The following is a 144,179-nucleotide window of genomic DNA, read 5'->3' as shown; positions in this document are numbered from 1 at the left end:
GACAAATAAAATTACTCTCAACTATCTTGTTTGCTCGCCCCCCCCCCACCAGACGGTCGAATCGAAGAAAAACTATTTATAATTTAATCTAATCTGATCCATGATACGCCTGCCAACTTCCATCATCCTAGCTTATCTGAAAGTGCCCAAACTGGTAAATCCCCCACTCCCCTAAAGAGAGTGGATCCGGTTCGGATGTGTTAATAGCGTACCTATGACATGTGCTTATTCTTCCCACCAAGCTTCATCCCGATCTCTACACTCTAAAAGTTTCCCAAAGTTTCCAGTTTCCCCCTCAAACTCCCCCCAATGTCACTGGAACAAGTCGGGATTAAAAATACATCATTTGTTTCTAATTTTTCAGAATTACCCCCCCCCCACTAACTCCCCCACCAATCTGGTCTGGTTACGTCAATCACTTATCTAGGACTTGTGCTTATTTTTCCCACCAAGTATCATCACGATCTCTCCACTCTAAGCGTTTTCCAGACTTCCAGTTTCCTCCTTCAGCTCACCCCAACGTCACTGGATCCGGTCAGGATTTAAAATAAGAGCTCTTAGACACGAGGTCCTTCTAATCTCTAATCTCAAATTTCCTTAAGATCTGATCACTCGTTCGTAAGTTAAAAACAAATCATTTTTTCTAATTTTTCCAAATATTCCCCCTCCAACTCCCCCAAAGAGAGTCTATCCGGGCTGGTTACGCCAATCACGTATCTAGGACTTGTAAGTATTCTTCCCACCAAGTATCATCACGATTTCTCCACTCTAAGTGTTTTCCACATTTCCAGTTTCCTCCTCCAAATCCCCCCAATGTCACCGTATCTGGTCAGGATTGAAAACAAGAGCTCTGAGACATGAGGTCCTCCTAAATATTAAATTTAATTAAGATCCAATCGCCTGTTCGTGAGTTAAAAATGTCTTATATTTTTTACATTTTTTCCGAATTACTTAATTAGGTGTACCCCCCCCCCAACTCTCCCAAAGAGAACGGATCCGGTCCAGTTATGTTAATAGCGTATCTAGATCACGTGCTTATTTTTTCCACCAAGTTTCATCCCGGTCTCTCCACTCTAAGCGTTTTCCAAGATTTCCAGTCCCCCCATCTCCTCCCAATGACATTGGATCCGGTCGGGATTTAAAATGAGAGGTCTGAGTTACGAAGTCCTTCTAGATATCAAATTTCATTAAATCTCGTTAACGATCCGATAACTCGTTCGTAAGTTAAAAATAGCTCATTTTTCTATTTTTTCCGAATTACCTTTCCCCCACCCTCCAGCTCCCCAAAAGAGAGCGGATCTTTTCTGGTTATGTCAATCACGTATCTAGGACATGCACTTATTTTTGCCACCAAGTTTCATCCCGATATCTGAACTCTAAGCGTTTTCCAAGATTCCAGGTTTCCCCCTCCAACTCACCAACTTTCCCACTCCTCAACACCCTCTCTTTACGCTAAAGTTTTTATTGTTTTAAAAAGTAAAATTGAGAGAAAGAGTCAAACTTTAGCGTAAAGAGCGGGGTGTTGTGGAGGCAAAAGCCCCTTTAATATACGGAGTAATTTCTGTTCGTTTTAAGTTTTATTGTCGCTCCTTACTTTCAGTTAAAAAACTTGTTTTTTCATTTAATTTAATGAACAGGCAAGAGGTATGTTTCGAAATATTAGGAGTGATTTTGTTTTCTATTTCATTCCTTCAACGCAAAGACGAAAAAAAAAGATTCTATGCAAGATAGAATCCTGCATCTTGGGGGCGATTACTCCCTCCCCCTCCCCACAAATATATATATATATATATATATATATATATATATATATATATATATATATATATATATATATATATATATATATATATATATATATATATATATATATATATATATATATATATATATATATATATATATAGGGTCTTATGTCTGAATTTTTCATTAGGGAACAAGAGGAGATCCGATTTCAGATTGTAAATGGACATGGGCTATCTTTCAGGAGAGAGTAGTAACGGTTCTGGCCTCTTCAATCTGTTTATACTTTATACAAGTGCTACAGTAAGTAAGTAACTTACATATTTTTTTTAATGATGACCTTTGCTTAGCAAAGGACTTAAAAGAAGCTGCAGCTTTTTTTGTCTTTTTATTATGTTTAAATCTATATTCTAGCTCGTTTACTCTTTGTTACTTTTAAAAGTTGGCTCTGAGCCAAAGAAAGAAAGTTATAAGCTCTTCGCTTTATTGGTTCTATTTACCTATTCTAACTAAATGAAATTGAGACAAATTATATTTGAAATCACGTTATAAAATGGCGAAGTAGATGTATAAAGTAAAGCGTTATAATTGTGTTTATTAACAAAGTATCGTATCGTACCAGACTTCGAGAAAATCCCTTCTATTATTTTAAAAATTTTAGCTTTTGCTTCTTCATTCAAAAAAAAGAAATAAAAGATCCTTGTCAACCCTACATTTTCATCATTCGCCGCTGTAATGTAAAGCCTAGCAATCCAGATATTCTCCTGCTCTTGCATTTGCCTGGTACCATGCACATGCAAACCGTGCATGTAGGTTACCACGCAACCGTGGTACCATGCGCATGGTTACCACGTAGAAACAGAGAGTTTCTATAAAAAAAAACTCCTGGCTCAAAAGCTTTCTGTTCTTTTTACCAATCCTAGCACAGCATAAGAAGCAAGGAAATTAAGCATTTATTGCTTTATACTGATTTTGGGTTTTGCTTGACTCTTTATTCTCTCTCATTAAGATGACACTAGTTTTAGAAAATTCCTTTATCTAGGACAAAATCTTCCTACCTCATTTTAGGACATCCTGCATTTTGTTCGACCCTACCATCATTGCAAAAGGGTCAATTTTCGGAAACCTGTCACCCATAATTATAAACTAACGGTCTTAACTTTTCTTTCATTTCAGCAATAGACGCTACGATCAAGCAGGATTCTTTGCATAGTTTATTGTTCAATTGGCACTTAGAACAATAAACCAAAAATGCTGGAGAAATGATCACAACAAGTTCTTCATCGATCAAAAGCCTTTCGATATTGACCTTTGACATGTTTTTAGACATTAGATTTTCTAACATGTTATTGTTTAATCTAAAAGTCGACCTCAGAGTGATTCAGGTGATTATTGACCTATATTTTTATTTTCTGTATTTAGAAAATTTTGTAAAGGCTGCGCTTTCCCGTCTATTTTCATTTTTAGAAATAAATATTTTTTCATTATTTTCAGTTTGGCTTCTGAGCAAAGTACTTACCACTGAAAATGATTTTGCTAGTGTTTCAATTTTCAACATTCGCCTCCTGATCCTGGTCTGATTCCTGCCGCTTTATATTTGGACATCCGAAACTACGTTTTTGAGAATTGCTGCCCCCAAAATCACTAAATCGATAAGGAAAATAAAAGGAGGATTGAACACATATAGTCCTGCTGATTCTCCTTATAAGAACTGTTTAGAAGCCAGCGTTGCCAATTATCCTCAGACACATGTTCAAACAGGAGCAAAAATCGCCCATCGGCGCAATTTAGTTGCCAGTTTGAGCAATCTTAGTTGCTCCGTTGAGCAACTTCGCAGAGTTGAAAAAATTCAACTTTAATCGGGCGACGAAGCAATTTTTCTGCGCGCCATAGCAACATAATGGAAGATAATGATAATATTATTGAGAAGCTGATAATGGCTGTTCAGTTTAATTCTATAATATATGAAAAGAAAGCAAAAGGTCACAAAAACTCAGTGCTGCTGCTAAAAGCATGGGAGCAGGTATCCATGACAACAAGATTATCAGGTAAAGAATAAATGAAATTCTCACGTGCTTTAATTTCAAATTTTTTGCGGATAAAAATTAACGATTCGAAAATCCTGTGTGAACAACAAGTCAACGAAAATTGTCAATTACCACGATTGACAAAAATTGCCTATCGCAGCAACTTCTTGCGTGTGAACCTAGGGTAAGTGTGAAAATTTTAGACTCCATCTTTAGCTACGACAGCAACAAAAATCAAAACCTCTTCTTAATCTTTAAATTATGTTTGGTACTTTTGTGTTATACAGACCACACTGTTGTTCTCGATCTACTTAAAACCGATTTCTCTGTGTTTAATCGGATATAGTCAGCTTAGCCTGAGTGAGATAAACCACCATTTAAGTATATTTAATTAAATATTTAATATATAGAGTTGGTTAGGTATTCAATATTTTGCGTTCTGGGCAGGCCTACTTTTCATAATTCTCTGTTGTAGTTTCGATAATTTGCTTACTAAAGTATTACATTTACGTAATATTTTGGTATATTTCATTAGGATTAACCTAACTTCATTTCTCGAGTGTGGTCGGTATGATACACAAGTACCTAATTTTTTTTGTTTTGTACCAAATTCAAAATTATTTTATTTTCAACCCAATAATGTGCGCACTCATATGCGCATTAGAACGCTAACCAAGTCCATTGATTAATACAAGGGATTAAACATGTTTCAAGACTGATGATCATTTGAAGTACCTACAAAGCATAATAACTGGTATGTAAATTTTTCAAGCGAGACCAGTTTTTGACTTTATGCAAATGTTGTAAAGAAGAGTTCTTCAGGCATTTGAATCTTGTATGTACACTTTGAAACCGCTATTGAGCATCTTATACTTCCGGCAACAATCAAGACAGCACATTTCATCTGACTCAATGAGCTTTTTTTACTGCATTGAATTTAGATTGTCTTCGGCATCTGACAGGATAAATAATAGAAAAGGGATAATTTAAGGGTTGTTTTTTTCTCTTTTTATGACCCTGTAACAAAATATTTCTTTTGCAATCTGTAGCCGGTTTTTTACAATATTATTATTTCAGTATATATTTTAGTACTTATCTATTGACCAGTACGCACTCGAGAATTTGGACATACAGGTACGGGGATGAAACAACTGTGAAGCTTGGGAGATAGATAGGATATGTATTGAGCTGTATATATGCACATTGAGGGAGGGGGAGAATACGGGGGTTCAGTTTAGTGGGACTGCTTGCAAATGTAACCTAACCTAACCAAAATGCCAACTAAATATTTATTAAAATATAGCTACAAAGTAGTTATCCACTGAACCGAAGCTAACTGTCTCCGTATACAACAATCAATAAACCGGTTACTGTCTGATTTTATAAATCCAAATTCTCGAGTGTGTACTGACTAATAGATAAGTACGTATATTTTTTTGTGAATATATTAACGTGAAAAAGTGAAAGTACTTGTACAATGCTAAAGCATGAATCATGAACGGGGTCTTTCACTCACTTGAAGCCCATTCACCAAGGTCTCCTTTTGGGGAGAGGGCTTAGCACCAGAGACGCACCAGCTCAGGAGAGTGAATCGAGAATTTTTATTGGGAGGGGCAAGAGAGGTAAAAACCGGATAGTCAAGGGGCATGGGCTATGTAATAGCCATATTATAAATTGCTCCAATCTGTAACCATTACTGTTTTCTTTTCCTACACATAATTTACCTAGGCTAAGATACCATCTATCCCTATTTCTACCGACCAGGCCGTTAAAATATCCTAATAAAAACACCATATTTCTACCTGGGGCACAATGTCTATTTATTCCTGTAACTGTAAGAAAAATTCATATACAATCTCTTATCTCCACTACTTCTCCAGTCACTACTATCTCCGTCAGTCAGTCCTAAAGAGGCGTGTACTACTATCAATGATACCCTACTCTGTTTCGTCATAAAATGAGCGAACTAGCATCATATTAGTAATACCTCCCCAGCCTAAGCAAGACTTAGCAGCTTCCTTATTCATCATGAGCCCTACTCCCTGCCTATGTACCCCATTATTCCTGCCTAAGTAAATTAATTCTATATAGCCTAATTTAATATTTCCTACCTCTGGGATATGAGTTTTGAAACTTCTAATAAGTCCAGTTTGAGCCGAAATAGCGATACCATTTTTAAGCGCTGTAACATTCCAAGTTGCAATTTTGATATTCTTTAAATCATTGAAATTATTTTGGCGTCAGGAAAAGCAACGGTCCCAAAAACAGTGTAGGACGGGGAATAACATATGTTCTCGAGTCTACACGGATCACTTAAGCTGGCTTAGAATTGGACAGTAAGAAGTCCCTAAGACCTCCAGTTGAATGGAGGCTTAGTGCAATCCTGGGACCATTTTTGTAACTACATGATTTTCCACACTGGGCGATGCTCCTTTATCAACAAGAGTCGAAATCCCCCACACACAGTTTCAAGTCTATTACCTCTGACTCATTATGTACTCATGCCTAAATAAATCATGCTACTACGGGAGGCAAGCCATAGTAGATAAATTAGCCTTGAAGAGGTTTTGTAGCCTAAAAAGCCTATAAAAACAGACTAAACCCAGAAGAGTTAACTATTCATCAGAATCCGGTGCAAATGTTGTATTGTTTACTAGTCTATAAAATTTCTTTGAGGGGCGTCACTCCACAAGTTCAGCCTGCAGTGCAGTTAGCAGTCACAGTTTTAGATAGCAAAACTCGTGAAAGGTCCACCCTAATGCCACGTTGAGGTCACGCAGCCAGGATTTCCCTGTCAGGGATAGTGACTGAGAAAGGAACCTAGACGGAATTGAGACCCCGAACCGTCTCACGGCATTGGAACAGCTCCAACCTTTTATGCCCAGCCTATCCTCGTCAAGGCATTCGCCAGGGACAATAACTAGGATAAAATCACTTTTCATTGTCCGGGATAGTGACGGAGAATAGAACCTATGACGGAGTGGAGACCCCGAACCATCTCACGGCATTGGAAAAGCTCCAACCTTTTATTCCCAGCCTATCCTCGTCAAGGCACTCGTCAGGGGCAATAACTGGGATACAATTACTGCTTATTCAACATCAGTTCATAGTCAAGCTCTTCTAAGTAGTTCTACTGGTTTTTTAGATGTATTAAACAGAAAAGAGCCTTCTGTCATGCATAATCAAACAGTTCGTGGTAACCAACTGTAGTAAGGAGGGACCCGGCTCAATAGTAACGGAAACTCTAAAAAACGGAATTTGATACCAATAGTTACATCAAAAGAATGACATTTTAATTCTGATTTTAAATATATAAGTTTCATCAAACTTGGTTTTACCCATCAAAAGTTACGAGCCTGAGAAAATGTTGCCTTATTTTAAAAAATAGGGGGAAACACCCCCTAAAAGTTAAAAATCTTAACGAAAATTACACCATGAGATTCAGCGCATCAAAGAACCCTATTGTAGAAGTTTCAAGTTCCTATCTAAAAAAATGTGGAATTTAGTTTTTTTTGCCAGAAGACAAATCACGGGGGCGCGTTTATTTGTTTGTTGTTTTTTTCTCAGGGGTGATCGTACCGACTCAGTGGTCCTAGAATGTCGCGAAAGAGCTCATTCTAACGGAAATTAAAAGTTTTAGCGCCCTATTGAGTGACCAAAAACTGGAGGGCACCTAGGTCCCCTCCCACGCTCATTTTTTCCCAAAAGTCACTCCAAAATCAAAATCAAAATTCTGAGATAGCCATTTTATTCAACATAGTCGAAAACCTTATAACTATGTCTTTGGGGACGACTTACTCCCCCAGAGTCCCCGTGGGAGGGGCTGCAAGTTACAAACTTTGACCGTTGTTTACATATACTAATGGCTATTGAGAAGTGTACAGACGTTTTCAGGGGGATTTTTTTGGTTTGGGGGGAGAAGTTGAGGGGGGGGGGGTTACGTGGGAGGATCTTTTCACGGAGGAATTTGTCATGGGGGAAGAGAATTTCAATGAAGGGGGCGAAGGACTTTCTAACATTACTTAAAAAACAATGAAAAAATAAATATGAAAAGTTTTTTCAACTGAAAGTAAGGAGCAGCGTTAAACTTAAAACGAACAGAAATTATTGCACAAATGAGGGATTCACCTCCTCGTAATACCTTGCTCTTTACGCTAAAGTATTTTTAGTAATTTCAACTATTTATTCTACGACCTTTGTTATTCAAGGGTCATTCTTAAGGAATTGGGACAAAATTCAAGTTTTAGTTTAAAGAGTGAGGTATTGACGAGGGGGTGAACCCCCTCATATACATAATAATAGCATACGAATATAGAAGTTCGTTACGTAAGTTAATTCGTAAGTTACGTATATTTTTACTAATGAAAACGTTCGTAAAAAATTAAAAGTTCTTGTTGCCTTTTTAAGTAATCAAAAAATTTGAGGGCTGCTAGGCCTCCTCCTCCGATCCTTTTTTCTAAAAATCTTCCGATTAAAACCATGAGAAAGACATTTAGCCAAAAATTATTTATGTGTGGAGAGCCAAAATCAAAACATGCATTAATTCAAAAACGTTCAGAAATTAAATAAAAAAAAAGTTTTTCTAAACTGAAAGTAAGGAGCGACATCAAAACTTAAAACGAACAGAAATTACCACGTATATGAAAGGGGCTTTTCCTCCTCAACTCACCGCTCTTTACGCTAAAGCTTTTTACTGTTTAAAAAGTAGAGCTAAGAGAAAGAGTCAAACTTTAGCGTGAAGAACGGGGCGTTGAGGAGAAAAAGCCCCTTTCATATACGGAGTAATTTCTGTTCGTTTTAAGTTCTGATGTCGCTCCTTACTTTCAACTAAAAAAAACTAGTTTTTTCTTTATTTAATTCACGTTAAATGACGAAATAGACCGCCTACGACCTGAGGAAAGCGCTGCAACTTATGTAATCTGCCCATTGTTTACATATAGTATTTGATATTGGGAAACATGCGGGCATTTTCCATGGGGAATTCTCGGAAGAAGGGGGAGGGGGTATGGCAGAAGGATTCTCCGTGGAGAGGAAAACTTACGGGAGAATTTTTCATGAGGAATATTCACGGGGGAATTTGCCAGAATTCTTACTCTTTCTATTGCTACTCAATTTTACATGTGGAGACAACGTTCCGGGGGAAGTGTCCAGGGGAAATTTTTACCTGGGAGGGAACTACCTGGGTGGATTTTCTTGTTGGAGGGAATTTCCTGGGAAAAATTTTCCACGGAGGGGGAGGTTTCCGAAATTAATTGAAAAAGGTCAAAAATTAAATAAAAAAACTTTTTTTATCAGATGAAAGTCACGAGAATTTTCTTGGAGAATTGCCCTTAGGAAATTTTCAGGGAGATTTTCAGCGAGGAGCATATTTTCTGGGGAAGTCTTCTGGGGGTGATTTTATGCGGGAGAAACTTCCCAGGGGAATTTTTAATCGATTTTCCGGCATTATTTGAAAAACCACCAGAAATTTAATTTTTTTAAGATTTTTTTTTTAACTGAACGTAAGAATCACCATTAAAAATTAAAATGAACAGAAATTATTCCATATATGAAGGGGATATTCCTCATTAGCCCCCCGCTCTCTACGCTGAAGTCTGACTTTTTGACTCAAAATTCTTTAAGTGTAATAACTTTAGTGTAAAGAGTGAGGAATTGAAAAGAGGGTTACCCCATACATACGAGAATTCGGAATAATTATGTTCATTTTAAGTTTTAATGTTGCTCCGTACTTTAAACTAAAAACTTGTTTTTTAATTTAATAAAGAAAAAGACCCGTAAAAACCAGTGTAATTCATAAAACAGTACCAAAATTTTCACCTGCCAATTGGCATTGAGAAAAACTTTAAAAATCATATCAAAAATTTGTTTATTTCCATTTTGTTACGTTTTTTCGAATCGGACAAACATTTAGGGAGGGGTTCAACCCCCTTCCCCCGCCCCCAGTAGATCAGCATTGATTGTGACGATTAAAACAAATTTCTGGATGCTGCAAGTTTTCTTGCTTCATAATTAAAATGCTAAGGTTTTTATTTTAAGGTTAAATTTTTAATCAAATGTTCAAAGAAAATTTTCAGAGGTACCACTCCAGTGTTGCCTATGATAAAGAGCTATAAGGCTTCAACGTATTGGTTATATTAGACAGAAAAAATAGAAATAAATAAAGCGAACACAAAAATTACTTAGACATTATCTAAAGGCTACTAAAACATCAGCTGTATCGGAAACGTATACCTTAAAATTAGAACACATAAATAAAAAGCAGCTCATTATCAGAGGAAGGGAGTTTTCCACGCACAAAAACACATACGGTCACACGGTGCTGGTAAAATGTTTGCAAGGGAAATAAGTCCACCTCTATGTAGCACTAACATAGCCAGGTAAGCTTTGTAGAAAAAATAGATGCAATGAGTACCTGGAAGTAATTTTGTCAAAATCCAGGGAGGGGGGAGGTTTTCAAGAAAGGAACCTATTTTTTCAAGTCAGGTGAAAGTTACCAATTGAAAAATGGGAAAATAGCCATATAGTCCCGTAAAGGCAAAGGTACACTAAAAAAATTGATCTGTTTCTGTGGATGTTTGAATTATCTAGGCTTACCTTAGTTTTGACAGTATTTTGGAAGACAGGAAATTTAAGCCAGTGGGGAAACTTTTGTCTGGGGGGGGGAGCAGTTGTCCCCCTAACTAAAGCAAGGTGCGCCACTGAATGAGGATCAATGGGTGTAATAAGAACAATAAAAACAAGTAAATTTTCCAGGCACGTACGCAGGAGGAGGGGAGGGGGCTCTGGGCCCGGGCCCCCTGAAATATCATGATTTTTTCATTGTCCCATAATTTGGGGATAGAGAGATACCCAAATTATGAATAAGGGATTTGAAGCATTTGCCCCCGCTAAACAAGTTCCTGTGTAGCCTACGTGCCTGACGGGAACAATTGGGACAAATTTTTAGCATCGTTTCAGCTAAACGACCAAAGTGGCACCCTCTCTTTGGGGTTAACTAAAACAAAAATATGTTAAGCATTGGTATTATCAAGCCAACGTTAAACCCTCCCGAAAAGAATATTTCACTCCCACACCATTGAAAATTCAGGGTAAGGGAAGTCCGTGAGTTGCACAGGCGGAAACAATGCTCACTTTGTTTTAACGGAGTTGTACAGAACGTCATGATCTTAGCTACAATCTCAATCTTAAGGCGTGAATTGAATGTTAAGGGATAAAAAGATGACCCAAACAGGTCATCTTTTTTCCCTAATTGTTAATGCACATCCAATATGACAACCGAGACTATTAGCACTGAGGCACATACTGGGATCATCAGTATATTATCTGAAAAACAAGATCAGATGATACAACTCCCGTACAACACTGTTTATTGAGGAAAAAGAAGGACTAATTTCTAAGGTCATTAAAAGGTCAACAAATCATTAAGACCAACCTCGTAACCCAAAAGAAAGGAGTGTTAAGTAGGATAGGATACACCCAGAGGAAGTTCAAGGGGGGGGCAGAGGGATACTTGCCCCAGGCGTAGAAATTTTAGGGGCGCAAAATTTCAAATAAATAATCTAGTATTTATGATCATTTTATAGTTTTTTTTTTTTTTAAGATATACTGTAGCCTTCATACAACCACCGAATAAAATCCAAAGCAGTTTAATACAAAGCTTATGCACATTGAGACCATGCAGACCACATGCAGACCATGCTGTACCATGCTGGTCAAATCAACTTCTTACGAGATCAAGCAGAAGGAATAGTTGGTAGCTCAGCAGAAATCGCAATAGGAAAGAATAACATATAGATCAAGAATATTGTTTCAATGTGAGGTACATGCTCAGATGCTATCACACCAACTGATTTTATCTACGAACACCAGGTTCTACAAGGTAATTTAGCAAATAGCATTATACCTGAGCACTTTTTAGGACGAAGCATCACTTCAAATAAGTTTTGGGAGAAATGACAGTTGTAAACTCAGGTACAATAAGAGCCACACATGTTGAGAACCCATGAGAAAAGAGCGGTAGTCTGAGCCAATAATCTCGCACAAGATTTGAGATTCATTGACAGCTGAAGCACGGATTCTGATGCACTGCAGTGTTAAAGCTCATGTCACACCAGAGACAAACTGCTTAAGAGTGTAAAACTGTGGAATGACAAGCTATTAACTATATGGACATTGCAACCGGGGAAGAAAGAGAAAAGTGTATTAGCAAAGCAAGGCCGTACCCAGGAGATGGGTAAGGGATTTGAACCCCTCCCCTTGAAAGATGTTTGTCCGACTCTTAAAAATGAACATAAAAAAATTTCTTACGCTGTTTTTTAAGGTTTATTTTTGCAGCCCCCCACCCCCGAAAAAAATACTGGATACGGCCCTGTGGTAAAGGCTATTGCTACCGAAATTCTTTTTTTATTCACCATTATTAACACCCCGGGGCCATCATTTAAAGCACTGGAAAAGCGCAAAATATTTGAAAGAGTAGTTTGGGACTAGAGTAGTTTGGGACAAACTATCCAATGAAGAGAGCAAATTCCCTTCAATACATATAACAAGCGTAGCCAAAATAGCCATTGTCTTGTCCTTAATTGCCACAATGTGGAAACTATCACCAAGGACCGTGTGCAACATGACAAACAAACTGCCAGATGGTTGGCACTATAAGATATATGAGTCACATAAATCCCGCGTCTTTCCAAACCGCTATAATCTGGCTGGAGCAGTATTGTATCTCTAAGAGTAAACCACTGATGAATATCACAGGTTGAGAGGAATCTACTAGGTGTAAAGACAGGCGGAGTAGTAATTCCAGTTGGCTATTTTCCAAACCGCTATAATCTGATTGGAGCAGCATTGTGTCTCTAACAGAAACCCACTGATCAATCACAAGCCGAGAGGAATCTACTACGCGTAAAGAAATGTGGAGCAGTAGTTCCAGTTGGTTATTTTTCAAACCGCTATATTCTGACTGGAACAGCATGTATCTCTAAGCGAAACACACTGATGAATATCATAAGTCGAGAGGAATCTACTACGCGTAAAGACATGCGGTGTAGTAGTTCCAGTTGGCCATTTTCCAAACCGCTATAATCTGACTGGAGCAGCATTGTATCTCTAAGAGTAACCCACTGATGAATATCACAAGTCGAGAGGAATCTACTACGTGTAAAGACATGCGGTGTAGTAGTTCCAGTTGGCTATTTTCCAAACCGCTGTAATCTGACTGGAGCAGCATTGTGTGTCTAAGAGTAACCCACTGATGAATATCACAAGTCGAGAGAAATCTACTGCGTGTAAAGACATGCGGCGTGGTAGTTCCAGTTGGCTATTTTCCAAAGTGCTATAATCTGACTGGAGCAGCATTGTATCTCTAAGAGTAACCCACTGATGAATATCACAAGTCGAGAGGAATCTATTGCGTGTAAAGACATGCGGCGTGGTAGTTCCAGTTGGCTATTTTCCAAACCGCTATAATCTGACTGGAGCAGCATTGTATCTCTAAGAGAAACCCACTGATGAATATCACAAGTCGAGAGAAATCTACTACGTGTAAAGACATGCGGTGTAGTAGTTCCAGTTAGCTATGTTCCAAACCGCTATAATCTGACTGGAGCAGCATTGTATATCTAAGAGTAACCCACTGATGAATATCACAAGTCGAGAGGAATCTACTACGTGTAAAGACAGGCGGAGTAGTAGTTCCAGTTGACTATTTTAATCATCATCGTTATGGGAGGTGCGTAAAAAACCATCACTTATTCAAAGAATGCATAATTCAATCAGTTTCAAAGTGAAATATTTTTCATTATACATAAAGACAGAAATCCTAAATCCAAAATCTTGTTTTTTGGGGGAGGGGGGATTTATGGCATCTTGGAAATTTATTGAGACTGCTCCAAAACATTTTGTAATTTTTTGGAAACAAAACACTAAATTTTTTTTCCATGTTTTGGACCAAGAATAGATAAAAATCAGAATGTGACACATTTTCAAGCAAAACTGTTTTTGGAAACTTTATCACGCCGTTCCATCTATAAAAACACTGAGAAAACATCTTATAACACCAGTTCATTTACAAGAATTATTGTAAATTGATGAATGTGATTGCCAAATTCACGGTATTCAGTCATCAGATAGGTTGAATGAATTCATAAAGATTTAATTAATTTCACATCACATCACATAGCTGACTAGTAAGGTAATGCACAAAAACTTGCAAGAACCGGATTGTTATTATTGTCAGTAAAAACTGCTTCAAAAGATGTTAAATTAAATAAGGTATATTTAATAAAAAAGAGATCAAATAACAATTAAAGTTGCTCTGCAAGCAAGAGCTCAAATTTATCTTGAAGAGTGATTTGTATTTATAAGATTTTCGGCAAACTTGGATTTTAATTAAGTCTTAAAATCCAAAAAAAAAAAAATTCTACTTAATCATCTGAAATCAAAACGTGATTCAGTTTCGACTTAGGTACACCTTATCGACGACAAGCGGTTACCCAGAAGCCTGTTTCGTGGGGTGGACAAAAATTCGATATGAGAAATATAAGAAATTAAAGAAAAAATCCAACAGACCTCAAGCTTTGAGAGGGAGGCTTGGGGCACAATCAAGAGAGCCAATTAACTAAAAAATAGAAGGTGGAAAAGGATTTCCGTCAATTTTTTTTTAATGAGGATGCAAAAAAAGGTATGTTTCAAAATGTAGAAGAGGGGACAAACAGTTCTAGGGTAAGACCACTTCCTCCCCTCAACTGGTGCCCCTGGCCATATGCGTGCGTCCCTGGTCAACGACGACGTACTGTAAGTTCGGAGCTCTGTCAAGAGTTTTTCTTAAAATATATATCGAACAAACTAGGTCCTCGACAAATCTGCTATGCTTAACTGATGGTAGTAACAGCCATTTAGATCAAGATGATTATTTCTTGGCATTGAAACAAGCGGCTATTTTAGCCACTATTTCACACTCTATCTTTTGCTCATAGGTAGCTCATTTGGAGAAAAAATTTGGTTTATTTTTATTTAGTTTAGCAGATTTTAACTCAGTTGGTTAATTTTGCTGTATATTTCATGAGCTAAATCCCATTTTTTACATATCTCATATCTGCCTAAATTTGCAGAAGATAGTCCAACTCGACACCATTCTTTCTGTGACCACTGCATTCCCGGAAAGCTAGCAGTATTACACGGTAATTCAGAAACTGGAAGATGCCATGCCCTAACAAGAAGGCCAATGAAGATTTGAATGTGCCTCGGAGTGACAGTAAGACGTGAAAACTCTTTGCTCTAACGAGTGACCGTGAGGAATTGAAAGTGTCTTGGAGTGAACGCTTCTATGCTTGTAACTTGGTTTACCAAAATTATTTACAAACTTTTATGTCCTTCTGGGACAACAGCCACTAATAGAGATGAATGTGGCTTCTGACACGAGTGAAAACCAAAGGCGTAAGCACCAGCTCATGTCCCTCTCACTGTATGGAAGGTGTTTGATGCCATTGATACAATTGGTCGCTCCTCTTTGAAATCTGCACGCTTTTGAGTATCGAAAGCTGTTGATATATTAAGTCGGGGACGTGAGAAGGTCTCCATAACCAAGGCGCAGTGTTGTACATAATTTTGTTTTTAATCTCCCTGGACCGTATATAACCAGACGAAATTATCATATTAATTTGGCCACTGTTAAAAAAATGATTTCCAACAAAATATTATACTGGACTTCAAACAAGTAAAAAGTAACCGAATTTTTCTGTTGAAATTGTGACTTGCTGTTTAAATTCCAACAAATTATTTAAATTACTCAGATTTATGTTCTTTTCAGCAGAAAAAGTATTATTTTCGACGTAAATAAGCTATATTAATCAACATGGTTTTGACTTCAACAGCAGATTGAAATTTCTTGAAATTCAGATTAAATTTCACTATGGGACCATTGAAAGTAGTATATCTATCTTCTATATATATAAAAATAAGTTGTCTGTCTGTGGATGTGTGGATGGATGTGTGGATGGATGTGTCAGGTGACGTCACCTGAAAAAACTGGATTAGGTGACGTCAAAACTGAAAAAACTAAAAAAAGGCAAAAACTACAAAAAAAAACTAAAAACTAATAAAAAAAATAAAAAAGCTAAAAAACTAAAAAAACTATAAAGGTAAAAACCAATAAAAAACTAAAAAAAAACTGAAAAAACTAAAAAAAGGCAAAAACTACAAAAAAAAACTAAAAACTAATAAAAAAAGTAAAAAAGCTAAAAAACTAAAAAAACTAAAAAAACTAAAAAAAGGTAAAAAACTAAAAAAAATAAAAAATAAAAAAAAACTAAAAAAAAGGAAAAAACTGAAAAATAAGCTAAAATAAAGGTAAAAACCAATAAAAAACTAAAAAAAAAAAGGAAAAAACTAATAAATGACGACACTCAAAGAGAAAGCGACCAGGACAAAAAACTAAAAAAAAAGGCAAAAACTACAAAAAAACTAAAAACTAATAAAAAAAATAAAAAAGCTAAAAAACTAAAAAAACTAAAAAAAGGTAAAAAACTAAAAAAACTAAAAACTAAAAAAAAACTAAAAAAGGTAAAAACTAAAAGAACTAAAAAAGAAAAAAATAAATGACGACACTCAAAGAGAAAGCGACCAGGACAAAAGGAATGTTCGATTAGCAATCAACAAAGCACCGGGACACAGGGAGTATAAATGACGACCAGGACACAAGTAAAAAAAAAAATTAACAAAACTAAAAAGAAGGTAAAAACTACAAAAAAACTAAAAAGAAAAAAAAACTAAAAACTAATAAAAAAACTAAAAAATCTAAAAATCTAAATAAACTAAAAAAGAAAAAAAAAGGAAAAAAATAAAGGAGAAAAACAAAACTAAAAAACGAATGTATATACAGACCGGTACACCGGGATACAAATGACGACCGGGACACAGGGAATATAAATAACGACCGGGACACAGGGACACAACTACAACGGGGACACCGGGGGAAACAGGGGGATATAAATGACGACCGGGACAAAAAAACTAAAAAGAAATAAAAACTAAAAACTAATAAAAAAAACTAAAAAATCTAAAAATCTAAATAAGCTAAAAAAGAAAAAAAAAGGAAAAAAATAAAGGAGAAAAACAAAACTAAAAAACGAATGTATATACAGACCGGGACACCGGGATACAAATGATGACCGGGACGCGGGACACAGGGAATATAAATGACGACCGGGACACAGGGACACAACTACAACGGGGACACCGGGGGAAACAGGGGGATAACCTGACAATCTATTTATATGCAAAGACAATGGGACAGCAAAGAATGTTGTATATTCGCAAGTTTTACGTAGTTAAAACCATATATATATATATATATCTATATTCACAGGTGGGACATAGGGACACAACTACAATGGCGCGTAACTATTATGGCGCGTAACGACTTACGCGCGCGGGGGGGCTTGGGGGGGGCGCGAAGCGCCCCCACCAACTAGGTGTTGGGGTGGCGCGAAGCGCCACCCCAACAGCTAGTTCAGTATAAATTCCAATCAAATGTTGGAATTATCAGGGTTGCAGCGGTAGATGCAAACTAGTAAAGAGCGTACCACAGCCCATAGTAACCAAAAGTTAAAAAACGCGTCTAGAGAAAAACTTCCTAGTGAAAAAAATTGTCATCTGACACTTGTACTGTTGTTTTAATATTACGAAAAGAAATTTATGGTGATGTAAAAAAAAAAACAGCCTTATTAGCTGAAAGCCCTATTAGGTGAAAACACTTATATAGGGAAATTACAGTTCCCCTCCCTGAACAACAAAGAACAACACTTTTTTTGAGTGGGTAGCAGTGATCTGTCTCCCGTTTTTTTTCTTTTTTTTTAGCAGGGATAGGAGGTGACCAGAACATCATAGAGATATGTGTAATAGCTCATTCGAATGGAAATTAAGTTTCTAGTGCCCTTTTTAAGTGACCAAAAAGATTGGAGGGCAAATAGCCCCCTCCCTACTGGCCCCTCCCCCTAAAGTTTTCCAATAAAAAATTTTACATGGCCATTTTGTTTAACATAGTTAAATGGTCCAATATCTATGGTTTTTGTGATGACTTGACCCTCCATAGTCCCAGGAAAAAGGGCTGTACGCTGTATTAGTATCGAACGTATCGATATCACTCGTATTGGTATGGCCGTATTGTTTTGGTATTGGGCAGGTTTCAGGATTAGGCATATTAGTACCGGATGTTTTCTCCGATCATGCTTTTCCAATATTTCTAACGTTTTCTATGGTTTCCCAATATTTGAAAACAAATTTGTCCAAGACCTAATAAGAAATTCCATCAGATCAAATTAAAAGTGCACCATTGGAATTGAAAAGTCGCAAACCATGTATGAGAGGATCCAAGGGAAGGAGGATCCTGGAGCACCCGGGGTCCCCCGAGATTTTTTTGGCGCCCTAAATCTGTCTATTCATTTTTAAATAAACTTGTAAATTTTGTCAATTATTCTTGCCCAGGTTGCATTGCCCCCGGCCAAATATTTTGCTGTAGATCTATCTTTGCAGAGAAGAATTACAGTCCTTCATCTTGAAAAATTGAAATCACTTTGGCTTTCATAGCGCTGCGGTTTGTTTACCCTCAAGCAAAGGCGCTAGTCTCTTAAGACAAAGGGGAAAAAAAATTCTGATATAATATCTTGGATAAAGTTTATCATAGTTTATGCCTAGCTTATAACATAAAGACGCGATCTAACAAAATTGCATTTAGTGAAAATATTATTTGTTTCATGAAGAAGTTGAAACTTTTTAAGGGAAGCACATATTTATACTTTTAACAGTGATATAGGATCAAATATGCACAAAAAAAGCTATGATGCGCAATAACCCGACTACACAGAGGTGGAGGGGCGGAGACTGGGACAATAAAATACTTTCTCGGCGTAAGGGGTTTAAAATTTAATTTGCGAGAAAAACAACTATTATATTCGGAAGAAACATAAAAAATATGCATCGAGTGGTATGTTCACTTTAATCGTTGGTCATTTAGGTGGATTATTAAATATTTACCAATTGTAATATAAAAAAATACAAGATTTAACAGGAAAAAAAGACAGTCAGACGTTTTCAGGTGGGGCGGGGGGATCCAAGGGTCTTATCCCTTTGTCAATTATTAAAATTTTATTTTTAATATCACTGTAGGCCCATTTTTTTTAGAGCAAAACTTGGCACTTGTGTAATATATCGACCACACTGTTGCTCTTGATCGGTTTAGTCAATAAGATTGGGGGCAGTTACACCGAAGATTTTTTTGCCTCCCCCTTATATTTCAAAAAATAAATTTTGTAATATTTAATTGAAACAACTGAAAAAACAACCAAGTTGCCCCCACAACAACAAAGTTGTAGATTTACAAAAGTTGTAGAACTACAACAAAGATGTAGATTTTGAAAATGTATTTTTCCACTCTCATCTACTTTTCGTGGATTGAAGGCACCGGAGTTTTCGTTGTGAAAGAGTAGAGGTAGGGAAAGAAAAAAAAAACTAATACCTTTGTCAGGCCAATTGTAAGGGCAATATTTGTATATCGTATTTACTTTCAGAGTAATAATGAGCCAACTCCACTGTTCTTGGTTTTTAATGCTCAGATTTTAACACGAAATCTATTGTACTGTTTGTATTTTAGCAAATTATCTAAAAACTATTCTTAAAAATTAGGTGAGGCTAGAATTTTCACTTTGCTCTTTGCAACAAGAGGAGTTTAACTTAAATCGAAGAATCAGTAATTTAAAAACACAAAATTGACTTGGTTCATTTTGATACTAAATTTCGGCTGCTAGAAACGGGTCAAGTTCCAGCACTTACTAATATTATTTTACAAATATCCGATTGAACAGCCATATACTCCCGATATAAGTGTGCCAGAGGTTAAAACTGTCACGCTGTGCACAAATGTATGTTTATGGACAAATAAAACCTATACAAAGTAATCCTGAAAGATGGAAAGGAAAGGAGAAGAGGAAGTGGAATGTTAGATGATTGATTAATGTCGTTGTACATTGTATAAAAAATTGTTTGAGATTCACAAAAATTGTTGGTAATGTTTATCAACAACATAATTGGAATTTCAATACCTGAAAAACGGCGAATTGAATATTAATGACCTTATTAGGATTCCCTAATCATTATTGAATTTCCAATTTGTTGAGAAAGAAGAATGTTGGATTCCTATTCCCGAATTGAATTTTCAACTAGTTGGATGTCCACAAGTAATATTGAATTTTCAGTTTGTTGACAAAACAACGTGTTGGATTTTAAGATCCTTACTGGATTTCCACCTTGTTCCTTTGATTTCCTATTATTTTGCTGGATTTCTATCTCCAGCGTTGTTCAATTTATTAGACTTACAATCTGAAAGTAAATAAGATATACAAATATTACCCTTACAATTAGCCTGATAAAGGTATTAGTTTTTTTTTTCTTTCCCTGCCTTTACTCTTTCCCAACGAAAATTCTGGTGCCGTCAATCCACGAAAATTGAAGTATTACAAATTTATTTTTTGAAATATAAGGGGGAGGCAAAAAAATCTTCGGTGTAACTGCCCCCAATCCTATTGACACTACTGAAAGACACAAGTCAAGGTTAACATGAAAACAGATAGGGTGTTAATTTTTGCCTAAAATCGTTTCTCTTAGAATTTTTGTGGATAGCTATTTGCCAAAAGCTAGATATCTAACGGATTGTAGAATTTATATCCAGGTTTGTTGTTCCGGAAGCAGCAGGGAAGATATTCAAATGATTCGAGTCTTTTCAGCATTATTAAATCAGCGCAAGTCCGCCATAGGCGGATTCGATCAAAGATAAATTTTAGTACCTTCAAATTCATCCTGGTTACTCTATTATCTTCTATAATCAATTAACTTTTGAATTTGCATGAATGAAGGGAAGTTAGTATGAGCTATAACTGTATACTTTGCCAAAAGATTTTTCCTGTGGCATTTCTTCATTTTGATAAAAATGGCTCATCATTCGTTTCGTGATTTTCAGCAGGTTTTAAATAGGATGCTATTATTTAAATTTATTCATTCATGGGCTATTACAATTAAGGAATTTCGAGCATTTTCTAACCTTTATTTATTATTGATTAAAATTAAGATTTTTTTCAGAAAAAAGTGCAAAGAAAAGTTAAGTGCTACATTAAACAATAGACCAGAAGAAATGAAGCTAAATAATAATTCAAACACGAAATGAACAGAAATCTACAATCAATATATAAATACAACCAAAAATGAGCAGCAGTGAAGAAAAAAAAAGAGAGCATCTTTTATTTCGAGCGCTGTGTTTTATTGGTCGTAACTTGAAAAGAAAGATAATCATCATAATAAGCAAACCGTAAAAAAAAATAAAAAAAGCCGAATAAGTGTTTAACATGGAATGATGTTCATTTTTTGCTAGACCCTGCAATTTTGGATTCATTAATGTTTTAAGAAGAAAATGTTTACACCGCATTTTGCTTTGAGTAAAGCAAAAGTGACCCTTTGACCTTTACAAGGCTGTGTTTTTACCCCTGGTATTAGGGCGTTAACCCTACTCCTGTTTGTGGTAATTTCTATTCGTTTTATGTTTGACTTGATTATTCAATGTAGTTTCTGTTCGTTTTGGGTCGGATTTATTCATTGATAGATTTCTATTCATTTTAAGTTTCAGTTATTATTTGACTTTATTTCTATTTGTTTTTAGTTTAATGTAGCTCTTTAGTTTTCTTTGAAAGGTTAAATTCCTGCAAGAAAAAACAATATATAGTGAATGTTTTTTTCTGTTTCCACTTGAAGTTGATTTGCTATGCAAATCAACTTAGAATAAAGAAAATTTCCCATTAAGAATCAATAGGCTACAACCACTTTTTCTTCAAACATGTGTCGTCATTGATTAGCTTTCCTTGGTCCCTTGAGTTAATCTAATTGATCCTCCGTACAATATTCCGTCAAAGTATGGCCTTGGCCCTATGTAAGCCATTAATTTGTACCCTTAGGGGTACCTGAGACATTACGAACACGTTCTCGAGACGTGATGACGAGACATCACTTAATGACGTGATCTTGAGAATTGAGACGTGATGATGACGTTCTTGTTACGGACACGTTCCAATCACCTCTTTGAACATCTGGATGCATGCAGTGTATTTTGTATTTAGATCAACAATCCCTTGACATTCTGTGTAAGTTTCAACTTAATACCCTCAGACGTCCTTGAGATTTTGCAGATATGCCCTTTTGACACTCTGGACGCATATGTATGCATATACGTATTTCCAAAAAAGCCATCGGGTCATAGGAAATATGATGCCTTTTGATTTAGTTCAGTATCCTCCTCAGCATTCCTTCAGTTTCAACTTCATGCCCTAGCCGTTTCAAAGCATTACAAATTCGTCCCTTAGACAACCTGGATCCGCAAAGTCTCTTTATATTTAGTTACAAATCCCTTTGAGTATGCCCTGAAAGTTTCAACTTGTTATCCTTAGCCGTCCCTAGGATGTTGCAAGTACGCCTTTTTGACCACCGGAATGGATGCACAATGTACTTTGATTTAATTAAACTTCCCTCTCAACATGCCCCAATAGTTTCAACTTATGCCCTTAGCCTTTCCAGAGATTAAATAAAAAAAAAACAAGTTATTTTTAACTGAAAGTAAGGGGGCGACATTAAAACTTAAAACGAACAGAAATTACTTTGTATATGAAAGGGGCTGCTCCCTCATCAACGCCCCGTTCTTTACGCTAAAGTTTGACTCTTTGTCTCAATTCCACTTTTTAAAACAGTAAATAACTTTAGCGTAAAGAGAGGGGCATTGATGAGGGAGCAACCCCTTTCATATACGAAGTAATTTCTGTTCGTTCTAAGCTTTAATGTCGCTCCTAACTTTAAGTTAAAAAAACTTGTTTTTTATTTATTTAATTTCTCAACGTTTTTGAACTAATGCATGTTTTGATTTTGGCTCTCCGCAGATGAATAATTAAAACGAAATTTGCATATTTATTTTTTGGTTAAATGGCTTTCTCATACTTTTGATCGAATAATATTGAGAAAATAAGGAGCGGGGGAGGAGGCCAAGTTGCCCTCCAAGTTTTTGGTTACTTAAAAAGGAAACTAGAACTTTTAATTTCTTACGAACGTTTTTATTAGTAAAAGATATACGCAACTTACAAACTAGCTTACGTAACGAAGTTCTGTATTTGCAAGCTTTTATTGCATATATGAGGCGGTTCACCCACTCGTCAGTACCTCGCTCTTTACACTTAAGCCTAAATTTTGTCCCAATTCCTTAGGAATGACCTCTGAATCACAAAGGCCGTAAAATAGATAATTGAGACTACATAAAAAACTTTAGCGCAAAGAGCGAGGTATTAGGAGGAGGTGAACACCTCATAAGTGTAATAATTTATGTTCGTTTTAAGTTTTAATGCTGCTCCTCACTTTCAGCTGAAAATTTTTCATATTTATTTTTTCATTGTTTTTTGTTTAAATAATGCTGAAAAATCCTGCGCTCCGTTCATGGAAATGTTCTTCCCCCATGACAAATTCCTCCATGGAAAGCTCCCCCAACATATCCTCCTCTTCTCAACCTCTCCCCCCAACCAAAAATCCCGCTGAAAACGTCTTTACACTTCCCAATAACCATTACTTTATGTAAGCACTGGTCAAAGTTTGTAACTTGTAGCCCCTCCCACGTGGACTGTGGGGGAGTAAGTCGTCCCCAAAGATATAGTTCTAAGGTTTTTCGACTATGTTGAACAAACTGGCTATCTCAGAATTTTGATCCAGTGACTATGAGAAAATAATTAGCATAGAAGGGGGCCTAGGTGCCCTCCAATTTTTTTGGTCACTTAGAAAGGGCAATAGAACTTTTCATTTCCGTTAGAATGAGCCCTCTCGCAACATTCTAGGACTACTGGTTCGATACGATCACCCCTGGAAAAAAATTAAATAAACACGCATCCGTGATCTGCCTTCTGACAGAAAATGCAAAGTTCCACATTTTTGTAGATAGGAGCTTGAAACTTCAACAAAAGGGTTCTCTGATACGCTGAATCTGATGGTGTGATTGTCGTTAAGATTTTATGACTTTTAAGGGGTGTTTCACCCTATTTTCTAAAATAATGCAATTTTTCTCAGGCTGGTAACTTTTAATAGGTAAGACTAAACTTGATGAAACTTATTTATTTAAAATCAGCATTAAAATGCGATTCTTTTGATGTAGCTATTGGAATAAAAATTCTGGTTTTTAGAGTTTTGGTTGCTACTGAGCCGGGTCGCTCCTTACTACAGTTCGTTACCACGAACTGTTTGATATTGCATATACACATTTCGACAATCCGGATACTCATAGTGTCTTTGCTGCGGTTCTCAAAATGTCCTTAAAGTTTTAACTTAATAATCTTAGCCATCCCTAAGATGTTGCAGATACACCCTTTCAAAGCATAGATACAGTGTCTTTTGGTTTATTTCAACAAACCCCTCACTTTGCCCGGGATACACAGCCTGGACACACATAGTTTCTTTAGTTTGAGTTCAATATGTCCTGAAAGTTTCAAGTTATGTTGCAGATACGTCCTTTTGACCATCCTAATGCACATTGTGTCTTTTTTATTTAATTCAACAAAATCTTCAACGTATCTTGAAGTTTTCAACTTAATACTCTTAGCCCATTCCCGAGATATTGCAGACCAACCCTTTTGACAACCTGGATGCATAGTGTCTTTCAGTTAAGTTCAACATCCCCTGAAAGTTCCAACTTAATACCATAGCTATACCTAAGATATTGCTGGTAAGCCCTTTTGACATCATGGATGTACACAGTTTGTTTTGGTTCAGATTAGCACCCTCTGAACATTTTAGCTTAATGCCCTTAGCCATTCGTGAGATATGGCAAATACGACTTTCTAACAACCGGGATATATGTACATTGTGTCTCTTAATTTACTTTGCATTCCCTTCGACATTCACTGAAAGTTTCAACTTCATTTTACAGAATCACCTTTTTGACAACCTGGATGCATGCAGTGTATTTACTTCAATCATCCCTCTATATTCCGTATAAATTGCAACTTAATACCCTCAGCAGTCCTTGAGATTTTGTGGATATGCCCTTTTGACATATAAAAAAAACTCAATTTGCCTTGGATGTTTCAAATTATTCCCTTCTTAACCGGTCCTGGAATTTTGGAGATACGCCTTTTTAACAGCCTGGATACACATAGTTTCTTTTGATTCAGTTCAACATAACCTGAAAGTATCAGGTTAATATCCTCAGCTGTTTCTGAAATATTGCATCTGCGTCTTTTTGACCATATAGTGTCTTTTTAATTAGTTTTAAAAAAACCTTCAACGTAGCTTAAAATTTTCAACTTAATACCTTTAGCCATTTCTGAGATATTGCAGACCCTCCCTTTTGACAACCTGGATGAACATAGTTTCTTTTTGTCAAGCTTAACATTCCACTCAGCTTTCGCTGTAAGTTTTAACAAAATACCCTTGGCCTCTCTTGCGATATCGCAGATTCGCTCTTGTGACAATCTTGATATACGTAGTGTCTTTTGATTTGGTCAGCATTTCCTTAACTTAATACCCTTAGCCGTTCCTGAGATATTACAGATACAGCCTTTTGACAAGCTGTATTCACATATTGTCTTTTGATTTATTTTAACATACCCTAAAATTCTCAGCTTAATATCCTTAGCCGTTCCTGAAAAATTACAAATACGCCCTTTTAACAACATGGATCCTCATAGTGTATGTTGCTCTATCACAACATCCCCATCAATATGCCCTGAAAGTTTGACTTAATACCCTTAGCCGTTCCTAAGATATTGCAAAAATGCCTTTTTGACAGCTTGGATGCATATAGTGTCTCCTGGTCAATCTTAACATCCCACTCAACTTTACCTGAAAGTTTTAACTAAATACCCTTAGTCTTTTCTGCGATATTGCAGATACGCTCTTTTGACAATCTTAGCGTACATTGTGTCTTTCGGTTTAGTCACTGTTCACTTAATTCAATGCCCTTAGCCGTTCCTGAGATATTGCAGATAACCTTTTGACAAGCTGTTATCACATTTTATCTTTTGATTTACTTCAACATACCCTAAAATTCTGAGCTTAACACCCTTAGCCGCTCCTGAAAAATTGCAAACAGACCCTTTTGAAAGCATGGATCTACATAGTGTCTGTTGGTCAATTTCAACATTCCCCACAATATACCCTAAAAGTTTCACTTTAATGCCGTTAGCCGTTCCTGAGATATTGCAAAAATGCCCGTTTAACAACCTGTATGCGCATAGTGTCTTTGATTTAGTACAATATCCTCCTTAGCATGTCTTTAAAGTTGCAACGTAATAGTCTTAGCCGTCCCCGAAATGTTGCAGATACGCCCTTTTGACAGCCTGGATGCACATAGTGTCTTTTGATTTAGTTCAATATTCGTTGAAAACCTAATCTTAATACCCTTGGTCTTTTTAGATATTTGGATCAAGTACGCCGTCTTCCCAGCGATGAGACCTATATGTAAACAATTGGTAAATAGAATAATTTGCAACCCTTGCCAGAATGGCTGTGGAGGGTCACGTCATCCCCGGAGGTATGGTTATTGGATCGTTTGACCGTTGTGAGCCAAGTGGCTATCTTAAAATTTTAATAAGATATATCTTAATTTCCTGTCAGTTTTGCTGAAGGAGCTTGAGATGGGGACTAGTTGCCCTCTAGTCACTTCCGACTGCAAAAAAAAACTTTCAATTTCCAATCGAATTTCTCCGCTGTTTTCAATTACAATGGCTGCTACTTATTCGAGGGGCGGATCTAGAGCAAAATCTTAGGGGGGCAATGTGACAAGGGCAGCAATGAGCAAAATCTTGGGGGGCCCAATGTGACAAAGGTGCCAATAACTGACCAAATCGACAAATTTATTTTTAGAAAAGTGAAAACAAAGAAAAAAAAAACAGGGAAAGAGGGCGCAAGAAAAAATCTTGGAGGTGGCGGCAGACCCCCCCCCCGGGTCCACCAGTGCCTAACTCTCAGTTTTGACCGGTGTCTTGTTGACAGTAACTTTCTATGTTTAAAATTGGGATTTTATTCATCCGATCCCGATTATAAATTTCCCTTTCGATATTATTTTTTATTTTTATTTTGTCTTACTCTGCAACTAGGGCTACAAACCCTCTTTTGTTTTGTTGACGGGTTAGAAATAAATTGAATTATTCACCTCGGGCATATTTCTAAAAAAAACAAGAGCTAAGAGCTCATATGGCACTTGTGACGAGGCGAGAAGAGCTAAGAGCCAAGAGATCATATGGTATGAGCTCTAACAAAATTCTATGAATCAATAGATTGATTTAAAAAGGAAAATAAGAGGCTTAATGCCGGTCAGGATTTAAAATAAGAGCTCTGAGTCACGATGTCCTTCTAAATATCAAAATTCATTAAGATCCAATCACCCACTCGTAAGTTATAAATACCAAATTTTTTCTAATTTTTCCTCTCCCTTTAGCCCCCCAGATGGTCGAATCTGGGAAAACGACTTTATCAAGTCAAATTGTGCAACTCCCTGACACGCCTACCAATTTTCATCGTCCTAGCACGCCCAAAAGCACCAAACTCACCAAATCACTGAGCCCCCCCCCCCAACTCCCCCAAAGAGAGCGAATCACGATTCTGTCAATCACTTATCAAGGACATTTGTTTATCCTATCCACCAAGCTTCATCCCGATTCCTCCACTCCAAGTGTTTTTCCAAGATTTCCCCCTCCAACTCCCCCCAATGTCAAAAGATCTGGTCGGGATTTGAAATAAGATCTCTGAGACATGAATTCCTTCTAAAAATCAAATTTCATTAAGATCCGATCATCTATTCGTAAGATAAAAATACCCCAATTTTCACGTTTTCCAAAAATTCCGGTTTCCCCCTCCAACTCCCCCCAATGTCACAGGATCTGGTCGGAATTTAAAATTAGAACTTTAAAGCACAAGATCCTTCTAAATATCAAATTTCATTAAGATCTGGCCACCCTTTCGTAAGTTACAAATACCTCAATTTTCAAAATTACCCCCCCCCCCCGATTCCACCAAAGAGAGCAGATCCGGTCCGGTTATGTCAGTCACGTATCTTAGACAGGTTTCTATTCTTCCCATCCAGTTTCATCCTGATCTCACCGCTTTAAGTATTTTCTAAGATTTCCGGTCCCCCCAACTGCCCCCCCCCCCCAATTACGCTTGATCCTGCTGAGATTTAAAATAAGAGATCTGAGTCACGAGGTCCTTCTAATATAAAGTTTCATGAAGATCGGATCACTCGGAACTTTCGATCACTGAAGATCCCCCCAATAGAGCGGATCCGTTCCAATTATGTAAATCACGTATGTAAGACTTCTGATTATTTTCCCCACCAAGTTTCATCCCAATCCCTCCAATCTAAGCGTTTTCCATGATTTTAGGTTCCCCCAACCCAAGCTTCCCCCAATGTCACTAGATCCGGTCAGGATTTAAAATAATTGCTTTGAGACACGATATCCTTCTAAACATCAAATTTCATTGAGATCCGATCACCCGTTCGTAAGTTAAAAATACCTCATTTTCTCTAATTTTTCAGAATTAACCCCTCCCCCAACTACCCCAAAGAGAGCGGATCCGTTCCGTTTATGTCAATCATGTATCCAGGACTTGTGCTTATTTTCCCCACCAAGTTTCATCCCGATCCCTCCACTCTAAGTGTTTTCCAAGTTTTAGGTTTCCCCCTCCCAACCCCCCCCCCCCAATGTCACCAGATCCGGTCGTGTTTAAAATAAGAGCTCTGAGCCACGATATCCTTCTAAATATCAAATTTCATTGAGATCCGATCACTCGTTCGTAAGTTAAAAATACCTCATTTTTTCTAATTTTTCAGAAATACCCCCCCCCCCAAACTACCCCAAAGAGAGCGGATCCATTCCGTTTATGTCAATCATGTATCTGGGACTTGTGTTTATTTTTCCCACCAAGTTTCATCCCGATCCCCCCACTCAAAGTGTTTTCCAAGATTTTAGGTTTTCCCCCTCCAACTCCCCCCAATGTCATCAGATCCGGTCGGGATTTAAAATAAGAGCTCTGAGACACAATATCATTCCAAACATCAAATTTCATTAAGATCCCATCACCCGCTCACAAGTTAAAAATACTTTATTTTTTCTATTTTTACGAATTAACCGGCCCCCCACTCCCCCCAGATGGTCAAATTGGGAAAACGACTATTTCTAATTTAAGCTGGTCATGTCCCTGATACGCCTGCCAAATTTCACCGTCCTAGCTTACCTGGAAGTGCCTAAAGTAGCAAAACCGGGACCGACAGACAGACCGACAGAATTGGCGATTGCTATATGTCACTTGGTTAATACCAAGTGCCATAAAAACTCTTATCAAGGTTTATGAAGTTACCCTTTATACTTTCTGATAGTTTCTAAATCGTGTTGCGAGGAATTGTTTTAAATTTACGACTGATTTAACCAAAATGTGAAATGTTTTAATGCCCTTACTACAGAGCTTAGCTCTGATCTTTCACTTAAAGCATTGCAATGTGACCTTGACAAAGGAATGCTTCGTTTGAATGGGAGAAAGTGCCCCATTATTACTTTTTTTCTATGAAACAAAATGGCATATGAAAATTTTTCCTATGTACAAATGGCTGGACTGACTTAGAACTGAGTATCATGGACCGTATAAGCCCTTGCGTGTTCAGTTGAATAGTGAGCTTTAGTTCAGTTCTCATTTATCTAAAGCGATTAAATCTGCTGGCTATTAGATAAAAATCGTTCTCTAACTTTAAAAGATCGGGAATTCCCCTTTATTAGTTTAAGAACTATTTTAATCGCTTTATGACATCTGGTCAGACATCCGAAATCGAGAAATTTCGAAAAGGGCTACTGTAGGCCTGCTATCTTACTACGAAATGAGACGACGTAAATTTTTCCACGGAGAGTGAAATACCTCTAGTCTAATTTTCGCGATGTCATAACTAAAAATAGATTACATATCTGACACATATAGAATGTAAAGTAAAAAAAAGTAATATAGCATTGGACTATTACCGTCCTTACCGGCGGAGTTGATCTCCGTTTCATAGCCCTTCAGCCTTGAAGTGCATGGGGTTTGGGGGCCAGCCATACTGTGCTTTTACAAACCCTTCCGCCTTACTTTTCTTAATTTTCTCCAGGTGCCCATTTAACGCTAGGTCACCTCTGACTGACCTTATTGTGTCACACCACTGATCCCCGTCCCAAACCAAAAAACCCGCGACACCAGGAATCAAACCCCTCAGACAAAGGATTCCAATTCTAGGCGCACTATTCACATATGTAATAACATATCTATATATTTAATAGATGACATAACTAGATGACTAACTATAAATAATATCAGTAGAATCTGATTTTCATGAAATTCAACTTTAGAAATGGAATTATACAATTATTAGTTTAACCAGTACTATCATTCTTTCGATTTTTCTTTTAAAATTGTCTCACTCGTTTTGTATGATTTCCCATTCTTATTTTCTGCTTTATAATTTTTCTGCGCCAAATCTCGATAACATCTTTCTAATAATGATCTAATTAACAGACATCAAGTTCATCTTATATTTTAAAACTATCTATCCCTCATTTGATTTCTCAGATTAGAAGAGGGAAAGACGCATTTTGACTTGGATACAATAATTGGTTACATGCAATGGCCCTGAATGATATGCTGCAACTATGGACCTTATCTAAAGCAGTCATCTTGCTACTATAAACATGAATGTTAGCCTAAAAGTTCATAAGATGCTTCCATCTAGGAGCAAGTTGCTTCTAAGCCATCAGACCATAGAAATAAAAAAAAAGACAATACAGGCCAGATTAAACAAAATTTTGAGGTCGGAATTCACAGTAAGCCCGGAGCCAGTCTAAGTTTTTAGGATGGAATTTTGGGAGTGATACAAAATAAATAACACAAATCATTTCTAATGCTCTTTCTATCTCTTCTGATCGACCCTGTCACACAACTAAACAAAACAAGAACGATGTCTGCAAATCCCTACCGCAATTAACAAAGAGCTATGAGAGGCTAGAGATAACAATATAACCCTTGCCACACAGAGATAGGGTCATGAACATACAACCAAAATTGTAACTTCAAGTGTTCATCGGGTTTGACTGAAAGTAAACCCTTGTAGGGTTTACTGGTTTGACAGTAAACCCTACTCACACATTCTTTAAGCCAAAGAAATAGGTCCTTTTGGAGCTTTGAATATTCCAAATCATCCTTTCCAAAGAACAATACCGTCAATTAAGTGTCCTTTGAATTTGGGCAGTTGATCCAGAAATATTTACGCCCTTTTGAAGCAAATACGCCCTCTTGGAGCTCCCGGCTCCTCCTTTCTAAAGATCAAAATAAAGTATTAAGCATATTTTTTTTATTTGACTTTTTTTACTTTTTTTTATAACTTTTTATAACTTTTTTTTATAACTTTTTAAGCAAATAAACCCTTTTGAAGCTTTGAATATTCCAAATCATCCCAAAGAAAAAAAAATGGATTAAGTGCCTTTTGAACTTAGACAGCTTTCGTCTGAAAGTTTTATCACATATATATTAAATTATTACTTGTCATTTACTGCTCTCCCAGACATTGCTGATTAAGCCCTTCTAAAACGGATGTTTATTTTGCAACTAGAATTGAATTTAGCAAGCTATTTTCACACGTAAATTCTTTTTTAGAAAATACAGGCAGTCATTGTTTGCTAACATAAAAGGAAAAACTCCCAAGTCATTCGGCTACTATATTTGTTAAGAGCACAACTAGTCTACATCGAATCAAATATAAAATCAACATTTTCCAAATAATCACTGGTAAATCCACCGTTTCAGCAATCAAATTATTAATTATTTTTCAGTGGCGAAGAGACATTTTATTCACAAAGAGAGCCAAATTTTCATATCAGCGGGCTTAGGGAATCGATTCCAATTTCTGTGACATCTATTGATAAGTAACAAAACAGATAGTTACGGTATTTATCAGCCAATGCCAACTGGAAAAACGATTTTCAGGCCAGTGAAAGTTGTTTTGATTAAAGAAAATATAATTTTTGCAAATAAAAGAAATGTCATTAAATTGTTGTTTTCTTCTGCTTTCAATTAAAAAAGTTTATCTGATCCTCTATAGTCTTGTCTTTAGATTCATGTCAACTGTTTCTTTCTAAATAAAAAAAATATATCAAATTAATATACAAAGAGGGTAGGATGATGTTATCTAACGTCTAAGGGGACAAGAACTCGTGGACATAGCGTAAAATGTATCTGTCTCTACAAGATATCACACTTTGAAGCCTCATTCTTGGTAAAAATAAAAAAAAATTGAAATAGCGCATCTTACACCAAAATTTTTCAATTATTCTAGTAGGAGAGGGAGGCCCTTTGAGCTACCTTGGAAAACCAAAGGATGTATTTTACGTAAGGGTGGGCAGAGATCCCCCTTCTATTCTGAACCCCTTCACGCAATATCTGAAGAAGCTAGGTCATTTCCATAATCTAACGAAATATATCGTCGCTGCTACGCCTTATAGTCATATCTGACATTTTGAGACGTCTGAGATAATTGCGTAAAACCGTTTGCTAAGCTGTTCTCAAAGGGAAGGTCACCAGGATAATGTAGGTGAGGAGGATCAGAAATCAAATTGTGATACAGATTCTACCTTTGAAGGCAGCTAAGCAAACAGTTTTTGCAGCTATGACCAAAGACTATGGTTAACTATGGTTAACTTACAAGAATTGGAACTGGCACCAGTGTCGACAAAAAAAACAACTTTCAACGCTATCTAGCGTTAGGCAACGCTTGGCACCTTTTCAGTGTAATAATAAGAATAATTAATAAGTTTCTAATCTCAATAAGTTAAATCTCAAAAAGGTAATGAATTTCTAATCTCAGTTCCTGACAAAAACACGATTACAAAGCTTAAAAACCACAAATGTCACCAAATGCTAGATGGTGTTGATACTTTTTTTTTTACCGACACTACCGCCAGTTTCCACTCTAATAAGTTATCTATGCTCTTTGGCAATGACCTTTAGGCATAACAGAGAAGAAATTTCAAATATCAGAGTATCATAGTGTTGAAACATTTTTCTATGACAGATTTAACGACAAAGAGGCCATTTTTCCTGTCTGTCGGAAATTACAATTAGAAATGATACCACGGGACAACAAAAACCCCTCAGCGCAATTTGACCTCTATAAAAAGTGAATGATTCGACCCTCTGTACGAATTTAATATCACTTCACTGTACTTCACTTAATATCAGTATTAATCACGGTGAGGTAAGAGCAGTTTTGAAAGAAGCGTCGGAGCCTCCTTTGGCGGTCTTCCCTGAAAAAAAGGCAGGCCAATTACAATTTAGAACAAGCATTACTGCAAAGAGTGCGTAAAGTGATGGACTTCGATGCTAGTTACTACCATGAATTTAAAATTTAATTCATGACAGAGTCACCGAAAATAACATGCCTAATAAAAATAAAATACCTGATAGAAAAAAAAAGAAAGTACAAGAGTGTTATATGTCTTGTGTTTTAAACCAAAGGTTCAATGTATTTTTCACTTTTTGATCCATCTGTTCATGAGCATTGTCAGAGGGGCAATGCCCCCCCCCACGTCTCCCAAGAAGCAAGAAGGGATTAAAAGATCGCATGAAAAGAAAATAATTTGAAATTATTTCGATGAGTTTAAATTTATTTTTTGCCCCATGAATTGTTTTCTTTTTTCTGAAAGAATAAGAAAATTGCCTTACATTAGCTCACTTTTTTATGTGTATGAGGCTATATTTAGAAATTTGATAGCGTTAGGACTTGTCTCCTAACGCTACCGAACGCTAACCGAAGTATTTGCATCGGCTGCATGCAATAGTGTACAGTCCTCATATGTAAGTTTTAATTTCTACCGAAAATCCGAAGCTACTTCACCTTCTTTCAATTCTCCTAAAAAAATAATTTTTAATATTTAAAAAGTATTAATAAATGGATTAATTTCAAAAAATGTGATAATTTTTCCTGGCGTGTTGCCAAAGAAAAAAATCCGCCAAATCTGGAAAGCATTTTAGAACACAACAAATACATTAAAACGGTCATCTCAAGCACTTGATTCTCCAATTTAAAAAATAAATATATTAAATAAAACAGGTAAAGCTAAATTGGCCCTTTCATTCAGAAACATTCGGATAAAAACATAAAGTATTTCAATCCCATAGTCTTGGAAGGACTGAAGCTTCAGTATAAGAAGTAGTTGGTCAAGGGCAAGGGGCAGCAGTCTTCTCATATATCTTATAATCTATTTCCGTATTTAATTTAATGTCATCATTTACTTCTGTTTAAAAAATCTTGTTTTATTTCTGTTCGTTTCAAAATAATCGTTTCCACTTCTCCTAAACATGACAGCCTCCCCCCCCCCAAGTACCTTATTTTTTCACCTACGGGGACTGTTGCGCGTTAAAAACTCCACTTTTCCCACTAAAGATCAGCCACTTTATCACCACGTACCGATATTCGAAGATACCGTATTCAGCTAAAACCTGCCCCTTTTGCTACCATTTTGCTACCATGATGCAAGTATCATGATGCGAGTATCAAAACGTTAGCAAAAGAAATGAGTTTTGGAAGTTTTAATAGTTCAGGGTGCAAAAATGGTTTTGAAAGTTAATGGTAATTGCTTGCCTGGGCCGTATTACCAGTGATGATGGCGGATGCAGTAAAGATACAGAACCTATAATAGCCAAACACAGGGTGTTTCTTTGCAGTTGAAATTTTTTGGAAGAATTTAAAGCTAAGTTTGCGAGCCAAGAACAGAATATTGAAAGCCAAGGTCATGACAGTGGTAAAGTATGGCTTTGAAACATGGGCACCTTCAAAGGTTGAGGAAATGTTTATTAAGTATTTTCCAAAGGATAAGTATTTTATACACTTGTTTGACTGGCCGTATATCAAACAGGAAGCTATACAAAAAAAAAAACGGTTCAATCTTAGATAGATTGCAGATAGCATGATAGATTGCAGATAGCATGATAGATTGCTAAACATTGTGGTTTTCGGCCGTCCATCTGAGGCCAAACGAAAAGCCGGTTGTCCCTGAATGGTCTGGTATGAGGTTGTAATGAATGATAAAGGAAATTGAAACTATATGGGAGGGCGAAAAAAAGTGAAACCTCAAATAGTTCGGGGTGGAAGATCGTGCAGAGCTATGTTGACATTAAGCGGCTTGGAGCCGCAATGTTATCAGTAGTGATGGCATCTATTTTATTGCTTAAAAAAGGAAGTTGAAGTTAAAACTCTTGTTCGGATATATACTGTCGCAACAGAATTTAGTGGACATATTCACAACGATAAGTCAAAACGACTTGGTGAGTTCGTTCCCGCCTTAGCTCTGATCAGGTTTTACCAACCATTCGAATAGAAACAACATACCTCGTTTAATGTTTTAAAGTTTATTTGAAAGTAATTGGCAGCGATCATAGCAAACAGTAAATGACAGTAAAAAAAAAATAATAGGCAAAACCTGGAGACTAAAAATAGACAAATAAGTCTTCTATAGTTAAATTAATATAAACCACCCTCCTCCTCCCCAAAAAATCCTGGTTACAGTCCTAACTGTGTTCATTATTTTTATGATCCGTTTTTCTTCTAGAAGTTATATTCACACATTCTTCAATTCAAATTTTTCTTCATTTTTCATAAAATTTTGTTTACCTTAAAGAGGGTAGTTTTAATCAATATTAAGCAAGATCTACCACATTATAAAAGCAAACTTGAACGAAAAAAAGAAAGAAAAGAAATACGACCCATGAGGGTTTAAGAACAATAACCTACAGATAAACATAATGTAGGCTGTTGCTAACTTAAAACAAACAGAAATTAATCCGGTATATGAAGGGCCTGCCCCTTCCTCAACCCTCACTCCTTAGGTTAAAGTCTTAAAGTTAATTAAAAATACTTCGCATTCAAATTCAATGGCCCTTGTGTTTGAGCACCCTTTCAGTAAGAGATTGTGATAAAAGTCAAACTTTAGCGTAAAAAGCGAGGGTTGAGGAAGGGGCATACGGTATAATTCATGTTTGTTTTAAATTTTAATATTGCTCCTTACTTTCAGATGAAAAAACTTGTTTTTATTTAATTTTTGACCGTTTCCAAATAATGCCAGGAAATCCTCATCCCCCCTGTGCAAAACGTCCCCTGGAAAACTTCCCCCAGAAGATTCTCCCCGTGTAAAATAACATCCCCCCTCCCCCAAAAAATCAAGTATATTCCCCAATATCAAATTCTATATGTGAACAATGGGCAAATTGTATAACGTACAACAATCCTCTATGGACAATGGGCGGTAATGTCACCCCCCAAAGACATAGTTATTAGACATGTCAACTAAGTTGAAAAAATGGATATTTTTGGGGGAAAAAAAGAGCCGTGGGAGGGTGGCTAGTTGCCGTCTAATCTTTTTGGTCACTTAAAAAGTGCACTAGAACTTTTCATTTCCAATCAAATGAGCCCCCACCCAAAATTCTAGGATTACTACTTTGATACGATCACCCTGGGGAAAAAAACAGAAAAAAATTGAAATAAATGCGCATCTGCAATCTTTCTTCTGGCAAAAAAAGCAAAATTCCAAATTTCAATAAGTTTTAAATTAAATCAAACAGAGTAGGATGGAGTGTTTGTAATATGGAGAGTAAGATGGGGGGGGGAGTGTGGACTGTTCAGTTTATTGAGAATGAAAAGATGGATAAAAAGATCGTATAGTGCGAGAAGTTAGAAAGCTTAAGGTATTTGGTATTAATAAATAAACAAATAATTTTCACTAAGGCATTGGCCTCAAGAAGCTTAAAATTCTGAAAATAAATTTAAAGTCAAAATAGAGAAATAAAATAAATACTTACTCTGACTAGAATAAAGTGAGAATTTTGTCGTCATTCGAGCTAGTTTAGAAGGATAACGCCAAAAATGACAAAATGTCAAGAAGAATACCATGAAATGAAAAACACAATTTCTCGTTGCAAATAATGTTTTTTGAGCCGATTTGCCATTATAAGTTAAAAAAAGGTTCACAAAATGGTGCATGGGCATATCAAACACTAACTGATTTACGTATTGGAATCAAAAACTCAAAAATCCCTTTTTTTATTTTTTTTATCCGCTACCATTTTTTATCTACTTGAAGTGATTGACTTTTGAACAATTTAAATGCCAAAAGATGGGAGAAAATTACAAAAACCTCCGTAAATCCCCGTTTCTTTTTAATAGAAGCAAAAGAAGCCCAAACGAATACATAACTTATGGGACAACCTCATAATTCTCCAGTATTTACTTTAGTACAACAAACTTTATTCTGTAAGAGATAAAAGTAAGTTTTTTTTCTAGGTTTTGTTTCCTTAAAAGGAGGTTACACAAAAAATTGTCACAATCACTTTTAACACTCATAGAAATAGTTAACAAATTGAATTTTTGATATTAAAATTGTTTTGCCGTATTTTTGATGGCGCAATAAAACTTTTTGCGCAAAAACTAACTACTGAAAACAGTAAGAAAAACAACCAGGCAAGGACATATTCAGGGAGGGGATTTGAGCCCTCTCCTCGAAATGTTTATTCGACTCCTTAAGTTTTCTTCTCCCCCCCCTCCCCCCAAAAAATATCCTGGGTATGGCTCAACAACCAGGCCACGTTTTCCCTCTCCTTTGAAGCTTATTTCTTGTCTCGTAATGGTTTTTGATTAACCATACACTATGACACTTATTTCTTATTTTTTATACTTGTGTGTTTTATATGTATTTTTTATACAATGTGTTTTATACTTATCTAAAGAAAAGACAACTAATAGTAAAATTTTATGTGTAAAAACGCATTTACCTTCTATTAGCAGACGCAATGCACGTTTAAGCTTTGGTTTCGGCGTCTTATCATTTCTTTTCAGAAGGGCCATAGCTTCTTTGAAACAGTCAATTTTCTTCTTCTTCTTATCCTTCTTTTTAAGACGACTGGCGATTTCCATGAGTTCAACTTGTATTAACTCCATTTCTTCATCATCTGAATCAGACGTACTGCTTGATTCCCATAGCCGATTACACTTATTGATTTCAACGAGCGGCTTAGGTAGGGGTGCAGAGACGTCTTGCGCTTCATCTTCTTCTTCCAAATCAGGTAAACCAACGTCAAGTCTTGTAGCTTTTAATGTACTAGCACCATTATTAATTTGCTTCCGACGCGTGGGGGTACTTGTTTTCTTTCTGTGTAGTGACCTCGGTATAGGACTGGAACGTTTCTTCCCTCTTAACTGTCAAATAAATAAAAATCAAATAAATCAAATGATATTTCTTCCCTTTTAACGTTCAAATGACTGGCACGTTTCTTTCCTCTTAGCTGTCAGACAAATGAAAACCAAATAATTAAATCAAATGACGTTACTTCCCTCTTAATTGTCCTCCTTCTTCAAGTTCCAATGACTGGAACGTTTCTTCCCTCTTAGCTGTTAAATATATAAAAATACAATAAATAAAATCAAATGACGTTTCTCCCCTGTTAACTTTCCAATTACTGGAAAGTTTCTTTCCTCTTAGCTGTCAAATAAATAAAAATCAAATAAATAAAATCCAATAGATCAAATGCCGTTTCTTCCCTCTTAACTGTCCTCCCTCTTAATGTTCCAATGACTGGAACGTTCCTTTTCTCTTAACTGTCAAATAAATAAAGATTAAATAAATAAAATCAAATAGATCAAATGGCGTTTCCTTCCTCTCAACTGTCCTCCCTCTTAACGTTCCAACGACTGGAATGTTTCTTCCCTCTTAACTATCAAATAAATAAAAATCAAATAAATAAAATCCAATAGATCCAATGCCGTTTCTTCCCTCTTAACTGTCCTCCCTTTTAACCTTCCAATGAATTGAACGTTTCTTTTCTCTTAACTGTCAAATAAATAAAGATTAAATAGATAAAATCAAATAGATCAAATGGCGTTTCCTCCCTCTTAACGTTCCAACGACTGGAATGTTTCTTCCCTCTTAACTATCAAATAAATAAAAATCAAATAAATAAAATCCAATAGATCAAATGCCGTTTCTTCCCTCTTAACTGTCCTCCCTCTTCACGTTCCAATGACTTGAACGTTTCTTTTCTCTTAACTGTGAAATAAATAAAGATTAAATAAATAAAATCAAATAGATCAAATGGCGCTTCCTTCCTCTTATCTGTCCTCCCTCTTAACGTTCCAACGACTGGAATGTTTCTTCCCTCTTAGCTATCAAATAAATAAAAATCAAATAAATAAAATCCAATAGAATAAATGCCGTTTCTTCCCTCTTAACTGTCCTCCCTCTTGACGTTCCAATGACTTGAACATTTCTTTCTCTTAACTGTCAAATAAATAAAGATTAAATAAATAAAATCAAATAGATCAAATGGCGTTTCCTTCCTCTTAACTGTCCTCCCTCTTAACGTTCCAAAGACTGGAATGTTTTTTCCCTCTTAACTATCAAATAAATAAAAATCAAATAAATAAAATCCAATAGATCAAATGCCGTTTCTTCCCTCTTAACTGTCCTCCCTCTTAACGTTCCAATGACTTGAACGTTTCTTTTCTCTTAACTGTCAAATAAATAAAGATTAAATAAATAAAATCAAATAGATCAAATGGCGTTTCCTTCCTCTTAACTGTCCTCCCTCTTAACGTTCCAACGACTGGAATGTTTCTTACCTCCTTAACAATCAAATAAATAAAAATCAAATAAATAAAATCCAATAGATTAAATGCCGTTTCTTCCCTCTTAACTGTCCTTCCTCTTAACGTTCCAACGACTGGAATGTTTCTTCCCTCTTAATTATCAAATAAATAAAAATCAAATAAATAAAATCCAATAGATTAAATGCCGTTTCTTCCCTCTTAACGTTCCAACGACTTGAACGTTTCTTTCCTCTTAACTGTCAAATAAATAAAGATTAAATAAATAAAATCAAATAGATCAAATGGCGTTTCCTTCCTCTTAACTGTCCTCCCTCTTAACGTTCCAACGACTGGAATGTTTCTTACCTCCTTAACAATCAAATAAATAAAAATCAAATAAATAAAATCCAATAGATTAAATGCCGTTTCTTCCCTCTTAACTGTCCTCCCTCTTAACGTTCCAACGACTGGAATGTTTCTTCCCTCTTAATTATCAAATAAATAAAAATCAAATAAATAAAATCCAATATATTAAATGGCGTTTCTTCCCTCTTAACTGTCCTCCCTCTTAACGTTCCAACGACTGGAATGTTTCTTCCCTCTTAACTATCAAATAAATAAAAATCAAATAAATAAAATCCAATAGATTAAAATGCCGTTTCTTCCCTCTTAACTGTCCTCCCTCTTAACGTTCCAATGACTTGAACGTTTCTTTTCTCTTAACTGTCAAATAAATAAAATCAAATAGATCAAATGGCGTTTCCTTCCTCTTAACTGTCCTCCCTCTTAACGTTCCAACGACTGGAATGTTTCCCTCTTAACTATCAAATAAATAAAATCAAATAAATAAAATCCAATAGATCAAATGCCGTTTCTTCGCTCTTAACTGTCCTCCCTCTAAACGTTCCAATGACTGGAACGTTTCTTTTCTCTTAACTGTCAAATAAATAAAGATTAAATAAATAAAATCAAATAGATCAAATGGCGTTTCCTTCCTCTTAACTGTCCTCCCTCTTAACGTTCCAACGACTGGAATGTTTCTTCCCTCTTAACTATCAAATAAATAAAAATCAAATAAATAAAATCCAATAGATTGAATGCCGTTTCTTCCCTCTTAACTGTCCTCCCTCTTAACGTTCCAATGACTTGAACGTTTTTTTTCTCTTAACTGTCAAATAAATAAAGATTAAATAAATAAAAATCAAATAGATCAAATGGCGTTTCCTTCCTCTTAACTGTCCTCCCTCTTAACGTTCCAACGACTGGAATGTTTCTTACCTCTTAACTATCAAATAAATAAAAATCAAATAAAAAAATACAATAGATTAAATGCCGTTTCTTCTCTCTTAACTGTCCTCCCTCTTAACGTTCCAACGACTGGAATGTTTCTTCCCTCTTAACTATCAAATAAATAAAAATCAAATAAATACAATCCAATAGATTAAATGGCGTTTCTTCCCTCTTAACTGTCTTCCCTCTTAACGTTCCAACGACTGGAATGTTTCTTCCCTCTTAACTATCAAATAAATAAAAATCAAATAAATAAAATCCAATAGATTAAATGCCGTTTCTTCCCTCTTAACTGTCCTCCCTCTTAACGTTCCAATGACTTGAACGTTTATTTTCTCTTAACTGTCAAATAAATAAAGATTAAATAAATAAAATCAAATAGATCAAATGGCGTTTCCTTCCTCTTAACTGTCCTCCCTCTTAACGTTCCAACGACTGGAATGTTTCTTCCCTCTTAACTATCAAATAAATAAAATCCAATAGATCAAATGCCGTTTCTTCGCTCTTAACTGTCCTCCCTCTTAACGTTCAAAAGACTGGAACGTTTCTTTTCTCTTAACTGTCAAATAAATAAAGATTAAATAAATAAAATCAAATAGGTCAAATGGCGTTTCCTTCCTCTTAACGTTCCAACGACTGGAATGCTTCTTCCCTCTTAACTATTAAATAAATAAAATCAAATAGATCAAATGGCATTTCCTTCCTCTTAACTGGCCTCCCTCTTAACGTTCCAACGACTGGAATGTTTCTTCCCTCTTAACTATCAAATAAATAAAAATCAAATAAATAAAATCAACTAAATAAAAAATCCTAGAAAAAAACGATATAATAATATGTTTAAACCCTTCCCTTTTCTCTGGAATTTACTAAACATTTAAGATTTTAATTACTTTTTATTATTTTGTTATGCTTTCTAATTAGCTATTTATATATATATATATATATATATATATATATATATATATATATATATATATATATATATATATATATATATATATATATATATATATATATATATATATATATATATATATATATATATATATATATATATATATATATATTATGTTTATTTTTATTTTTTAACTTTCAAGTTTCATCTTAAGCCTCCCAAGATGCAATGAGTAGTCAGTGTCTTTTATGAACTTGTTTACCAATTATTATATTGAATTTTAGCAATTATTCAAAGCTTTTAAAATAAAAAGATTTCAATTAAAATGCTTAAGCAGAATGATCCACAGGTACGTTCGAGGGCAACACGATGCTCACACATCAAGGATAAGGGCCATCAGCTATGCAAATAGGCCATTTTAAACAAAAGAATCATAGACAAAGTATTAAAATCAAGATTAAAATCAAAAAGTTTCAATTAATTTTTGTCATTTTTATTTGATGCATTCTAATTAGTTATTTTTCAACGCCTATTATGTGTATTTTTTAATTTTTTGGTAAATCGTTGCTTTGTTTAATTTGTTGGAGGATTTTGCAACTTTACTTTTCTCTTTAACATTTCAAGATTTTGAAGAGAATGAATAAATAAATGCATACAGTTATGCACAACTATGCCTGCAATTATTTATGAAAAATTTCGTTTCCAACAGTTGTCATCCAGGGGGAGGGGGTTTGACCCCCCCCCCCCGAAATGTTGGTCTGACTCGTAAAAACGCAATAAAAATTAATGTAAACCAATTTTTGATGCGTTTTAAAAGTCCCTCCCACGCACCCAAAAGAAAAATCATTTCTTAAACCCCTCACCCCCCCTTCGAAAACAAAATCCTGGATATATCCCTGGCTGCCTCATAATCCGTTAAGTCCGTAATATAGCAGTTGTAGTTTATTATTCTTGTTTGATCAGTAACTGAACTATTGATTTATTTTCTTGTACTAAGCACGCTCATAAATTGTTGTAGCTGGTTTGTCAATATAACATAATTAGATCGTCATACTGATCGTGGTAATCGTACGGAGCAATTTCTTGTAAATCAAAACTCAACGATTACTGAAGGTCTTAACATATATTATTTAGTAGGATTCACCAGATGTCTTGCTTCAATATTATTGCAAACCTCAAAAGCCATCCGATCAGATGATTTGCCTTCCTAAAGGCTGACGATATCCAAAGACATTGCAGGTTGAGCGTAATCCAATCCAATGGCATTGCGCGAAAGTTTTGTTAGATAGCCAATGCAGCTGAGGATCACTCCGGCCCATGTATTTTGCTGGGAGGGAGATATCTGCGTAAAAACCAATAATTTTTGTCCTTAACACCACCTAAAGCCGGTCTGAGGAGAATCCTAAAAATTCAGTATTTTTTTTTTTTTAGGAATGCTGAAATGATTATTAACTTTAATGTCTACTCGTTTTAGGATTGATTTATTCTTCAATATCAGTATCTGTTATCTTTATGTTTGATGTGATTATTAATTTTAATTTATCTTCGTTTTCATTTATTTATTGATAGTAACGTCTGGTTGTCTTAAATTCGATTTTTTAAAGACTTTATTTATGTTTGTCTTAGGTTTTAATATGACTCATTACTAGTTTTTGGAAAACTTCTGGAAAAAGTTTTTTTTATTATAGTAGTTTTATTGTATTATTTTTGTTTGTATTATTTATGGTTCTTTTAGCGCTCTATTATTGTGTTGTATGGCCCATAACAAGCAAAGCTTCTTGGACCAAATAACTTTTTTACGTTTATAATAGTGTTTTAGCATTAATAAAATGATGAAAAAAAATGATGAGGATGATATTACTATTTAACAAAATGATTGATTTCACATGTAATCGAAGTTTCACCAGATCCTTCTTTCAATTTAATTCTGATTTTACTTTTTTTTTTATCTTAATTGTATTATCTTTCTTAGCATACTCCCTAGTACTACATCTGGAACTAGTTTTGGACTTGGGCAGCCATGGACGACTGCTTATTAACTTAGTAAATGATTTAGTCTTTGACTTTTATCACCTCATACCATATCACAGAGTTTGGCTGCTTTTGTGCTGTTTTTGTGCTGTTAAAAACAACTGTTGTGCTCCTTTTGTGTGTTGACGGGAGTTATTTGTAGTTGTTCATATAAATACTCTGCGGTGTATCACGGTAGTATTAATTATATATATATATATATATATATATATATATATATATATATATATATATATATATATATATATATATATATATATATATATATATATATATATATATATATATATATATATATATTAGTTTGTTTCTTTTTTTTAGTTTTATATTTTATTCTTAGATTTTACCCTTAATCTGTTGATTAGTTTCTTCTATATTTAGCGCTGAAGACACCTGGTTTTATACAGACGAAATATTCATCGTTTCCGTTCCTTGTACTGGCTGTAGACCACGCTTGCCACTCGTAAAAAAATTACTAGATTTTAGCGTTTTTTTTTTGGTGATTTTCTTCAATAATTTAGTGATTTATATGCTGACTTAGCGGTTTTTTTTAGGCGATTTAAAAAATCACTAGAGATAGTGATAAATTACTATGGGTGGCAACCCTTCTGTAGACCCGTTGTTTTGTTCTTCATTTTGATATTTTTCTCTCTTTGCTTAACTGCAGAGGATTTTTTTAGCTAAAGGACGTGCCATACAGATGTTTGATGTACATAGATAATGTGGAACAGCAGAGCATAATACTAGACACCTCTCCTTCGGCCACTAAATTTTGGAAAGAGTTATGAGAAATTGAGCAGAGACAGAGAGGAAGCGAGTTAGTAGAGAGCAGGATAGAAAAGTATTAGAGGGTACGACAGTTAAGGGAATGAGAGTAAAAATACCTTTCTTGTAATATCGTGAGATTCATAATCCAAATTGACATTGTCGTGACTCTGGTAGTCAAAAGCCGGAACAGGATGTGAATCAAAATTGGCAAGATTCTCCGAAGGTCCACTACTGAAAATACTTTCACTAACATGAGATTGGGGAGACCCGGCTTTGGGGTAAGTATCATGTTGAAGCGACTCTTCCTTCTTTTGAACATCGTGACTGGTTGAAGCAATAACGTGATGACGTGTTTTGGAGCCATCCTTAAGTTCACGGTCGACTGCAATTGTGGGATTTCTTTTACGAGACCGTTTGAGCGCTGTCATGTCTAAACGTGGGACTGCTACTCTTAATGAACGTCTTGGCTGAGGATTTGGAGCAGTAACGTTGTCATGAGTATCACCACCACCTTTTTGGGGTGAGTTAGGACACAAAATTCGATCTCCAACGTTGTCATCGACATTCATTTCTTCAGTGTTTGGCAAAATACTATTTTCATGTGTAATGACATCACAAGTTTCAGAATTCTTATGCATGTCCCTTTGATCTAGGTGATCAAATTTATCTGATTCGGCAATTGCAGAATTCCTCAGTTCTTGACTTCTAGTTACTTCAAATATCCCTGACAAATTCAGAGACTGCCCAAAACATGAATCTACCGCCGTCGCCGGAGATTCTTTCACCTCAACCTCTACAACTTCACAAGGACCCACTAAATGAAACACTGTTACTCGATGTTTTTTCGTGGCGTTGAATGTTACTAAAACGTGAGCTCCTACTACTAGTTTCTCATTCTTAAAAACATCGGCTGAACATAAGACACGAATTGAGTCCATCGACTCCGAACCAAGTCGAGGTGGGTCACTCTGAATTAACGGACAAATTGTTCCATCTGAAATGACAATCAACTTCCTCATTTCATCAATCTTTTGTACCTACAAAAAATTAAAACATTAGTATTCTTTAATTATCAATGAAAGAAACACACGTTGTCACCAAATCCAGCCCTCGATGTAGTAAGCATTGAGATGGGTAGTTTGGTCCAAGATTGCTTCTTTGGACGAGTTAAATAAACACGCGTTTAATTAATATTATCAAGAGTAAGCAGTAAGCTCCTTCAGCGGTCGTTGGATTCTCTTCATTCTATTGAAAGCTGCACTTGCTTGGCCAATACGGGGCACTTCTTCTTTCTGCATTTAACCAGTGTTTTCAAGTATGCCTTACAGATATCTGAACCAGACGGCTTGTTCCAGTTCGTCGTTACAGCACTTAATATGAAGGGGCAAGCTTGAAGGCAATGCATTTGGTCTCATTGGCGTTGATTCTGAACCGTACGCGATTTACCTCTGTGGAAATTTTGTCAAAGAGTTGTTAGAGGAATTTCTTGAGGATATTAATGTCATCAGCGAAATCAAGGTCATTTAGATTTGTTCTCCATCCGAACCCGTAGCTTGAGCAGTTGTATTTCTCATAATATAATCAAAGGTTGCTGAAACCCGACAACTGACAAAACTTTTTTACCCCTGTTGTAGCAAAGTGGATTCATGCTCTGTTTGTCAAGACGGGGCCCGGTGTTCGACCCCGTTACAGCAACGTTGAGCGACAAGTTTGCTACTTGTCCCTGCAAAAAAAGACCCACAAAGTGAAACGTCAATTCGACCCCCTACGCGCCAGCAATGGCTCTGGAGGATCTTTATTCTTTTATTCTTGTTTGGAAAAAATAATTATGGGAAAGCATCTTCCAATGACTTTCTTCATGGTGATGGGTCAAATACTTTTTCAAGATCAGTGAATGTCATGTCAAGTTGATACCGCTATTCACATGATTAGTCACCGACTAGGGAGTGATATGAAATGCGTGCCAGACTGGTTAGGCTTGAACCCATGTTGTTCATCTCTGAGTTTATCATCTAGTTTTGATTGGGTACGACTGAGAATAACGAGAGAAAGTAGTTTCCCACACATTCAGAGTAGACTTATGAGCTAATAGACCTTGGATTTTTGAAATAGTAGTTGTTGTTTAGCAAAAAAGAACAAAAATTTGTTCTAAACTATTGAAACATTTATAGAAGAAAAACTTATTCAAAAAGAACAAAAATCTACTAAAGTAACTCATAGTTAAGAATATTTGAAACAAAAATTAAAAATAAGAACCAATTTTAAAGGTACTATAACATCATCATTTCAGGAAAGATAAGACACAAACTGGATTTTCGTGAAATATTGCCTTAACCTGGACATAAAAACTCTTTATTTGCAGCAATCTTTGTCCTGGGGTATATTTAGTATTTGTTTATTTCTTATCCACAGGAAACAAAAATAGTACAACCCCCTGCAGAGCAATAGAAAAAACAGAAAAAAAATGCAAAATAAGAATATAAACGTCTAACAACTATAGCAGAAACAGAAAACTCATTCAAAACAGAAAAAGTGAAACGAAAAATCCTTCAAACTGAGCGTAAGCGTCGACCTTTCATCGCAACATATGCACCGTTTGGGTGTTTCAAAAGGGCGTCCCTAGCAAGAAACTAATTTCCAATTTCGATATCAATAGATTCGACCTTTCATCACAACATCTGCACCGTCTGGATGTTTCAAAAGGGCACCCCTAGCACGAAATTAATTTACAATTTCATTATCACTAGAATCGACCTTTCATCACGACATCTGCAAAGTCTGGATGTTTCAAAAGGGCGTCCCTAGCACGAAACTAATTTAAAATTTTGATGTCACTAGAGTCGACCTTTCATCACGACATCTGCAACGTCTAGATGTTTCAAAAGGGCATCCCTAGCACGAAACTAGTTTACAATTTCGATATCACTAGATTCGACCTTTCATCACGACATCTACAACGTCTGGATGTTTCAAAAAGGGCGTCCCTAGCATGAAACTATTTTACAGCATCGACATCACTAGATTCAACCTTTCATCAAAACATCTGCACCGTCTGGATGTTTCAAAAGGGCATCCTAGCACGAAACTAATTTATAATTTTGATGTCACTAGAGTCGACCTTTCATCACAACATCTGCAACGTCTAGATGTTTCAAAAGGGCGTCTCTAGCACAAAACTAATTTACAATGTTGATATCACTAGATTCAACCTTTCATCACAACATCTGCACCGTCTAGATGTTTCAAAAGACAAAAAACAAGGATAATCAGACTTAGCCATGTATAGCACCGATGTGTCTATTTATTGTTCTTCATTTTTTTCCCTAGAGTCATATAGAATGGATGGTTGTAGATAGACGAATAAGGGTAATGTTAAAGCTAATTTTAGGGTATGACGTACTTTTCGTGTGAATTGCCAGTGATAGCACCACTTAAGAGAGTCATATGGTATCGGGAAGTGCAGTTTCTGGGTGCTATTTTTGGAATGGTGTGGATTAGAAAACTGGAGTGTATACTATTGTAATCGCCATCGTCAAAACCCTAACTGCAGCATTTAGTACAAGTACTGGAGCATAAAATGTTTTCATTAAAGAGAGCTAAATTTGTAGCTAATAGCTGAAGGATTTTCTTATTCGAATATAGGGTAAAAACCTCTTCGGGCAAGACCACTTTTCCTCAGCATTCCGGAAAAATATAGATGGGTTCTTGGACCCCCCCCCTATTTTACTACAGCATGATGCAATGGGAGGGCAGTAACAAGAGTCCTGCCTTCTTGGTGAAATTTTCACCAATAATTTGTCAGCATAAATTAAGAATGGGGTCTCTGTTTTGACAAGCAATTTAGAAGAAAAACTGTATTTCATATTTGTGATTTATAGAATAAATATCAAGCAATAAAAGCTACATTTTGGAATCACAAGACCGCTTTCTGTAAGTATGTGAGTAAAACTGAAACACAGAAAGGATTCATATGTCAAAATAGGGGATAATTAGTATTTTCAAAAAGAGGTCCTTGTAGTTAAGTCAATAAACTAATAATTTCAAGAGCTTGATCTTGAGTCATTTTAATAATAATCATATTGATGCGTTGTTTGAATTTTTAGCTATTCCTTGATATATACAATGCTTCTCAATTTCGCTTCAATATCAAGGGCTGAGGGTTTTAGTTTTACATAATTTTGCTCAATTGGATACTGGTTTTTTACCCTAAATATTACAAATTAAAGGCATTGCCTTCAACATATCCGTGTGATTCAAGTTGATTATATATATTTTTTTTTTCATTTTACCGCTCTCCGGGAAAGCTGAATAATGTGCAGCAAACCTCCGAAATGCTTGCGTATTAACCCCACGGAAATCTTATCTGCAATTTTATCCATAGCGACGGACCAATATGTTCTTCTTCCTAGGAAAGTTTGAAAGAGATCAGAAGTAAAACTGGATTAAAAAAGAAAAAAACCTGGAATTGAGATTTTTGTATCATTTCCCAAGTAAGACAAAAAACTTTTCTCAGGTTTATTATGTGATATTAAAAAAAAAAAAAAAAAAAACTTTCTTCTGCCTGTAGTACCAAAATTTTTTAGTTAAGATGCTATTGTCTGAAGTTAGCCTATAATTTTAAAACTACTCGAACACCTCAAATTTATCTTTAAGGCCGTGATTAAGTGAACTGATGGAACTCGAAAATCCCACGTTAAAATCGGTACTATCATGAGCAGAAGACAATAATCTGTAAGATGATTGCAACCATTTTTCGATATATTTTCCTGTTTTGGAACAGTCCCATAGAATATTTTGAGCTACCTGCTCAAATTTTTACACAACTTTTGCCAAAAAGAATCGTTTCAGATCACCCTAGAGACCAGATTGACAAGCTGGTATAATTAACCTGCTATTTCCGCCAATGAATAAGTGCTATTTGAAGGGTTTTTGACAATCGACGGTCTCTAGAGAATTGAAAGACGGAAGGCTACCATAACTTCAATTCTGAAGCTCGATGTTTTCAAGTTCACTTAATCACGGCTTTAAAATAATCATGAAAAATGATTTTTGGGACCAAAAACAGAGCCATTAATTGCGACTGGGCCCAACTTGCGGAAGCAGTGCCAAATTAAGCAAACTCAAATCATGAAAAAATTGTCCTGCAATACTTCATTTTTTTTTTAGTTCGTATTTTTAGTAAAGAGCTAGTTTTTAATAATTTTACTAACATACGCGAAATATCGTGAGTCCGTTTGTTTGATGTAGTTCCATAGATATATGCTGTATAGGCTGAAAACCAATAAATTTGTTTATCTCTAGTTTCAATGTCGCTCTTTCCTTCCATCAGATCTTTTTTTTATTTGTTCACCGTCGACAGCCGTATTAAACTCCGATTCTTCAACAGTTATGTTCTGTTGATTCTGAGGTGCGAATCTGAATCATGACATATTAATTCTTAGCAAGAGCATAGGATCCTGGCTTTAAAAACATAAGTCTTTAAAGAATCTTAAACATACAATGAACAGATCGATGCTCAAATGTTGAAATCCAAAAAATAACCAGCCAACCTCTTATTACAGATATCATTCGCCAGCACCGATGGCAATATCTATGCTATGTCTTGAGAATGGGGGGCCTCAGAATTCCCAAGAAGCCCTCTTGACTCTTCTCCCCCTCCTTTTACCAGATACATTTGACTGTGAGATACCCACTCAGACAAAATTTTTCCGAAAAAAAGAACAAAAAAGTTATTACAAAAAAAATACTTTGGTAAAAAACAAAATTCCTTGTCAGATTCTTCTTTTCTACAGGCCTACTGTTTGAAATAAGGATTTTATATCTTATCCTTTACCTTAAAATGAACTAGGATATAGATACATATAATTCTATTTTTTATTTTTTTATTTCTTTATAGAGCTTCTTGGCCCTTCCCCCCTCCCATTTTATCAGATACAGTTCACTGTGGGGTATACGCTCAGACAAAATATCTCAGAAAAAAAGAACAAAAAAGCTATTACAAAAAAGCCTTTAGTAAAAAACGAAATTCCTTGTCAAATTCTTCTTTTCTATAGGCCTATAATTCTCTAAACTTTCGCCACACATACCAATCAGATCTCCACTCTCTTAACACGTTCGTAAAACCCAGGTTAGAAGATGCAACAATATGCCACCAAGATGGAGACTAATTATCGATGCCCAAGGTGCCTCTAGAGGCAGAGGAGATCTAAGATCTAATGATGGTTCAGGGCTGCTGTATGAACATCTTTTTTATGGCCTTTTTTACCAAATTTTTACCTTTTTTGCCAATCTCTAGATCAAAAAAGATCTAATGATGGTTCAAGGGCTCCTGTATGGACATCTTTTTTATGGCCAATAAATATTTTGGTAAATTTCCAAAAATTTGATAGATTTTGGCCAATAAATTGTAAAATATGAGTCCTGAAAAATATCCTAAAAGTAACATTAAGCAATATTTTTCAAGGGAAAACGAAATTACAGCATATTCGAACTAGGTCCACGAATTAATGAGACATTTTTCGATGAGGAAGGAATAGAGTTTTAACAGAGATTCTTTTGTGAGGGAGGGGATGGGCGGTGCATATCAGTTTTCAAAATTCCAAAAACACAACAGCGTGATAATTGTTTTTTTTTTGTTTTTTTTAAGGGAAAACGAAATTATAGCATATTCGAACCAGCTCCATGAATTGATAAGACATTATTCGATGAGGAAAAAATAGAGTTTTAACAGAGATTCTTTTACGAGGGAGGGGATGGGCGGTGCATAGGAGTTTTCCAAATTCCAAAAGCACAACAGCGTACTAGTTGTTTTGTAAGTGTTTTGCTAACATAAAGAATATTTCTCAATGAACTCAAAGTAACAATACATAGTGACGAAATTCCTTTATTGTGACATGGTTTTATGAATGGTGATCCAAGAAATTACAACATAAACGTAGTCTATGCTATTTCACCTAGGATGAGATATGACCTAGGATAGGATGAGATATTGCAACGACACCATGTTCATGAATTGATGAGACATTCGACGGGGAAGTAAGGGAACTTTTCTAGAAATTCTTTTGAGCGAAAGGGGGCAGGGGGGACAAACTATTTTTCTGAATAAAAGAATCTAACAGTATGATACATGAGTGTAACAATAACAGATTGAGGAGGGATGGTCTTTACGGTTGCCCTATGTGTTGTGAGATGGATGAGTCATCTCACAAATTGAGAGATTTGTGGATGAAAATTTTTGGTAGGGAGGTTAGGAAGAGAGATTAGATATTGTAAATTTGAAAAGTAGGTGTTATTTAGACATAAAATATTAGAAGGTTCGTCCGGGTAGGTATGAAGCATCGTGAAAATTTTCTTAAATAATCAGTTCGAGTGTTATGACAGTTTTCGTTTTGATGTTGTACTTTTTGCTTGTTTGTTGAGTTTCACTATGGCCCAATACAAATTTTTTGTGAATAAATCTATCTATCTATCTATGCTAGTTTTATTATGAGAATGGTCAACCGGGACAGAAAAATCATTTTCAAACTTACTAAAAAATTGCAATATATAGAGAAGAAGTTCCTCTAGGGCCATGGTTTTTACAGATGGTCATGTAATTGTTACCATTTCAAAATTGATAATTTACACTGCACGCATAAATAAATGGAATTAAACTACACTTTTTGCGTTATATGATGCATTTTAAGATTACGTGTCTCTTAGTAATACAGATCGTTGAAATTGGGGCGTAAAATGAAGTTATTACGGCTTCATACCTTAAATAAACAAAAACAATACATGTCACGGGTCATCGCCAGAAATGATCAAAATTTATAAATACCGTAGCCTTTACAGTATACGTCCCAAGAAGATGGATTTCAGACAGTTTGACAGGAGAGGCTCGAACTGGAATAATTTCCTGAATAGGAGAAGGCGGACTTTCCACGATTTGGTCCTTATTGAACAGCTTCCTGCGGCTTAGTGGCATTGGTACACGAAATTCATCGTGTTTCTGAGTTTTGTACCATTTGGTAAGAGCATCCACTCTCGACCAATCCTTTGCTATAAAGTAATACGAAATAAAAGAAAAGAAACAAGGCTAACAAATTAAAGAGGAGTTATAAAGCAAAGCAAATGAAGTGAGCAAAGCAAAACAAACCCAAGGCTTGAGAGAACAGCTTGTTCATTTGAATGTTTTTGATAATTTATTGCTCCACACTAAAAACGTATCACCGATGAAGACCGAAAAAATTTCGGATAACTGACCCAAACAACAGCAAATTAAAAAATTGTAAAGTTATATGAAAATATAAATGTGTTAACGATTATTAAATTCACACTTTATAAATACTAAAAGAAGAGCAAAATTATTTTTTTTTCTCAAAAATAGTGATTCTCTGTAGCAAGGCCGTATCCAGGGGGTGTGGACAGGCATGGGGGTTTTACCCATCCCCCCGAAATGTTTGTTCGACTCGTAGAAACGTAGAAAAAATGAATATAAACAAATTTTTGATGCATTTTTTAAATGTTTTTTTGTAACCCATATCCCTGCTCTATGCTTTAATTAAAGATGTCATAATTCGTGTTTAGTTGTTCTTTTTCCGAAATAAATAGTATTCTCCGGGATGCAAGTCCCATATATCCTTACAAGTGTGTATCCTATGACATGTATCAGCATTTATTTTAGGAAGTTTTATGTAAAGATTTTTACTCCAAAACAAATTTTTAGGATGGAACAAAAAATATTATGTTCATTTTTTTTCCAAAAGATTGGTTGAAAAAAAAGCAATGTTGATTCAGAGACGTTATAAGAGGCCATAATATTTGTATAACAAGGGCTAAAAAAGTCAATAATTGACATTAAAGTTGTATCATCCTTCAAGACCTATCACAAGATTGGACATATTTACCACGTTTAGAAATGTTACTTTTGATCTGTTTTCATAGTTGAGCACAAATGAACAACCTATAGATAAGTAAACAGTCGCAATAGGCTCTGCACTAAATAAGTAATAATAAGCATCCTCGACAGGGAATGTTATCCATAAACTCATGCGTTATGTTAAAATGTTTAACGATTTTCCCACAAATATTCTTATGTGTCGATTCAGTCAAAAAAAAAAAAAAAAAAATTAATAAAGTTACTAATCATACCTCTTTCTGAAAGTGTCAACCAAGTTCATCACGGTATATTTAAAAAAAAAAGAATAAAAAAAATATAACGTACTTGACAAAATTTAAAGCTTCGTAAAAATCTTTTTTTTTAATTTAAATTTTTTTAGCTAAAGCTTTTTTCAAATTAATTTAAATCTTCTTGCAATAATTAAGGTATTAAATTAAGGTGCAAATTAAGGTAATTAAGGTAACATCCATACACACAAACGGTAGGATATGAGAAATAAAACTCTTGATACAAAGGAAAAAAAAGATAAATGATAAGGCACTAGACTGTCAAACTCAAAACCGGCGGTGCAGATCTCCATTTCAGGGCCCTTCAGCCAGAAAGTGCAATGGCGGGGCAAGCCATTCTATGCTTTCGAACATCCTTCCCGTTTACCTTCTCCAGATTTCTCTACGTACCCATCTAGAACTGGGTCGACTCTGGCTGAGCTTACAGAGTCACGTCGATAACCCTGTCCTAAACTAAATAACTGGCCACGACAGAAATCGAACCCTCACCTTTCAGACAAAGGATTCTAAATCTCAAGCATAAAAGTAAGTTGGGGAGGTAGCAAACGTAAAATACAGAAACCGGCAAATTATATGAGAAATCGTGAATACTTTCAGATTTCAGAGGGTATACACATCCCAATTAATTTTTCAAGAGATTTGTTTGAGATTGTTTCAAGAGCTTCATTGAAAATGAGCATATTTCAAGTTCAATAGTTTCCATTGAATTAATAATAACTGTAAGATAAAGGTTAAAGGATTGAACATTAGAAGGTGATTGTCACAATCCCAAACATATTTATGAAAATTAAATAAAAAAATAAACGACCAAAAACCTGAAGTTTTAAATCACATAAGAAAAGAAAAGACGCTGCTTTCTATACTAGGAGCAAATAGACTTTGCTTGACTGCCCATCATCAAGGAAAACAAGTAAAAGCTAACACAACAACTATAAAACAGAAAGGGTAGTCAAGGGTGACTGAAAAGTGAAATTTGGAGTAGAACATTAAAAAATAAAAGAGCACCCCATACAAGAGAACATTCCATATAACAAAATATAAGAATAATATAAGTAAAAAGATTAAAAACAAAATTTACAATTAATTTCTAGCAAAGAGAGTTCATTGGAGAAATACCACCGGGCTATATGACTTTCTGCGCTATGCTTATGGGTATGGTTTTATATGGAGTATAAAACTTTCATCTTTTGGCTGAATGATTATTTAAAACATAGTGTATTATGTGAGAAAATTAAGCAATTGACTTCGAATTTCACGGAAGGTTAACTAACAGAAATCGGCTCTTCACGGGCGCTGCAAACTAAGCTGTCACAAAATAAAAGTCTAAAATTAAACCTAGATCTCTGTCTGGTCCCACAAAATTTCCCCAATTAGGTCTCAACACAAGCCGGAGCCACAGAAAAATAAAATCTATTCTATATACCTTTTGTCTCGGTCGTTTAATACTAATGGCAAAACTGTCTTCCAACACGCGCCAACGCCATCCTAAATAGCTTCAAGGCGCGGCAATCTGCCAGACCCTTTTTTAATATTTCAACATAGGCCAGTTAGACATCTGTATTATATAACCTTTTCTGTGGGCGAGGCCTCCTCCAGAATTCATATTTCTTTCTCGAGTATCGACATTGCATGATTTATTCAAAGCTAAATATAGCCTTAAATACCGCTTCCATAATGAATAAGATTCGGGCTGAGCTTAAACTTTACAAAATTGATATAATACAGAAACAATGAGCAGAAGGACCGGAAATAAGAGTTTGGATTGACTAAGTGCTGCTGAGGTTGACTGCAATATGTTTCGCAGCAATGGGCAACCCTGGCTGGAAAGCTGAAACATATTAATTAGCACAATGCACCATGAGATATTTTAGGACCTTAACATCATCTTTGCTGACAATACGTAAAAGGAAATTGATGAAAGTAAATTTCTCAATATTATTTCTTTTAATTTTTGTGAGAAGTACATATCTAGGAATTTATTTAAGAAAAGAGGCACGATAGTCCAAGGTTTTTTTTACACGTTATGCAGTTCACACTGAAGCCCTTTCTTTGGGCGAACGTGACTTAAAAGTAACCACGTATTTTACGCTATTCCCTTTCCTTATATGAACACGACTTAAAAGTAACAGAGTGTCTTGAAACTGCAACTGCAAAACACTGGATTTTTGAGCAACTAACATCTCTTAAGTGCCATTCATTCTTGTGTTTTTATCTTGTACTCAAAAACAATGTACTGCATCCAAAGGACAAGATAATTAAATGAGAATGTAGTGTTTCAGTTGTAAATTTAATTGTGTCTCGAAATGGTGCGCGGAGGATGGAAATGGTATCGTACGGCACGGGTTTGTTTTTTATTTATTTCTGCCAAGATTGGTTAAGAGAACTATTTATTTTTAATTTTCGTGCATATTTTGTGTTGCTTAAAGGTAGCTCAATTGCATTCGAGCTATACTCTCAGCCCTGAGTTACCAAATATTTTGTATATACTGGTTATATTAAAAGAACCTTGAACCTAGTTAAAAAGAAGAAAGAGACTCACGTGTAGGCAAAGTTGGATTTTTGGCAGTACTTTCAAACTTATGATTGGGGTAAAGACGCATCAGAGATCGGCCACTCCAGCATTTCAAGTAAGTCCCAGATGGGGCAAAATTTACCTGAAAGACATAACAACTAACAAAACCAAAACCAAAAAGATATCAACAATTCCGGTAAACAGCCATATGCAATCGCATTAACATAAATAAAAACCCTTAGAAAACAGGTTAGAAAACTATTTGCTTGGACTACAGCTCTTCAATAACCTTTCAAAGCCAAAAAGATTTTCAGCGATTTTCACAGGCGCAAACAGAGCGAAGATGACATAACAAACTTGAACTGATCCCCGATTTTTGTTTCAATCATTTAAACCAAGTGACTAGTGCTAAATCCCAACAGAGGGTCAATAATTTTGCAGCATACGTAACGGTTCCAAGTCTTGGACGTCAAAAACAACCAAATCTTCACATCAGCCGATAAGCTGATGTGATGTGAAAATTTATTCGTTTCTCATAACTCAAAGCTGTTCCTAGAGTTTGCTGTGCCCGGAGAAAAATTAATTACAGCGCCCACCTCCACACTCAAATATAAGCAAAAAACCCAAAACAAAGTGAAAAATCGGATCGAAGCGGGTACCCCCCCCCCCCTCAGCCATGGCGTCCGGAATAGCTCCCCCTCCATTTGAACGGTTCTGGTTGTAATACAAGAAAATTGGATTGAAATAGAACTAAATAGAAGATGAAATGACGTTGTTTTTTTTTTTGCATAAATTGGTTATTCACAAAGGAGGAGAATTGAACTGAGATAGGAGACTGAATAGAAGATGCAATACTTTTTAAAGATGATTTTTCCCATAGACAACTTGATTATTCAGAATTAATTTCACGCTGAAACTCTTCGTCGTACCCTACTGGTTGCAGAGGATTATTCCAATGCATCCGACATGCGACCACACGGAAAGACGTGTCACACGCCGGAAGAGCTTTGCAGCATGTCCAAAAAACGTTTTTTTTGTACATCAGTGTTTTAAGCCAACAAAAACAGCGTGCGAACAAAGCCATAAAACGCACTTTGCCTAAAGAAACAAGTCCACGGGAAAACACTTCCGCTTCCCAAAAGTATCTGAATAGCTTAAATTTTACCAATTTAATTTCGCCTCTTATTTGAAAGTGGAGATATAAGATTTCGAGTCCAGATTTGGGTTTACAGAAGGATAACCAAACAAACTATTCAAGACAACCTATTTTTGATATTTCAAAAAAAAGGTAGCACCTAGGAGAAGGAAAATTTCTGGAATCAACTAAAATTTCTAAAACTAAAAATATCTGTAAGTCCCAGTGCCGCATCAGCTGCTAGTAATTCAAATACTGAATTCCAGTTTGTCGGGAAAGTAAGTGTTTACCCTAATCTACTAAAAGACTTGGCAAACTTCTTTATAAGAAGCTTTAAATTGGGACAATTATAGAGCCATGAATACAAATTAACGTTGGATTCTTCCTGCAGCTCTATGTACACAAACTGCTTCACCTTTTGTGATAAGGTTCAAGGTTAGGTTCAAGGTTCAATCGGGTTTAATTAAAAAAAGGAAATAACTAAACTTAAAGTACACTGCTCTGTGACAAAACTCACGTTGAGACCCATAAACATAAAAGATTCTTCACTAACATGCAGTACGGCTCCCACTTCACTCTTCGACACAACCACACGCCTCCTCATTATATATTTTTTTAATCTTAAACATAGTGTTCCTCCCTCCCTCCCCGGACGTACAACCACCTCACCTGAATATACTAAAAAATCTAAACTTCATCTAATTTAATTTATCTTTCTTTTTTTTATCTTTCACTTATTGACCTTTAACTAAATATTTATTTAAATTTTTTTGAAAGACCCGAGGGAGCTCCTACATCTCAGCTCTTTTGGAAGCATGTTACACACTTTAGCACATGCTACATCCGGGGGAAAATCTGAACGTAACTGTTGGAGTTCGTCTCACTTGAAGGTCAAAGGTAGAGCGAGTGTTTCGATTATGTTGTTCAATTATCAACCTAAAAAGATTGTTTAATGGAGATGAAATCAAAACCATCTCCCCGAAATCAAAAGCTTGAAGTCGAGGGAAGACAGAAGCAAAACTGAAAAATGAAAGCGAAAAACAAAAGTTCTGATAACAACAACTACTTATCTTTAAATACTAAAGAAAGTTTTCCGAAAAGCGATTTTTTATGCTGATCTACTGAAAGAGCAGAGAAACGTTCTGATAAAATATCTTTGATTGGCATAATTGTAGAGTCGGATTAAAGATGAATATTTTCTAAGCTTGGATCTTTGATATTTTTTCTGGCAAAAAACGCAAAAATCCGCATTTTATATATGGGAGCTTGAAATTTTTAGAGCATGGTTTCCTGATACGCTGAAGCTGATGACGTGCCTTTCATTAAGATTCCTTGACTTTTGAGGCAGGTTTTCTCCCTATTTCAAAAACCAGGCAAGTTTTGTCAGGCTTTGGAACTTTTAATGGGTAGCTTTCAGAGGCGCCATTCGGGCCAAATCTTGGGGTGGGCATGAACTCCGTCTAGGCCCCCCCCCCCGATTCACTTTGTGTCGCGTAAGAAAAATCCGGGTTTTGGCAGCACATTGATCGAATATTCTAAGTAAAAATGCATTTTCTGCACCCGTGTGTTGCTTGGAAATATACTGTAACCAAATGTGGAACTCAGCCACACTGACCTCTAAGATTGATTATAACAACGAAGAATACAATCAACGAGGTAAAGTGATTAAACTGAAAGTGGAAAATTCAACCAGACTACAGGCTGGCATTCCTCAGCGAGAAACTTTCTTATTTAAGTAAACAATATGTCGGTGAAAGTAACCTTCATTGTTATGCTGAGGGTTGTAACCAAAATCTCAGTGTCCCTTCAGCAGAAATCTTCCAGATCAAATATATTTACAAAAAGGAAAAACATAACAAGAAAAAAAATAACAACATTCAAGGTAACAAGGGGAACCGTCGATCTTTCATCTTTGCAAAATCGTCAACAAGCTGGTTGTAGTCCAAATATTTTACTAAATCCTTCTCTGCAAATATCAAATGGAGGTGACTAAGACGGTCATTTCCTGTTGTAGACCGCAAGTAGTTTTTCGCTATTTCTAGGCTAGAAAACAGACGCTTATTGCTCACTGTTGTCTCAGGAAGTGTGGCAGCAATACGAAGTACTTTAATTACTTCTGGGTAAGCCACTGGTAATGCCTGAAGATGGTCGACAATGTCTAGGAAGCTTTCCGGCTTTTTCTCCTCATTGAGCAAGAAACGCTTGGTAATACCAGCTTGAGATTCTAGAAGAATGCTGTCGATATCCAGCTCGCCATAAAGAGGAGAGAAAAGCTTGAGCAGCTCTGTGTCCATAAACTTGGTTGAACTTGGATCCAAGGCTTCAAGCGTACTCAGCACTGGCAAGTTATCTGTGAGCCTTCTGTCAAATTCGACTAGTAGACGGTCAAAAGTTTTGAAGTATTCTTGCTTCATTTCATCCACCAAAGTAGTAGTCCAATTACCAGATTCGATGAAATTCTTTCCTAGCGTCAAAGTTGTCACAAATTATTTCCGATGCTTGGTGATCCTTTGAATTCTTCAAGGTCGTCCTTTCTGACCAACAGAGGAGGGTCTAGTCGCGGGTCCATTCACAGCAGGTACTTCAATTTCGAGTTCTGTTACAAACTCTTTAGCCTTCTTGAAAAGCGATACAAATAAAGCATCTGAACGCAGGTCGGTGAGTTTGCTTCTTGTAGCCTGAATCAGGGTGCGCGATCGAGAAATAACCAAGTCGACGGCGACGGCATGGAGTTGCTGAGACAGCGATTTCGTCGCTCGCGTAATTGCTTCTATGTAGTGCAATTGGAAGATAACAAGGAACGATTCCATCAAGAAATGATAGGCCAGGAACTGACCTATTTTAGTCTATCAACTTAGAGGAATTACTGCAAATATTCAGAATTTATAATATTAATATAATCATCTAGGAAACGGGCATTTGACAGAACTTGAGAATTAGATTATGTATCTAACCTGCTTTCCAAGTTTACAATGGTTAATAGCAAATAGTGTTATTATTATGACAGGCAAAGGACCCTTTTTGGTGGAAGCTTGGACCCCCTGGAAATCTGGGGTGGGTATTTGCTTCTATGTAGTGCAATTGGAAGATAACAAGGAACGATTCCATCAAGAAATGATAGGCCAGGAACTGACCTATTTTAGTCTATCAACTTAGAGGAATTACTGCAAATATTCAGAATTTATAATATTAATATAATCATCTAGGAAACGGGCATTTGACAGAACTTGAGAATTAGATTATGTATCTAACCTGCTTTCCAAGTTTACAATGGTTAATAGCAAATAGTGTTATTATTATGACAGGCAAAGGACCCTTTTTGGTGGAAGCTTGGACCCCCTGGAAATCTGGGGTGGGTATTTGCAGAGATGCTTTGATGCTGAGACTGGCAGACTAGATGCTGAGATGCTTTTTATGCGATCGGTTAGGTGTTAAGAATGCTGATCGATTACATAAGGTAAGAAAGGCTCATGCACGATTTTTGATTATAGAATCTTTCGGATAGAATCTATTTCTTCTATTTCTGATAGAATTATACTTCTATTATGATAGAATCCTTTCTGATAGAATGATAGAATCTATATTGTCAAAAATAAAGCAGTTTTATTTTTCTTTTCTTTAAACTTTAACCTCTATATCTTTTGTGGCGCACATTACTTCAGCAAATTTCCGTACTTGAAGTCAGGTAAAACAAAGCAAAAGCGGAAAAAAAGTGAAAACAATAAAGAAAATTAAAAGATAAAAGTCTCAATAACATAGCTCAACTACTTACTCCTAAAATTGTAAAGACAATATTATCTGTAAAGTAATTACTTACCATAGTCTATTAAAAAAGGGGTTAAATTTTCGGTAAAAGGCTTCTAACTGGGGAAATTACAAAGTCGTAAATGCAAATTAAATTTGAATACTTATTAAGCTCTATGCATCGGATCCACATCGCCTTTTGTGACACGCACCATTTTAGCCAATTTCCGTACCTGTAGTCAAGGAAAAACAAAGCGAATACGGAAAAAAGTGAAAGCAATAAAGAAAACTAAAAGATAAAAGTCTCAATGACGTAGCTCAACTACTTGCGCTTAAAATTGTGAAGACAATTTTGTCTGTAAAGTGATTATTTACCATAATCTATTAAAAAAGGGGGCAAACGTTTTTGATAAAAGGCTTTTAACTGGGGTAATTACCGAGTCGTAAATACAAACTAAAGTTGAATACTTATTAAGCTCTATGCGTCGGATCCACATCGCCTTTTGTGACGCGCGGCATTTTAGCCAATTTCCGTACCTGCAGTCAAAGAAAAACAAAGCGAAAAGGAAAAAAGTGAAAGCAATGAAGAAAATTAAAAGATAAAAGTCTCAATAATATAGCTCAACTTCTTACCCTTAAAATTATGAAGACAATTTTGTCTGTAAAGGGATTACTTACCCTAATCTATTAAAAGTTGGAGGGAAGGTGATCGATTGAAATCTCAGAATACAATTTTTTTTAGTTATAGGAAAATGTTAAATAGAAAGGATAGGGTAAATGGATAGAGGGAGAAAAAAAATAGAGTATAATGGATATGGAACGCAAAGGTAATGTATATGATGGCGGTTGGAGGGTTTTCTTCTTTTCTTAACTGAAATTTTATATGAGTACTTTAATTTTAGAAAAGATGGAAATGTAGGAAAACTATGTGAGAAAAATAAGAAAGTAACAAATTTATTTTATAAAAAACGAAAAGAAAGAGGAAAGGAGCTGCATACAGGGTACTTCAACATGGGCCCAATACCACAGGATAAAAGAAAGAAATTAAGAAGAATTTAAAAAGGTATTAGAAAAGAATTTTGTATACCTCCTAATATTATAGAGTCTATTTTTGAAAAAAGGAGTTGGCAAACTTTTTGATAAGAAGCTTTATTTGGGGTAATTACAGAGTTGTAAATACAAATTAGTTAAATTACTTACTGCAGCTCTATGCACGCGAATCACATCACCCTTTGTGATGCGGACCAATTCAGCAAAATTTCCAGATTTGTAGTCGAGAAAAAACGGAAGCGATTGATCATAGTCAGAATCATCTCCTATTTTAAGAATCGATTGGCATTCATCCATGTCGCTGTTTGAGACCTCCTTGAAATATAGAATCATAGTTTCATATGACTTAGAAGGGCAACTAGCAACTATCAGACGGCAACTAGCCCCCCTCTCACATCCCTTTTTTCCCGATCGTCCACTCAAAATTTTGAGATAGCAATTATGTTAAGAGTGTTTAAGCAATCAGACAATCATATCTTTTGGGATGATAAATTTGATAATATTATGTAGAAAGTACCCAGAAAATTAGGAAAAGTTAAGATTCTGGGGTGAAGTGGGAGGCTCCAAAACTCTTCCCCTGCTCACGTCACTGGTATGTATATTTGTTTATTATATACCACATTTGCCTTTATACTTTATATACTGCATTTGCCCTCCGAAATGCAGTAAAAATTGTAATTTAAAAACTTAGAAATCCATGGGACTTTGAAATTGTTGACCCAAGAACTATTCGCTTCCCCTCACAGGCAATTTCAACAGCCAAAACCAATCAGGAGTCAATTTCCAAGGGAAAAAGACCAAAAGTTCCCTCAAACCTATTTAATTTATAGTTAAACGTAAAGCCATATAAAGAGTGACATAATATTCTTTTTTTTATTTTAGTGCTTAACGCATGTTAAAATTGCTTTCAACTCTATATGCTCTCTTTTTTGCTGAATTTTATCTTTGATATATTATCTTTCCTTATTTTTTTCATCTTTGACACATATTTGACTGAGTTTTAAATTTATTATTTTTGTTTTTTGTAATTCATAGTTTTTTGTTTTTTTCGTTGATTTTAACTGACAGATATTTTGTGCTACTCCCTTTGGATTTTGAAGCTCTTTCCTGCAAAAAAACTCAAACAGTCGCCCCCAGGTCATTACAGGTAAAGCTGATGGATCTATTATGGACGAAAATTCTTCAGCGAGCTCCTTCAATTTGTGTTTCACCACACTTCCTTCAGTTCCCTTCCACCCCAGAGTAGAGTAAGAAATTTTCCCTTAGCAGAAAAGTCATTTTTCTTTTCCCCATTCAATAATGCTGAAATTTCTGGTATTATTTCTCAGCTTCCAAATAGCCGATTCAGTTGACGGTTTTAGTTTGAGCAACAATGTCCTTAAAAAATTGGTCAGTTTATTTCCAACCCCACCTCACACAAAATTAACCTCTCTCTTTCTTCTGGTGTTCTTTCTCATTCATTTAAAATTGTTCATGTTGTACCTTTACATAAAAAAGGTAATTCATCTCTAATATATCTATTCTTCCCGTCATCTCTAAGATTGTTGAAAAAGTAGTGTATCGTAGACTCTCTTCATTTGTATTTAGTACTAATACGACTGCAAGAAATTCTCTCATAACTAACCATCTTTCGTCCCACTTTCTCTACCTTGCATGCACTTTCAGATGCAACAGAGTTTGTGCGTGTTAATCTGGAAAAGGGCTCGTGTGTTTTGGGTATATTTCTCAACTTTTCAAAGGTATTTAAAATGGTCAACCGCTCTGTTCTTTTGTCTAAATTATTTTTATTTGGAGTGCATAGAGTTCCACTAGAATGGTTAAGACCTTACCTCTCAGATAAGATCTCAGTATGTTTCGGATAATGGTACTTATCCGGTACTAAATCCTCTACTTTGCCTATATTGAAAGGTGTCCCACAAGGCTCTGTGCTTGGACAACTTCTGTTCTTAATTTATATTAATGATCTTGTTGATGGTCTTCTTCCCCTTGCGCTCCCTATTGTTTTTGCTTACGGCAGTAACTTTTTCATTGCTGCAGTGGACCTAACATCTGCCACTTCCGTAGCTCAATGTTTTCTTGATAAAGTAAAGGACCGGTGCTGGTCAAATGTGCTGGCTCTCAACAGTCGGAAGTGCCATTTTACATATCAGGACCCCTTACCGTATGAAAGACGTACAGGAGCCAATCATCCTGACTTACGGGAACCATATTATGCCGCAAGATACTATGGGGAAATTTCTTTGTATGTATCTTGACTGTTTTCTTCCTTTTGAACCCCTTATAACTCATACCCGTTCCCTTGTCCTCCACCAGTCTTCAATGTTGCAGCGGGTTAACTCATTTCTTCCCCCAGATGTTATGTTTTCTCTTTATTATGCTTTTATATTTCTAAACTTTCTTATTGCTGCTCTGTCTGGGGTAGTACTAAAAAATCTCCTCTATGATCACTTCAAAGAGCTCAGAATAGGGCAGTGAAGGCTACTATTCTTCTCCCTCGGCTTCGCCTTTCCTCTGATCTTCATAATGATACTGGAATAACTGCGCTGGATCATATTGTAGGTAAGAGTTATCTTTATTTAGCGCATTCTGCTTTTTCAGGTACACTTCCACCGTCTCAGCATTCTTAAGGACGTGCTTAGGTAGGTAATCTTCATCTTTACGTAGTTCTTCTCACAGATTTATCTTACCTTAACAATCATAAACAGCAGCTCAGAGATCTCCTGTTTATCAATCAGTTCAGCTATACAACTCCATCGCTCCTGATGTTTCTCCATTTCTTTCTGCAAAGGCAGTTTCTCGTTGGGTCTTTCCAGTTCAGTATTTTTTTTTTATTCTATCCTAATTTATATGTCTCTCTTCTTTTTGTTTAAAATAATTTTCAATTGTTCTAAATCTCCTATCTGTTAAATGTCCTATCTGATAAATGTACTAGTCTTGTCCAAGTGTTGTTTTTTTTATTGTATGTGTTTTATAAAAATGTTTTATTTTAGTTTTGTATGGCCCATTACACGCAAACATCAAAAACAAGAAGAACAATAGGGAATTCTTTTCGTAAGACAGTGGAAATCTAATTTGAATGAATATTTCAACCCTATGTTTAAGGGCCGTCCTCAGCAAAACATAAATATATAAAAGAAGAAAACTTACAACAACATACGGCCAACAAAACTAAAATGAAAATTTCCCATTTTTAAAAAATAAAAAATGGGTATTTACCGATTACACGCAAAGCTTCTTGGGCTTAATAATAGCTTTACGTTTGTAATTGTTTTTTTTTTTTTTTTGTGTTAATAAACTGATTGACGATTGATTGATTTATAATGTTTGGGTGTGCATCAGTTATTATGAAAGAGGAGCAGTGGGTCATTTTGTATTCTGGAGGGGGGCAGATTTCCCAAATAGTGTATATCAACGCCCGGATATTATTTCACTCATTGAGCCTCCAAATAAATACAGAACTAGTTTTGGGGAAGAGGGTAGTGGAGTGGAGCCCCTCGATTATCGGGAATATTTTCGTCCAAGCCTATACTACGGGTGCTGGGGAGGGTGGCAATAGTGCAAAGGTCACGGAGAACATCCATCAATATGAACAATAGTACGCCTTTCCGTCTACTCAAAATTCTGTAATAAAAATATAAGTAAGAACTTCTTCAACAACAAACAATATTGCTGTTCATCGAAAATTTTGACTACTATTCAAACTTTATCCAGAATTTTAATTACTATCCATCATTTTAATTCTTACGTAGAAAAAATGAAAAAGCTGGACGCTACCAATCAATTTACAACTATTGAAATATAAATTCTAACAGCAAGAAATTGGAGGTTTATGGGGTCGGTTGCCAACATCACATCTTGGTTAGACCTGGTTGTGGCTGGAAAAACAATAAAAACTAAATAAAACAAAACACGTTTTTTTTCATATAACAAGGCGTTCCCTTCCTCAACTCCTGGCTCTTCGCACAAAATTTTTACTTTTGTCCCCATTTTTCAAGAACGACTGCTAAAACACAATGCATTAGAAAAAAAAGGCTTTTTTAAAGCACTAAAAATTTTTAGCCTAAAGAGTGATTGGTTGAGAATAGGGCAGCCCCTCTCATGTACGGTATAATTTATGTTCGTTTCAATTCTTAAAGCTACTCCTTACTTTCAGTTGAAAAACTTGTTTTCCTTTTCTTAACAACGCGTAAATATCGACTATCAGACTTTAAATGAAAAGACTAATCTGTATGTGAGAGTTTACCACGAAGGGGCTACGTGGGAGGATCTTTCCGTGGAAGAATTTATCATAAGGGAAGACAATTTCCATGAAGGGTGCGCAGGATTTTCTAGCATTATGTAGAAAAAATACAAAAAAAAAAAAAAATTTCAACTGGAAGTAAGAAAAACCACCCGCTCAACTCCCGTTCTTTCCACTAAAGTTTCACTAGTGCTTGACTTACAGATCTTGCAGCAAACAGAGGCATTTGACAATCACACGACTCTTTTATCCAGCGATTACCTTTAACAAAAATTTAAACTGACAAATGTATTGTTTAAAGCAAAATGTTATCAGGTAGGATGTAGCAGACCAGGCACGTACGGAGATTTCTTTAGGAGGGGAGTTGGTAATGATAAAATATTAATTTTATTTGATTATTGGAAAAAAAATGCATAGGAATTTGGAAAAATTTGTGACTTCGAGGAGGCTAAGGCCATTCCCACGTCCATAAACCCATATCACTTCAAATTGGCCTAGAAAACTATAAGCAACACACAAAAAAAACTTTTAAGAGGGTATCCTCCCCCTGTTCCTGTGAAAAAAACTTCTGCTAAGTTTGGGAAATATCCGCCACAACATTTCAACTGCGCGTAACTACTCAGTATTGTATTTTTTGGTGTTATTCCATGCTTTTAAACAAATTCACAGACGACGCAGAAAAATAACGAACAAAACAAGAGATTGGTTCAATATTCTAGATTTATCTGAGTCACTATTTGACTGCATCACCAGACATCATCATTATGCAGGGGATGCATTACCCGACATGCATCACCAGCATTATCTGATATTATCCGATTTCCACAACCTTGTAGAATATTTTTTCACTATCGCACAATGGAATAGAAAATACAACTCCCAAAAACTAAGGATAATGATCTGTTCAAAACAACTCTTATTTGGAAAATAGCCAAATCTCTGATTCACTAGGGATTAGCTAATCGACCTTGGCTGATGGCATTTACATTAAGATAATTAATACAACTTTGTTAATATTGTATCTTACGACACGGGTGTAGAATTGAATGGTTTCATGCAGGGTTGTGGAGTCAAAGGCAGTCGTTTTAGACTCTTAATCAATATCGAACTATTAGAAATAGAATCAAATCAAGTATTGAACTGGAATAGAAAGTATCGAAATACAAGTCTCAACCTCGATTTTACCACTTTGCAAGTACCCATTTCAACCCCCATGGTGCTGAAACACGAGTTCTTCCATAAAATGGGGAAATAAAACAAAGATTTAACCATATGAAACTTTATAGAAAGTTTTAGAAGATGAATTTTTGCGCAAAAACACAAATCTTTACCTTTTTTTTTGTTATTGATACAGGTCAGGAAACGCACCATAAACCGCTCCGCACCAAGATTTGTCTCTAAACATAACGGCGCCCCGCCGACCAATCGTCCATTCTTTTTGCACCAATGGTGACAATTTTGTGGATTGATGAATTTAGTTAAACAAAAATGTGCCCCTTTTGGGAAGGTGATTCTCGCCTTGAAATCAAAGGAAATCAGAAAGTGAAACCCAAAGGCGAAATAACAATGCAATGTTCAAAGTGGAGAGGTGGAGAGTGGGAGACGAGCCCACTTGGCGGTACATTCAACTTGTAATAACAAATTTGACAAATATTTTTACATGCCAGTATTTTCTGCTGTCTCAACGATCTAACGATTTCAAAAATTTACTAAATATGAATCTATGGAAAATACACTATGCTGGAATGACCTGGAGGTTGAGGAAATTATTCATTAGCACCGTCAAATGTAAAAAATCAGGAAACCAATTGTTTTTACTTAAAAAAAAGACAACAATTTCACTTTCAAAGATAATATGTGAAGGAGGCAATACCCTCCTCCCTCAAACTGTGTGGGATTAATTATATTTAAGGAGTAACATTTTAAAAAGATAAAACTTAAAAAATAATGAAGACGAATTTTTGATATGAGAGCAAAGGGCGACTTAAAAACATAATACGAACAAAAACTATCAAAAATAAAATGAAGACTGCCACCACCTCCAGCCACATTCAACACTAAAGTCGAACGCTGTTTAACAAAAATTAGTAACCCTATTCAAAAACTTTTTCTAAACCGAAGTTTACTTTTATACCTAGATTACTTAGATAACTAGTATGCCTAATAACCAAGGTTGGCCTAATTTAAACAAAACTTAAAAAATTTAATTGAAATATGTTGTTCGGCAATAAGTAAATAGGATACTTCGAACCATCAAATGATTGTTTTTCCTACATTCTAATAAGTTTTCAGTAAACTGTACGTTAACATTAAAGGTAAAGAGCGGGATGGAATTAAAGGCTTTCAATATATTTAGTGCAATATCTGTACTTATTGAACAGGGTCTGTTCGTTTGAAGTTTACTCAGATTGGCCATAGCAAACCAATTCACTCAAACAAAAGAAGTCATTTCAACTTACCCCATCGATAACGACTGCGAAAAAATTGACAGGTGAGGAGAGGTGATTACTGTCAGCCAATCTGATATCTGCAAGTTTACTGTATATATAACTAGTTTTTATGTCACCCTGACTCCTAGATTTGGGGTATCCGATTCCACGGCCTTCGAAATCTGCAATTAAACACTTTTTTACACCTTTTTTTGTTTAAACTTACGGGCTGAATCACAAAATATTTTAAAAGAGGCCAAACTCGAAGTTTTCTATGGAGAATATGACAATACCAAATTTGCAATTAGATATTTCTTAACACTGTTTGAGTGCTTTTGAACAAACCGATTAAATACTAAATGTCGAATCTGCAATTAAATATCCTTTCTAACCTAATTTTGAAAATTCACAGTCTGAAACACAAAGTAGCTTAAAAGGGATAGCTCAAGACAAAGCCAACTCCAGAACTAAATACTTTCTAACGCTAATTAGGTCCTTTAGACACGTCAATTAAATACTTTCTACACTAAACACCTTTCACGCTCTAAGCTTTTAAATAAGCCGATTAAATAATTAACGCCAAATCTGCAATAAAATACCGTTTTTAACCCCATTTTAAAAATTCATGGCCTGAATCATTCAGATTTTTTTATTGATAGTGACAACATCGAATACGCAGTACTTCAATCAATTTATTCAACTTCAACTTCAATCAATTATCAATCAATCAGTTTATTAATACTAAAAAAAAACAATTACGAAACGTAAAGTAATTTCAAAGCCCAAGAAGCTTAGCTTGTAATGGGCCAACAAAACAAAAATAAAACATTTGAAAAAAAAACTGAAACAAGACAAGGACATTTATCATACAGGAGATATAGAAGGAAAATTAAGCATATAACTGAAATGAAGAAAAGAGATACAAAATTAGGACGGAATCAAATAATTAAGATTAAAATTAGGATGTAAAGGTCAAATTTTTTCTACTGTGAGTATGAGAATGCCAACTCTGTAATTAACAGCCGAATATGTGCTTTTATATACGCTGACAAAATAGTTCCAACGCTATATACATTTAACGATTTATACTTTTGAATGGGCCGATTAAACACTTAACGACGAATCTGCTATTAAATATAGTTTTAAGCCCTAATATTAAAATTTACAGCCTGAACCATCAATCAATTTAAAAGAGATAAAACTCAAAACTTGTCTATTGAAGGTATGACAACGCCAACTCTGCAATACTTTTTAACGCCGATTATGTGCTCTTAAATACGCCAATTAAATAATTTTATTGCTAAAAACACTTTAAGCTTTTAAATGAGTCGATTAAATACTTAACGCCGAATCTCCAAATAAGATCGTTTTTAACCCTATTTTTAAAACTTACGGCCTTAATGATCAAGAAGTTAAAACATGTAAAACTCTTTATTTATTGAGAGTATGACAACGCCATCTACTCCCCATACGGTCGGCAGAGTTAAAAATTTCGGGAATAAATCAATCAGGATATAAAACGACAGTAAAAGATTGAGATTTATACCATTCATTGTAAAAACCATATTTTGGGTAGCTTTCGTTTAACAAATTCCCAGATAAAATCTAGATTTCAGATGCCAGGTCAGGTAGCATTCGTTTGACAAATTCCCAGATAAAATCCAGATTTCAGATGCCAGGTCAGGCAGAAAGGGTCTGGTCTTGCTGCAAGTACAAGTATACCATACCCTGCAGTATACTCAAGTACAAAAATACCATATTTTCGCAATTAAAAGTGCAAGATAAATAGCTTTATCCAGTCCAAATCCTTTGTCTTATATTTCGACGCACGCTCTATGAAGAATTTTATCCAAGTTCGATAATTTCAACGCAAGATTTTTATAGGAGTTTTAACTTTTTTTTTCTTGATAATAAAAAATAATACGGACTTCCGTTTCCTATGAACCATGCTTCGCATTCTTAAAAGGATTTCTTTATATAAAAAAAAATTACCTTTTTTGTTTTGGATTCCAAATGGAAGAAGGATATTCAGTTTGAGTTCTGTACGTTTAGGCTACCAAGTTTTCAGGCAGAAAGTCAGGCAGAAAGGGTCTGGTCTTGCTGCAAGTACAAGTATACCATACCCTGCAGTATACTCAAGTATAAAAATACCATATTTTCGCAATTAAAAGTGCAAGATAAATAGCTTTATCCAGTCCAAATCCTTTGTCTTATATTTCGACGCACGCTCTATGAAGAATTTTATCCAAGTTCGATAATTTCAACGCAAGATTTTTATAGGAGTTTTAACTTTTTTTTTTCTTGATAATAAAAAATAATACGGACTTCCGTTTCCTATGAACCAATGCTTCGCATTCTTAAAAGGATTTCTTTATATAAAAAAAAATTACCTTTTTTGTTTTGGATTCCAAATGGAAGAAGGATATTCAGTTTGAGTTCTGTACGTTTAGGCTACCAAGTTTTCTTGTACCAACTATACAGTTTTAAAGAGAAATTATTTTTTTATTATTTGACTCTAATTATAATTGAGCACATTTTGACAACAATGCAGTTTTCCACCGGATTCTGAATTTATAACTTTCCTTATCTTCAAAGTTTTCAATTAGGAAGGATTCGTGAATTACTGTATACAATAGAGACAATCTTTGAAACACGGGACTGGCATGCAAATATTTCCGAAGCATATATTTTTTTTATGTCCATTTCAAGTACGAGATTTGGGGTATCCAGTATCCACTGCAATTGAATAATTTTTTTTACTTTTATTTTTTCCTTTGTGACTTACTTGACTTAAGTCCCGCCCGGCCTTTGTGGCTGTATTGGGGCTTCTTCTCGTCTGAGCAAATGATGAATGTGGCGACGGTAGTTCGATGTATCTGGCACTAGACGAAGTAGCAGGGGGAGGCTATGGGTCGGGAAGTTGTCAGTCCATTTCTAACGAGGTCGGCCTCTAGGGCGCGTGCCGTGAACCCGTCCTTCGAATGTGATTTTTGGAAGCTGGTTGGCCGACATTCGCTGGATATGGCCAAGCAAGCGGAGTTGCTGGCTTCTGACCCGGTCCATGATGGTGCGGGGACAACGGAGTAGTTTCCGGAGGTCTTCATTTGAGACTCAGTCAATGTAGGTAATCCCTGCAATGCGTCTAAGGCATTTAGTTTCAAATGTGGAGATTCTTCGCTCATCATCAGCCTTTATTGACCAAGTTTCGCTTAAGTATAAAGCAATTGGGATATGAGAGAGTTGAAGAGTCGCACCTTCAGAGAAGTTGACAGAGTCTTGTTTTTGCAGATTGTCCAGAAGAGGTTCTTGAAGCTGGCGCCTGCCAGATCAAGTCTTCGTTTGATCGATTTCGAGCAGTCGTTAGTAGAAGTTAGGAGGCTCCCTAGGTAGACGAAGGAGTCAACATTTTCTACTGGCTCTCCTTTTATTGTTAGCTGCACGTTTCTTGAAGCAGGGTCTCTAGAAACCCGCATAACCTTGGTTTTGGCTGTGTTAACGACCATTCCAGAGGCCTCGGTTGCCGACACTAGTTCGTCGGTATCAGCTCGGAGTAGATGCTCTTGACTGTGGAATTTCTCGATGTCATCTGCGTATGCTAATTTATCGGCAAGCTTCCCTCCAATTTCTGCACCTTCAACAGTCTCGGCAAATGATAGCGCTGCGTTGAGGAATAGGTTAAAGAGGTGGGGTGACAAGAGGCAGCCTTGAAGAACGCCCGCCGATGTCAGAAACCCCTTTGTCAATCCCTCGGGCTTTTCGACTTGGCTGACAAAATGTGAATACATGTCTCTCATCAGGATTACTATGTTTTCAGGGACTCCATAGTGTAGCAGGATGTGCCATAATCCATCTCGCCATATCAAGTCAAAAGCATGCTTGAAATCAATGAAGAGTAGTAGCAGCTCTTTCGCAAACTCGATATGCTTCTCCATCATTTGCCGAGTGGGGAAAATCTGGTCTATGGTAGAGCGGTCTTTTCAAAAGCCTGCTTGGTATTCCTCTAAGATATGGTTTGTCAGAGATTTCAGACGGTCAAGGAGTATTTTCGTGAGAATCTTCGCCGGTTGGCTAGTTGAATTTATTGGTCTGTAGTTGTTACAGTCGCCCTTTCCCCCCTTTTTAAAAAAAGGGACGATGGTGGCTTTCGCCCAAGATCTGGGGAAGTGGCCCGTTTCCCAGACATTTGTTATGACTTTGTGATAGATATCGACCAGTTCTTCTGGGCCTGCTTTTAATAGTTCTGAATGAATACCATCCGGGTCCTAGGCTTTATTAATTTTTAGAGATTAAATTGCTGAGAGTACTTCATCTCTTGGAGGAGGAGGGCTTGGGTCTACTGAGTACTGCGGTAGTGGGAAAGATAGTAAGATGTTCGGGTCGTACGTTATTGTGGGGTTCAGTTTTTCGCTGAAGTGATCCTTCCGTCGTTCTCGTCTTCCCTCGGAGTCCGCGAGGGACTCCGACACGGACTTTCTTGTACATGAAGTGGCTATTACCTTTTTGAAAGGCTTCTTCACACTCACGACATTTGTCATTGACGTAGTGTCGTAGAGCTTGCCGGATTTTCTTTTCTATTAGGCGCTCCAGCCTCTTGTACTCGTCCTTGCTTTGTCAATCTACCTTGTTAGCATGGGCGCGCTTCTGCACACATAGATCAATAATTTCGGGGGGGATCCAAGGTTTATCCGAATGGGTCTGAGTTTCCAGGATATCACTAGCAGTTTCTCTGATGATGGATACGCTTTCGTCGACCAATCGGTCAATTTCTTCTACTGTTGAAGCTTCCATGGGTTGGATTCTTGACAACTTGTTTGAGAGTGCTTTTCTATACCTGTTCCTTGTTTCTATGTTTTTCAGCAGGTCGACACGATATCTTGGTAAGCTTTTCTTAGACTGTTGGGGCTTCCAAATGTGCCAATGGAACTCAGACATGACTAGGACGTGGTCCAAGTCGAAGTCGCCACCGGCTATGGAGACTGTGTTCAGCACTGATGATTTCCATCGCTTGCCGACAAGTATGTAATCAATCATGTTTGCAGTGCGGCCGTCAGGGGATCTCCAAGTAACTTTCCTTCGTTCTCTATGACGGAACATGGTGTTCGTTATGAAAAGTTCGTTATCCCGACAACAGTCGATGAGCATTTCACCCCTGTGGTTCTGCCACCCATGCCCGAACTTGCCCATGATGTCTTCAAGTCCATCATTTGAGTGTCCGACAATGGAGTTGAAGTCCCCAATCACGAACAGAACATCTTTCTTGGGAGGGGCGTAAACTTGGATTATGGTCCTGTTGGGAATGAATCCTTTCAGACGAATGGTGATAATACATTCAGAGACAGGATGAACGGCAAGAAGAGACTGTTTGGCTCGCTTGGAGAGTAGGAAACCGACACCTTGGCGGTGAACTCCATCACTTCTTCCAGACGTGATGAGCGTGAAGTCGTTTTTCTTTCTTTTCCTGAGGAGGGAAGGTGAGTCTCAGACAGTCTAACGATGTCCCAGCGTTATGAAATTCTATTATTTTTACTTTTATTTTCTATACATTTTTTTATTTACTTTTACCTTAATGTAATATGAAATTTTATAATGTAAAATGAAATTTTATTTGTTTTACTTTTTATATTTTTTTTTTATTTACTTTATTTTTTTTACAATTAGAAACTTATTGTCAAGCTCCGATGAAATAAATTTCATATATACTAGAAAGTAAAAAACGAGAAATAACATGGTAGGAGACAAACAGTTGCAATAGTAGAAGATAAATCAAAGTCAAACTGATTTGAAAAGAAAAAAGCTATAGAAAATTGCTAAATGCTGTAATCGAATTGCCAGACGCATTCACGCCTCAAGTTCACATTTTACCTTTCTGTAAAATGAAGTTTTATTATTTTTTTTTAATTTTTTCATTTACTTTTAACTTTACGTAAAATGAAATTTAATTACTTTTACCTTTATGTAAAACGAAATTTTATTACTTTTATTTTTTTTAAATTGTTTATCTACTTTCAACTTTATGTAAAATAAAATTTGATTACTTTTATTTTTTTTATTATTTTTTTATTTACCTTTAACTTTATGTAAAACGAAATTTATTTACTTTTACCTTTATGTAAAATGAAATTTTATTACTTTAAGTTTATAATTCTTTTTTATTCCCAATTAGAAACTTATTGTCAAACTCAGACGAAATAAATTGCTAAACGCTGTAATCGACTTGGCACTCATTAGACGACTAATTTTTTTTCTGACAAGATTTAGTTCAGGTCGGTTTGAGTTTCGAATTTTATACCATCTCTAACATAACCCTAAAGCAAGTTATGCATTACCTGAAAAAAAAAATCCCTGTGCAAATCCTAAAAATCCCTGGTGGGTGAGCCAAAATCCCTAAAATGACAAATAAGCTAAATTCATGACCTTATTTCGCTTCTTTTTTTTTGTCAAAACAATCGAAATGACTTTTAATTTGGCAAAAGGTTTGAAAATTACGTCTTGAATTTTCCTTTACGAAATGATTTCAAATATAATATTTATATTCCTTCTGAATGGATGGATGGATAATAGACTATGACAAACCCCCGTTTCCAAGATTTATTTCCCCCGCCTTTTCAATCTTTAAGATCCGGACCTCAAAGACCCAACTCCCAGAAAGTCTCCAACCTTCAACCTTTCCCACCAATCCACGAGAGATACAGGAAAAATTTCATTCCTGCATTTGTAAACATTATTAGTCAGTGAATTTGTTGTATTGGCTCAGCTTTTTAGTTGATGATCGGTTTTTTTTAATTTGATAAGTACCTGTCTGACACTGTGTGCCTGTGTCTGTGTTTTTCTCTTTTTTTTTACCAAGTTTTATCTGATTGCAATACCTGACGTAAAGCGCTGATTCGGCGCCACGCGCTGTGAGTCGTTTTTAAAATAAAAGTATCATTCTCTCTCTGTCTCTCAATCAACAAGTGAAATTACATTATTTTTATACAATTCTGAAAAAAGCTTAGGCCATCTGTGCCTCTCACTCAGACTATCTGTCTTGACCTTTTCTCCAATCAGCCATGGCTCGATGGCAACTTGACTTTAATTGACTTGATTTAGGCAACTAAGGTAGATAGTCATAGCACCAAGGGATGATACAAATTTTTGGGTTGGCTCATGACGAAAATTCTGAATTAAAATCAAGTTGCCATCAAGTCATGGCTCATTGGAGAAAAAGCCAAGACAGATAGTCTGAGTAAGAGGCACAGCCGGCATAAGCCTTTTACAGAATCGCACACATACAGAGACTATATAAATTCAAAAAATACGACGAGGTAGCCGAAAAAAATTCACAAGAAATTTCTAAAAATAACTTCAAGAAAAAATTACCACGGATAATAATTAATTACTAAAACTATTGATAAATCACAATGACGGCAACTTTACCTCTAGACTTTCCAAAAAAAAGTAGTACAATCTTTTTCAAAAAGGCTTAAAAGGTGATTTAATAACAACAAACCAGGTATATACCTACCTGGGGGGCAACATTCCTCGCGGTTGGTCCGCATATGGGATGGTCTGTCTCCTTGATTTGTCGGTAATCGCGCCTCCTTTTCGCAACGAGTCACTGATACCAGTTCAACTTCAGAAGAAACTCCTTCTTTCTCTGAAAAAAAAATTATATAAATAGTAATAAATTTTTATTACTAATAATTAAATAGTAAAAATTTTTTAATAAATAATAAATAGACCACTACAGCGACTAATTTGAAAATTCAAGACAGTACTATATTTAGTATTTCCGAGTTTGCATTGATTGAAGCATTGAAAGGTCTGCCCACGAAATGGAGTCTCAACGAAAGTACCTTCGGAGCCCTGGGGAAAGACTACGTATTGCCAGAAGTCGATTTATTCGCGACTCGATTGAATCGGAAGATCAACACGCATTTTTCACCAGTTCCAGGTTATCTTGCGATTGGCATTGTGGCATCTGTGCCAGTCGCAAGAAAACCTGGAACTGGTGAAAAATGCGCATCGATGAAAAATGCCCGAATTTTCCCGATGTGGTTTCTCTAGATAGCCAACCCACCCGTAAGTTGAGCTGTCGGTGAATATTGTTTTGGAGACAACAGGGGGTTTCAGAGGAAGGCCTTGGCTCAGCCAATCTTTGTTGAGCCATGGTGAAAATGCTTCTTTCATATCCGTCGTAATCGGAATGTTAAAATATATGTTGTTCAACGACTTGTCCCACAACCAGAGCATTAGTAACTGACATTTTCTGAGATGCGGTCTGTTGAGAGGAATTGCCCTTGAGCCTGCGTTGCTCCGATCAGATTCATCAGTTGTCGTGCTGAGGTGTGCGATTTCTTTAAATCTGTCCTGATTATAAAGGTCAGGTTTTGATCCTTTTCTGGGGTTTGGTAAACCTTCTTTGCCTTCAGGTCTACAAGGAACCCGATGAATATGATCCTTCGCGTAGGCTACAATTCTGACCTCTCGCTCAGCATGAACCCATGTCTGTGCAGGAGAGATATAATGGTCTTTACATTTTTCTGTACTACAGACTGTTATTAGTTGTACAGAAGCCAGTAGACCATATAAGTGTACAATTGGATGGTTTAAAGGTGGTAATAGCTGACAATGACACCGACCACGCGGCACAAAATGGCTAGACTCGAGGCTAGCCCAAAGGGGACATTTTGAACTGACAGACTTTGTTTTTGAAGGTGAACCTTAGGTACTTCCGATGACTCTTGGGAATACCGATGTGCCAGTAGGCGTCTTTCAGATCTACTGACGCTGCCAAACTTGATTCTTGCAATGCAGGTAATATTATGGCCTGACTCTCTACTTGGAAATTTGTCACGTCCAAGAATTTGTTTGGCCAAGATGAATTTATTACTGGGCGCCGACCCTTGTTTCCTTTTTGTTCGGAACTAGAAAAATCTGACTGTACAATCCTGGAGAAGACTGATTTTGGACTTCCTCTATTACACTTTTCTAGAGCATTATAAAAATCTCTGATTTCAAAATTAACAACTGATTGTTTAACAATTTTGATTCAGTGATTGGGTTGCGTACTAGAGGAGGGTGTTTTTTGAAGTTGAGAGGGTAGCCCTCCTTGTTGACGTTGAGGACAAACTTGTCGTCTGTTATATTTTTCCAGTTTTCTACAAAGTGAGATAAACAATTTCCCACGAGAAGAGGGTCTTCAGTTGGCGGCGCAAGCAAGTCATTGAGTATTTGATTGTTTTTTCCTCCAGTTTTTGGGGCTGGAGTGAAGGTATTGCCTCTTGTTATTAAACCCTTCCCTTCCTTGCTGGGAACGAAATGGCTGTTTCTCATCATTCTTGGTTTCTTTTGGATTGGGCCACGAGAGTCTCAACGGTCCCGTTGCAATTCATATTGTCTCTTTACTGGCTGTTCAAACTGAGATATTGAAGGGTTAGAAAACTGTCAATTTTCAACCCTGTACCGCCTCATTCTGTGAGCTAGGTCCTTAAAGTTGGTGTAAAACATGAACTCACTTTCTAAAGATTATAATATCAATTCATTTCTAATCTCCAGATTCAGGTAAGGAATTGACTTCAATATAGTATCTCTTCTCATGAGCATCGGGTTTGAGCACATTCTAGAAAGAATATTTGAGAGTTTACTGACGCTCAGCTGAACTGCAGTCAGTGACAAAGAACAAGTTCTTTGACCCTCTTGGTGTCCCAGGCCGAGCGAAAGCTTGTAAATGTCGCGACGCACCATTGGCTTTATAAGCACCATGCGTCAACCCAAAGTTCAATTTGTTGTCACCAACTGGACATGTAGAGGAGAGAAATTTCATATCAGTCGACAGAAATTCATTCTTGGCCTTAAAGTCTACCTCACGAGTGGCTCTGAGCGTGCTGTCATACTGTGACCTCATGCTAGGTCATGCGAGGTCATGTGACCTCGGCCTGGGACACCAAGAGGGTCAAAGAACTTGTTCTTTGTCACTGACTGCAGTTCAGCTGAGCGTTGCTTGACAAAGTTTTTCAACGTTGGCGAGAAAGGCAAGGTTTTAAGCTGTTTTTTTCTCAAATGGCTGAATTGCCAAAACTAGCTCTGCCGCCGAGCGAGGCTGTTGGATAGTAGCAGTAGGCCTGGGGCACATGGTGTCACCCAGCACTTCGTATACAAGGTCAGCCGACTCCGCCAAAGAGATCTTGCCATCTGCTCCTGGATCAGAATCAATCATTGACCACCCGTCATCGAAGTGAAAGGAATTGTTGTCCTCATTTTCCGAATTACCCTCATCGGTATCTTCTATGCCTCTTGAGGCAAAAGCTGAGGGGTCCTCAATCTTATTAATAGTGGAGGTATGGTCACGTTTAGAAAAGGATGTTCCATCATTATATAGAACGGCAATTTGTGACTTCATGTTTTTCATTTCATCCTTCTTTTTTAAAGACATAGAATATTATCATTTAAATTATTATTATTATTATTATATTAATCATATTTATATATCATAATTTTATATACATGTATAATATATATATACACATATTTATATAGTATTTAAAATATATATAAGTATATTTCTCCTAAAATGTACCTTTATACAAATAAACAGCCAACTATAAACTGTTTAAATTTGTCACTGAAACTAAAAAATCAGCTGGAAATGACCAGAATAGCTTACATTTTGCGAGAACCAGATCTAGAAGGCCAATGCCGTAAAAGCTATAGCCATAAGTAATGGTATTCAGTACGCCCCAGATCGTTCTAACCATAAGAAGGACAGTCTTTACGCTAAGGCGTTATGGCCTTAAATAATTAGCGGTCTGTACACCCGAGGTGTTATGACCTTATGTGGTGAAGGTCTGTACTCCCTTGGCGTTATGACCTTATAGAGACAGTCCGTACTCCTTTGGCGTTATGACGTTATGTGGCGACGGTCTGTACGCACGAGGCGTTATGACCTAATTTAATTGACAGTCTATATGTCCAATGCATTATGACCTTATGTAATGACGGCCTGTACGCAGCCAGCGTTATGACATTATGTAACGATGATCTATGCGTCCTCGCCGTCATGATTTTAAATTATAGCTCATTAACATACTTTATAATACACTAAAATATAAGACATGAAACAACAAGTAAATATGGGTTACCATTCCCACTCAAATAAAACAGCCAAAAATAATGTAAATAAGACATTAATAACTAAATGATTTTCCTATCAACCACCGAAATAAAAAGTTTAAAGAAGACTTTACATAATCTGCAGGCCAAAATAACCATTTTTTGAAGGTCAAATGACCATATGACGACTACCATAACAGGCCAATAATAACAAATAATTATTTGGCTCAATAAAAAATATATTACGCAGAACTTAATCTAAGAAATCATCTTGAATATGGTATTTATCCGTTTAACACTTCGTCCTTGACCACAAATCGAAAACTGATTATATTCTAGATGCGTCCCAAGGCTGTTTGCCGTGGGGTTTTTGCATAATTTGTGGTGTTTATCTTCGTTTTGTATTACAAAACCGAAGAAAAGCTTTCGTTAATAATGAACAACAATGAGAAAGGTATGTCGGCGACGCCAAAACTACCTAGCCAGAGAAAATATGCCTGATTTTTTAAAAAGGTGGGAAACACCATCAAAAATTCAAGTGATACTAAAAATTGCACAATCAAATTCAGTATATCAGAGATCGCTACTGTAGAGGTTTCAACCTCATGTCTGCAAAGATGTGGGATTTTGCATTGTTTACCAGAAGAACAATAATGGATATGTGTTTATTTGGTTTTTTCCGCAAATAAGATCAATTTTAATACCCAATTGATGAATCACAACATGATTAACCATGAAATTAAAAGCTAACCTTTTTTTAAAGAAAAACACCTTGCGACTGAAAAAGGCTTAGGAATATATTCTTCTTTCATAAAATACCATTTGATACCACCTTATTTAGATACTTTGAAATGGTATGCGAAAAGTTGTCAAATTTTTAGACATTCTTGTGAAAGTACAATTTTAAGGTAGGCCCACCTGCTGCCTTGGAATTAAAATAAACAATATTAGCAAAGAAAACCTCTAGCGCACTTTAAAATTCAAAAAATTATAAAAGGCTTACTGAAAGCATTCTGGACGTTACCATAGCAACATAGCCGCATTTAAGCCCTTTGCTGGCAAACACATTGTTGATCAACAATCGCGAGAACAGATCGCTAGTCAATGTGGATCAAAAATAATTTCCGCGGAAACACAAATTTTTATTATTGTTTGAAATTAAGGGAATATATTCAAAATTAATGAAATTTGTTTTACTATTTTCTGTTAGAATTATTTTTAAGTTTTGTAATTTTCACTATTTATTCAATTTTTCGCTGTCTGATCGAATTCTGGAAATTTCGATTTTAAACAACAAAATTTCTCCAGTGCCATTTGGGGTGAATAATTCAAAAGAAAGTATCTTCTCATGTTTTGTTAAAATAAGTATAACAGGCTTTATGGTAAAATAACTGTTTTTTTTCTGAAATTGTAAAAGCAAAAAAAAATTTCCTCCATGGTTTTCGGCCCGAAATTTCCCGCTTAATTTGACTAACAAGTTTCACAAACAACGATTTCAGTTGTGGGTCGTTTTTATCCACAACTTTATTCAATAAAAACTTTGTTGGTCGATACAACACGTTTGTGAATCGCCAACGTCTCTTAAACTTTTTTCAAACCAAAAACTTACAAAGCTTTTATGTGAACATTTTCTCTCCACGGGCACTGCTATTTCGAAATAAAACACCCCTTGATACAATATGAGAATATAAACAACAAGCCATCACGCATTATTTACAATTAGTAACAGATTCATATGATAAGATATAATACTGAAGACTTAATACACAAACTAAGTTTATTTTAATTAAAACTTTAATTTTATTCTCCAATAATTCAAAATCTTGTAAATACACACTGTATTTGCAATATTTTTAACAAAATTATTATTAATTAACAAAATTTCAATCTGTTACTAAATTAATAATTTATGTATTATTTATTTTTTAGCATATTATTTAAATTATTTAGTTATTATCAATTACTGTAACTTAATTATTTTAGATATTATTATTTAATTATTTTCAATTTATTGTTTATTGATTTATTAGTTATTTTCATGTATTAACGGTGCCTCTACTTGTATTTTAATAAAAATAAGATTTCAGAAATTACAAAATGAATATAACTGTAAAATTATTCATATGAAATTTTGCACCCTTGAATTTCTGCGCCCAGGAGAGAGGTGGTTTTAAGGGAGGGACAGTGCCCTCGCTGTCCCTCCCTTAAAACCACCCTGATGGTGATTGAGTAAACTATTCTTCAATATCTGAGATTTTAAAGTGCACAGGAAAAAAGAGATTACAAAACTTTGTCTCAGCATTTTTTAACAAGCAACTGTGATCGTTGCAAAAAACATAGAAAATAACTTGTCGCAAAATTCAAAACTATCGCAAAATTCAAAACATGAAAAAGATGTGCCAAATATATTAATATAAACTAGTAGCATTTTTTTTGCAAATGACTGAAGATAGATAGACCCCGGCAAAAATAGGCATAATTTCTAAAAAATGGGGGATTCAACCCTTCCTTGCCAACAGTTGGGAACTTTTTGGGAGGGTGTAAAGAGGGAGGCTTTGAATAGATTGGGATGGCGCGGGAGCATGCGTAGCTGTGTTGGCCTTAGGTGGCTTGGTACTGCCATGAGCTTTTAGTAGTAGTAGTATGTGAAGCTCTCCACTTGATCGATCTTCTCGTCTCCCATGATGTTTCTGGGCCCTGTTTCCCCTTCAGGATTTTTTTTTCAAAACAACTCAGTTATTTCTAAGATACTAAAGTTGAAGGGTACAGGGGGAAAAAATTCGAGAATTTTCTAGTATTTTTCTTTGTCTGAGAACTGTATGACTATAAGTTTCCTTTCCTTGCATGAGTCATTAAGGTTTGTCTTTTTTTTTATTTCCATTTCTTTGATTTCCGTTGGTCTTCGTTCACTGCACACACCAAATCTCTTCACCCCCACAAGAGATTTGTCATCTATTATAATTTTTTTTTTTAATCGAACATAGATATAACCAACATTCTATAACATAAAAAATGTGTCTCCAACTGGGATATTTATTCACGATACCTAGGGAATGGAGACCATGCCATAAAATAAGACCTAATTTCATGTGAGAAACAACAATTTTCGATGCATTCTTAACACTTTCAGAGAGCTTAAATATTATATTGAAAATCGTTTAATTTGGAAATTTTTTGCCTTCAAAAACCAGTTGAAACACGTTACAAAAGATTTAATTAGACATCCCTTAGAGGAGTCCCCGTCACAGATAAGGTCATTTCAAAGCCATTATACCAGGGTTGTCACATTGTAAAGAGGAACTTATTTTTATTCAGCTTATTTTTTTCATTTGAACCAGGGAGGGCAGAGGGCCTGAACACTTTAAACCTCCAAATTGACAAACAACTAAAAATAAACATAGATATGATTAAAATTAGAAACTAGAGGGCCGTAGAAACATATAAAAAAAACGTATAAAAAGAACAAAAAAATATGAAAAAAAACACAAACCGTATGAATTTGAAAACTTCTTGATACTTTTGCAAATCAGCTTTGATATCTTATCCTGGAAAATAAAGAAGTAATATTGTTAGTTAATAATTATTAAAAAAAAATAATAAAAAGATTGTCGTCATATCGTGAGTGTTAAGCAAAGTATTTTTTTTGCCGGGTCTGTGGAATTCCGTATCGGTTGATTTGAGTCAGTTTGTAAATGAGTTGGGTGAATATTGAGTTGATTGAAAAATGATATCAGGTTGCTCTTTTTATTTTTATAGCCTTATTTATTTTCCATTTTTCTTTCATTTTTGCCTGTTTTCAGAGCCAAGGGAGGAGACTGCTTCCGTGCGTTCTTTTGGTATACAAATATTGCTAATAAACGAAGTCAAACTTGAAACAGATTTTTTAATGAAATATCTTTACTTAAGTTGGATGATGTTGAGGAACCTGGCATGATTAACCAACCAAAACAGGAATTAGACTGAACAGAAACAATACATAACAGTTTTTCCAGTTTACAGAGAAATATTTTGTGTCGCACATTCAGCAAGCATACTTAAGCTCACAATATATAATAATTATAAAAATGAAAAACGTATATACACTGAGAGGGGGGAACATAGGCACCGCTCCAAGGGGTCCTGGCAGTATTTTTCTTTGCTTTACAGTACCTTTTTGTATGATATATTATTGCATATGTAAGTGAACACTGCGCTCAAAACAAGTTTGCCAGATGATTCCAGACGGTTCCAGATTGCCAGTGTACCCCCCCCCCCAAAAAAAAGTCTTTAGTAGATAACTTACTATATTTTTAACTTAATTTACATCATTTATAAGCCCCTGACCTTGAAACCAACGCTCGAAAAGGTTCCCTAGACTAGAGGTAACCAAAATTCCATGTGATTAATTGATTTTCATTTTTAACTACCTTTTTATGGCTTCTCATTACATAGCCAAGTGATTACAGACTTGGTCCTCATTGAAAGAGGCTATATATACACCAGGCATAATCATTTTGAATGTACCGTTGTTTCTTGATATTTTTGGCAAATTTATTTCACCCAAAACTTGGTGATTTTTCACGAAGTAAAAATCACGAAGTTTCTTCAAGTAATTTGTGGGAGTAAAATTCTTTGAATCTCCTATTCAATTGTGACAACTGAGGAGAGCGGGCATCAACACTCTCCATCCTCCCTAGCTTTCAAAAAATACCTTTTTTTGTATTTTGATTGAGAAACACCCTTTTTTCATGTTTTAATAGAAAAATAAAAACTGCCCCCCGCCTCTAAGATTTTGAAACATAAATCCTACCCGAGATCATCTTGGATTGAAGTCATTGCTCCTATTATATATCAAATTTTGTAAACACTTAATTCGCTTCTTGATTGTTTTTAATCAAAGTTGTACCCTCTCCCCCTAAAAAACTTACTCCCTTATAGGAAACTTCCTGCATTCATATCTGATCAAGCATGGGCACAAAGAGTTTGGAACTCTACCTAAATCGAAAAAATATATTATAGTTCCTCAAGTTTTTTCTTTTTTTTAGACATTAGCTAGTTTGTTGTTGTTTTTCTTTTAAAGTAAAAACGAAGTAAGAAACTTGTATGAAACTATAGTGCAACACATCAATGATGAACGAATAAATTTGGCTTGAAATGGCTAGACATAAAACGTGTTTTACGTCTAAAAACGTGCTTAAAACATTTTCTTTCATTTCAATGAATTGCCTCGTTTCACCAGAATTTATTTATCAGTCCTGGTTGAACTTCACTGAGGTAAGGATGCTGGGACTGTTTTGAAAAAAAAATTCATTTTATTTTTCTTAATTTTATCCTGTTGTAAATTGTTTCTTCTTATATATTTTTGTATTACTGAGGACGGCCCTTGGACATAGGATCAAAATATTAATTTTAGTTTGTTTCCCACTGTCTCGAGATACTCCCTATTGTTCTTCTTGTTTTTGGTGTTCCTTGAAATGGCTAGTTTCTTCAAGTAATTTGTGGGAGTAAAAAAAGGGTGACAAATCCCGCAACTTCAAAGGGACCCAGTGTGATTTCTTTTTCCTCTTAAGCAAAATTTGTGTTAAAGGTTTAACTGTTGATAATCTTTTTTTTTACTTCCAAGTCCGACAGGTTCTTTGGCTGGCTAAAATATAACTGAACACTAATTTTCGAGAAATTTTATATTGTATTATGATATAACAATATTATATATAACTTTATATGTTATATATCACATGTTATATTACATATTACAATATTGTATATATAATATATTATAGTATATCACATTATATATTATAATATTAATATATTATATAGTAAAATATTATATTATCATATATATTAATTAAATTATATTCTATTATATATATCAATTATATAAAATATCACTAAGAATTTAATTTTCGAAGATTGTTTGTAGGCAGGATGCATCTATTCTTTATCGGTGGCAAGGCTGTAATGCAGAATATAGGACTATTGATTTAAAAACTTAATTGAAACATAGAGAAAAACTCAGTAAGTTAAAATAAAACATGAGCAGCACTGGTAGAAATAACCTGATCGAATTTTAAACAAGGGTACATTTAGTCCGAAGATTATGGATTCCATATGCCATTTTTTTTGCGTTAAATCAATTTAAGCATAGTAGGTACGAAAAAAAAAAAGTTAATTTCCATTACAGTTGATTATTGAGAAATGCAATCATCTTTTTGGGATGGAATCTCAAATTATTCAAAGAGGTTTCCAGAACCGTTCGTCATGATCCGCTGAAACACTTAGGATGTCTACTACTCAATGAATAGTTCCTCTCTCAGACAGGTTTATCCAATTTAGTATGCCTATGCAGTATATAAACCTCTTCTCGAGTCTCTGTTTCATATCAACGATTCAATCAGTAAGGAGATATTGAGCTGCTCATAGCCCAATGAGACTCATAATACTTCCTTGTTTTGGAGAGGGGAGCCTCAAATCACTTAAAGGATTCAACTTTGTCATCGTATAGTTGAAAAGAAAGTTTTTAAAAGAAAAGTAAAGAGCAAATAAAGTCTGTTTTCCTCCCGGGAAATGTTTGGTTTTGTGTTTCTATACTTACATATTTGGAGAAGAGGAGCACTTTTGCAGAGTCCAAAGATGCATCAAGACTTATTGATATTGTAGGCTGGCTTTTAACCTTGCAAGCCCCGTACACAGCTAACAGATTTTTCTTACGAATATACTTGGTCAAGAAATGAAACAATTTCTTCGTTTCCAACGTACGTTCAAACACAATCTTACATGGAATCGAATTCTCTATAAAGAAAAAAATGGCATTAAGAATTAAAACTAGTCTTTCTATGGGCATTACCCCCCTCATACTACCATTTTGATTAAATCAAAAAGGTGTATGAGATATTTTTTTAATTTACAGCAGATGGAAACAAGACCTGGACCTGCAAAAACGTGTACTGTATAGAAATGACACTATGGAGAATTATATGACTTAAATTCAGATATACTGCAGAAAATTATGTCCTGCAGTCTCTGATCTAAAAGTGCTGAAAAAACTTGTCCCAGTCCTGACTTACCCTTCAATCTTTCATATAGCAAATATGCCGCAACAGACGAGCCACATGAAGAAGTTTTGGGAGCAATGAAGCTACATTTTCGTAACTTGACGACTTTTCAAAAATCCATACAATAAATAAATCCCTTTCAAAAGATTGTGAAATTTAGCCATCTTACTGGGCACAGCGATACTAAAATTCCACTGAAGTGAGGTAAACACCCATAGATCAACACTGTTCAGAACCTCAATAGCACGAGGGGCGAGGGGCTCAAAAGATTAACAGTGAATTTTCATGCCAGGCCTGTTCATTTTCTCAAGGGGGAGTGCATAAAACCATTCAAAGGGGTAGCCATTTAATAGGTATGTACGTGCACTAAACACAGGAGGTTGGAGGATCAAAATGCTTTAATACTAGGGTCTGACGTCTAGAAGAGCACTCTTTATGTCTAAATGCCCAGGGAAGATACTTCCAAACAATCGTAGTGCTAGTTAATACATAAACATACAAGATGATGATTTAAATAAGGAAAACGATCAAAAAGGGGGGTTTTTAAAGGCCAAACGAAAATACTGAAGAAACACAGAAAGCGAATATTTCGAGAGAACAACCACCTCTCTTCTTTAGCACGAAGAAAATGATATAACCAAGGAAAAAGCCAAAATCAAAAAACAAACGCGGAAAGTACAACTAAACCAATAACAAAAAAAAACGCCAACAATTAAAGATAAATAAAATTTAGTAAAAGACCAAAAATTATAAGAATTAAAATCAAATACCTAACAACTAAAAAGTGAGTTATTCGCCAATATCCGCGATTTGTACAAAATCCAAACAAATATGAACTGCCATCAGCGGATACTAACGAGAAATAAAAGAAAAATTTTCATTCACTCAAACAAACGAACCAGCAACTAGATAAATTGGAGAACTAGGTCACCTAATTTCTGATTTGGACCATTGTATTTCCTGCGGATACCCTTTGAGGCATAAGGAGTTGATGACGTATTTGATTATGGGATTGGGGAAGTGGTTCAAGGTTTATTTCAGGGATTATTAAAGAATCGACTTCTCTTTTGAGAAAACCGAAATAAACTCATTTATTCCTTAATCACCTGAATCTTTGTTCAAAGCTAGACCTAAATGTTGGTATTTATAAATTTCAACAGCTTCTCTGTGATGCTGGACAACATCTTTGTCATGCGAAATTGGGTTAGCTTGGTTATATAAAGCAGTATGGTCTTGGATTGTTTAATATGTGTCCTGAGAGGGCAGTCAAAATTTTCTGTTTTTTTTTCCGCTTTTTAAGGATGCTGTTAATAGAGGTGGGGCACATCCAGAGGAAGCAGGAACAGGGAACTTACCAAGAGTAAGTTACCTCCTTAACAAGAGTGATACTATCAAACCAAGCAATTATGCTAATATTTTTTTTGTGCGTTACTTGGGGTTCATTCGTTCCCTATATTACTTTGTAAATGAAAGCGCCCCAGCCAACAAGGTTAACGCTTTTGAAGCGCTCAACGACAATAGCTTTAATATTTAAAGTAGCCAGGTTAGTCACCTAATAGTGCTACTAGAATAGTATGCTACTGGAAGGCTATGCAGCGAAAAAAAAAACTATAATTAGATCTGAGATTGTTCATATTAACACACTAAGTACCACAGTTATTTCAATAAGATTGTCACTCAGATGCTCAAGAGCATATTTTCTGTGACAATATAGGCAACTTCTGTAGGATAAAAATATTTGAAAGGGGAAATATTTATTGCAAAAGAGGAAAGATAAAAAATAGTAGTAGGAGAAAAAATAGGAGAAGCATCAACCCTGCAAGTGGAATAGCAAAAAAATGCTTATGATAAAGAAAATATATAATATAATAGAGAAAATGCAAAAAAAATTGTTTGGGCTATATGCTACCAGAATATTGAGAAAACTTACCATCTTCACATGCGAGAGTCAACTCATCATCTGTTGGCAGCTTCTCTATTATTCTTACCTAAAGGAAAATTAACAACAGTAAAAAAAATTGAAACTAATGATTACTACAGATACTTTTCTTCTTTATTTAAGCTAAGACGTTTCTAAAATACTATCATTGTGATAATTGGGTTTGGTTATAATGATCCAAACTGCAAGGTATGAGGATGCATTATTAGAGGTTTTATTTTAATCCCCCCATTTCAATTGATTTCTAACAATAAAACAAGTATAATCATACCCTTGCCCCACAAAAACACCAAAAATTAGGGTGGGAAATAAGTGTAACATCCAGATTCTAATAGTATGGTAAGTTCAAGGTTTTGTACCTTTAGTATGAAAAATACAACCCGATTTTTTGTCTAACTTTTACAAAGGGAACAGAAATTTAGACCCGAGAGGAAAGCGGCCACAGGGATATTCACAAAGATAATTTCATCAACCACACTGGCCTACAATACCAAAACCTATACCCAATACAATACCAAATATATACAATATCAAATATATACAATACCACAATACCAAATATATACAATATACAATACCAAATATATACAATACAATACAATACCAATACCAATACAATACAATACCAAAATACAATACCAAAAACATAATTAAAGAACTGAAGATCAAGACTTCTCTTTTGAGGCTAAAAAAAATATCAAAAATCAAATGTGTTTTCAATTTTGCTATTATAGATATAAAAATACTAGATAAAGATAGACAAGTAATTCTGAAGAAGCTACGACAAGAGACATAAGAAAGGACTATTTTCATAAATACACTGCAATTGGTCACTTATTCTTTTCAAATGGGTTGAAACGTTCTTTGTTAGTGCATTGTTAGTCAACTATTCTTTAGATTAATAACTGTCAATTGCCTTTGCTTTGATGAATACTTTGTCAGGAGAATAACCACTGTCTTAAGAGCCTCCTTAAAACTAAAGCTGTTTTGTAATAGGACAATCATCATTGTGGTCAATGGCAGAACCAATGATCTGTTGGAAAAACAAGATCCAGGAGCTCATATGGTATTTATGAAGAGGTCAGAAGAGCCAAGAGCTTCATCCCACCAAGTTTCACTACAATCTCTGAACTCTAAGCGTTTTCCAAGATTTCCGGTTTCCCCCTCCAACTCCCCAAAATGTTACCAGATCCGGTCGGGATTTAAAATAAGAGCTTTGAGACACGAGGTCCGTGTCCAGTTATGCCCATAACGTGTCTAGGACATGTGCTTATTCTTTCCACTAAGTTTCATCCCAATCTCTACTGTCTAAGCGTTTTCAAAGATTTCCTGTTTCCCCCTCCAACTCCCCCAATGTCACTGGATCCAGTCGGGATTTAAAATAAGAGCTCTGAGGCACGAGGTCCTTCTAAATATCAAATTTCATTAAGATCTGATCACCTGTTTGTAAGTCAAAAATAACTAATTTTTTCTAATTTTTCCAAATTAGCCTACCGAATTAGGTCCCCCCCTCCCCCAAAGAGAGCAAATCCGGTCCGGCTATGCAATCACGTATCTAGGACTTGTGCTTATCCTTCCCAACACGTTTCATCCCAATCTCTCCACTCTAAGCGTCTCCAAGATTTCCAATCTCCCCAAACCTCCCCCAATGACACTGGATCCGGTCGGGATTTAAAATAAAAGGTCTGAGTTACGAGGTCCTTCTAAACATCAAATTTCATTAAGATTCAATCTCTCATTCATAAGTTAAAAATACCTCATTTTTTCTAATTTTTCCAAATTACCCCCCCCCCCCCCCCAAAGAGCGAAGATCCGTTCCGGTTATGTCAATCACGTATCTAAGACTTGTGCTTATTTTCCCCATCAAGTTCCTTCCCAATCTCTCCACTCTAAGTGTTTTCCAAGATTTCAGGTTTCCCTCTCCAACTCCCCCCCCCCTGTCACCGGGATCGGTCGGGATTTAAAATTAGAGCTCTGAGACATGATATCTTTCTAAATATCGAATTTCATTAAGATCAGATTACCCGTTTGTAAGTTAGAATACCTTGTTTTATCTATTTTTCCAAATTAACTGTCCCAACACTCCCCCCCCCTGGATGATCTGATCGGGGAAATGACTATTTCTAAGTTAATCTGGTCTGGTCCCTAATACGCCTGCCATATTTCATTATCCTAGCTTATCTAGAAGTGCCCAAACTAGCAAAACCAGGACGGACAGACCAACAGAAATTGCAATTACTATATGTCACTTGGTAAAATACCAAGTGCCATAAAAAAAAGAGATACCCTTACCTTATTTTGCACATTGGAGCAAAATTAAGGTCTATATCTTTTGTGCTGTGTTGAGGATTGTGAAATTTTATCCCTGTGTTCGGGCCCAGTGAAACGCCCTTAGAGAGGTCTTTTGGAGAGATGCAACTTAAGCCCACTCAGTAACAGTCACCAGAAGATAGATATGGCCAGTAATGACCATTCTTTAGTAATTTGAAGCTGACACCACTACACAGCAGCAGCTTTGGATAGAGTAATACCTTTCTATCATCATTAGAAATGAGGTCTTTGGGTAAAAGCCCAGTTAGTCCTATTCAATTTTTTTACAAAAGGTAAAGATTTATTCTGCCACATTATCTTGGTGCATTCTGTTGGGGTTGGACTTCTTCTTTTATAAATCTCTCTCTTCAGTCAGTATTGGGGAACTGAAATCGAAATCAGTTTATCTTTACATATTTTTGTCTACACTTATACTTGATGTCAGCAATGGTGTTGACAAATTATACTGCCAAGAAGATCCAACCCTTGTTTATCTTGAAATTAAAATTAAGAAAAAAGACTTACCAACAGAACATTTCTGGAGATATTTGGTTGAGCCAAATTAACAAATCGGAGGTCTTTCCATGCATCAAGGAAACTGAGGGCAGCTTTCAGTTCTTCAAAAGAGCAATTTCTTGCTGTCATAAAGTCCATTTTTTCACCTCAAAAAAGAGAATAGTTTAGTTTAGTAGGTAGAGAGCTTTGCATCTTCATTTCTTATGGCACTTTGTATTTACCAAGTGACATATAGCAGTCACAATTTCTGTTGGTCTGTTTGCCCTGGTTTTGCTAGTTTGAGCACTTCCAGATAAGCTAGGACAATGAAATTTGGCAGGTGTATCAGGGACCTAACTGGATCCGGTTTGGGGAGGGGGGTAATTTGTAACTCAGACCCCCTATTTTAAACCCCGACTAGATCAAATGTCATTGGGGGGGGGGGGAGGGGCAGGAAATCTTGGAAAACGCTTAGAATGAAAAGATTGGGATGAAACTTGGTGGGAAGAATAAGCAAAAATCCTAGATACATAATTGACATAACCGGACCGGGTCTGCTCTCTTTAGGGGAGTTGGGGAGGGGGACCTAATTCAGTAATTCTGAAAAATTTGAAAAATGAGGTATATTTAACTTGCAAATGGGTGATTGGATCTTAGTTAAATTTAATACTTAGAAGGACCTTGTGTCTCAGAGCTCTTATTTTAAATCCTGACCAAATTGGATTACACTGAAGGGACTTGGAGCAGGAAACTGGAAATCTTGGGAAACACTTAAGAGTGGAGAGATTGTGATGATACTTGGTGGGAAGAATAAGCACAAGTCCTAGATACATGATTGACATAACCAGACCAGATTGGCTCTCTTTGGGGGAGTTGGGGGGGGACCAGTGAAATTGAGAGGGAGTTGGAGGGGAAATCGGAAATCTTTGAAAATGCTTAGAGTGTAGAGATTGGAGTAAAACTTGGTGGGAAAAATAAGCACATGTCCTAGATACATTATTGACATAACCAAACAAGATCTACTCTTTTCGGCGGAGTTGGGGGGGGGGGTATTTGCTAGTTTGGGAAATTCCATATAAGCTAGGACAATGAAAGTTAGCAGGCATATCAGAGACCAGATTAGATTAAATTAGAAATAGTCTTTTCCCTAATTTGACCATCTGGGGGGGGGGGGGGCAGGCAAACAAGATAGTTGAGAACAATTTTATTTTCCAATAAAACAAATGACTATTCTTCTAAAGTATAGCTTGTAGTCTAGGGGTACGATTCTTGATAAGGGGTTGAGAGGTGTCAGGCTTGAATCCCAGACTGCCATACCCAAATTTTTACATGAAGAAGATCCAAAACCAGTTACATGATCAATATAGCAGTCACTGAAAGTTGGCAGGCATATCAGAGACCAGATTAGATTAAATTAGAAATAGTCTCTTCCCTAATTTGACCATCTGGGGGGGGGGAGGAGCAGGCAAACAAGATAGTTGAGAACAATTTTATTTTCCTATAAAACAAATGACTATTCTTCTAAAGTATAGCTTGTAGTCTAGGGGTATGATTCTTGATAAGGGGTTGAAAGGTGCCAGGTTTGAATCCCAGATTACCATACCCAAATTTTTACATGAAGAAGATCTAAAACTAGATACATGATCAATATAGCAGTCACTGAAAGTTGGCAGGCATATCAGGGACCTGATCAGATTAAATTAGAAATAGTTGCTTCCCCAATTTGACCATCTGGGAGAGGAGTGGAAGGATGGTTAATTCAGAAACATTAGAAAAAATGAGGTATTTTTAACTTACAAACAGGTTATTGGATCTTAAAGAAATTTGATATTTAGAAGGACCTCATGTCTCATAGCTCTTATGTTAAAACCTGACCGGATTGGGTGACATTGGGGGGAGTTGGAGGGTAAACCAGAAATCTTGGAAAATGCTTAGAGTGGAGAGATCGTAATGAAACTTGGTCAGAAGAAGCTCTTGGCTCTTGGCCTTTCAGAATCTTGTCACAAGTTCCATATGAGCTCTGGTGCCATTTATGCATAATGACAAATTCAAAAATGGGAAATGTAATCCAGATAGTCTAACAAGGTACTCTACTATCATTAGTACCAACAGCTAATCACAACACCAAGCCACATAAGGTTAGCACAGCTGTGAACACTCCTTTTCCATCCCAATCCATTCAAAGCCTCCCTTTTTAATCACTCTTAGGAAGTTACCAGTTCACTTAAATCTTACTTTATTACTACCTCCCACCCCAACCAAGGACAACCTGCTTTCCATTTAGCCCTTGAATAGCCAAAGAGGCCAACTTTCCAATGATGATAGTGTTTACCTCACTAGAGTAATACCTCAAAATGTTTCCACACTACAGTTTTTAGACACATATTTTAAACTTTTTGTTACTAGCCTAGGCTATGGGCTGTTGTGTGCAATTTTGGCCTCTTCAAGGGTTAAAAAGGGAATTTGCCCCAGAAGCAATTATTGAATTTGGAAAGAGCATAAAAAAGGCTTTAAAGTATCCAATATGTTCTTAGCGAAGTTGTGTGGTGTAATATTTATATTAATAGACTATTCAGATAGCTAAGAAACATACTTACCTTTACAGTCAAAATTTCATCCTGAACCCAAATGTAACATTCATTTGCATCAGAAATGAACCTATATACAAGGAGTGTTTTTAATTAAGGTATGTTTGAATGTAAGTACACAACAAAAGATTATTTCAAAAGTGAATTTATTTTCAGAAACATACTTTACTCTATTTTTTGACGTAGTTACCAAGTTTTTAATACACTTGCCATACCTCTCAATTGATCTTAAAGTAAAATGTTGATAAGAACTTGCTGCTACCTCTAATAACCAAGAGTTCATTGCTGTTTTTATGTCATTGTCATTTTTTTTCATGGTTCCCACTAAGGTGACAACTGGTTCAACTGGAAACAAAACATGGATTGTGCATATCACACCATGAAGGCAACAGAACATGGAATGGAAACACATACACTCCCTAGAAAATTTGAAGGACAAACATCCTCTCTCCCAGCACAAAACCATGGCATTGGTGCTTGGGAATCGACACGGTGTTTTTTTGGTTGATTTCATGCAACAGAGGAACCACTAACAATGCAGAAGCATGCTGCTTAACCCTTAGAAAGCTCCACAGGGTCAATAAAAAAAAAAAAAAAAAAAAAAAAAAAAAAACAGTTTTGGCTAGGAGGTTTTAGATCACCCACAATACAGTCCTGATCTTGCACCAAGTGATTACTATCTGTTTCTCTACCCTAAAGCAACACCTAAGTGGCAAACATTACAATGATAACAACAATGTAAAAACAGAAGTGAATTCCTGGTTAGCAGAACAGGCAGCATGATTTTATACAGAGCTTACTTTAAAATTAGTTGAGAGGTATGATAAATGTTAAAATAAACTTGGCATCTATGTTTTTAAATAGAGTAAAGTATGTACTTTTTGAAAATAAATTAACTTTTTGAAAATAATAATTTGTTGTGTATCTGTGATCAAACAGACCTTAATTAAAAAACATGCCTTGTATATACCAATTCAGAATATATAATTGCACATTAGAAGGGGCAGGAGTAAAGTTCATTCCATATCAAATGAATGTTAAATTTGGATTCAGGATGCAATTACAACTATAGAGGTAAGTTTAAAGTTTATTCCCAGCCCTCTAATGTGCAAAAATATACCCTGAATTGGCATAGATAGCAGTAGGGGTAAAGTTCATTTCAGATGCAAATGAGTGTTAAATTTGGATTCAGGATGCAATTCTGACTATAGAGGTAAGTTTGTTTCTTAGATATCTGAATAATCTGTTAAAATAAACATTTCCTATTGTATGGGTATGTATAGGCTGTTACCTTAAATTGCATTTGCCAGCAAGATAAGGTGGTAGATCCTCCTGTAGGTTCTTGCTGGTGGTGAGTGATGTAATTATGTTGGCTCAGCTTCCCAGTCCAGCCTCCACTCAGCCCTCTCCCAGTCCCTGTTGACTCCAGCCTTGAAGGAGTGGGGAGTCTCAGCTTGGATGGTAGACTTGGATAGGCTATTCCAGAGGGGGACCACCCAAAGGGAAAAGAAGCCAGATCATTCCCTTCTCCAACATCCAGGCAGGTGAAGCTTCAGACTGTGACCTTTGAAAGTGGTTAACCACTAAACTGATACCAAAGATGTATCAGGTGATAGGTGTAATCCTAGGACATAAGCTCTACATAATGATACATATTAACAAATCAATTCTTACTTCATAATATGCAGAATAATCATAGGTAACACATTTTGTATAGGGAGAACCTTTATCTTCACTTTTTTCCTTGCATTTCTATTTTTTCTAGGTTACCACATTTCTAAATTTTTGTGTCTATTCTTTAAGTCTTATACTAATGGTGTTTAATTTTTATTTTAAAATGGAGAAAAAGCTTGTCAAATCTATGCATATTTTTCAGAAATTTGTGAAAAAAAAATGAGGATAAAGGTTCTCTCCTATGCAAAGTGTGTTAACTATGACTATTCTACATATCATGAAGTAAGAATTGTTTTCTTAACATGTTTCCTTATGTGGAGCTTATGTCTCAGGATTATACCATGTGTTCATCTTAGGCCTATGTCTAGCAAGGTAGGTTAATTGAAAAAACTGCTATAGACCTGTCATGTAGGCAAATTTTGGGGCCCTCTAGAGGGAGAAAGAGTGGAGGTAGGTACTTTAAAATAGCTTCCTGGGACATACTTTAGCCAGTAGACCCATCCCCAAAAGCTTCAATTTCCTAACCTAACCCCTTTCCAAGATAGGAGCAAGAAGTCACTAAGCTAGAATTTTACTGGGGTTTCAGTTAGGAAAAATGAAACATTTAATAGTGAATCCAGGGCCAAAAATATACTCTGAGAAGGTATTGCCAAGCTTCCATATTAACCCTCTTCTGTTTCTGACTATTCTGATTCTGACTTGGACATCTTAGGAATGTGCCAACTTGACAGGTCTATAGGCCTAGTTTCTTTTCTGTCTGCCTTTAGTCCTGAAAATGCAATTCCTGTTGTTAGAGTAGAATTTTAAGCCATATCAGTAAGTTGTTTCTAAATACAGGAAATGTATTTACAGATCTTTGAAACCTCATAAATCAAGATTGAGGAGTCGTAAAGCTGAAAACTGTTTTCTTGTAGGCTACTCCATTTAAGCAGGAGATCTGTTTTGCAAGGTTTCATTTTCATAACACAAACATTTTTTTAAGAATTACTACCTCCTAGAGGGAGAAGGAGTACAGGTATGTGCTTCAAAATACCTTCCCAAGATTTAGGTTAGGCTACTAGCCTATAGTCTATAAACCCATCCCTGAAAGTATCATTTCCCTTACCTTACCCCTTTCCAATGTAGCAAAATATAGTCAAACTAGAATTTCACCTCACTACATAGCCTAGATGCTTTCAAATAGGTTAGAAAAGTCCAATTTATTAGTTAGGCTAGCCTAAAACTAGGGTAAAGAAAAAGCTTCAGAGCTTGACCTGACTCTAGACGTACACTAATAGAAATTCAACTGTATTGATCCTACATCAATAAAAATCTAAAAAAAAACTAAACTTTTATGGTGAATATAAATGCACATTTTACTTACAGGATTTCTTTACCTTGCATCCATGTCACATTTCTTTCAAAATTCATATATCTGTTGGTCGTTGCCAGCTGATAGTCGGCTTGAAAAATTGGCTGCTAATTGCAAAATCTCACATGAAGTTTTGCAGAATGTAGCATCTATTCTCTCCTCTATATCTACTACTCTTTTTACTTTCTACATCATAAATAGAAATAGACAAGAATGGGGCTTTTCCTTCTCAACACCCCGCTCTTTACGCTAAAGTTTTTTACTGTTTTAAAATGTAGTGTTAAGAGAAAGAGTCAAACTTTAGCGTAAAGAGCGGGACGTTGAGAAGGAAAAGCCCCTTTCATATACGGAGTAATTTCTGTTCGTTTTAAGTTTTAATGTCGCTCCTTACTTTCATTTAAAAAAAACTTGTTTTTTTTATTTAATTCATACAGAGATGCAGTTAAAACTGATCTGGTAATTAGATTTTTCTTTCATAATGGTTAATTCTAAAGGTTAGATGAAAACATTTCAAACAGTGTAGCCTAAAAAATAATTAAGCTTTTAGCTCATTAATCCTTTTTCCTCCTACGGCCCACTTTTTACGATCATTGGACTTGAAAATCGCAGATTAATGTAATGCCTACTACAAAGGCTCACATTGAACAATTCACATAAAATTTCCCATGCTAATACCTACTAGGCCTTTGAGTAACAACCTACCTGTAGATAACGCCATAGAATTGATGTTGTTAAGAATGTCAAAAAACTGGCCAAAGTTTTTCGGTAAAATTATAGCAGTTAATATAACTGACTTACCAATAAAGTAAACATACCACTCGATGCCTTTTTTATGCTCTTTGCGAATATAATAATTGCTTCTGCCTTAAATTCAAATTTAAGCACTATTTGAGCTCTTAAAAATGACAAATTTTTAAAAAGTTATGAGAGTTCATATAAGTGACTTACCAATAAAGTGAACATACCACTCGATCCCTTTTTTTATGTCCTTTAAGAATATAATAGTCGCTTCTACCGCAAATTTAAATTTAATGAGCTCTTAAAAATTAAAGAATTTTCAATTAAAGTATGATTTATCGTTCGTTTTTCACAAATACGAACTACGTTTTCTCAGCGCCATCTTTTCGAAAAAATAATGCTATATTTTCTCAGTGCTAAAATTATTTATAATAGGGTTAGTTTAGGTTAGGTTAAAAAGTGCTTAAATTTGAATTTACGGTAGAAGCGATTATTATATTCGTAAAGAACATAAAAAAAGGCATCAAGTGGTATATTCACTTTATTGGTAAGCCAATTATATGAACCGCTATAATTTTACCAGATTTTCAAAGTTGGGTATAAGACTTACTGTAATGTAACTCCTCACATGTAAGGCTTCTGTACAGTGTGGTTGTATAAGCTTCGAGGGGGGGGCTCATTGCATTGAAAATGAAAAGTTCTGGTGCTCTTTTCAAAAGTCAAAGTAATCAGACGGCAACTAGCCCCCCACCTCACATCCTATTTTCACCAAACGCATCTCGTAGGAATTTGGTATTGCTATTTGTTCAAAAATAGTCCACAGATCAATGACAGGTCTTCAGGGTTGAAGCAACCCCCGTAAGTCTGGGGGTAAAGGTTGTAAGTTATACCCCGGGGGAATATGAAGTTTTTATGGAAGGAGTGGTCAGGCTCATTTGATCGAAAATACCAAGTTCTTGTTCCCTTTTAAGAGTCAAAAGTGATGGAGGGCAACTCACACCCCACATCCTTGACATCCTCTTTTCCCCAAACGCAACCGGTCGAAATTGTGAGATGGCCATTTTGTTCAAAACAGTCCAAAGGGCATATAATAATGCTTTCAGGGTGGACACAACCCCCCGGAGCCTAGGGGCAAGTGTTGTCAGTTACACCCAGGGGCAAATAAGGTTTTTATGGAACGGGTGGCCGTATAAACTTTGGAAGTGATGGGGCTCATTTGCTTAGAAGCCGGAAGTTCTGCTGCCCCTTTTAAGAGTCAAAACTGAATGGAGGGCAACCTGCCAACCCCAAAGCCTATCATTCCCCCAAAAAATCCGATCATTATTTTGGGACAGCTGTTTTGTTCAGCATTGTTGAAGGTCCAGTAATTATATCTTTGGGGAAATCAACCTACCCACAGTCTTCAAGACAAGACTTGTAAGTTAAGCAATTGGTTCATTGTTTACATATAGTATATGATATTGAAAAAGGTAAGCATGTTTCAAATTTACTTTCTTAAAAGACGAAGGGCATTCAAGTATTCGAATGGTATTCGAAAGGTTGACGGTATTACGTTGAAACTTCCAGGGTGTGTTGAAGGAGATGTTGAAGAAACCAAAGTTGCTATGCGCGTACTGTTAATAATGCTACTACAACTATTGCTACTACGCAGGGTAGAAGCGTTAAGGCGTAGCTTTCAAGGAATATTTAGGCGGAACTAATCAAAAAAATAAATTATGAGCAAGTTCGATGAGCAAGATGTTGAACTAAAAACGAACTAAAAGCAAGTATATTTTCAAAAAGGTGACAGAGCAATATTTCAAGAACGGCTTACATTATTAAGTTAGACCTTTAAGTGTAAGTTGTGGCGGATTTTTAACTAGTGAGAATTCACTATGTGTATAGTATTGTATTAGTACTACCACTACAGTTACTGTAACTACTAACGCTAAAGGTACTGAGGTAAAATTTCAGGGAGTTTAGGGGGAGTTTCAGTTAAACGAAAAAAGTATATACATCCAAGTTTTCAAAAGGGCATATGAGCAATATTATAGGCAGCGCTGCTCAATAATGCCTAGAAATATCATTGAATTTTTTAAAGGAGCTGATCCAACTGGAAACTAAAAGCTCTAACGCCCTATCTAAGAGTCAAAAGAGATTGGAGGGAAGAGATTGCGTTCCTTTTCCGTACACATCCAGTCAAAATTCTAAATTTTGAGACAGCCGTATTCAACACCAAACGGTCGTTTGGTGTTTGGTGTATTCAAGACCTAACGGCCACAACGGCCGTTGTTCAGCACAGCAGAATGGTTTAGTAACTATGTCACTAGGGATATTGGGTGTATCAACCTCCCAAAATTATGCAATTGGCCGATTATGCTTTAAAACTAGATGCTGCTTTAAAACTATATCAAAAAGGCACTGTGCTTATGGTTGCCTCTAAGACATCTCAGCATTATATCGAGTGCGTCTGGGGGTATTAAGTTGAACCTTTCGAGGCTGCTACTATTACTACTTCTGATCTTACAATTTAAATACATTAAAAGAATCTAAGTGTATCCAGGTCGTAAAAGAGCATAGATGAATTTTCTGGGAATGATAATGAGTTTTATTTTTCAAATCAACTTTAGGAGGCATAAAATTAAATTAAACAATACAATTTGTGTCATGATTAAAAATTGTTGAAAAAGTTTCTTCAACATACAAATAGCAAGCCAAACTGGATACTTATAGAAAAAAAAACCAATAGATATTTTTTTTTTGCCACGAAAAAGACTTTTTCAATAAAGAACGAACAGGAATTAATTTAAAAAACTGTTTCCACAAAGTAAGGTTTTCAAATAAAGTAAAAAGCTCCATCAACCCAAAAATGATCAGAAATAAAGCCAAATAATCTTCCAAGCGTAAAACTACCACAAATCACTATTAATAAATAAATGAAACTCAAATGAAAGAAATTACAATAAATAGCCATAAAACGTAAAACGTAAAAACATAAAACGAGGAAAAATTAACACGAGTTGGGCTTACAACCCTCATGCCTTCTCAAGACCAGAACACAATTTGCACTTTACTGAAAAAAAAAACATTTTTGATGTTATCACTTTTTGTCATTAATAAATAAAAAATTATTAAATTTTAAGGAATGACTCTTAGTATATGTATACTTATCTGACAATCCATGGTCATACTTTTTTTCTTCAGTAAAGTTTTTTTTTAGAAAACATTCCGGAATTATAGGAAGAAACAAATTTTGTGGCAGCAAACTCAGTCCTTAGATTGGCGATCTATGATTAAAAAAAGATACACCATCAAACCAGATAAAAATGGTTATTAGAGTTCTAAAAATCACTTTGATCTTTTATTAAAAATATATCGCACTAAAATAACCTTTGTTTTCTTTAACGGCCTTAATTAAAGAAACATAATATAAACTGACATCCATTTTAAGTAAGTTTAAACGTTTGTTATTATGAAAACTTAATAACAGCTTAATTAGCGTGGAAACCAGCCGAGTGGTTAGCACTCTAAACTTGAAATCCTTTGTCCGTGAGGACAGGGATTCGACCCCTGGTGTCGCTGGTTATTTGGTTTAGAATGGGGGTCTGTGGTATGACTCTTTAAGATCAGCCAGAATCGACCCAGCTCTAAATGAGTACCTGTAGAGATCTGGAGAGGTTAACAGGAAGCGTGTGTGAAAGCACAGGATGGCTGGCCTCAAACTCCCCATTCCACTTCCTGGCTGAAGGACCATGAAACGGAGATCAGCACCGTCGGTAGGGACTGTGAATAAGCATATATTTCGGGGGCGATACCTAGCACGGGGATACCCTAGAGGGCCTATGGTAGGCGCGCCACTTTGCCTGGGTAGGGAATTTAAAGCACTGAACTCTATAGGCAAGTGTGTATTCTCCTGATGAGCCCTTGTGTTGGGTGGTCGCCTTTGAACTATTTGTTTGATTCAGAGTTTTAAATATTCGGCTTGTGATGACTTATACTTACTCACGACACGACTGCCTGTCCATGGATTATTCTTTGCGGTTTAATGTGTATGGCTAAGCTGTTTGACCTAAGTAGTTTGATGGATGAGAAGGGTTAAGGCCTCGTTCAAGTACTTATCTATATTAATTATTAAAGTAGGAAAACAGTATTATTTTCTCTTTCTGTCTTTCTTTTTTGTTTTTATTAGCAAATTCAACGATTAAAGTCTATTATGAGCATAATATTCTTCTTGTATATCTAGATAAATGTATATCTTTCTTTTTAGAACACTTTAACTTTCTCAAGTTAGGCTAGCATACAATTTTTTTTATCAGGTTACACTACTAAAACAAACAGTGGGACGAAAAAAATATCCATTTATAAAGTGGAGGAAAACAAATTCTTAGGAAAAATTTATTGCATCAAAACGGCAAGACATTATAAGTTTTCTTTTCTTGTAATTGGGTTTAAATGCTTAAAACCCTTGGAAAATGGCCACAATTATAATATATGTCGCTAAATAATAGCTGAGATCCACCCATACTGATTTTAAAACTCTAAAAACGTAAATTATGCCCCTAACCAGAGCCATCGCCTTGGTGTTATTCATTCCAGACAAGGAAATTGCTGATTCCAAAATTCCAAGATTCGTTAGTTTCTCCATTTTGAATGCCGAACTTCGAAAGAATCTCGTTACTTCTACCAGAGAGAATGGAGAAAATAAATTCTAGAAAAAATAATGTGTTAATTCTCATTTACAAGGACATATATAATACATGATATTTTTTAAAGTAAAATAGAACCTAGTACAATTTTTTTTTGCGTAATCTCTTGCTTTAGCAATATGTTTTTTCCTAGCAAATCGGTAGTGTTCTTTTATTATGTCAGAGTGAAAAGTGGTCTTTATAACTAGCCAACTAGCCCATTAATCTACCATCATTGTCAAATCGTTAAACTAGATTCTCAAAGGAGTAAGAATTCACTTTTTAAGTCGAATTCTAAATCACCTGACAAAAAAATATCTACCAATTAGTAAACAGTTGCTTTGTTTCTGTTTTCATCAACATGGAAAAACCTGTTTTTTTGGCTGTCAAAGTTTTTTCAACATCGAAAACATACCAAACATACCCAGATAGAAACAAAAATAGGTAGAATAGCCTAGTAGGAACATAATATAGCATAGTATTATACTTCTTCCTGTTTGCATCTCTGGTATATGGGTATATTTGATATGTTTAGGTTTTGACATTTTAATACACAGAATACAGTCAAATCTGTTGTTTGCGTATGTTAGCCAAAACTATGTTCCAGCTAGGCTATTTTGCTTCTTTCTGTTTCTATCTGGGTATATTTGGTATGTTTTCAATGTCGACATATTTCTACCATCATTTGGCTATCTTATTAGGCCGAATCCCATCAAATCTGTTATTTGCTTGTATTAGGCAGTAATATGTCCCTACTAGGCTATTCTAATTCTTTCAGTTTCTATCTGTGGTATCTGGGTATATTTAGTATGTTTACATTTGGACAGTTTATTTGGCCGAATATCATAAAATCTGTTGTTTGCGTATGTTAGGTAGTACTTTCTTCCTACTAAGCTATTCTGCTTCTGTTTGTTTCTATGTAGGTACATTTAGCATGCTTATAATACGACCATATTTTCAACATCATTTGGATACTTTACTAGACCGAATATCAGCAAATCTGTTGTTTGCGTATGTAAGGCAATACACTATGTTCCTACTAGGCTATTCTACTTCTTAGTGTTTTCTATCTGTGGTATCTAGTTATATTTGGTATGTTTACATTTGGACATTTTATTAGGTCGAATATAATCAAATCGGATATTTGTGTATTTTAGGCAATACTATGTTCCTACTAGGCTATTCTATTTCCTTTTGTGTTAACTGGGTATATTTTGTAATGTTTACAATGCCGACATATTTTCAACATCATTTGGGCATTTTATTAAACCGAATATTATCAAATATGTTGTTTGCCTACTAGTAGGCAATACTATGTTCCAACTAGGTTATTCTACTTCTGTTTGTTTCTGTCTAGGTATATTTGGTATGTTTCCAATGCCGATATATTTTCAACACCATCTGGATATTTCATTAGAAGGAATTTTATCAAATTCATAACTGTGTATGTTAGGCTATACTGCTTGTTCCCGTTTCCATTACCTTTAATTGAATATGATTATTATTAAAGATTTTACCAGGGGTAATTTTTCAAATTGCAGGGGGAAGGGGATTATACACTCCACCCATTTAAAAATTGGATGAGAAATCACTCGTTTGGATTGTGTGATGTCTGCAGAAGATCTTGCAAAAAATTTTATTCTAAATTAAACCACAGTATGTAAACTAATTGTTGCTGAAATTAGGTCGTGATGGTAATGACAATATATGATTTGGAGGGTGGAGGGTGAGAGGAACCAAAAAGGTTAATAAGTGGCTTTTCGGTCCATAATTCTTAAATTTTCCTTGGGACAGTCCTTTAGACTAATATTAGATAGCTGACATGCCTTCCTAACACCTGTGCACAGGAGTGTGATTTGTTCATGCTAAATATACAGCAATGTATAGAAGTAAATACTTCAGGGGATCCAGAAAGATTATCTTCGGTAATTTGACGATAAATAAAAGTTTGCTAGACAGTGATAATAACATTCACAATATGTACTAGATAATTCCATCAGTGACAGTCATCAGCAAAAATACTAAAATAGAACAATTAAGACCAATGATATATATACAAAATAAAGAATTTACATTTTGTTAATTGTCATTATTTATTCAATGCAACACCGGAAGCAAATCTCCTTACTTTCCAGGTTCCGGTTCGTTAGCTTTATTTGAATTAACAAGCGGGCAGAGGTTAAACACCATGGGAGAAATGTACTTTATCTGACTTTGATAAATTATCCTAAATAGAGTTCAAGCCAATTTCACCTGCGTCTCTATTCAAAGCAGGATTCTTCGATAAAATTTTCTCAATTTCAATTATTTCCCTGAAATTTGTTTCTCGGTCTAATAAAAGGATTTATCCCTGTTCGAACTTTAATTTATCGTCAAAAATTATCTTACTTCCCCGGAGTATACAAAATTAGCCAAAAAACTACAATAGCCATTCTATGCTTGAGAAAAGTTCATTTTGTGCAGTTTTTGCTTAAATTTACACAAACTTAAGGAACTTAAGGACCGTTCTACTCTCTCTCTCTCCCTTAAAAGAAAAAAAATGTTCTAGAAATAAACTTTTGGTGTTTCGAGCCCCCTCCTTTCATCTTTGCATACATGCCTTTAACCTTAACTATATTTATGATGAGTTTTATCATTTTCACATGAGCAGTTTTGGTACGCCCAGGGGTATAATGATAAGCTTCAAAGTAGAGGAAGGACACAAAGTGAGGTTAAAAAAATAGACGTACCTGGCCAAAAATATTGAAATCATACAATTCGAGAGTAAAAGACATCAAAGCAAGCAGGCTGGATGTCAACGGATCGTCAAATCTGACACAGAAAAAATAAACTAACCTTGGTGAATAAACTTATTTTAGTACCAGTACTTTTTACCCGGCAAAAAATAAACTTACCTCGCCGAAAATATTGAATTCATAAAATTCGAGAGTAAAAACTACCAAAGCAAGCAGGCTGAATATCAAAAGATCATCAAGTCTGACATGTTTTTCAACTGTTGTTTTCTTTTCTGAGGTTTGGATCAAAGCATTTTCTTCAAGTGTTTTATCTTCAGTTTCCGAATCTTGGGGAGGGAATGATTCGAAAATGTTATCTGGTAGGTCGAGAGTCATATCTTCGTCCAGAACTCCTCCATGCTGAATGGCTGCAACAGAATTAACTGCACTGACTGAAAAACAGAAATTACAATCAGGAATCGGAAATAAATTATGCATAACAAATATTAAAACAATCAAGGTCATATAATTTATATGAAAAATCTGTTTCCGAACAAACTTTCTTTGACAAATTAAAGAAAGCAGTAGACTGCACAGTAGTAGAGAAAGTAAAAGAAATTAATAGAGAAAGTAAGCGAAGAAAAATTCTCGAAATCTACTTAAATATTAAATCGTGGAAATCTAACAAGAATTCAATGACCAAGCTCGAATTATCTTAAAATATCAAGGGAAGTTAAAATAATACAAGGAAAAATATTCAGTAAAGTTAGCCTGATACGCAATTATTTATATTACTATGGTCTAAAAACCGGTATTTAGTCAGTAGTTCCGCTGAGGAAGTTCCTATCTATGGTCCAAAAGCCGTTTTACGGTCCAAAAACTATATCCGGTTTATGGTCCAAAAAACCGGTATTTAGTAAGTAGATTCGGACTGATAGAAAGCTAATCAAGTTCCTATCTATGGTCCAAAAACCATTTTATGGTAAAAAAAAATACCGGTCTATGTTCCAAAAACCGGTATTTAGTCAGTAGATTTGGACTGATAGACCCAGGAAGTTCCTATCAGAGCAGCAAATTTCCATACAAAATTCCTAACTTTTGGTCATCTTTGGATAACTTTTCAGGGACAGACTTGAGATGAATATGTTATTTGAATTCCAATGTTGCGCTAGCCTGTTTGTTGTATATATTCGTGTTAAATTATAATCAGTAATTGTTTTTTTTATTACTATTATTTTTCCATACTCTGCCACCCATTGTATTTTGTACAATTTTCACAGGAAGAAATCTATATTATAACATATCCTTAGCATTATTAAAACATCTTTTAAGTTACTTTTTCATTTTAAAGAAGAGCAGTATCATGCCAAGCAACATCTTTCAAATCTAGTTTTAAGCAACAGATCAAGGGGAGCAATACATAACAAATAATTAATTTTCAATTAATGATGATTTAGTTCTGGAATACATCCCAAAAATATGATTTATATTTCTTGTGTCAGGTTGATCTCCCTGTACCAGTCTTTTTAAATGTGCAGTGCAATAGTGCTACTTATATAAAGAGCGATGCGAGCACAACTTTTTTTTTACATTACGGCACTTCGTAAAGAAGGAGTTGGGACAGAAACTTCAAAAAGAGCTCATTCGATTGGAATTAGGGTAACAAGCCCTCCCCCCACCCATTAAGCCCATCAATTTCCAAAACACATCTAATCAAAATTTTGAGACAGCCATTTTGTTCAGCGTAGTTAAAAGCTCCGAAAATTATTTCTTTGAGGATGACACCCCCCCCCCTCACAGGTCTCAGGGAAAGGGTTGTAAATTATGCCTTGGGCATATAAGGTTTTTGTAGATAGGGTGGTCATAGAAATTTTGGAGGGAGCTCATTGGATTGATAATTAGAAGTTTTAGTGCCCTTTTTTAAGATTCAAAGTGACCAGAGGGTGGATACCCCTCCCCCACACCTCGTAATTTCTCGAAATGCATCTGATAAAAGTTTTGAGATGACCAATTGTTGTTGTAGAAACCTCAAAAAAGGCTCATCCGACTAAAAAAATGAAAGGACTAGTACTCTTTTTAGTAGCTAAAAGTGATTAAAGGACAATAGCCCCCCCCCCACACCTATCACTCCCTAAAACACATCTAATCGAAATTTGCAGATAGTATTTTGTTCAAAGAATTAGAAGGTCCGGAAATTATGTTTTTGAGGATGATATTCCCCCCAGAGCCCTCAGGGCAAGGGTTGCAAGTTATGCCCTGGGGGCATATAAGTTTTTTTTATAGAAAGGGCGGTCGTATAAACTTTGGAGGGGGCTCATTGGATTGAGTATCAAAAGTTTTAGTGCCCTTTGTTAAGATTCAAAGTGATCAGAAGACGGATACCCTCCCTCCCAAACCTCATAATTTCTCGAAATGCACCTGATATAAGCTTTGAGATGTCCATTTGTTGTTGTAGAAACTTCGAAAAAGGCTCATTTGTTTGAAATCTGAAAGGGTTAGAGCCATTTTCAATAGTTAAAAGTGATTGGAGGTCAACAAGCCCCTCCCCCTTCTTCACGCCCGTCAGTTCCCAAAACACATCTAATCAAAACTTAAAGATGGTCAGTTTGTTCCGCGTAGTTTAAAGGTCAAGGTCTCAAAATTATATCTTTGAGGATGACCCCCCCACAGCCCTCAGCGCAAGGGTTGTAAGTTATGCCCCAAGAGTATAGAACGTTTTTATGGAGAGGCTGGTCGTGTAAACTCTGGAAGGGCCTCATTGGATTGGAAATCAGATGTTTTAGTATCCTTTTTAAGAGTCAAAGTGATTTCCACAAATACATCCAATAGAAACTTTGAGATAGCCATGTCTTCAAAAATAGTTCAAAGATCATATAAAAGATTTTTGGGGTTGGCAGAATCCCCTAGAGTCTGGGGGTAAGGGTTGTAAGTTATGCCTCAGGGGCATATAAAGTTTTTATGGAAGGGGTGGTCGTGTGAAATTTAGAAGAGGCTTATTTGATTATTGATGTATAGTTCTAGTTCCCTTAAAGATCCATCATGATGGAGAGCAACTAGCCCCCCCCTTCTTGACATCCTCTTTCCCCAAAACACATTCAATTGAAATTGTGAGATAGCCATTTTGTTAACAATTGTTTAAAAGTCATCAAACAATTTGTTTAGGGTGGACACAATGGCAAGAGCCCATGGGTAAGTGTTGTAAGTTATGCCCTGGGACATATAAGTTTCTTATGGAATGGGGGGCTGTATAAACTTCGGATCAGATGAAACTCATTTGATTGGAGGTAGGAAATTTAATGCCCTTTTTAAGAGTCAAAAGTGAATCAAGGGCAATCATTCCTAAAAATACATCCGATCGAAATTACAAGAGAGCTATTTTGTTCAGCATTGTTAAAAGATCCAGTAATTTTGTCTTTGGGGATATCAACCTTCCCCCAGTCATCAGAACAAGGGCTGTAAGTTAGGCAATTCGTTCATTGTTTAGACATAGTATCTATTATTAAGAAAGGTACACGTCTTTGAACATTACTTTCCACGAAGACAAAGGGCATTCAGGTGACCCTTTCAGAGAATGTTAAGGGGAGTGATGAAATAAATCAAGACATGTGATGAGTATACGGATTGACATAAGGTCGTAACATAGGAATAACTGAGTTTATTAATTTGGAAAATTCAGGAAATGATCAGGGAGATGATCAAAAAGACTACAACTATCACCACCACTTCTACCACACTACTCTATTTACAGTATTAAGGGAAAATTTGAACTAAATCAAAAGACAGTATGTGTATGCACATTGTCAAAATTAAAAAATACTATTTGTGTTGGGGTTAAAAATTGTTGAAAAAGTTTCTTCAACATACAAATAGCAGCCCAAACCATGGAATCTTATAGAAAAAAAAACTGAAAATATATAAAATATTTTTCCATGAAAAAGACTATGTTAATGAAAAACGACCAAAAATTAATTTAAAAAGCTTTTACCACAAAACAGTTTTTTAGAAGAAGAGTAGAGCTCCGTTAAGCCAAAAATAAGCTTACATATTGTCAAATAATCTTCAAAGCGTTAAACTAACACGAATCACAATCAATAAATAAACAAAACTTAAAACGAACAGAAATGACAATAAATAGCCGAGTCACACTCAAAACAAGCAAAAATTAGCATAAGTAGGGCTGATAATCCCAATGCCTTCTCAAAACCAGCAGATAATATGCACTTTACTGAAAAAAAGACCTTAGATTGTCAGTTTAATTGACATATACTTTTGTTTATTCCTTAAAGTTTTGATATTTTTTATGAATGTAAAAAAGTGGAGACATTTGAAACGTATTTTTTTTTTAGCAAAGTGCAAATTGTGTTCTGGTCTTGAGAAGGCGTGGGGGTTATCAGCCCTATTCATTTTTGCCCGTTTTGAGTTTGACTCGGCTATTTATTGTAATTTCTGTTTACTTTGAGTTTCATTTATTTATTGATAGGGATGTGTGGTAGTTTGTAGTGATGTGTTTGTAGTGATTTGACTTTATTTCTGCTCATTTTTAGCTTAATGGAGCTCCTTAATTTTTTTTTGAAAAACATATTTCTGGATAAAGTTCTTTAAATTAACATAATCAAAGGACAACAAATAATGTCATTTTATGTGTCTTCCATGGGTCTTTTCTTTGTGAGTAGCAAAATTAAAATCTTTGGTATTAAAGAGAATCCAATATCACTTTATTTTTTACATTTTGCAGTTGACTTTAATGCTTACACAAATAAAAAAAAAGAAGAAAAACAGGTGAGTGAGACGAAAGCTATATTAAATGATACTTGTTAATATTATAATAACTTGCTTTTTTTAAACCCACTTCTGATTTGAACTATAATTTAGAATCTAGTAAAAATTTAGTGTCACTTTTTGGTCATAGTTTATAGAAAGTAAAAAAAGATTTTGCTTCTTGATAAAAATTACTATCTTGAAACTTTGATCTATTCTCACGTGGGCCATAAGAAAATAGGTATTTGGGATTCCCTTCATTCTGTTTCATCACTTAAAAGAGAACTAGATGTCAAAACTCACTATTAAATGGCCTCTCATCAAACTGTCTACAGTCAAAAATTCTGTTTAATGAGGGGAGTAAAAAAAAAGAGAAAACAAAATCCACTTATGTAAACTTAATAAATAGTTGTAAATATTTCACTGTCATTTATTTAGCTAGTACAGCAGCAGTCTATTGTTCCTAGTAAGTCAAGCAGCAACCCTTCTTTAGCAGCTCTGCGATTATAAAAAAAAAGTTACTTGGTGATGCAGCTCTTTCTTCTTTTAGAAGCTCCAAAGAATCTAAGGGTATAAAAGTAAATATAAAAGTAAAAAAAAATTATATAAAAAAAATTATATAAATTATTATTGATTATATAAAAAAAGTTACTTGGTGATGCAGCTCTTTCTTCTTTTAGAAACTCCAAAGAATCTAAGGGTATAAAAGTAAATATAAAAGTAAAAAAAAAAATTATATAAAAAAAATTATATAAATTATTATTGATTATATAAAAAAAGTTACTTGGTGATGCAGCTCTTTCTTCTTTTAGAAACTCCAAAGAATCTAAGGGTATAAAAGTAAATATAAAAGTAAAAAAAAAATTATATAAAAAAATAATATAAATTATTATTGATTATATAAAAAATAGTTACTTGGTGATGCAGCTCTTTCTTCTTTTAGAAACTCCAAAGAATCTAAGGGTATAAAAGTAAATATAAAAGTAAAAAAAAAAATTATATAAAAAAAATTATATAAATTATTATTGATTATATAAAAAAAGTTACTTGGTGATGCAGCTCTTTCTTCTTTTAGAAACTCCAAAGAATCTAAGGGTATAAAAGTAAATATAAAAGTAAAAAAAAAATTATATAAAAAAAATTATATAAATTATTATTGATTACACAAAAAAAGTTACTTGGTGATGCAGCTCTTTCTTCTTTTAGAAACTCTAAAGAATCTAAGGGTATAAAAGTAAATATAAAAGTAAAAAAAAAATTATATAAAAAAATAATATAAATTATTATTGATTATATAAAAAAAGTTACTTGGTGATGCAGCTTTTTCTTCTTTTAGAAACTCCAAAGAATCTAAGGGTATAAAAGTAAATATAAAAGTAAAAAAAAAATTATATAAAAAAAATAATATAAATTATTATTGATTATATAAAAAAAGTTACTTGGTGATGCAGCTTTTTCTTCTTTTAGAAACTCCAAAGAATCTAAGGGTGCTGTCATAGCTTGAGAAACTGATGCTAATTCTCCTGTTATCTTCTTCAGTCGATTTTCTGAGTTTTGCAAAATTCTTTTTCTTCGAGCTTCTCTTCTTTCTTCTGAAGACATTCTTCTGTATAACACATTTTTTATTGAACATTTCAATAGCAATCTACGAGTAGCATATAAATATCACTTAAGCTTAAGAAATGATAAATTAATCACAGCATTTACAATCCAGGCCACCGAAACAGGAAAGTCAAGTTTAGAATACTCTGAGCATAGTCCTAAAAAGGCCCTGAAGAGTGGCTTCAGAGAAGAATGTATACCCCTCTCTCGTCTGTATAGTGGAAGAGGAATGTCCTAAGCAGGATTTTTGGAGAGACTAGAACAAATGAAAGAAAGACCTCGATAAAACATTAACAGACTAATATTTTGGTATTCAAGGCAGCTGAAACTTTCTATATTAACACTTAGATCAACTTACTCTATATAAAACTTAAGGTTTAATATGACCTGCATGTCTATTTAAGACTATTAGTTAGGGATTTTTTTATCATCCTTTTTTACTTATTACATACAACATCTCCAAATTGCCAAGAAGGTATATGGATGAAAGACATGGCTGCATACAGGGAGTGCAAAGTAGCTATTTCATCTTTCCCAAGGAAAATTTGAAAAATGTGGTTATAAATAACAATTCTTCAATTTTTTTATCCCCCCTCAAAACCCCCTTCTACCATGCCAAAGATTAGACATATATGTTTCTACGAACAATGATAGGTTTAAAAAAATCAACTTTTTGGCAAAACATTGGGTGCCAAAGAAAAGCAGGACACCCTTAAATTAGGTAAAACATCTACATCTGTGGATAACTTTGCCTGAGGTAACTTTGTACTGCAGTGAGTTGTCAATAGTAGAAGTTACAGTAATTAAAGACAAGATTATGAACTTTTTTGTTATCTTTGAAAGTAATATGTTTAGGTAAATGAGACTTCTAAGAATGGATTCACAGCCTAGATTATGTCCCAGGATGACCTTTTAATATATCTACCTTCATCTCATCTCCTCTACAGGATAGTGAAAGAGTTGCAACTTGAACAAATTGCTGTTATAATTCTGGAACTTCCAATGATAAATCTAAAGTGCAAATTAATCATATCTTAAGTTAGCAAAATATGGCCTAATATGGCTTAAAATCAGTTGTTTAATTTTGTTAGAATCCAGGGGTAGGAAGGGGGGTGGGCAAAGCTGGAGCCGATTTTTGAAAATCAAGTGAAAACAACAGTGAACACAGAAAAATGAGCCATATACTAAAATAAAGGTAAAGATATAGCCTACAAAAAAAAACTTACCTTTTCTGTGGATGCTTGAATTATACAGGCTTATCTTAGTTTTGGCAAGATTTTTGGAGAAGCTAAATTTCATCTGGGGGAGGGGTGGAGGTGGCAAACTGAGGTATGGCGTGGGCAGTTGCCCTCCCCCCTGCCTCATAGCAAATTATCCCCTGCTTAAAATACACCTCAAATCATTGGAATGAAAATCTAGAGTCAAACAAAAACCAAGGGAACCATTTTTTGCCAGGTTAATACTTCTTTTCTATACAGTCATCTAGACTGTTTAACTAGGAAAACATCAAGTAGTGATGGCACTTGAAAACCTCTTCCTGTGGCATAATTTAGGGAGAAAATTCAAGACAAGCTGCTTTTTGCTATCTTGGAAAGGGGTTAGGTTAGGAGAATGAAACTTTCAGATTAAAATAAGTCCCAGAAAGGTTATCAAACCTTTGATAACTTTCAAAATCTTTGGGTTATAAAAGTGAAACCTTGCAAAATAGATCTTCAACTTAAATGAAGGACACCTTAACCTTAATCACCTTAATCCATTTGAGAGCTTTAAGGTCCTCCAGACCTGTAGTGCTCTTGACTTGATCCTACTTAAAATGAAGGACACCTTAATCTATTTGAGAGCTTTAAGGTCCTCTAGACCTGTAGTGCTCTTGAGTTGATTCTACTTAAATAAAGGCCACCTTAGCATGAATCACCTTAATCCATTTGAAAGCTTTAAGGTCCTCCAGACCTGTAGTGCTCTTGAGTTGATGACTTCCATTCAAACATCCACTGCTTCTTCTCCTACTCCTTGTCAAGTTGATATCTGAAGGACTGGATAGAAGGAGTACTGACAGTACAGTTCTTCAATTCATTCTAGCGGTTAATTACTCTTCTTGAAAAATACATTTCACAGGTGCGTGTTTATTCGTTTTTTTCCCCAGGGGTCATTGTATTGACCAAGTGGTCCTAGAATGTCACAAGAGGGCTCATTCTAACGGAAATGAAAAGTTCTAGTGCCCTTTTTAAGTGACCAAATCAATTTGAGGGCACCTAGGCCCCCTCCCACGCTCATTTTTTCTCCAAAGTCAACGGATCAAAATTTTGAGATAGCCATTTTGTTCCACATAGTCGAAAACCATAATAACTATGTCTTTGGGGATGACTTACTCCCCCATAGTCCCTGGGGGAGGGGCTGGAAGTTACAAACTTTGACCAGTGTTTACATACAGTAATGATTATTGGGAAGTGTACAGACGTTTTCAGTGGGATTTTTTTGGTTTGGGGGTGGGGTTGAGGCAAGGGGGCTATGTGGGAGGATCTTTCCTTGGAGGAATATGTCAAGGGGGAAGAGAAATTCAATGAAAAGGGCACGGGATTTTCTAGCATTACTATAAAAAAAAACATGAAAAAATAAACATGAAAAGTTTTTCAATTGAAAGTAAGGAGTAGCATTAAAACTTAAGACAAACAGAGATTATTACGCATATGAAGGGTTCTAAAATAATTTAGCATAAAGAGCAAGGTATTTAGGAGAAGATAGATACCTTGCTCTTTATGCTAAAGTATTTTTAGTAGTTTCAACTATTTATTCTATGGCCTTTCTGATTCAGGGGTTATTCTTAAAGAATTGGGACAAAACTTAAGATTTAGTGTAAAGAGTGAGGTATTAACGAGGGGACAAACCCCCTCATATACATAATAAAAATATAAGAATATAAAAGTTCGTTATGTAAGTTAATTCTTAAGTTATGTATATTTCTTACTAATAAAAATGTTTGTTAAAAATTAAAAGTTTTAGTTGCCTTTTTAAGTAACCATAAAATTGGAGGGCAACAGGGCTCCTTCCCCATCCCTTATTTCTCAAAATTGTCTGATCAAAACTAAGAGAAAGCCATTTAGCCAAAAAAAAGAATTGATATGCAAATTTTATTTTAATAATTTATGTGTGGAGAGCCAAAATCAAACATGCATTAATTCAAAAATGTTCAGAAATTAAATAAAAAAAACTAGTTTTTTTAACTGAAAGTAAGGAGCAACATTAAAACTTAAAACAAACAGAAATTACTCAGTATATGAAATGGGTTGTCCCCTCTGCAATCCCTTGCTCTTTACACTAAAGTTTAGCTCTTTGCCATAGTTCTACTTTTAAAACAATTAAAAACTTCAGCATAAAGAGCAAGGGATTGCAGAGGGGACAACCCATTTCATATATGGAGTAATTTCTGTTTGTTTTAAGTTTTAATGTTGCTCCTTACTTTCAGTTAAAAAAACTAGTTTTTATCAACATTATCAACAAATTTTATCAACAAAATCAACATTCCTGAATCTTGTTCTTAGTATTAAACTCAATTTCATAAACAACACAGGTCCAGGGAATGTAGTCAATAATGAAGATAAAAACAGTAATACAAGGAATGAATGACCAATGTACCTTTTTTTGATCCCTCTAAGAGGATTATGAGAGAATTTAACATAATGAGAATAAGATATTTAGCATAATAGGCTATAAGAACATTTAAACCAAGTGAATATAGGAGTATACAAAGACATGTTGAGTGGTATTTTCATATTCTATCTAGCACTAAGTAATGAAAAACTCAAGAATTACCACCTAGGCATAATCCACTATACCTAGCTTAGAAGTAGGCTGCCTACTGCTAGAAAATATTAGAAGGCTAATTGGCATTTATGATGTATACATATTGCAACATAATTTACAGGATCATCAGTGTTACTGGGGACATGTTCTGATTTCAGCACCCTCTAGATGCATGTCAGTTGGTTCATCAATGTTGTGTCCCTCTGAGTCATTAGCTATCAGGATTTTACAATTTAAACCAAGGGTAAGGGTCTCCCTTGCCCTATTCTATGAGTCATGTGTAAAAATGTTCACTCAAAAACTGATCCAGGCCATTTTTAATACTATTTAAGGTTTCAGTTTTCATAGCTATTTCTGGGAGTGAGTTCTAGTTAGCCACAGCTTGGACACTTCAAAATTGGCCCTTGATCTATTTACTGCTATGAATTAGAATATTTTTTCTTGGTGTTCTCTTGTGAAATTTATTTAAAAGGGTGAAAATACTTCTTGGAAGAAAGTTTCTCCAGGTTGTGCTTTACTTTGTGCAGCTGTATCTGGTCTCCTCTTGTTTGTCTTTATTTCAGGGTGGGTATGTTCAGTTTAAATAGTTGTTCTTCATAGCTTAAGTCTTTCATACCATGAAGAAATTTGGTGGCATACCTTTCTGTTCTTTCCCAGGGCAGCCAAGTCTGTTTTGTATTTGGGTCCCCAAATCTCACTCCCACACTCAATTGCACAAAACCATAAGAATTTTGCAAAATGGAATGTAAAGCCCTTACTAGGATAACCAAAGTTGTTTTTTAGATATATCTCGATAGAAATACATTTCAAGTTAAACAATATTACCCTACTTCAATGAGAAAAACTTATTTATTTACAGCCAAATATATCACGTTTCGCTTATTTAAATGTTTATTATTTGAGAGCTATCTATTACGAAAGAACAATTCTAGATAGCGCTTCTAAATTTAACCATTCAAAACATATTCAGAACAGACGGCAATAATGCGTGGCCATTCTTCTTCTTTTGTCCGCGAAATTTCTTTAGATTATCAAATATTGCTGAGGCAAGAAGAATATGTATCATTATAGTAAACTAATATGAATGAAATTCGATTTTAATGTCTCTATTTCTTCCATGTAATATTTCAGCAGCTTCAAAGGACTTTCATTTAAAAATTAAAACGTCTATTGTTTGTGTTTTTTTTTTCTAATAAATCGTGAAAATACAGATATAAATAACTTTACATATTCACCTTCTTTGACCTTAAAACCGAAATAATCATCATCTTCATAATGCATACAGTCATGTTTAAATTCCTGTTATTCCTTCGGTAATCAATCCTGTAAATTCTTCTGTGTGCATGTTTTACTTTTTCAAAGCTTCATTGTGACCCTCTCCAGCCCCTAGGTGTTCCACTGTCTTTTACGTTTAACCAAAATATTCTTTCGGATGTATGTTTCACTTTTTCTGTGCTTCATGGTGACATCTCCCAGCCCCTAGGTGTTCCGCCGTTTTTGACCTTTAATCAAAATAATCATCATCTTCATAATACAAATGATCATATTCAAATTGTTACCACTCCTTCTGTAAGGTCAGACATCGATCTTGTATTTTCTTTTGTGTGTATGTTTTACTTTTTCTATGCTTCATGGTGACCTCCCCCAGCCCCTACTTGTTCCACCGTCTTTGACCTTTAATCAAAATAATCATCATCTTCATAATTTAAACAATCATATTCAAATTGCTCCCACTCCTTCTCCAAGGTCAGACATCAATCTTTTATATTGTTTCGGGTGCATGTTCCACTTTTTCTGTGCTTCGTGGTGATCTCCCCCAGCCCCTAGGTGTTCCACCGTCTTTGACCTTTAATCAAAACAATCATCATCTTCATCATTTAAACAATCATATTCAAAGTGCTGCTACTCCTTCTCCAAGGTCAGATATCAATCTTTTATATTCTTGCGGCTGCATGTTTCACTTTTTCTGTGCTTCAGGGTGAACTCCCCCAGCCCCTAGGTGTTCTGCCGTCTTTGAACTTTAATCAAAATAATCATCATCTTCATAATACAAATGATCATATTCAAATTGTTACCACTCCTTCTGTAAGGTCAGACATCGATCTTGTATTTTCTTTTGTTGTATGTTTTACTTTTTCTATTCTTCAAGGTGACCTCCCCCAGCCCCTAGGTGTTCCGCCGTCTTTGACCTTTAATAAAAATAATCATCATCTTCATAATTTAAATAATCATATTCAAATTGCAGCCACTCCTTCTCCAAGGTCAGACATCAATCTTTTATATTCTTGCGGGTGCATGTTTCACTTTTTCTGTGCTTCAGGGTGAACTCCCCCAGCCCTTAGGTGTTCCGCCGCGTTTGGCCTTTAATCAAAATAATCATCATCTTCATGATTTAAATAATCATATTCAAATTGCAGCCACTCCTTCTTCCAGGCCGGACATCAATCTTTTATGTTCTTGCGGGTGCATGTTTCGCTTTTTCTGTGATTCATGGTGAGCTCCCCCAGCCCCTAGGTGTTCTGCCGTCTTTGAACTTCTATCAAAATAATCATCATCTTCATAATACAAATAATCATATTCATATTGTAACCACTCCATCTGTAAGGTCAGACATCGATCTTGTATTTTCTTTTGTGTGTATGTTTTACTTTTTCTATGCTTCAAGGTGACCTTCCCCATCCCCTAGGTGTTCCACCGTCTTTGACCTTTAATCAAAACAATCATCATCTTCACAATTTCAATAATCATATTCAAATTGCAGCCACTCCTTCCTTCTCCAAGGTCAAACATCAATATGTTATATTCTTGCGGGTGCATGTTTCACTTTTTCTGTGCTTCAGGATGAACTCCCCTAGCCCCTAGGTGTTCTGCCGTCTTTGACCTTTAATCAAAATAATCGTCATCTTCATGATTTAAATCATCATATTCAAATTGCTGCCACTCCTTCTCCAAGGTCAGATATCAATCTTTTATATTTTTGCGGGTGTATGTTTCACTTTTTCTGTGCTTCAGGGTGAACTCCCCCAGACCCTAGGCGTTCTGCCGTCTTTGACTTTTAATCAAAATAATCATTATCTTCATAATACAAATAATCATATTCAAATTGTTACCACTCCTTCTGTAAGGTCAGACATCGAGCTTGTGTTTTCTTTTGTGTGTATGTTTTACTTTTTTTATGTTTCATGGTGAGCTCCCCAGCCCCTAGGTTACCACAGTTTACCACAACTGTTACAACTAGGTTACCACAAATTGTTTCCACTCCTTCTGTAAAGTCAGACATCAATCTTTTTGGTTGCTTTGTGTGCACGTTTGACTTTTTCTATGCTTCATGGTGACCTCCTCCGGCCTTTAGGTATTCCACCGTCTTTGACCTTTAATCAAAATAATCATCATCTTTATAATTAAAATAATCATATTCAAATTGCTACCACTCCTTCTATAAGGTCAAACATCAATCTTTTTGGTTCTATCGTGTGCATGTTTTACTTTTTCTATGCTTCATGGTCACCTCTCCAAGCCCCTAGATGCTCCCCCGTCTTTGACCTTTAATAAAAATAATCATCATCTTTATAATTTAAATAATCATATTCAAATTGCTGTCAATCCTTCAGTAAGGTCAGACATCTATCTTGTATAACCTTTTGTTTGCATGTTTTACTTTTTCTATGCTTCATGGTGACCTCCTCAAGCCCCCAGGTATTCCATCGTCTTTGACCTTTAATCAGAATAATCATCATTTTCATAACTTAAATAATCATATCTTAATTGCTGCCACTCCATCTGTAAGGTCAGACATCAATCTTGTATATTCTTTCTTGTGCATATTTTACTTTTTCTATGCTTCATGGTGACCTCCCCCAGACCCCAGGTGTTCTGCCGTCTTTGACCTCTAATCAAAATAAAAACCATCTTCTTAATAAAAAAAATTATATTCAAAAACCCTTTAATTCCTATTGTAAGATCTGACGGATATTCTACCACGTGGAGTAATATTATATGGAATAGGATGCCTGAATCAGATCTTTTAGCCAGTTCAAACAAGAGCTAAGAGCTCATAAGGAACTTGCGACGAGGTCGGAAGAGCCAAGAGCTCATAGGGTATGAGCTCAAGCAAAATTCTAAGAACCAATGGATTGATTTAAAAGGAAAATCAGAGGCTTAATGTCAGTCGAGATTTAAAATAAGAGCTCTAAGATACCAGGTCCTTCTAAATATCAAAATTTATTAATATCCGATCAACCACTTGTAAGTTAAAAATACCTCAATTTTTATAATTTTACCTCACCTTTCAGCACCCCGGATGGTCAAATCGAGGAAAACGACATTATCAAGTCAATTTGTGCAGGTCCCTTACACGCCTACCAATTTAAATTGTCCTATCATGTCCAGAAACACCGAACTCACCAAAGCACTGGACCCCCCATAAATCCCCAAAGAGAGCGGATCCAGTCCGGTTACGTCAATCAGGTATCTACGAAATTTGCTTAATCTACAGACCAAGTTTCATCCCGATTTCTCCACTCTAATCGTTTTCCAAGACTTCTGGTTTCCCCCTCCAACTCCCCCCAATGTCACAAGATCTGTTCGGGATTTAAAATAAGAGCTCTGAGACATCTGAGAGTTCCTTCTAACTGTCAAATTTCATTAAGATACGGTCACCAGTTATAAAGTTAAAAATGCCTCAATTTTTCTAGTTTTTCCGAATTAAGCCCCCCCCCCCACCAAATCCCCCAAAGAGAGCGGATTCAGCCCGGTTATGTCAATCACGTATCTATGTCAATTACGTATTCTTCCCACCAAGTTTCATCCCGATCTTTCCACTCTAAGCGTTTCCCGAGATTTCCTGTTTTCCCCTCCAGCTCCCCCAATATCACCCGATTCGGTCGGGATTTAAAATAAGAGCTCTGACACATGAGATCCTTATAAGTTTCAAATTTCATTCAGATCCGATCACCCATTCGTAAGTTAAAATGCCTCATTTTTGCTTTTTTTTTTCTCTCCCTCCAGCCCCCCAGATGGTCGAATCGGGTAAACGACTGTTATCAAGTCAATTTGTGCAGGTCCCTGACACACCTACCAATTTTCATTGTCCTAGCACGTTCAGAAGCACCGAAATCACCAAAGCACTGGAAATCCTCCCCGATTCCCCCAAAGAAAGCGGATCCCTTCCAGTTATGTCAATCACTCATCTAGAACTTGTGATTATTCCTCCCATCAAGTTTCATCACGATCTCTTCACTCTAAGCGTTTTCCAAGATTTCCTGTCCCCCCCCCCCAGCTTCCCATGTCCCCGGACCCGATTCAAATTGAAAATGCAGCATCTGAGACATAAGATCTATCTATATATCAAGTTTCATTAAGATATAATCACCCATTCATAAGATAAAGATACCTCTATTTTCACATTTTCCAAGATTTCCGGTTTCCCCCTCAAACTCCCCCACTGTCAACGGATCTGGTCGGAATTTGTAATAACAGTGCTGAAGCACAGGATCCTACTACATATGAAACTTCTTTAAGATCTGATCACCCGTTCGTAAGTTACAAATGCCTCATTTTTCTGAATTTCTGAATTGGTACTTTCACCCTTATTTTATCCGACACATGGAGGGTATAGCCCCTGACAAAAGAAAGACAAAGAGAGCCGAATTTTTCTCACAAACACATATGTCGGTGTCTAGAATGACCTTCTTGAATCTGCAAGAGTGGGACTAGTCCTGAACCATTAACAAGAAATGTCTCAATCACATATGCTGACAAGGGCAAAAGAGGTTAAAAATCTTTTTTTTTTATTCAAAGGAATTAGAAAATCACCTAGTGGATTCATAGTGGTTAGATTTACGAACACTGCCACAGTTTTTTTTTATCTTAACCGTTTTTTTTTTATCACTGTATTTTTTTAACAGTTTATTTGTTTTTTTAACAAATGATTTTTTAACATTTTTTTTTTAACAGTTTTTTTTTTATCACTGTTAATAGCTAGTTGCTTGTTTAAGTTTTTGATTTTTAGAGAAATTGAACATAAAGTATGTAGAAGTAAAATGTCTAAAAATGCTACAGCGTGAGTCACCCAACAGGACTAGAACAATTCAAACAAAAAGTATTTTGAGTTTATTCTTAATTCATTATAATTTAGATTTAAATTGAATTTCTTATCGATGTAACTAGAGACTGTTTTTCACAGATTCTTAATATTTTTAAGGCCGTTTCCTAGATAATAAACAATTAAGGAAATCCTTGACCTTTAAAAGCTACCTTAAGAAATAAACACAAATGTGCTCATTATAGAAAGCAAAGTTTGCTTTATCTTTAGACCAAGGCTTGCATGATCTTTAACAGTAAAAGAAAGATATACATAACACAAACACAACTAGCATTTTGATTTGCACTTTAATTAGTTTCTTAATTTTGTCAGGCAACGCTGGATGGCATAGCTTATTTCATTGTATTGTTTGAACCAAATATCAGCTTCTTCTGTTACCAGTTTCTTACAATTTTTGTCCCAATAAGAAATAATGAAGTCTAAGCTTTAATATAAGCGAGCATTCTATAGAAAATTTAACTCGATAAATGGAAAAGATGAACATTAGTAAACATTTTATTAATCAAATGGTTAGCTGACAAAAGCCTTTGGCAAACGTGTAATATTGTCAAAATGATGATAAAACAACCCGCACATGTCTATTATGAGTAAAATAGAAAAATCCTAAATGTTAAAACAACACAAGACAATTGAAACACTCCCTTTTTTACACAAATCCTATAAACATCCTGATTTTGTCATTAAAAGTGTGAAATTAGGAATCTTGTCGATTTGATTTGAAAATGCAAGCTTCCTAATTATAGTTAGAATACTTTAATTCTAATACTGCTACAGTTGGACTTTTTACTGAATTATGTGGGTTATCCTTACACTCTAAATTAAGCATTTTAGGGCGTGAAACAAAGGAAGCAACTAGGGGCGCCAATTGACAGAAAGATTGGGGGCGGGGAATGCATTTCTCTAATTCTAGGGGTAAAATTTTATTGTTTTTCGATTTTCCTCAATAAAAATACCAAAAAGGGTATTTTCCAATGAGAATACCAAAAGAAGTTCCTCCTTGGCTGGAAGTTCGACTGGAAGTTCCTCGGACTTAAGTACGATTGAAGTTCCTCCTTGAAAATTAAATCAATGCAATTAGTATTTAAATTTTACTAATTGAAAATATATTTACATATTTTTATTAAATCATTAATGTTTAATCATCGGGATTGGGGGGAGGGGTACCTATTTTTGTTTTTCAAACGTGAAAGTAAGGGACTTTGATAGCATATTTTTTTCCCAGTAAGCTACACATCAAAAATGGAAAACTCAATAGAAGGCACTTTAAACTGAATGTTTAAAGAAACTACAAGCACCAATGAGAGTAAAGCGCTACCCAGCTGAACCGGAATTGTAACAGTAAGTTTGAGCATTCCAAGATTACGTATCAAACAAGCTCGCTCACTTATCTTTAACGTGTCACGGGACGTAAATGACATTAGAGGTTAGGAGGATTGGTACGTGAAATGACTTGGATAGTTCTTGGTTAAGTTACACCTCCTAACCCCAGAAAATGTAGGATAAGTAACGTCGCATGTAAACAATTTAACTATTTTTAAATGTAAAAAAATATAGAAATTAGAGGCAAAGAACAAAAAGGGACAGTACAAATGGCACAAGTTGCACAGTGAAAAGTGGTAAACTTTGAGGGATCTGCGAATAAGCTATGTTTGCATTGGAGTACATGTGATCATTGTTGTTTTTCCCCTAGTTGTCCACAAGCGTTTCAGCTGATACATGGCCAGATAAAAGCCACAAATCCTTCAGGATAAAAACACAGATCCTTCAGAATGAACGAAAGCAAAGTTGTTGCTTTCGAATATCATTAAAAATGAACTTTCTCCATTCCACTGTTTTGAAAGCATATATTTCTCATATAAAATGTTTTTTTTCGTTGTTAGCGCTTTACACCGTTTTTATATTTTTTTATTTGTTGGTAAAAAAAAATGTAATGCGTTAAATTATTAGGTGAACAAACAACAACAAAAAACAACTGTTTTCCTTAAACAACTAAAATAATTGTGCAATTAACTTTAGTAATTAAAACCAATAAGCACTTGAACAAGGTTACCTTACCTATCCAATCACCTAGAACATTGTCATTAGTAAATGAAAGCCATCATAACAATAAAAGCAAAACAACTCAAATCTAATGAAATATATAAAAATAATACTGATATATATATATATATATATATATATATATATATATATATATATATATATATATATATATATATATATATATATATATATATATATATATATATATATATATATATATATATATATATATATATATATATATATATATGTATATATATATATATATATATATATATATATATATATATATATATATATATATATATATATATATATATATATATATATATATATATATATATATATATATATATATATATATATAATGAACTACATTGAAATACAAGTTGGAGTCAATTTCCCAAGTCAAGTAAAAATGACAGCAGAAAATAAAAATTGAGCCACATAGTACCATAAAGGCAAAGTATACTAAAGAAACTGATCTGTTTCTGTAAAGGCTTGAATTATGTAGGTATACCTTAATTTGGACAAGATTTTTGAAGACGCTATATATATATATATATATATATATATATATATATATATATATATATATATATATATATATATATATATATAAGTATTTGATCTTATCTTTTACATGTTACATCGGGTTAAGTTAAGACAGACTAGCCGGACAAGTCTGATAAGAGATACTCAGACATACTCTAAAATGCGTGCACTAAATAGAAACAAATAAACAGGTGGCGCTACCTATTATTTCTATGAATAAAATCAAATACAGATAAATAAGAATACAATTAATGAAGTTGAAGCAAATGAGATTAGAATTGAAAAAGTATAGGTTTGTAAGGAAGTATTTTTAGGTAGGTTTGTTATTTTGCTGATTAGAAGACGGAAGTTTTCCTTTTTCTCGGAAAAAAGCATGGGTTTTTCATTGATCATTTTCTTACAACTTTTGGTGTACATTTCATGGTACGAGTGGATCACTGGCATACATATCAATAATGTCTTCAAATGGCTATATCTAAGCTCAAATAAAGCTTATTTTAAGGTTTTATTTTAACGTTTATTTTTACTAGGATATTCACTAGTTAACAACTTCAGTAGCTTATAAAACACTATTTTCCAAAAGTCAAACAAAAACGACAACATAACGTGTGTAAATACACTAGAACAGAAACCCAATTTAGATAGAAATATGTACAAGTAAGTGAAACCGAATGAAAAGCTTATAGAGTAGCCTTTGTGAAAATAGATTGTGAAACAAACTGGTAGATGAGTTAAACAACTCTCGTGTTTCTTGTGTTTAGGCAACATGAAAAAAAAAATATATTCAGGCTAGCTCTAGTAAACAGGTGCTTTTTATATTTTTAGACTGCGTCCACATTTTATAGGTGAAGGACAGAAGATGGCCAATAATTTGGCTTATCAACCTTTGACCAAATGAAAAACAGGTCGCCTCAAACAGGGTGGGGAGAGGTGATAAAAAAAATATGAAGAAAATCAGAACTTTATGGGAGGGAATAATAAGTGAAGCTTTGAAAAACTCAAAATGTCAATGAGTTGAGGAACGAGGAGAAGGGCACACAGCTGCATTGGATTCAGGCAGCTTTGTACGTCAATGAGTTGTTAGTAGTAGTAGTAGTAGTTTTTGGTAGATTTTAGCAAAAAAGAAATTGGCTGTCAACTACGCACATTAACAAAATTTACCAAAAATAATGAATGATACCGCAAAGCATGTTTTAAGATACTGCCAAAAAGGAAGCTCCCTAGCCCGTAAAAAAAAAGAAGAAAAAAACACAGTACCATCTACTGTTACTAGGAAAGATCACAAAGACAAAATCATAAAATTATTAGTTATGAGTGTAAAGGAAACCAACGCCATCTGCTACTGCCAGAAAAAATCGTGAAGACTTAATCATAAAAACATAAGTTATGTATGTGTGTGTTTTTTTAATGTTTACTTGATATTTTTTAACATTATCACAAAGAAATAACCCGCTTAGTTTTTTGGATTTACTGCAATATTGGATTGTGTATTCTAATATTAGCATATAGCACGTGGAATTAGAAAAGTATAGCCGGACTCATGTCAACGATGTTAGATTTTTTGCTACATTTGTTATAGTAATTCTGCAATAAACCTGACATGCTCCAGAATCACGAAATAACCCAAATAAAAGTGTTCATGTGCAGCAAGATTTCACACATGCTGTCACATACCCTTAAAAAAAAATAACTGAATATAGGTTATTAATAAATTAACAGGCTATTAATCGTAAAAATTAATACACTATACTGTAATTAAGACATATCTTAGGTTACATTATAACAGAGGCTACCGCATTAAATGGCGCAAATACATTGACACGTAAGCGTAAAGTTCAGTTCATATGCAGTAATATTTCAATCTCAAATATAGGACTTCTAACATCATTTGAAATGATAAGCAAAAAATACGTTTATAATGAATTAATAGATAATAAATGATAAATAGTAAAATAACGTTTTGTAACTAAGAAATTAAAAAATTATCAGATGCTAAAAATAAAACACATGTTAACTAAAGCTTAAGTATTATCAAGAAGAAATTAGAAAAGCAAAACCACTGCGTTTGCCCCTCAAGCAACTAATATACCAAAAAAAGAATAAAGAACATAAGAAAAACAGAAAAATATAACAAAGAAAAAATTAAAAAAGGACAAAAAAAAATACACAAATTGAAAATATCAAGAATATTATACAACGTCTGTGTGCATTAAAGTGATCTAATGAACACCATTATTTTATGACAGAGCTATAGAGAGCATCGAATTATTGAAAACAGAGAATGCTTCTTTAGAGTAAAATTCTGCACTCAAATACATAAATTATAAGGCTTAAAAAATCTAAAAAAAAGGAAAAAAGTCACAAAACAGAAAGTCATAGAACACAGTATTTTTCTGAGACCTGAAAGCTTGGTCGATGGTTGAAAGCTCATAGATTTACTCAATAAACTCATCGAACTCATATTCATCCCAGTTTTATAATTGCTAAAATGGCACCAGGTTAAAGACTAGAAAAAAGGTTTGACTGGATGGTTTATGATAAAGAAGAAAAAAGAATCAGAAAGGGATAGGGAGAGAGAAGGAGAAGGAGAAAGAGAGAGAGAGAGAGAGAGAGAGAGAGAGAGAGAGAGAGAGAGAGAGAGAGAGAGAGAGAGAGAGAGAGAGAGAGAGAGAGAGAGAGAGAGAGAGAGAGAGAGAGGGAGAGAGAGAGAGAGCAAGATATAGAGAAAAAAGAGTAAAACAGAGAGAGGGATGGGAGGGGAGAGCAAAGAAGGGAGGAAATATGAAAGACTCAGAGCTATTTTTTACATCTTGCGCGTGTTAGTTAGTCTACTCGTCTTGCTTCATAACTAAGGATTATTTTATACTAAAGCTAGAATCTTTGTAAATACGTTCTATCAAATGCTTAAAATGTTTCTTCTAAAAATGAAAATAATCGACTTTACGGACATTACAAATTTCGCGTTCATTTATTTACACACAGAAAATAAATATTGCGGCAAAATGTCGGTACTGGCAGGGGCGAATCTCCAGAATTTTTAACGGGGGATAAGAGGGGTCATGACTATCCGGATAGTCATGAGGCATGCGACACACAGTAATTTTTCTCCACATTATTGGGGGGAGGGGGAGTGTCCAACTTCCCCCCACCCTTAAACGACATCCCTGGGTTCTGAAAATGCGGGGATACCACAAAGTTCCAAAAGTACGTTATAGTCCTTAAAATCAAGTGAAGGCTGTTAGTCCTTTAAATGGAATTTAAATCTCTAAAGTATCATTTCTTTCTTTTGTGCAAGAACTGAATTACAATATTACCAAAATTACATATATAGTTTTTTTTTATTTAAATAATTGAAATAAACTAAATTTAGTAAATGAAGTCGTTAAATTTGATAAATTATAAAATTGTCAAATAATTATATAATTTTTAATCTATAATTATATTTTAGCATATATAATTTTTAAGTGAGTTAGGATGCTGCACTGAAGGGAAAGATTGATTAAATTTTCAATTTTTCCAAAACAGAAAAACGCAAAATAAACACTATTTTGTGGTTTGGACAGCAATCAAATGCATGCACAAACTAGTATTGTAATAATAAGAGAAAAAGTAATGCAATTCACGATAAGAAAATTGCCGTTAAACTACGACAGGAAACCGTTTTGAAAAGAGGGTTGTTATGAAAGCCTAAAGCTTCCAACGCTATCTTAAGATTCCATTTGTTTGTAATTGTTTTTATGTAAGATTCCAGCAAAAAATTGCCTTTCTCTAAAAGAAATTTATACACACAATAGATGTGGGACAATATAGAAGAAACATATGGTCATACATGTAGGATAAAAAATCACTTTCCAGACTACCTTTCTTTGACGCAATAAGACAAAAGACGCAGCATTGAGTGAATGAAACTTTCTAGGATTTGCTCAAATGTCAATTGTCAAAAGTCAAATAAATGTAAAACGCAGCATTGAGTGACTGAAACTTTCTAGGATTTGCTCAAATGTCAATTGTCAAAAGTCAAATAAATGTAAAACGCAGCGTTGAGTGACTGAAACTTTCTAGGATTTGCTCAAATGTCAATTGTCAAAAGTCAAATAAATGTAAAACGCAGCATTGAGTGACTGAAACTTTCTAGGATTTGCTCAAATGTCAATTGTCAAAAGTCAAATAAATGTAAAACGCAGCGTTGAGTGACTGAAACTTTCTAGGGTTAGTTCAAATTTCGATTGTCAAACGTCAAATAAATGTAAAACGCAGCATTGAGTGACTGAAACTTTCTAGGATTTGCTCAAATGTCAATTGTCAAAAGTCAAATAAATGTAAAACGCAGCATTGAGTGACTGAAACTTTCTAGGATTAGCTCAAATTTCGATTGTCAAACGTCAAATAAATGTAAAATGCAGCATTGAGTGAATGAAACTTTCTAGGATTAGCTCAAATATCAATTCTGGAAAATCTATGAAAGTTTTATTCAGCCTTATCTTAATCCTTTTCCCTATCTAAGGTCCTATATGTATATAATTGTAAATCCAAGTTAAAATAGCTGCAAAAATCGACTTGCTCTAAAAGAAATATATGAATGTTAAAAACAACAAATAATGTATAAGAAATGCATAGTCCTACGTATAGAGAATCAATCAATCACTGGACAAGAGTTCTTATAATAATAAAAAAAAAAAATAAATAATGTAACAAATAAAAAATATAATGTAATAAACAATTATATATATATATATATATATATATATATATATATATATATATATATATATATATATATATATATATATATATATATATATATATATATATATATATATATATATATATATATATATATATATATAATGAAAAAGAATGGCACAGCTAGGTAATTAAAATTTCTTGAGATTGGCCTTACTGGTACTTCATGTGTGAGAGCCTTGAATTTTGTTTGTGCTTATGATCCTATTTTGCATTTTCTCTTTTCTCTCCAATTCTTTAGCACCTCATATTATTTTTGTTTTGCTTCTTGTGGGTAATAAATTGATATTGTTATTATTTAAATATCAATTTTGGAAAATCTATATAAAATTCATTCACCTTTATCTTTAGGATATTGAATTAAAATTTGTCCAGAAAGCGATTGGATTGATTATGAGACATTCTTCAAATGAAATATATATATATATATATATATATATATATATATATATATATATATATATATATATATATATATATATATATATATATATATATATATATATATATATATCACGTGCTCGGATAAACCGCTACCAGAACTCTTTCGTTCCTTTTTTTACGTCATTATATAATAGTGCATAATAACATGTTTTGTAGTTCAACATCAAATTAGCTATTTGGCTACGATTGTAAATAAACCTTTCCCTCTCTCTCTCTCATAACTCATTTTCTGTATGGCCAACATGACGATAAGAAATAATAGCAAAACTTGAAAAAAACTCAACTATTTTCCATTCCAGTAAACTCTTCTAGCAAGATCAAATCCCGTAGAGTTTTGTTTCCAAGGAAAGAGAACTTTAAATTCTAAGCAAAGTTCAGAGATATGATTTTATACAATAATTTTACGAATAAGAGAACTCTTGTTGACAAGACAAACGTTCCAAGTAAAAAGGTTTATCTTTCGGCGCATTATTGACTCTTTCTTCTCCCTGAATACAAATGACTCTGGGAAAAATAGGGTGGATTTAAATTAAGGTCGTTCGATATCTAGAAGAATTACCCTGTCTTGTCCATTACAAGATTTTTAAGTTTGTTTGGCCAAACTATTCAGAATTAATTGGACGGTTTTGCCATAACTTGCACAGCTTACAAAAGAGATCTGAATAAACGACAGAAAACTAAAAGCCGATACCTACTTTCCCGGAAACCTTAGAAAAACATTTAACTTCTCCAGTTTTGTGGCAGAGATACAGATATTCAGATATAATCAAACTTACATCATTAGAAAGCGTAAATTTTAGTGTTTCTTATTAAACGGAGCAGAATTGTCTTTTTAGAGTTCAGGAAAGGGCGTTCCCTAAAAATTTTTTTGTATACCTGCATAGAAAACATTAAAATGAACTCAAAATAAGTCCCATGGAATAATTTGACAGCTTTTGAATTTTCCTGTTATACTAACCGCCTTGATTGAAATATTTGCAGACACCGAATCCACATTATTTATGTTGTACGTATTAGACAGCATTTTGCTTAACAATTAGTAAGAGACTACAGGTTTAGTTTGTCTTAAATTAGCATTTCGAACTGTTGACACATCTATGAACCCCTATCAATTTATACCAGAGTTGCTTCGGAAATCCCCCATGAGTGGGTGTTGAGAAAACTTGCTAATGGGTTCTTTGTCTTTGAGACTGTCAGACCACGCTGAGACTCCCAAAATGAAATTTTTGGCATCAAACGTCCTTAAACAATTTATTATGAGCCAAGTTCTTTCGATGATATATATATATATATATTAATGTATATATATATATATATATATATATATATATATATATATATATATATATATATATATATATATATACATATATATATATATACATATATATATACATTTGCGAGTGCTTGTTTGACGTAAAATTCAGATTCGGCAACCATGCTGTGATAGAAATTTTTAAAATAAAATTTTATTCTATTCTATGAGAGGAAATGTCACGTGTCGACTGCAGTAATTCAAAAGTCGATAAGATAAAAAACCTAAATCTAGATTTTTTGTTTTGTTTTTAAACTGTTACTAAAAGGCTCTTATTTCTATGGTGAAAGTTATTTTAGGTATCACGAACACTATAAATATTTTATATCAAAATGGTTCCTATAATGGGTCTTCTTTATAGAAAAAAGAAAAAAAAATACTGAAGCCATAAAAAGGGCATTTTAGTGCATTTTTTTTACCTTAAATTAAAGGCTCTGCAGATAGAAATGAAACTTAAAAAAAAACCTTAAAAAAACTTCAAACTTAAAAAAAAAGATCCAAAGGGATACAAATTCCCAAATTGGCATATTATATCAAAATATCCATTTTAAAATTACTTTTACAAGTGGGAGAAAGGGTGATTGACCACATTTGGAACAAAACAGAGATTTTAAGTATCTTGACAAACAATATGTTATAGAAAAACGGAATAATGTTAGAACAATGGCATAAAACGAAAATCATAGAATGCTGTCACGGAAAAACAGATTAGTAGAGCGTTTTGGAGTATCAGAATGTAAGCTACAAATATTATCGTGAAAAAAGTAGCACATCATCAAGGCCACGTCCAGGGGGGGATTGCCCCCTCCCCTCGAAATTTTTCTCGTAAAAACCTAATAAAAATGAATAGAAAAGAATTTTTGATGCTTTTTAAGTTTTTTGGTAACCCCCCTCCCCCTAGAAAAAAGTCCTGGATACGGCCTTGCACATTATATTTTTTGAATTGCAGCAGTTGATGTAATTTGAAAATGTAAAGGATATACTTTAGAGAACTTACAGCTTATAGTATTAATTTGAAACTTTCAGAGCATGTTGAGGCATGGGAGCCCACAGGAGGGGGGGAGGTGGAAGGCATTCCCCCTCAGAAATTAAGGACTATATAGTAACTATGAGTAAATCAAAGGAAAGAGAGCAGAGTAAGAAAACCTGTGTCTTGGCCCATGGTTGGCTGCATGCCAATAGGTTTTGAATCTTAATAGGGACAACATGAGTTTAATTTATGATTGAATGATCCTTTTTTAAATTTGAGGCCTTTCAGATATACATGTTGGACCTCTTTAGCTCTTAACCTCCCTTTATTTTGAGAAATGTAATTGGACTAGATCTTGAACATCAATGGAGAAGGGTGACAATTCTCCTATTATTGCGACGATATTTTGAGTGTGGCATAAAACATTACAGCAAAGTAAACCTAATACTTTTTTTCAAAAATAAGCTGGAAATTAAAAAATATTGCTATGTCGAGTCACATGATATAGTAGTATGTTTAAAAAAAAATTCGAGTGATTTTATGATAAAGAAGAAGAGTCCCATCCATGGGGGGTGTTAGGGGGTTTGAACCCCCTCCCCAAAAAGTTTTTCCGACTAGTAAAAATGTAACAAAAGCAAATATCAACAAATTTTGGATGCGTTTTTAAAGTTTTTTGTCCCCCCCCAAAAAAAAAATCCTGGATACCACCCTAGCCGAGTGACTATTCAATGATTTAAGGCTGATTTGCGAGTTCACAGATTTAAGTATGTGTTATTATTTTAAAGGAGGAAGGGATCGGGACCCAATAATAGAGATAATCCCAAAATAGCGTTTAAATAGGTGATGTTGGTTGATCATACATTATTTGGACACTTTATTTCATTTTTTTTGCTGCTATTTTTCTTGAAATGGTTGACTTACTTGATGAGTCTGATAAGAGAATATGGTTAAATATATTTTGAATTTGAGGACGTTGAAACGTTTTTTTTTTTTTGAAAATACCGGTAAGACATTTAGACCATACTTAATTTTTTTTAAAGATAGTATAAATTGTTTCTCTTGAAATAAAATATGTTCTGTCATATTTTTTATTAATTAATGCAATGCGAAAAGGGATTTAGGCTTTAAATAGTTTCGGAAACCACGTTTTAAACACGCTATTTTAAGGTCACGCTAATAACGTTCGCTTGAGACATTAGCTATTCTCAAAGTTATCTAACAATTAAGACAATAACTGTTCCAGGGCCTCTAGGTCAAAGAACATCTCAAATAACTTAGGTAGTCTATTTTCGTACCGATTATTTAAATAGAGCCAATCAGTCGACTAACCACTGTCATTTTGCAGGTTTTTCTAACCCAAATTCTTCAAAAAAAGACAAAATGCGAGAAACTAATTAGTTAACTTATATGTTATATATAACTTATAATAAGTTATATAATATATAACTTATAAGTTATATATAAGTTATATATAACTTATATATAAGTTATATATATAACTTATAAGTCCAGAATTGGGGTTGTCAGAAGGATACATGTTAAGAAAACAATTCTTACTTCATAATATGCAGAATAATCATAGTTAACACATCTCGACTATATCCCACAATACTTACCCCCCCCCCCCTAATGCACAAATATATAGCCCAAATTGTGTATTTCCCGTGCATTTAGCAAAATGTCCTTCTTGTTTCAACCCGTGTACACGTAAATCGAATCAACTATCACGAAATCAAGAACCGGAAAAACACTTGGGACCACTTATGCCATAGGCCTTAACGCCTACCACTGTTATCAGTATTTTAAATAAATAAGTGGACAAATAAAATCTTCTACATCGCCCATGTTTTTAAAAAGAAAGTTAAATACATTTTTCAAGAGTTAAAAAAATAAAAATTAAATAACTTATAAAAATTTAAAAGTTAATATATTTTCTTTCTCCTCTAAAATTACAAAATGTGAGACGTTTGTTTTGTATTGGGTAGAATTTGTTTTGGTAGAGTTTGTTTTGGGCTGTTTCGGGTAGGACAATATGAAAACTGAATAGAAACCAAAAATCGGGTCTGAGCATGACAATATGCAAATCGAACTCGGACACGTAGAAAAACAGAATTCACTCGTTATAACTTGGTTCTTCCATAAAATTAATCTTAAAAAATGACTTTTTCATTTCCACAATTATAACAGGCGTAAAAACAACATTAACATATTAATGAACTATCAAACAAAATGAAACGTCTTAAATAATGGATGCGTTCCGAGGCTAACTATCATTAATCGCAAAATTTCAAAGTAATTTTTAGCAAAATTACAAGAGCCGTTTGTAACTATTAAATTGTGCTCAAAAGCATTTTCTGAGTCCCATTGCACTTCAGATCTCTATAATCTGAAATTCAACATTTTAAAGATAGAAAACTCTTTGAGAAAAATCTATTCGTATAAGCTAATGATATCTCCGGTTAGTTTCAAAAGTTCTACGGGTTTTCAAGATTTATTTGATTTTTTTGCAAAAATTTCCGTTTTGATGTTCGAGGCGTATTCAATAAAGCATAATAGTTACGTTAATTCAACAAGTTACTGCAATTAATTATAAATATTTGTAATAAGCTTTTTTTAATGCGGGATACATTTCATGAAATGTATACCATTCATGCCATTTTTTTTAGACTTAAACCATTTCATCGTATGTCAAAAAGTAATAATTAATACTGACAGGCGGATAAACTTTTTAGTAGTATTTAGGGTAAGGCGTAGCAATTTTCGATATAATATCAGGCAAAAAATAAAAAAGATTATAGGCTACTCTAACTACTCTAAGATACTACTTCACACGTTATCCAAATATTTGTTCTATAAAAATGTCATGGTGTCTATCACAACTATTAAAACATGTCAATAAATTTCGATAAGATTTGATAGTACAATACTACAAATATTTCATGTTCCACGATATGGACAGGCATCTTTGGCGCCCAAGCACAAAAGTACATATTTTAGATTATCATATTTTTAATTATAAAATGAATATTAAGTACTAGTTAATTATCCAGACCACTCTCAATTATTTGATCAAAATGTAAAATTTGAGAATAGCGGTTCAAATTTGAGAAGCCTCGAAGAAAAGTGACGGGTGACAGAATGTATTGGATTTAAACAATTAGGGCTATATATTTGCACAGTAGGAGGGGGGGAGGGGGAGGGTAAAGTATAGCTGGTCTGTATGGAAAATATGTTATCTACAATTATTCTGCATATTCTGAAGTAAGGATTGTTTTCTAACTTTACACTGTCCAGATATTTTACCATCCCCCCCCCTAATGTGCAACTTAGCTAAAGCTAAAATTTGACTAAAATAGCAACGATATAAAATGGGTTTAAAGTAAAAATTCTAGGATGACTCAAAGCAGGATGTACATGACCCTTTTGCTTCTGCAAAAAGAGAAGTCCCACATCACCCCTTAACTGAAATAAGAAACGATTATTTATAATATTTGACTATGCAATTCATCTGTTGGACAAATTACAAAAATCGATTCTCTTGTAAATACTTCGGTTCATTCTGGACAGAAGAAAAAAAATTAGGTCACATAGTTCGCCTTTTTACAACTTTCAAAATGGGCGTGGCAACGCTGGAAACTATGTGGTCTACCTGATACAATGCAGAAAATAGCCATTTTAAATTAGATGTAAATTGAATAGGAGAAAGAATTTACATATAGCTTGGGAGTTCAGTTTTTATTTAAGGAAGTATAACAAACAAAACAGGGGAGAAAAGGCTCGATTAATTTTTTTTTTTATATGATTTCTTATCTGAATAAAATGAATGCAATAATGGCTTCTTTTTTTTTTTACTGAGAATACTAGAAAAATAACCAAAAAATGTTACCTTAAGGTACTGAAGTTTAAAGAAGAATTTATATTGCAAATGTGTCGCCTATAAGAACAACAAGGCGTCACCACCGTAAACTGAGAAAAGACCCTCTCATATTAGCCCCTCTTCCTCAAATCTGATCCTTACAGGCCCTAATCTAGGAGTATGGGAATAAATCCAAACAGTGAAGATTAAACATATACATTGGCAAGACTAACTAAAAGAACGTCAAAGCCCACCAATCAAAATTCCTAATTCATGGTCAAAAGAGCAACGTTGATATTTATGATAGTCTATCAAAATAAAAAATAGGAACAAAAAAAAAAAAAAAATATAAATTTGAGATAGGATCTTGTTTAGCAATGCTTCCTGACTATTAAAGAAATACCAGAAAACACCCCAGAGAAAAAAGGAAAGAAAGGAGAGAAAAAAAAACTAAGAAAAGACCAAGAAAAAAAGAGTAAAAGTGCGTCTCCATTTGGCAGATTCTATCAATCTGTCAGCATGCCGAGTCTCCAATCACTTTTGGCTACCAATATGTAAACTACCAATACGAAATGGGTAAACCCATGCCTCTATTGAAACCAGATTTGCAGAATGTACAAAATGGAGACAAACTTTAAGACTAGATTGAACTTGAATAGGTTTGAATTATTACTTACACACTTACGGAGCAAGGAATCAATTTTAAAAATATTAATATAGCGACGAGAGCGTGTTTTTTGTCTGTTTTAAGACGAATAAAATGTTCAGAATTAAATAAACAATAATGAATTAACGTTGCAAGTCTGAAAAGATAAAGTATACAGTCCGACAGAAGCTCAAAAGACAAAAAAATCGACACTGAAAATGGGAGAAGGGCACCAGACACTGTCTCGTCTTCCCTTAGAAGATAATATGTGCAGAATAAGTTGTAAAATATTACAAAATTCAATTTAAATATGGCACGTTTCCAAAAACGACATGTTTTTTTTTTCAAACCCCAAAAAATCTTTGCTGGCTTATACCTTCAAGAAAGATCTCCACAGCTGTTCGTGTTTAAAGTATTGAAAAAAGCAAATGACACTGATGGAAATTCAGCAGTTTCAGATTCAAATAGAAAAATTATTTTGCTTCACTGTTGTAACTTACATTATTCAACTGGGTAATAAAATAAAACTGATATTTCCTTCAGATTGCTTACAATGTCAAAATTTTATGTTTTGTGACAACAACTTGATGCAAAAAGTCATCTGCGTTGAACATCCAGAGTATCAAAAATATAATGCTTTTCGAACGTGCTTTAAAGTGAATCTAGAGGCCCGATTTAGAAACAAAATATTTTAAAGATACAAGTTGATTATCGGTAGTCGATCCAGCTAGTGCTTGATCAAAAATAATTAGCCATTTAACAAAATAAGCTAATTAATAATTAGCTTAAATAGTCGGGTTTAGAGCAAATTCCAAAGATTGACGAATCGTTTTAAAGCTAATTTAAACCTAAATTAAAAATTTTAAAGCTAATTAATAAATAGCTTTAGATATGTTAGTCGGGCTTAGAGCAAATTCCAAGGATTGACAAATCGTTTTAAAGCTAATTTAAAGCTAAATTTAAAATTTAAAGCTAATTAATAACCAGCTTTAAATATGTTAGTCGAGTTTAGAGCGAATTCCAAGGATAGAGGAATCGTCCAAATGCTTCCTCTGTGGAAAACTCGTTAGCAGTAGGCACATGAGCTGGGGGAGAGAAGAGGGGGTAATAACCCCTAGATTTTTACACCCATCCCCTTGATTTAAAAAAATACTTTTTTGTATTTTCATTAAAAAAATTATCCTTTTTTATATTTTTGTTGAAATAATCGGGAAAACAGCCCATTCGGAAAAAAAAGTACCAAAGCTTTTCAAAAAAATTACCCTCCCCCCTATATTTTCGTAAACTGACACCAATGATTCCCAGTATTATTGATCATACAAGAAATGAAATGATTCTATTAGTATTCTCTTGGGAATCCCACAATAGATAGTATGGGGAATCAGAATGTACATTGTATTAGTTTCTAACTTGGGATATCTTTTGAAGGGAAGGAAATTACAATATTTGCTAAAGATTGGCGGAGCTCCCAATTTGTCAGCAGTGAGCCATTTAGGATGCTGAAGCCAAGGAATTGAAAGCTTTTTGGGGTTCAGATTTGGCTACATCACCTCATTGACTAATCCCTTCCGTGTACTTAGAAATTTGCTACCTACTGCAATTACGCACCCACCACCTGATGTCTGTTCATTGTTGACTTGAATTACAATTTAGCACCTTATAAGTTTTAAAGATATACATATTTTAGTATATAAATATAAAGTGAAAATGGTGATTTATATATATTAACAAACAAAGGAAAATGTTGGTGTTTTAATTGAAAAAATAATATAAATATGCCACCTTCTAGATTTTGAAAGATGCGTAACCCCCCAACCCTAAATTTTCCTTAGCTGAAATAGCGATTATACATAAATTTTGAATTTTTAAACCTGTTTTGACTCTTTTGTAAAAATTAGAAGAAAATATTTAGATCAGCAAGATTTATGAAGATTATTACTAGTCAGACACAACTGATATATTGCGAGAAAGAAACAATATACATAAAAAAAAACTATTTTCAAGAAACTTTCTAAGTGTTTGCTTATAAAATAAAATAAGGCCATTTATCTAGTTAGAAATAACTGGCAAATTGTAAAAAAGAAGAATTAAGAAACAGCCCAAATGTTTTTGATTTTCTAATCTCGATTTTCATGAAAACAAAACCGATGTTCTAGGCAAACTTTCGAAAACTACATAACCTTACTTCAGAGCTTTTCGGTTTGAATTATTTGAAACCTATGATTTAGAAGATACGAGAAGATAAATAGCGCGGTTCTTAAAGTTGTTTCTTCACAGAAAGGATTTGGTATTAAATTCAGCATTTATCTCAGCATTCAGCGTGAATTAACAAACATATTTATGTTTGAAAACATATATACCTTGAAAACAAAAGTATTTAGTATTAAATTCAGCATTTAGCTCAGCATTCAGCGTGAATTAACAAACATATTTATGTTTGGAAACATATATACCTTGAAAACTTACAAGGTACTAAATTTTACTTTAAGTCAACAATAAGTACACATTAGTTGTTTGGTTCTTGATTGAAGCGGGAAGTGAATTCGGCTGTGATAATTAAAAGTGCGACATAAGCCATATTTATAACTTTTCAGGAGAGCCAAAAAACGAAAAAACGTTTGTCGGCTCTGATCCTTCTGAAAGATGAGGCTATTGGGGATAAAGGGAGGGAACACATTCTAAACCAATTTTTTATGCTCTTTTTAGGGGTATAAATTAAATTCAATAATGTTACAGCTCCATACGATAATCCTTTTCTGCCGTTTAGAATTGCAACAAGACCTGATAAAAAGAGACATACGCCATTTAGAGACTTATGTCTCTTTTTATCTTCGTGCCAGTTAAAACATAGGACAATTACCATTTGATTCCTCATGTTTAGTTTACTCATGACAAATATATAACTCATTTTCGACCAAAATGGCATAGGTCGCACTCGTAATTATCACAGCCGAAATGCTAGATAGACGGAAGTAATTAACATAAGAGGTCTTGTAGCAAAACCTAACCTCCAAAAAATTTAAATTGGCTGTTTTCAGGATCCTGATTGGCTCAAAACTGACTAATTAAGGGCTGGAACAATGTTTAGCAAACATTGTAATTTTCTTGCCTTCAAAATGTATCTCGAAGTAGAAATTATTAGCATGTATATTCTGATCCCCTTCAGCATTCAATTTAGCACCGAAAGACTTCGTATTGAGGCTTAATACTTAGATTGTACGAAAAAAAAATTGGCAATCTGTTTAGGAAACTTAAGTAATTAAGCTTATGGTGAAAATCCCCATCACATTTTTAAAAGACTCTCCAGATTCAAATCTAAGATCGATTCTTGAATACTTTTTGGTTTTAGTTTTTTTTAGACTTTGCACTTTTAGACTTTCTAATGACTTCAACAATTTCAAAGTTTAATTTAAAGGATATGAGGTGCGTGATTGGAAGTTTCTCATTCTTTCACATTTGAGTAAATAAAGCAACGTTGTCTAAAAAATACATGAAAACAACTAATTTATATAAAATCTTGTCATAACGTTAAATTTTAAGCAGTTGCATCAAAAACAACATAAAACCTCTTAATAAAAATTTATGCCATACGAGGGGTTGTCAAGCCTCCGCCCCTTAGTATAGTCTCAGAGAACCACTTTCCGCCAAGCGTGGCATACTGTGCCATTTAGCGCTATGCACGGTATACTGCATGCCACGCACACTCCACTTCTGTCCCACAAAGCACATGCCACCTCACAAGAATTATTTTTTAAAGGGAACAGAAGCAACCTCTTGTCCAATATAAGAATTTAAAATTTACACATGCACTAAGATTAGACAAATCCGACCGGTATGAAGTCCTTTCACAGTTTTACAATCATCTAAGCAAGATATAAACACGGTTTAAATTTAGCCATCCGAAATCAAAACATGTTATACAAAAAACGTCTCTGAACGTTTGCGATTTGAATTTGCTCGACTAAGTCAGACGTGACAGTAAAACAGGCAAGTCCACCGAAGCCTTCTGACCTACCCTCCCCTCCCAAAAGTAAAAGCTCCTCCGCAATTTTTTCTTTTCTTATAATTCTTTTCGAATTTCCACAGCCCGAATCTCAAATGAATTCCTGCGTCGATGCCTGTGGTAAATAATTGTTACGAATAAAAAAAAAAAAAAAAAAAAAAAAAAAAAAAAAAAAAAAAAAAAAAAAAAAAACTGCCGAGACTTGACGGCCGTATTGTATTTAACTCAAATCCGGGAACAATGGCGTCAGTTGTTTCGATTTCTGATGGCAAAATTTCCCAAAAACAATATCTAGTTAAAGCAAATAGACTTGAAAAAGAATTTCCTAGCAGAAAAAAGAAGAACCAATTTGCACTATTTCTTAGCTCTTATTGCTTCCTTGAATTGTTCTAATATTGACTTCGATACTTGGTTATGGGACACCGGCATCAATGGATTCCTTATTGGATCTCGAAGTCGTCTAAGGTCAGATTTTAGCTTATCTTCTTCATCTTTAAGCAGATTATATTTGCCCACTTCCAAGCCAAGCTTTTTTGCGTATTTGTAAAATGCTTTCAGATATTCTCGATCTCGAACGTCAGGTAGCACGTACTCCTAAGGAAGGGTTCAATACAATCAACATAAACCAAATGGTATAGTTACTAACGCTCTTATGGTGTGCATGCATATTCGGAACAAAACCAACAATTTTGATGCTGGAAACTTCTATTTGAACTGTTTTGCTAAAATATGTATACACATAATTATAAACACATACAAATACCCGCCAATTATATATATATACAAGATTTGTATATTTACTGTATTTTCTTTTAGTAATCAAATTAATCGAGGAACAAATATGCATCGTTTACAATAAGTCGACGAAAAATCGTTCTTTAGGTTGAATAAAATTTGGTAAAATTAGCAAACTTAGACAGGGGCATATCCATGATTTTGTCCGTTTTATGGCACTTGGTATCTACTAAGTGATAGCGATCGCAAATTCTGTCGGTCTGTCTGTCCCAGTTTTGCTACTTTAGGTACTTCCAGGTAGGCTAGGACAACGAAGTTTGGCAGGAGTATCAGGAACCAGAAAAATTAAATTAGAAATTGTTGTTTCCCCGATTTGACTATCTGGGGGGGGGGAGTGGGAGGACAGTTAAATCGGAAAAATTAGAAAAAAGGAGGTATTTTCAACTTACGATGGAGTGATGTGATCTTAATGAAATTTGATATTTGGAAGGATATCATGTCTCAGAGCTCTTATTTTAAATACCGCCCGGATCCGGTGACATTGGGGGGAGTTGGGAGCGGAAGCCTAAATCTTAGAAAACGCTTAGAGTGGAGGGGTCGGGATGAAACTGGGTGAGAAAAATAAGCACAAGTCCTAGATATGTGATTGACATAACCGGAACGGATCCGCTCTCTCTGGGGGAGTTGGAGGGGGGAAGGGGTAATTCTAAAAAAAGAGGTATTTTTAACTTACGAAGAAGAGATCGGATTTTAATGAAATTTCATATTTAGAAGGACCTCGTAACTCAGATCTCTTACTTTAAATCCCGACCGGATCCAGTGTCATTGGGGGGGGGAGGAGGACGGGAAATCTTGGAAAACACTTAAAGCAGAGAGATCAGGATGAAACTTGGTGGGAACAATAAGCACAAGTCCAAGATAAGTGACTGAAGAAACCTGATCGGATTCACTCTCTTTGGTGGAGTCGGGGAGGGGGAAATTCGGAAAAATTAGAAAAATGAGGTATTTGTAACTTACGAACGGGTGATCAGATCTTAATGAAATTTGATACTTAGAAGGATCTTCTGCTTTAGAAGTCTCATTTTAAATCCTGGCCAGATCCAGTTACATTGGGGGGAGTTGGAGGGGAAACCGGAAATCTTGGAAAACGCTTAGAATGGAGAGATCGGGATGAAATTTGATGGGAAGAATAAGCACAAGTTATAGATACGTGATTGACTAATTGGAACGGATCCGTTCTCTTTGGGGGAGCTGGGGGTTGTTAATTTGGAAAAATTAGAAAAATTGAGGTATTTTTAACTTAAGAACGGGTGACCATATCTTAATGAAATTTGATATTTAGAAGGAGCTCGTGACTCAGAGCTCTTATTTTAAATCTCGACCGGCAATAAGCCTCTGATTTTCTTTTTAAAGCAATCAATTGATTCTTGAAATTTTGATAGAGCTCATACCATATGAGCTCTTGGCTCTTATGGCACAAAAATTATCCCATATATAATGGGGGCTGCTCCCTCTTGTACCCCTTGCTCTTTATGTTAAAGTTAAACGTTTTGAAGAACAACTGCTGAAAAACAGGGGCTGTTAAAATTGAATAAGAAGCTTTTAAAGAAGTAAGAAGTAGTAAGAAGCTTTTTAAAATGCTAAAAAATTACAGGGTAACGATCGAGGGGTAGAGGAAAAAGTCGCCTCACTCATATACAGAATAATTTCTGTTCGTTTTAACTTTTAATTTCGCTCGGTACTTTTAGTTGACCAAATATAATTTCTATATCACAAACGCGAAAAACAAGAAGAACAATAGGGAATTTCCCAAGACAGTGGGAAACAAATTAGAATGAATATTTTGGCCCTATATCCAAGGGCCGTCCTCGGTAATACAAAAATACAAAAGAAGAAATAACCTACAACGGGATAAAATCAATAACTAAAATGAAAAAAATTTCAAAACGATCCAAGCATTCTAACCTCAGCGAAGTTCAACCAGGACTGACAAATAAATTGCTGAGGTAAGGATGCTGGGACTGTTTCGAAAAATTTATCATTTTAGTTTTATTGATTTTATCCTGTTGTAGGCCTAAGTTTTTTCCTCATATATATTTTTGTATTGCTGAGGACGGCCCTTGGACATAGGGCCAAAATATTCCTTCTAATTTGTTTCCCATTGTCTTGAGAAATTCCCTATTGTTCTTCTTGTTTTTGGCATTTGTGATTTACAAAATATATTTGGTCAAGTTGTTTAACAAATATTATAAATCTAAAATCACAGGCTCTCAGTTTCAATGTTTCAATAGTTGAAAATAGGTTTCTTGGTTAAACCCATTCATTTGGGAAACTAAATGAAAATAACAATTTTTTTTCAACTAAAAGTACCGAGCGAAATTAAAAGTTAAAACGAACAGAAATTATTCCGTATATGAGTGAGGCGACTTTCTTCTCTACCCCTCGATCGCTACCCTGAAATTTTTCAGTACTTTAAATAAGCTTCTTATTCAATTTTAATAGCCCCTGTGTTTCAGCAGTTGTTATTCAAGACGTCTAACTTTAACATAAAGAGCGAGGGGTACAGGAGGAAGCAGCCCACTTCATATGTGGGATAATTTATGCTCGATTTAAGTTTTAATATTGTTATTTACTTTCAGTTGAAAAAACGTGATTTTTAATATTTAGCTTCTAATCGTTTTTCAGATCATGCCGGAAAGTCCCCCATCCATAGAAAATTCCCCCGGGGAAATTTCCTCACCATGGAAAATTATTTCTGTGGAAATCTACCACCCGAAAAATCTCCACACATTTCCAAATAATAAATACTATATACAAATGATGGGCAACTGTATAACTTACGGCTTACAGCCCTTTTCCCAGGGACTCTGAGGGACCATGAAATCCCCAAGGGCTGTGGGGGGAGTCATGTGATCCCCAAGGGATTTGGGGGGACATGTAATCCCCAAAGGCACAGTTCTTGAAATTTTCAACTATACCGAACAAAGTGGCTATCTCAAATTTTAATTGGATGTCTTTTGGGAAAAAAAGGCGCTTAGGAGAGGGGCTAGTTGCCCTCTTATCTTTTTGGTCACTTAAAATCGCCATATAAAAATTGAGTTTCTGTTTGAATGAGCCCCCTTCCAACATTCTAAGACCATTAGTTCGCTATTATCACTCCTGGGCAAAATAAAAAAAAGCTAAAAAAAAAAAAAAAAAAAAACAACAAATGAACACGCACCCCTCATCTTTCTTAAGGCAAAAATTCAAATTCCACATTTTTTGCGGG

The 144,179-nt window shown here is 35.0% G+C and overlaps 3 protein-coding genes across 9 annotated transcripts in view; all 3 read right to left on the bottom strand.

Annotated features, from left to right (window-relative positions):
• Positions 1-31,551: 31,551 nt before the first annotated feature.
• Positions 31,552-97,311, bottom strand: LOC136032276 (uncharacterized). Of its 3 annotated transcripts, none has more exons than XM_065712538.1 (13): positions 97,234-97,311; positions 91,639-91,775; positions 88,795-88,852; positions 86,405-86,601; positions 83,321-83,375; positions 76,244-76,375; positions 68,770-68,921; positions 62,221-62,385; positions 56,169-56,283; positions 52,281-52,501; positions 44,578-45,498; positions 37,668-38,091; positions 31,552-33,148 (listed from the first exon to the last, which is right to left on the bottom strand). In XM_065712538.1, exons 2-13 carry the CDS (start codon positions 91,765-91,767, stop codon positions 33,090-33,092), a joined length of 2,628 nt encoding a protein of 875 aa, XP_065568610.1. In that variant the 5' UTR covers positions 91,768-91,775; positions 97,234-97,311; the 3' UTR covers positions 31,552-33,089. The 3 variants fall into 3 exon arrangements, with proteins under 3 accessions (XP_065568610.1, XP_065568608.1, XP_065568611.1); XM_065712536.1 differs by having other exon boundaries at positions 32,537-33,148; positions 97,247-97,302; XM_065712539.1 differs by lacking the exon at positions 97,234-97,311 and adding an exon at positions 94,206-94,224 and having other exon boundaries at positions 32,537-33,148.
• Positions 97,312-102,319: 5,008 nt separating this feature from the next.
• On the bottom strand, positions 102,320-116,407 carry LOC136032274 (uncharacterized). Of its 5 annotated transcripts, none has more exons than XM_065712535.1 (4): positions 116,356-116,407; positions 111,535-111,701; positions 105,518-105,789; positions 102,320-102,646 (listed from the first exon to the last, which is right to left on the bottom strand). In XM_065712535.1, exons 2-4 carry the CDS (start codon positions 111,695-111,697, stop codon positions 102,395-102,397), a joined length of 687 nt encoding a protein of 228 aa, XP_065568607.1. In that variant the 5' UTR covers positions 111,698-111,701; positions 116,356-116,407; the 3' UTR covers positions 102,320-102,394. The 5 variants fall into 5 exon arrangements, with proteins under 5 accessions (XP_065568607.1, XP_065568605.1, XP_065568606.1 ...); XM_065712533.1 differs by having other exon boundaries at positions 116,324-116,394; XM_065712534.1 differs by having other exon boundaries at positions 116,329-116,391.
• A 14,328-nt stretch (positions 116,408-130,735) lies between these two features.
• LOC136032273 (calcium uniporter protein, mitochondrial-like) overlaps positions 130,736-144,179 on the bottom strand; it is a 183,860-nt gene continuing 170,416 nt past the window's right edge. The window contains exon 7 of the mRNA XM_065712530.1: positions 130,736-140,770. Within this exon, the coding sequence (XP_065568602.1) occupies positions 140,531-140,770 (240 nt within the window). The 3' untranslated portion in view covers positions 130,736-140,530. The remainder of the gene's footprint in view (positions 140,771-144,179) is intronic.

The sequence above is a fragment of the Artemia franciscana genome, chromosome 10 (genome assembly GCF_032884065.1).
Source record: "Artemia franciscana chromosome 10, ASM3288406v1, whole genome shotgun sequence".
Lineage (NCBI taxonomy): Eukaryota > Metazoa > Arthropoda > Branchiopoda > Anostraca > Artemiidae > Artemia > Artemia franciscana.
This window is presented reverse-complemented; position numbering and strand designations above follow the sequence as displayed.

Excerpts from the sequence above, each read along its gene's own strand:
- LOC136032276 (XM_065712536.1), bottom strand. The coding sequence starts at position 97,280 with ATGAATTTTGAAAGAAATGTGACATGGATGCAAG. Across the intron at positions 83,376-86,404 it reads TGCTCCTCTTCTCCAAATAT|GATAAGATATCAAAGCTGAT; the intron begins GTAAGTATAGAA and ends TTTATTTTCCAG. Across the intron at positions 76,376-83,320 it reads GAAGTTTTCAAATTCATACG|AGAAAGAAGGAGTTTCTTCT; the intron begins GTTTGTGTTTTT and ends TTTTTTTTTCAG.
- LOC136032274 (XM_065712531.1), bottom strand. The coding sequence starts at position 113,677 with ATGGAAGTCATCAACTCAAGAGCACTACAGGTCTGGAGGACCTTAAAG. Across the intron at positions 111,702-113,612 it reads AAGCTTTCAAATGGATTAAG|AAGAATGTCTTCAGAAGAAA; the intron begins GTGATTCATGCT and ends TGTGTTATACAG. Across the intron at positions 105,790-111,534 it reads AGAAAAAGCTGCATCACCAA|TCAGTGCAGTTAATTCTGTT; the intron begins GTAACTTTTTTT and ends TCTGTTTTTCAG.